This window comes from Leucoraja erinacea, chromosome 35, assembly GCF_028641065.1.
Source record: "Leucoraja erinacea ecotype New England chromosome 35, Leri_hhj_1, whole genome shotgun sequence".
NCBI classification, from domain to species: Eukaryota; Metazoa; Chordata; class Chondrichthyes; order Rajiformes; family Rajidae; genus Leucoraja; species Leucoraja erinaceus.
This window is the reverse complement of record NC_073411.1, coordinates 14073689-14217867: the sequence shown is the minus strand read 5'-3', so window position 1 is coordinate 14217867 and position 144179 is coordinate 14073689. Positions and strand designations below refer to the sequence as shown.

At 42.5% G+C, this 144179-nt stretch overlaps 7 protein-coding genes and 1 non-coding gene across 15 annotated transcripts in view; 7 read left to right on the top strand and 1 right to left on the bottom strand.

Annotated features, from left to right (window-relative positions):
• LOC129713294 (prolactin-releasing peptide receptor-like) overlaps positions 1-3072 on the bottom strand; it is a 4495-nt gene extending 1423 nt beyond the window's left edge. The window contains exon 1 of the mRNA XM_055662246.1: positions 2663-3072. Coding sequence (XP_055518221.1) covers positions 2663-3072 — 410 coding nt within the window. The remainder of the gene's footprint in view (positions 1-2662) is intronic.
• A 14830-nt stretch (positions 3073-17902) lies between these two features.
• On the top strand, positions 17903-23670 carry fam136a (family with sequence similarity 136 member A). The gene is made up of 3 exons (XM_055662419.1): positions 17903-18047; positions 18913-19053; positions 19910-23670. Exons 1-3 carry the CDS (start codon positions 17955-17957, stop codon positions 20096-20098), a joined length of 423 nt encoding a protein of 140 aa, XP_055518394.1. The 5' UTR covers positions 17903-17954; the 3' UTR covers positions 20099-23670.
• Positions 23671-24387: 717 nt separating this feature from the next.
• Positions 24388-50862, top strand: LOC129713364 (STE20-like serine/threonine-protein kinase). Its single transcript, XM_055662364.1, has 20 exons — positions 24388-25978; positions 29764-29928; positions 31799-31847; positions 32429-32578; positions 33053-33125; positions 34296-34490; positions 34964-35045; positions 36101-36211; positions 36837-38726; positions 39109-39309; positions 39421-39447; positions 39698-39828; positions 40614-40737; positions 41763-41939; positions 43503-43632; positions 45662-45786; positions 47032-47217; positions 47482-47607; positions 48620-48733; positions 49505-50862. Exons 1-20 carry the CDS (start codon positions 25826-25828, stop codon positions 49637-49639), a joined length of 4344 nt encoding a protein of 1447 aa, XP_055518339.1. The 5' UTR covers positions 24388-25825; the 3' UTR covers positions 49640-50862.
• A 4243-nt stretch (positions 50863-55105) lies between these two features.
• Positions 55106-62944, top strand: LOC129713375 (low molecular weight neuronal intermediate filament-like). Its single transcript, XM_055662383.1, has 4 exons — positions 55106-55922; positions 57406-57723; positions 58420-58544; positions 59636-62944. The coding sequence occupies exons 1-4, from the start codon at positions 55221-55223 to the stop codon at positions 59859-59861; spliced, it is 1371 nt and encodes a 456-aa protein (XP_055518358.1). The 5' UTR covers positions 55106-55220; the 3' UTR covers positions 59862-62944.
• Positions 62945-68096: 5152 nt separating this feature from the next.
• On the top strand, positions 68097-68167 carry trnag-ccc (transfer RNA glycine (anticodon CCC)). Its single transcript has one exon. It is a non-coding gene; the product is annotated as a tRNA-Gly (tRNA).
• A 26950-nt stretch (positions 68168-95117) lies between these two features.
• On the top strand, positions 95118-121239 carry tia1 (TIA1 cytotoxic granule-associated RNA binding protein). 6 transcript variants are annotated; one of them, XM_055662386.1, is made up of 13 exons: positions 95118-95403; positions 99875-99971; positions 102266-102361; positions 103865-103919; positions 104940-105045; positions 112839-112914; positions 113700-113808; positions 114120-114215; positions 115100-115184; positions 116495-116618; positions 117056-117207; positions 117905-118024; positions 119763-121239. In XM_055662386.1, exons 1-13 carry the CDS (start codon positions 95369-95371, stop codon positions 119836-119838), a joined length of 1227 nt encoding a protein of 408 aa, XP_055518361.1. In that variant the 5' UTR covers positions 95118-95368; the 3' UTR covers positions 119839-121239. The 6 variants fall into 6 exon arrangements, with proteins under 6 accessions (XP_055518361.1, XP_055518364.1, XP_055518363.1 ...); XM_055662389.1 differs by having other exon boundaries at positions 95119-95407; XM_055662388.1 differs by having other exon boundaries at positions 95119-95837.
• Positions 121240-124559: 3320 nt separating this feature from the next.
• c35h2orf42 (chromosome 35 C2orf42 homolog) lies at positions 124560-134765 on the top strand. Its single transcript, XM_055662379.1, has 8 exons — positions 124560-124717; positions 126300-127140; positions 128884-129000; positions 130129-130233; positions 131596-131703; positions 132027-132127; positions 133370-133532; positions 133873-134765. The coding sequence occupies exons 1-8, from the start codon at positions 124673-124675 to the stop codon at positions 134079-134081; spliced, it is 1689 nt and encodes a 562-aa protein (XP_055518354.1). The 5' UTR covers positions 124560-124672; the 3' UTR covers positions 134082-134765.
• Positions 134766-136537: 1772 nt separating this feature from the next.
• ankrd39 (ankyrin repeat domain 39) lies at positions 136538-143210 on the top strand. Of its 3 annotated transcripts, none has more exons than XM_055662413.1 (5): positions 136538-137313; positions 138254-138389; positions 139581-139684; positions 141353-141556; positions 142721-143210. In XM_055662413.1, the coding sequence occupies exons 2-5, from the start codon at positions 138287-138289 to the stop codon at positions 142874-142876; spliced, it is 567 nt and encodes a 188-aa protein (XP_055518388.1). In that variant the 5' UTR covers positions 136538-137313; positions 138254-138286; the 3' UTR covers positions 142877-143210. The 3 variants fall into 3 exon arrangements, with proteins under 3 accessions (XP_055518388.1, XP_055518390.1, XP_055518389.1); XM_055662414.1 differs by lacking the exon at positions 136538-137313 and adding an exon at positions 137326-138011; XM_055662415.1 differs by lacking the exons at positions 136538-137313; positions 138254-138389 and adding an exon at positions 137323-138011.
• The last annotated feature ends 969 nt before the right edge of the window (positions 143211-144179 follow it).

Genomic DNA, 144179 nt, shown 5'->3' with positions numbered 1-144179 from the left:
TCCGTATGGAGTTTGTACATTTGCCCTAAATGCTTTTCACCTTATTCCCTTTATCCTGTAAACGGCTCGATTGTAATCATGTGTTGTCTTTCCGCTGACTGGTTAGCACGCAACAAAAGCTTTTCACTGTACCTCGGTGCACTTGACAATAAACAAAACGAGGAAACTAACAAAATAATAGTTAGATTGGGAAATCGGGACTGTACCCCATCTTATGGAAAGACCGTCCTGAAAAGAGCCACAAAGTGCTGGAGTAACTCAGTGGGTCAGGCAGCATCTGTGGAGAACATGGATAGGTGACGTTTCACAGAGTGCTGGAGTAACTCAGCAAGTGCAGCAGCATCTATGGAGCTAAGGAAATAGGCAACGTTTCGGGCCGAAACCCTTCCGGGTTTCGGCCCGAAACGTTGCCTATTTCCAGAAGGATTTCGGCCCGAAACGTTGCCTATTTCCTTCGCTCCATAGATGCTGCTGCACCATAATTCAGCGGGTCAGGCAGCATCTGTGGAGAACATGGATAGGTGGCATTTCACAGAGTGCTGGAGTAACTCAGCGGGTCAGGCAGCATCTGTGGAGAACATGGATAGGTGACGTTTCACAGAGTGCCGGAGTAACTCAGCGGGTCAGGCAGCATCTGTGGGGAACATGGATAGGTGACGTTTCACAGAGTGCTGGAGTAACTCAGCGGGTCAGGCAGCATCTGTGGAGAACATGGATAGGTGACGTTTCACAGAGTGCTGGAGTAACTCAGCGGGTCAGGCAGCATCTGTGGAGAACATGGATAGGTGGCGATTTTGGTCAGGACCCTTGTTCAGACTGATTGGAGTTAGGAGGAGAAAGCTGGATGAGAGATATGGGGCCGGGGCAAAGTCTGGTAAGTGATAGGTGGACGCAGGTGAGCGGGGTTTAATTGGCAGTTGGGTGAAGTAGGTGACAAGGGTAGAGGTGAAGAGACAAATAGATGTCAGATGTAATGACTTTTCCAACCTTATTAACCACTAAAATGAACACAAAATGCTGGATTAACTCGGCAGATCAGGCAGCCATTCTGGTGAACGTGAATAGGTGATGATTCGGGTCAGGACCGTTCTTCAGGCCGTTCAGAAGTCTGATACCAGACAGGAAGTTGCTGAATAGTTAAAAATAAAGGTTTCTGAAGCTTGTGGAGATTGCACAAAAAATGAAATGGGAACTTCATAGAGGTAACACATCGAATGAAGGATTTGGACAGAGTAAATGAGGAGATGTGGTGTCCATTGGCAGTAAGACTGGTAACTGGACGCCAGACACAAATGTTGGAGTAACTCAGCGAGCAGGCAGCATCCCTGGAGAGAAGGAATGGGGTCTCAACCCGAAATGTCAGCCAATCCTTTTCTCCAGAGCTGCTGCTTGTCCCGCTGAGTTACTCCAGCATTTTGTATCTATCTTCGGTTGAAAACAGCATCTGCAGTTCTTTCCTACACAATAACTTGACATCACCTGGTACAAACAAACGTGCATGATGAGAGGAGCGATTTTCACACACAGAGTTGCAGTGACTTGGAATTTGCTGCCTGAAAGATGAGAAAATGTAGATACACGATGATTCTTAAATAGGGGAAGGGATGAATACCCGAGGGGGAAATATAACCTGATGAGGTTAGTAAGACTAGTCAACATCTCAGTCTAGAGTCATATGACATGGAGAGGCCCCATGGCCCAACTCCAAAGACGTACAGGTTTGGGGGTTAATTGGCTTGGTAAATGTAAAAATTGTCCCTAGTGTGTGCAGGATAGTGTTAATGTGTGGGGATCGCTGGTCAGCACGGACCCGGTGGGCCGAAGGGCCTGTTTCCGCGCTGTATCCCTAAACTAAACAATAAAATAAATAAAACAGATAATATGGGCACAGAAAGAACTCGTTGGTGTTGACCAAGACGTCCTGTCTAAGACGTGTGATTAAAGGGGTTGCAGACCCCTTGATTAAAAGTGTATGGACCACTGGGGCTGCTGAGAATAACTCCTGGCTACTCCAGATGAAATCCCATTTTCTCCACAGCAGCCGAAGCCAACAGAACTATAGCCAATTGGACTCTAAGAGCTTTCAAAATCATTGCACTAAGAGCTCCTTCTTTTGTTTGATGTTGAGAGTACACCAAGGAGCTGAGAATTAGACTTCACATCGCTGCTCAGAGAGATGCATCAGGGAATTCTGTTGAATGCTGCAGAATTTCACAATACATGGAATTCAAAGCTTCATTCATCTTATTCAGTACAGTATGTGCAGGAACATTATCTCTGTAAAACACTTTTTGTTAAGAGTACACAAATGAATTGAGAGGAGCAGTGGACCAATGAGGTTTTAAGCTTGGACCAACATTTAATAAAATCATGGCTGTTCTTTAGTTGAGAGATACAATGTGAAAACAGGCCCTTCGGCCCACAAAGTCCATGCTTACCAACAATCACCCATACATAGAAACATACAAACATGAAAAATAGGTGCAGGAGGAAGCTATTTGGCACTTCGAGCCAGCACCACCATTCATTGTGATCATGGCTGATCATCCACAATCCGTAATCCGCTGAGTTACTCCAGCACTCTGTGTCTATGCACGGATCTGCTACTTTCCTGTAGAGATACACGGGACAAACAAAGGAGGAATCTCCAGCCAGTGATTACCTGTCGACGGCGATGGCTGTCAGGGTGAAGACGGACACGTAGACGGTTACGGGCTGCATCAGGAAGACAAAGTAGCACATGAACTTGCCGAAGATCCAGCCCTGGGGGTGGAAGGCATAGGCCAGCGTGAAGGGCACACAGATGGTGCACATCAGCATGTCGGAGAAGGCCAGGTTGCCGATGAAAAAGTTAGTGGTGTTGTGCATCTTCCTGGTCTTGCAGATGACGTAGAGCAGCAGGTAGTTGCCGAATATGCCGATAAAGACCACCAGCGCGTAGCACGGCACAATGAGAGGCTTGTAGGCCTGGATCAGCTCCAGACCAGTGAACTGGGAGTAGTTGTTGCTGCTGTCTGCGATGGCAACCTGGTAGGCTGTGCTGTTGGTGGGAGAAACATCCCAGCTATCCATGGCTGTGGACAGCATCCTAACCCTCCCTCCCCCCCCCCCACTGCCTACCACCACCCCCTCCTGGCCGCAGCACCCCCCCCCCCCCTTACCCCCCTCCCTCCCTCCCCTTACCCCCCTCCCTCCCTCACCCAGTCTACCTTCACAACCCTCGATTGATCACACCTGCTTTAATGGCTTTACCTGAGGCAACTGATTCTTTGAATTTATATATATCTGACCAGTCTTAGTATTCTGCCCTCTAACAACTGGATTGCAGGGAATTCCTTAATATTAACTTGTTCTATAGTGTCTGTACACTTGCCTAGTGTAAATGGGGTAGCCTTTCCCGTGTAGATTGGGTTCTCTATCCTCCAGTGATGCTTCTTTGCTCCTGCCTACACCAATGGCTCTCTATCTGGGACCCACAAGATCCTGTTGATGTCCTAGTTCAGATGAAATTCCTTTCTTGACTCCTAGAGAAAAAGAAACAGCAGTCAATGTATCAATCTCAGAAGTGTTTTCCAAAGAGCATAGTTACAATAGACAATAGGTGTAGGCCATTTGGCCCTTCGAGCCAGCACCGCCATTCAATGTGATCATGGCTGATCATCCACAATCAGTATCCCGTTCCTGCCTTCTCCCCATATCCTCCGACCCCGCTATTTTTAAGAGCCCTATCTAGCTCTCTCTTGAAAGCATCCAGAGAACCTGCCCTCTGAGGCAGAGAATTCCACAGACAAGGGGAGAGACTTATGTTACCATGATAAGGGAAAACAGTTACTGTCTGATTTTTCCCATTCGCATTAATACCCCCCCTTCTCTCTTTGGCTTCGAGATTCCAGCATCTGCAGTTCCTTGTGTTGGAGTAACTCAGCGGGACAGGCGGCATATCTGGAGAGATGGAATGGGCAGAGATGCTGCCTGACCCGCTGAGTTCCTCCAGCATTTTGTGTCCAACTCCGGCGTAAGCCAGCGTCTGCAGTTCCTTCCATCTCATTTTCAGATCAGCCCCAGTTCCCAACGAAACCCGCGTCAAACTTTCACTTTTAATTTAATTTTACCCAGATGTTTTGACAAGATTTGAGTTCATGAAATAAAACAAACGGAATCAGATGGTCAATGTCAGAACGTGTGTCCATTGTCGGTGTTAGAATGTTGTGCGATGGCATTTTGATGGACTTGTACATAATTTATACATAGGTTTGTATTAATTATTGCATGCACGCTGCCAGTCGCGATCCTCACGCCTCATCCCACCTAGACACACAACTACATTGAATTTAGGATATTATCTTAACGTCTCAGAATACATTGGTCCAATGCATACATGTTCGCACCCATTGGAGCGCCTCAATGTGGGCGAATCCTCATTTAAAACATAGGAACTGCAGATGCTGGTTTACCAAGGAAATACACAAAGTGCAGGAGTAACTCAGCGGGTCAAGCAGCATCTCTGGAGAACATATTTTCTCCGGAGATGCTGCCCGAGCCGCTGAGTTACTCCAGCACTTTGTCTTTTTCCTTGGTAAACCGTCATCTGCATTATGTTTTAAATGCAGTGTCTTTCCTTGTATTTAAAACCTCTGGACTTACCGAATGAACGCTCTTCGCTCGCAGACCAGCCGCGCTGTGCTGGAGCTGTTGCCGTGGCCTCTGCTGATGTTGCCCAGATGTGCAGCCTGCAGCTTCCAGCTTTGCAAGGAATAAATAGTGAGCATCCCATCCCATCTGCCGGTCACCACAGGAACTGCGCGCCCACCTCCAACAGCCCAAACCCCCTCCCACGCCCACCACTGGATTAGATAACATCGCAATCCAAACCCCATACATAGCAATCAGCGAAGGGACTATTTCATATCTCAGTACCTCCTTCTGTTGAAGACTTCTCTCCATTCCTGACCCACTGTTCCTATCCGTTTTCAGGCAGGTTTACTAATGTTTAAAGGAAACATGACTGACTGATGGATGATACATTGATTTGATATAACGAATGAGAAAAATAGACGAGAACCGATGGCATTGTACTTCATATATCGTTTTTTTAAATTGATAAACTATATTTTTGAATAAAAACTCCCCTGTTCTAGGAAGCTTTTGGGAATTATTTATTTAATTAAAATTTTTGAAAGTGGGGCATCCAGGTGTGGTGCTCAAAGTTCATGTCATAGGAGCAGAATGATCACATTCGGCACATCAAGTCTACTCCACCATTTGATCATTAAATTGATCTTGTTAGTCTCAGACACAGTGTCAGAAAGCCAGGTTATTAACTGACCATAGACACAAAAAGCTGGAGTAACTCAGCGGGACAGGCAGCATCTCTGGAGAAGGTGACGTTTCGAGTCGAAACCCTTCTTCAGACTGAGAGTCAAGGGAAACGAGAGAATAGACGGTGACATAGAGAGATATAGAACAAAATGAATGAAATACGCAAAAAAGTAACGATGATAAAGGAAACAGACCATTGTTAGCTGTTTGCTCGGTGAAAACAAGTACAGACAACGAGACTCAACAAAGGTAGACAAAAATGCTGGAGAAACTCAGCGGGTTTCGGGTCGAGACTCTTCTTCAGACCCGAATGTCGCCTATTCCTTCGTACCATAGATGCTGCCTCAGCTTCTGAATTTCTCCAGCATTTTTGTCTACCTTCGATTTTCCAGCATCTGCAGTCCCTTCTTAAACACGAGGCTCAACAAGACGATTTTGAAGCTGGTATGGTGGAGGGATGGAGAGAGAGAGCGAATGCAGGGGTGACGAGGTTAGATAAATCAATATTAATAACACTGGGTTGTAAGCTGCCCAAGCGAAATATGAGATACTGTTCCTGAACTTATTATAAAGGAAGTTTGCACTCTTATGAGTATGATTTTAATTTTAAGTATAATCTTGCATTTACATAAAAAATAATTAACAGCATGACAGTAAAACTAAAACTGTAATTATGAATTGGGTTTTAAATTATCCAAACAGTCTGTGCTCTATGCTTGGGGCTTGGACATATTTGTCTTATTATATGTTGCAATGCTACCAAAGTTTAAGAATGTGTTTAAGCATTAGCTGCCATAATTAGTAAATGTCAAGAGTTCAAGAACCATATTTATTGAGAGGATTAGAGGATTAGCATCTCATCTTCAATCAAAACTAGAATATCGTGAAGGATTGGAGATTGGTGGATCTGTGGAGTTGGCTGGATCAAAATTAATGTGCCATGCTCCATGAGTAAAATACTTCGTTTAGTTTAGAGATACAGGATGGAAACAGGCCCTTCAGCCCACCAAGTCCACACCGACCAGCGATCCCCACACACTAACACACACACTTTTTTCACACAAAGGGTGGTGGGTGTATGGAACAAGCTGCCAGAGGAGGTTGTTGAGGCTGGGACTATTCCATCATTTAAGAAACTGTTAGATAGGTAGAAACATAGAAACGTAGAAAATAGGTGCAGGAGTAGGCCATTCAGCCCTTCGAGCCTGCACCGCCATTCAATATGATCATGGCTGATCATCCAGCTCAGTATCCTGTACCTGCCTTCTCTCCATACCCTCTGATCCCTTTAGCAACAAGGGCCACATCTAACTCCCTCTTAAATATAGCCAATGAACTGGCCTTAACTACCTCCTGTGGCAGAGAATTCCAGAGATTCACCACTCTCTGTGTGAAAAATGTTTTTCTCATCTCGGTCCTAAAAGATTTCCCCCTTATCCTTAAACTGTGACCCCTTGTTCTGGACTTCCCCAACATCAGGAACAATCTTCCTGCATCTAGCCTGTCCAACCCCTTAAGAATTTTGTAAGTTTCTATAAGATCCCCCCTCAATCTTCTAAACTCTAGCGAGTACAAGCCGAGTCTATCCAGTCTTTCTTCATATGAAAGTCCTGACATCCCAGGAATCAGTCTGGTGAACCTTCTCTGTACTCCCTCTATGGCAAGAATGTCTTTCCTCAGATTTGGAGACCAAAACTGTACGCAATACTCCAGGTGTGGTCTCACCAAGACCATGTACAACTGCAGTAGAACCTCCCTGCTCCAATACTCAAAGGTACATGGATAGGACAGGTTTGGAGGGATATGGAACAAACGCGGGCAGGTGGGACTAGTATAGCTGGGACATGTTGGCTGGTGTTGGCAAGTTGGGCTGAAGGGCATGTTTTCACACTGTATCACTCTATGACGATATGACTAACACTATCCTACAATTTACAATTTTACCAACTCAATTAACCTACAAACCTATATGTTTTTTGAGTGTGGGAGGAAACCGGAGCACCCGGAGAAAACCCACGCAGTTCTTGGGAAGAACATACAAACTCTGCACAGATAGCACCTGTGGTCAGGATCGAACCCGGGTCTCTGGCACTGTGAGGCAGCAACTGCACCCCACTAACAACCTGTCATTGTTGCTTCACTTTAAACCCTGGTCTAATCAGATATATTACAGAAAATATCAGGGCAAAAGAAGAAATAGTTACAGGATGGTGAATTACTTCACGCAATCATCCAATTTTGCAAGGAATATTGTGCTTAATCCAATTTTATTAACATCTAATGAGTTTTAAATTGTTTTTTCCGTTGCCATTGGTGAGGTGACATGAGCTGCTTTCCTGTAGGCATCATTCCACAGCCTCCATAAATCCGTAGATCATGACTTTATTAAAAGGCTGCGTTCAGAAACACACAGATTCACACACCATAAATCTTCTTCTCGGCTGTCTCTTGGGGCTGACAATAACTTGTTTCCACTCTTTTACTGAGGGAATAGGTTCAAGGTGAAGGGCAAAGGATTTAATAGGAATCCGAGGAGTAACCTTTTCTCACAAAGGGTGTTGGGTGTATGGAACGAGCTGCCAGAGGTAGTTGAGGCAGGGACTATCCCAATGTTTAAGAAACAATTAGACAGGTACATGGATAGGCCAGGTTTGGAGGGATATGGACCATGCGCAGGCAGGTGGGGCTAGTGTAGCTGGGACATGTTGGCCAGTGTGGGCAAGTTGGGCCGAAGAGCTGTTTCCTCACTGTATCACTCTATGACTCTATGAGTGGAATAAAAACAGAGACTTGTAAAAATGGTTGTCAGGTCATGTGCGTTTTCACACTTCTATACCTTTGCCCGATGGGAGAGGGGAGAAGATGGAGTGACCATGGTGAGACTCATCCTTGATTATGCTGCTGGCCTTGCTGAGGCAGCGTGAGGTGTAAATGGAGTCGATAGAAGGGACAGTGCAACAGCCGGGCTGCGGCCACAATTCGCTGCAATTTTGTGCGGTCTTGGATGGAGCTGTTCACAACGAGAGGTGCTGTTTATCCAGATTCCTTTAACAACCAAAATGAAAGTACCTCCCTTTCCCGGTTAAATGGGACACTTCACCCTCTTTGATTTATTTCACAGAGCTTTCCTCAAGCACAATCTTTAGAAGTGATATATGCAGCATTTATAACACAATAGACGGGTTAGAAATGCAAATATTTTGTGTAATTGCATCAGCTCTGACAAATGTTAAGTGAGTGATGAAGCATCTGGGCATGATATGATCAGTGAGTGTGCATCATTTAACGCCTCCTCCTTGAAATCAAAACCAGCCCTTATAGATGTCAGCAATTCCACTACAAATACAGCTGGGTTCCACTTGCAAACACAAGGTGAATCTGTGGAATTCTTTACCACAGGTGGCTGTGGAGGCCAAGTCAGTGGATATTTTTTAGGGCAGAGATAGATAGATTCTTGATTAGTACAGGTTATAGGGACAAGGCTGGAGATTGGGGATAGGAGGGAGAGATAGATTAGTCATGATGGGCCAAATGGCCTAATTCTACTACTATCAGTTATGATCTTATGATCGATCGAACTCGCCATCTTGAAGTGTTCATAAGATCAAGATTGAATCTTGTTGTAAATGGATGGATTGTAATCATGTATTGTCTTTCCGCTGACTGGTTAGCACGCAACAAAAGCTTTTCACTGTACCTCGGTATGCGTGACAATAAACTGAACCGACTGGAGAAAACTGCTTTAAGGTATTTATAGCTTAGGTTGGAGACACAGCGTGGAGACGGGCCCTGTGGCCTATCGAGTCCACGCTGACCAGTGATCACTCCGTACGTTTCTGGTCGGGACCATTCCTCAGACATCACTTTGGTTAGACAGAACCAGAAACGTGAGGGTTTCCATACGGCAGGAGAGGGGCTCACTGGCAGAGCAGTGACCTGCAGATTGTGGAGATGGAATCACACTGTGAATCTCTTGCCCAATCTACATGGTTAAAGCGTGCAAATGTCCTCTTCTGTGTTATAAATTCCCTATGACTCCATAACTACCAAGAAATAGAAGAAAGATCTTGCTTTTAAGTACCAGGTAGATGAATGTGTTGTGGATCCAGTGGACAAACGTATGACCCAGAACCACACTCATCTAGTGGGAGAGATGTGAGCAATTTTCTGTATTGAATGCGGGAATTATTCCACTGGTAAAAAACCTTTTAGCAGAGACCCTGCTGCAAAGGACCTGACCCAAACTGTGCACTCTCTCCTCCGTCACAAAGAAAGAATCATCGCCCATGTTTCTGACAATCATCGTCCATTAGCATCAAAGATAATCGCTGCCAACCGCAGAAGTAGCACCGAAATAGAAGCTGGAAATATATTTTTTAAAAGTGTTATCCTACTTTCTCTGTGAAATGCTCTGATAAAAAATGCAGACTGCTCTCAAATTTCTCTGAAGTGACAGTAATTCCCCTTGACACATGTACTTATCATAATGCAGGTGAAGAGGACAAATATGGAGATGTGAATAATCTACCATTGCTCAGACTCTTCTCCAAATATTCTCCGAACATTGGCTTTTTTTAATTACTTCATAATGCTGTGAATGCAATTATAATTTCTCTTACATGCAAATTTCCTCACGTACGTGACTGAGATAGGCATCTGCTATTTTGACATCAAAGTGTGTTCCAATTTGGAAGCCACTCAGAGCATTCTGCCCTTGTTGTTCCCGACAGTCCTTTCAGGTTAGGCAGAGGTACACTTGCATCTCCTCCAACCTCATCTACTGTATCCGTTGTTCAAGATGTGGACTCTTATACATCGGCGAGACCAAACGCAGACTGGGCGATCGTTACACGGAACCCCCTTCGCTCAGCCCACGTCAACAAATCTGATCTCCCGGTTGCTGGACACTTTAATTCTCCTTCCCATTCCGCAATAAACCTTTCTGTCCTCAGTTTTCTCCATTGTCAGAGTGAGGCTAAACACAAATTGGAGGAACAGCATCTCATATTTTGCTTGGGCAGCTTACAGCCCAGTGGTATGAATATTGATTTCTCTCACATCAGGTAGCCCTGGCATTCCCCCTCTCCCTCTATCCCTCCACGACCCAAGTCACACCAGCTTCTAATTTTCACCCAACAAACAGCTTCCAATGGCCAGTTTCCTTTAGCATCGTTACTTTTTTGCATATCTTTCATTCATTGTTCTTTATCTCTCCACATCAACGTTTATATCTCCCATTTCCCTTATCCCTAACCAGAAGCAAAGATCATAGAACAGAGCAAGATACTCCACTCTGCGAAAAATCCGTAGTAGCTCATGGGTAATCTTCAGCACCATCTCTCGACCCGAAACGTCACCCATTCCTTCTCTCCAGAGATACTGCCTGTCCTGCTGAGTTACTCCAGCTTTTTGTGTCTATCTTCGGTTTAAACCAGCATCTGCAGTTCCTCCTTACTCATGAGAGAAGCGGCCAGTTCAAGAAACTGGGACAAGAGGAAAAGATCGCAGTGTCCTTGCAACATGACAAAAACCTTTCAATGGGCTTTGCAAACAGAATGTGATAGAAGGTTGGTCATTATGAGCTTCTTTTTGCTTGAGGAAGAGATTTTATCATTTAACCTGCAGCTAAAAATATCAAATCCATTGTTCATCTGGAATGAAGTGTCATGATGATTCAATGCCTTTAGCACAAAAGGAAGAAAAGTTTGAAATAAGAATATCGAAGCAATTATATCAATTTTAAACATATATCCTTTTGTTGCATGCTATCCAGTTAGCAGAAAGACAATACATGATTACAATCGAGCCATTTACAGTGTACAGATACATGATAAAACTATGACGTTTAGTACAATGTAATGCCAGCAAAGTCCGATCAAGGATAGCCCAAGGGTCATCAATGAGGAAGATTCAGTTGCCTGATAACAGGACATTGAAGGGCCTGATCCTGTGCTGTTCTATATTCTATGTGTGATGGAATGCTCCACCCTGATGAAGTGGAGAAGGAGTGAAGGTAATTTTTCATCCTGACCTAAATTCAGTTTTGGGATCTTTTGAGGCTCGATAGTGACGCACATTGGCACCAATCCACGAATTCCATGTGTCTCCAATGAAAAGTTCAAATTCTGTATATCTTACAGCAAAATTACATATTTGAATATCATTTACGTACAAATTTCAAAGAAGTAATGGATCAGCCAAGCAAAAAATGACAAAGGAAATAAGAGAAAACTAAATGGAAAAATGAAAAGCAAAGTATGATGATGTCTCTTGGTTTATCCGCTATTATATTTATCTTTAGACTTGACGTAAATTTAGTTAATTCTCTGCTTTTAAGTCAAACTCTTTTCTTTTCCCCTGTGTGTCAACTCTTTGTAGTCTATTATCTGTGTGGGAAAGAGGTGAGGTGAAAGTTATCAGCATGGGTTGTAGTTTTTAGCAGGGGAATATTAACATCACTCAACGGTCCGCTGAAAGTAGAATGGCTTTTGTTAACATTTTCAAAGCAGCACTTATGTTAGTCACATTAACAAAAGTTGCATTGCGTAAGCATCCTTCTATAGTTCTTCTCTGACCATTGAAAAATAAGTTATACAAAAGTAACACAACAAGTTTAGTTGAATTTTCATTTGAGCCTGAACGAGAAAAAATAGATTTATTCAACGATAAGTATTTGGGATTGGGGCATTGTATCAATTTGTTTGGAAAGAGATTAAACCAAATCACTGGGATTTTAATTGCACAAATAAACAATGAAGAACATACAATTGCTCATGATTCTTACATTTGAATGTTTCTCATTCATACATACAATAAGGTGTAGTATGTATTAATTTAGGTTTTAATGAACTGTATGCAAAATATAATTTCACTGTACCTAGGTACATGTGACAAGAAATTACAATTGAACCAGTGAGAAATGCTTATCTCCTTAAGCCAAGATTGGACGTTATTTTCAGAGAACTGAGTGATCCAAGATATCTGTGGAGGGTGGTTACACTTTGCCTGGTGCCCCATACTATTATCCAGTACAATTGTTCCAATCTTTTATTTGTGGTATGTTTGATTGGATAGCACGCCAAACAATGTGTCTTGGTGCATGTGACAATAACAACCCAAATTTCAGATTTTGAATATTCTTTTAAGAAATTTTTACAAAGGGAATTTTACCTGAGATGAAGAGGGCATCGAGAAGAGCAAACATTTAGTTGTGGTTGAGAGGATAAGATGGAGTTTCTTCCCACAGGCCATCAGGACTGTAGAATCTGATCTCACCAGGGAATAATTACTGTTGGGTCTTTTTTTAAATGTAAATACTGGTTTTGTTCTGTTCTGTTGTTTTGCACAATCCAGCAGGTATTGCCACTTTCATTTCACTGTACGTCTTGTATGTGTATGTGACAAATAAAGTTGACCTGACTTGACTTGGACTGAGAGAGAGAAATCTGAATTTGTCAAAAAATAGAATTTGTCAAAAAACATAATTAAGAAGATAAATTGCAACAAATTTAAAAGCCATTACACAGCTGTCATGTTGTTCCTTGTTCTGATCAAAGCAATTTGTGAACAGCTAGCAGAGCTGGACTTGATTATTCCCTCTAGGAGCACAAGTCTATTGTGCGGGTGAAACAGAATAGAAACATAACACACATAAAAATGAGCAATGGAAAAACTGACAAAAAAATTAATAAAGCAATTTACACGACAAATCAATGTTTGCACTTGTCTGAGATATGATACTATCATTGGTACTAACAGAGCAATGAGATAAATGGGAAGCAGTTACTTAAAATTGGAGAATTCAATGTTCATGTTGATGGGTTGTAAGCTACCCAAGCAGAATATGAGGTGCTGTTCCTCCAGTCTGCATGTGGCCTCATCCTGGCAATGGAGGAGGTCCAGGACAGAAAGGTCAGTGTGGAAATGGGAAGAGGAGAACACAGTAGACATACCTTGAGGAGATTTCACAGTGAAGCAGATGAAATGTGTAGGAAGGAACTTCTATATATCTATATGTTCAAGATAAACATTAAACGCTCATGTTCATAAGTGATAGGAACAGAATTAGGCCATTCGGCCCATCAAGTCTACTCCGCCATTATATTATCTAGCTGTTATAACAAATTGGGTAGATAGACACAGGTCTTTTCCCTAGGTCGGGCTGTCTTGAAGTAGAATCAGAGGTTTAAGGATAAGGGGAAAGGTTTAAAGGGAATCTGAGTGACAAATTTTCCACACAGAGACAGTGGGAATATGGAATGAGTCGCTGAAGGAAGTAGTAGAGGTAGGTGTAATGATAATATTTAATAAAATACTTGGACAGGTACGTGGATGGAAAAGGTTTAGAGGGATATGGGCCAAATTCAAGCAAATGGGATCTTAGATGGGTCACTTTAGTTGGCATAGACAAGTTGGGCCGAAGGGCCTGTCTCAATGCTGTATCTCCACAAATCTATGAACTAGCAATGTTTTTATGACAACCTAGTAGCTGCAATGTAAATATTCCAGACCTGTGTGAATCCCTGATTTTACATTTAATAAACTGAGTATCCCCAGATGTCATGGCAGGATGAAAATTACCCAGGGTTATTAAACCAACGTTGTAAGTAATGTGACATCACACCATTAAACCATACTTTCAGCATTTATTGAACAAGTTAGGAATATTTTGTCTATCGTTTCTTTCCCTGAATATAAATCCACTCAACAGATAGAACAGCACTGTTCGTAGACATTGTTCTAATTTAAGACTATCTTTGTAAAATGCACTTGAACTGAGTGCTATGAATTTAATATTTTAATATATGTAAACTTCTAAATTATAGCCAGTGATTCTGTGTGCGTCGCAGAGAGTTACAGTATATGGATGGGTGCACATGTAACATGCATATGTGTAGGACGGAACTGCAGTTGCTGGTTTACCAAAGATAGACATAAAAAGCTGGAGTAACTCAGCAGGTCGGACAGCATCTCTGGAGAAAATGATTCATCTTGAAGTCTGAAGAAAGGTCTCAACCCGAAACGTCACCTATTCCTATTCTCCAGAGAAGCTGTCTGATATTTTGCTTGAGTAGTTTGCACCTCATATTTCGCTTGGGTAGTTTACACCCCAGCGATATGAACATTGACTTCTCTAACTTCAGATAGCCCTTGTTTTCTCTCTCCATCCCCTTCCCCTTCCCAGTTCTCCCACTAGTCTTACTGCTCTTGAATCAGTCCTACTTCCCTGCTGTTTCTCCATGGATCAGCAATCTTCCACCAAAGGTTTATCCAATTTCCCCTTGATTGCTCCAAACCAATCTGCTTACACCAGCTCTTCAGTCAATTGGGATTGCAATATCTCACACCGTTCACAACAATTATTCTCTCCTTCTGCTTCTTCCATAATCACCCTAAATCTGCATCTGATGGGAAATGATTATCCTACAAGCAGAAAAGTACTCTCCCCATTGCCTTTTTAACAGCTTGATGAAATCTCCCCTTTAATCCTTTACGATGTAAGCAAAATAATCACAATTTATAAAAGGCTGGCAGATGGAATCACAGATTCTCTGTAGAAATCGGGGCAATTGTTGCAGTGTAGCATTTCTAAAGGTGCAGGTAAATCTATACCTCAGGCAGTACAAATGTGCATTGCAATTGCCATATAGCATTGCATAAATAACAGTAATTTGTCACTCCTTTGCCTACAAATAGTGGTCGAAAGGCACTAAAATGTTGCCTACTTTACAACAATTATCCATTTGTTACCATGGAGATTTGCAAAGCAATCATTTGCATGATAGTTATTATCGGGCTAAATTAAGGCTTAATTAAAATATTTATGTCCTAGGAAATTGATGCTTAAGCAAGCTCCCACGGTAGGTCAAACAAAATTCAGCTCACTACGCTCAAAAGAAATTCACCAGGAGTTCAACGTGTTCAGCTATCAAGTGGCGCGTCAACTTTTGAACCAATTATTTTTCACATGAGAACTTTTATGGAAAGGTTTCATGGCTTAGCCGCCTGCAAATTTACAGAACTATCTGTTCTGGAGCTCATTCTGAGCTTGAACACAGAGCACTTGCGACACTTGTGCACGGAGACATGTGCAAGTTTTAAAATTGTGAGTTTGGTCAAATTGTCATCAATCACATGTATTGGCTGCCGATTGCTCAAAAGGGGGGAGCTATCTGCTGTGATTTGTATACAGAATTTAGTAATCGGGCCTGAAACAACTGAAGTGATCTTGTCAGCCGTCAGAAATAAATAAGCAAAAATCCATGAGCAGTTTCAATATATATTGACCAAGAAATGTATCAAATAATGTTATTGAGAATCGTGAGAGAACTGGGTACCGAATAATATTGTTCGTTAGATCTTCCAAGTAGGGCAGCTCCAGGTATCAATAGGCAAACTAGTCTGTGTGCGTTAACATTAATTGAACTGCAAACCTGGTGGTCACAATAGCTGGTATGATTGGATTCTATTATTCTGCCAACATACAATTATCTTGTTGAACATTGCACAGCACAGCACAGCAGCAATGCAGTATTTTGAAAGAAAGATTGGCCAGGTTTTCATGTTTTGACAGTCTTGATAAATATCCTAGGTACACAAAATTGCTGGAGAAACTCAGCGGGTGCAGCAGCATCTATGGAGCGAAGGAAATAGGCGACGTTTTGGGCCGAAACCCTGATAAATATCCTTGTACTTTCTCCCCTGGTCAAATGGACAAACTAACAATAGGTGCTGATTCCATTCAGAATTCAAGGGCACGCAGCTCACAGGTTACTGATGAAAAGATTCTGTGTGCCAGAATATATCAATGAAAAATGGTTGAGTGAAGAAACATATTAACATGGACATCCTTTCACCTTAAAACATTGACGCTGGACGCCCAGTGGCCGGCCCATCTCACTCTGAACTATTCTTCTGTAGTCTCCAGCAAGGTTCCAAAAAGGTCTAACGGGGAGCTTAGAGAATGGCACCTCATCTTCCAACTGCACTTTGGACTCAGAAATAAACCCGACTGCAGAGTGCTCGGTTTTTCAGTTTGTATCAGGACTAGCCGGTTCTGATCGAAGCTTATTCATCTGAAATATAGACTTCTTTTTTCTCTCTCCAGGGGTACGTTGTATCTTCTGCCCGATAAGAGAGAATTACTGGGATGTGTGATCCTTGATTATGTTGGCTGTTTTCCCAAGGCAGCATGAAGTGTACACGGAGTTGACGGAAGGCAGGCTGGTTTGTGTGATAGACTGGGCTGTGTACACAACTCTGCAATTTCTTGTGGTCTTGGGCGGAGCAGTTGCCAAACCAAGCCGTGAAGCATCTGGACAGGATACCTTCTACGCAGCATCTTGGTAAGACTGATTGGACTCACCAAATTTCCTTAGCCTTCTGAGGAAGTAGAATTGTTGGTGTATGTTCTTCATCATGGAGTCAATCATACAAATAGAAGAGGGAGTGTAGAGTTCCTCCCATTTTTATGCTCCTGATATCAATTCCAAATATTCCTTTCATAATCCCACCACTTGGTCCCCGTGTCTGAGTTTCCTGATGATTTGGAGAACACAATCCTGCCTTTAAAAACTATTGTGCATCTTTAATTTGAGAAACCAAGATGAATATATAAGATAAGTGGGATGCCACAGGCGAGGAGCTGTCAGGATGTGGATATAAGTGAGCAGGAAGAAAGATTAACTTTTATAAATCGATGAATTAAATATTGGTGACAAACCTCCTCCAGTTAGGCAGCAAAGAGTACTTCTGCCATCTTGCGTACAGGTTCTGAACTACAACTAAATGTATTTCCCCAAAGTAATATATTTTCTGGAGATTGGAGCAGCACCTGTAATCTAGACTAGAGTGTGACTTGGCGTTTCAGTGGACCAGGTAACAGGAAGTTGCACTTAAGGAATTCACAAATCACCACTGAAAATGTAATAGGTAGAGTAAGACAGGCAATGTTTCGAGTCAGGACCTTTCTATAGATTCTACCTCCATTCGACAGATGAAAGGAGAAGAAATGTCTGTGGGGTGGGGAAGCTGGGTACATGCGTACACATATATATATGTGATATATATATATATATATATATATATATTTTTATTTATAAGTCATATATATATATATATATATATATATATATATAATGGGAGTGGGAGATTGCATATATGTGTGGGTGTGTATATATATATATATATATATATATATATATACGTATATATATATATATATATATATATATATATATATATATATATATATATGGTGTATACATATATATATATAGGGTATATATATATATATAGGGTGTATATATATATATATATACACACCCACACATACACATATACACATATATATACACACATATATATATATATATATATATATATATATATATATATATATAAATATATATATAAATATATACATACAGATATATATATATATATATATATATATATATATATCACACATCACAAAGAGCAGAGGTCCCAGCCTCCTCGGGTGATAATCCTGAGACATTGTCACCTGAGGTGGGGACATTCAGCTGCTGCTGCTGCTCCGGGCTGAAGGGGGCGCCGGCGGTGGAGGACCGTTGGGTCAGGCCGGGTTGAGCCGGGCCGGGAGGCAGCGTGGAGCGATGGCGGGCGCCGAGTCTCAGCAGCGCCGGCTACAGCGGGCGGTCGACACCATGGTGCAGGGCCTGGAGAAGGAGCAGATCCGCAAGATGCAGGTGCGGGGCCGGGGTGGGGTGGGGTGGGGTGACCGTGGGGCCGCGCTCGATGGCGGCGGGCTCAAGGTGAAAGGGACAGAGGGCAAAGGGCAGCGCGGGCACCCTTAGATGTCCTCTGTCATAGGTGGGGTGGGAGGGGATGGGCATGCTGTCTCCCATGGGTGGGGTAGGGATCTCCCATGGGTGTAGGGATCTCCCATGGGTGGGGTAGGGATCTCACTTGGGTGGGGTGATCTCTCCCATGGGTGTAGTAGGTGCCCCTTTACATGGGTGGGGTAGGTGGGGTGATCTCTCCCATGGGTGGGGGCTCCCCTGTTTTAAATCTATATTTTAACAGCTGCATTCCTTACTCTAACTATGCGCTTCTTCACACAACGTTATTCCCTTTAACCTGTATCTGTACACTGTAGATGGCTTGATTGTAACCATGTATAGTTTTGTTTAGTTTAGAGATACAACGTGGAAACAGGCCCTTCGGCCCACCGAGTCCGCACCGACCAGTGATCCCCGCACACTAACACTACCCTACGCACACTAGGGACAATTTTTTACCTTTATACCAAGCCAATTAACCTACAAACTATGTCTTTGGAGTGTGTGAGGAAACCGAAGATCTCTGCGAAAACTCATGTAGGTCACAGGGAGAAGGTACAAACTCCGTACAGACAGCACCTGTAGTCGGGATCAAACCTGGGTCTCTGGCATTGTAAGGCAGTAGCTCTCCCAACACGCTGACGGGATAGCATGCAACAACCTTGGTACAAGTGACAATAATAAACCAAACAGATGAGATGTACCTTGAGGTACATGTGCGGTGTGGGGAATAAGTGAATGATATCACTGTGTGTTTGCTTTGCCTCCACAGGGAAGAATGTTTCGGTGCAGTGCTGACTGCTGCGACAATGGCAACTCGTCCATGGAAGAGGTTCATCATTGTATCGAGCGGTGCCACACCCCTCTCGCCAAGGCACAGGCTGCGGTCACCGGAGAGCTGGAGAGGTTCCAGGTAAGGACAAGACACTGCCGGCCACACGGATTTCTTAGATCACTCGGGAAGTTGTACTGCACTGTAACGTCAGTGGGAGGAGAGGTTTGGCGAATTGAATTTGATGAAATAAACTGCTTTGGATTTGGGGAGAGATGGGCAGTGTAAAAGGGAAGGATTTGTGGGATCACGATCGCATGTGGATTGGGCTGGGAAAAATCATAGACCATAAGATGCAGGAGCAGAATGAGGCCATTCGGCCCATCGCGTCTGCTTCGCCATTCGATCATGGCTGATCAATTTTTCCCTCTTAACCCCATTCTCCTGCCAAAGGGAATAGGCACCTCATTCAATCGGCAGCATATGGCACGGATTCACTGCCTGAGGAATTCTGCTCTCTCTTCCTCTCCACTCTTCTCACCCCCGTCTCCTAATCGATGGGGTTGGCTGAGGTAAATAAGGAAAAGGGGGTTTCCCTACATTAGAGCAAAGGGGACTTGACCGAGGGTGTTGAACATTATGATTGAATGAGGTGGGTTCGATAGAAAGAGTTTGATACTATGATTGGGGGTATCCAGGGCGAGGAGACCAAGATAATGCTTAGGTAAACAACTTTGACACCAGAGTGAGATACCAGACTGGAGAAAATGGATAGGTGATATTTTGCGTCGGGTCCCTTCAGACATCTGAAGAAGGGTACCGACCCAGGACGTCACATCCATTTTCTACAGAGATGCTGCCTGACCCGCGTAGTTACTCCAACGTTTTGTGTCTGTCTATACATAAGAGTGATTCTTTCTCAACACTGAACACCCGTTCTCGAGTTGGCAACGGAGGGGAAAGTATTTCCGACTGACTAGTTGCTCTCTTCTTACAGAACCGTCTGCAGAGGTGCATGATGGACTGCAACGACAGGGCAAAGGATGCCTTTGATTCAGGAGCGAAAGAGCAGGACGTCAAGCAGAAGGCAGAATTCTGTGTCACTAAATGTGTGGATGATCATTCAGTGTTGATCCCAAGCATGACCAAGGGTCTGAAGGATTCGTTAAGATCGATAGCAAAGTAAAGCCATGCCTTGCCCCTGAAGCATAATTTTCGGTTAAGGAGCAGTTGCTGCACCGAAGCAGGACCGTCGCAATGAACCAAATATTCCAGTGCAGCCCACTCAAGTGACTAGAGACTACAGCTCACACACAGCTGTGGACCCTAGGCTTCAGAGCAAAGGCAGGGTGGCCTCAGCTGCTGCTGCAGGCCGGTGGCAAAGATGAACAGTTGTCCAGGAACAGGAAGCACAGCTAGGGTGGGGTTACGACCTCTCGGCAGAGTCCGCACTACATTTCACAACGCACATGCTGTACAGTGAAAATCATTCTGGGGCGGTAGACTAAAATTTAATTGCTATAATTTCATCTAGACACTGACTCTTGCTGAGGTAGCACAGTCACGTACTAGACTATCCACTGAGTTACTCCAGCTTTTTGTGTCTATGTTCTGTTACCAATGCCTGGTCACTTTGTCACCTAATGTTGGGTGGTGAGCAGAATCTGCAGCCTGAGATACTTCCCTCTTTCCCATGTCCCCTTTCCTATTTTCCCATCCGCTGCCTGCTTTTTCCTCTACCTTTTCACCCTCCACTAGCAGAATTGGCTGATTCCTCTCTCTCTCTTTCTTCCTCTCCACTCTTCTCACCCCCTGTCTCCAAATCGATGGGGCTGGCTAAGAGTGACTAGTTGCTCCAAAGTCAATCTGTGTGCTGCTGTGCCCCTGCAGTCTCTGTCGCCACCCATGAGGGTAAGGGTGGGAGCAGACTCGTGAAGCAGATGATATTTTCACTGTCACCCTGTTAATTTGTGCTGTGGCTTTGATGATCATAATGTTATTCAATAACTTTTTTTGCTGTTGTAAATGTGCCTGTGACATTTTTCATCTGTTAACTAAACCAGTCTAGTTTGCAAATGGCAGTACATATTGAAATTGTTTTGTCACCATCTTTGCTTTATAGAGTATAAGTGAAAGCTGCCACAGCATTTTGCGTTCTGTAAAGACCCTGAACCAGGTTGAAGTTAAAGGTTGTAGCAAGGGTGCATTAAGTAGAGAGATCAACAACCTTAAACTCAGCTGCATTGTGGAAATATAAAGACTACTGATCTCTACCATCAAGAGAAGTTACTTCCAGAATCGCCTAGGTCAGAGAGTGACCCCACCAAAGTCATTGCCTCAGTATGATATGTGACTGAACACAAACTTGGCACTGCACCTGCCCCCCTAACAGGGCAAGGATGTTAGCTAAAGGTTAACAATAATGGAGTCAGACAAGAAAATATACTTATAATACAATAGAGAATGCTGGAAAAACTTGGCAAGTCATGCAGGCATCTGTGGAGGGAGAAGCAAAGTTAATTTTCAATGTAGCTTTAGGAATTTGTGTAATAGCCTGGACAAACGTATCAGCTGCATTTACAAAAAATTAACAAAAGAACTTGACAGCAGTTCTGATAACTATGAACAGTGCTTTTCATAAATAACTGACGTTAATAAAGTGGCGTTAAATGCACAATAACCTATGCCTCTCAGGCACACATCAGTTATTTCCTGAGCGGAGTGTACACAGGAAGTGTGGTAAATACAAGGCCTGATTGAAGAATGTCATGTAAATGCTGCCACACCAATAATATGTGTGGTATAAGGTATTGTACACTATAGTAGACAGGAAATGGCACTGCATTTTACAAGATATTAATAAACGCCTCTCTCTGTCGTGTTCTTGGACCAGTCCTTCCCCCAGCCTGAGCTGCACAGTTTGTCTCCAGCAGTCGCACCAGCAGATTCTGCTTGCACCCAATGTTCTTTGATTCGTCCATTCACTGTTTCCTTTTTGGCTCAAACCTATTTCAATGAAGGTTAATGAGGAGCAGACTGGTAAGAGGTAGCAGGAAAGATGCCAAGCATCGAGCAGTATTACAGGAGTGTCTTCCCTTTTTCCTGTGCCTTGAAGCATCATCGCAGCTAGAGCTGCAGATGGGTGTGGGGTGGAGACACTCGAGGTTTAGAATTCCCCCTCCCAAGATTTCTATCCCAGGATTATTATTTATCCATGCAGTAAAACTCGGATAATCTTGTGTGTTTATAACTCTGGTGTTGGATTGGCAGATTCTCAGGAATACCAAATGTTTAAGAAGGAACTGCAGACGCTGGAAAATCGAAGGTAGACAAAAATGCTGGAGAAACTCAGCGGGTGAGGCAGCATCTATGGAGTGAAGGAAGGCCACATTTCGGGTCGAGACCCTTCTTCAGACTGATGGTCTCGGCACGAAACGTCGCCTATTTCCTTCGCTCCATAGATGCTGCCTCACCCACTGAGTTTCTCCAGCATTTTTGTCGACCTCAGAAATATTAATGTTATTTCTATTAATAATCCAACACAAAAAGTTCTAGGTCGTAATGTGTTGAGAGGGAGTGCAGCCAATTCACCTACAGAGTAAAGTGTTAAACCAAGGTGACTTCCAACTGAAGACTTCCAATTGATTGGTATGGATGTCGGGGGTAATGAAGAGAAGGCAGGAGAATGGGGTTGAAAGGGAAAGATAGATCAGCCATGATTGAATGGCGGGGTAGACGATGGGCCGAATGGCCTGATTCTGCTCCTATAACCTATTAAGATGAGTTCCGAACCGAAACGTCACCCATCCTTTTTCTCCAGAGATGCTGCCTGACCTGCTGAGTTACTCTAGCACTTTATGTCTATCTTCCAACTATTTGGTTCATGCATTATCTGAGTTTTACTGTAACTTGCCTCAAATTGAAGTTCTGTTGTTGAATCTCAGTAAGAATGTTTTGAATATTTCCCACATGTAGGCACAGCGTGACTGGATAAAATGTAAGTGCTCTGATAGTGTCATTGATTGATTGAACTGTTGGATCTGCTGCTGTCCAAACCTCAGTCTTTGGTTTGCTGTTCTACCCCACCACCCAAAATAAAAGCACCAATTGGACATTTAGGATGGAGGAGTTCATTTTAGAATCTGCTGTGCTATTCTGAAAGAATTATGATCCTTCTACAATTTATATCTTGAATCATGGAAAAGCTAAATCAGTTGTTAATTTTGCTTTGCTCAAGGGCTGTTGTATGAGTGGGTGTGGTGGTCCTAACTTGGGTGACAGCACTGCCTGTTGCCACCGTTGAACCACATTATGTCTGGTCCTACCACCTCTAAACAAGCCTCTCGGTGGTTACAGGCCAGTTTAATAAACCATGCAAAATACAAAGTGCTGTGGGTCAGGCAGCATCTGTGGATGGAATGGGTAGGTCAGAATTATTTTCAGACTTTTACAGATCAGCATGAAGAAGGGTCCTGACCCAAACATTAATCTGTCCATTCCCTGCACATATGCTGCCTGACCTGCAGAATTCCTCCAGCAGTTTGATTGTTTTTGCTCAAGGTTCCAGCATTGGAGTCTTTTGTGTCTCCATTTAAAAACGACATTGCTTTTGACTGAATTTATGTGATAAGAAAGTAAACTTGAGAGATGTACTGTGAAACCTTCATGCAGCTTTTTGTTCTGTTTAGAGTTGATTTAACTGTGAAGTTTCCTGAACAGGTGTGTGTATAATATCAAATTAAAGAAATTTAACAATCCTCTGATGTTTGTTTCATGTGCCCATACCCCATATCTTTAAGTTGGATTTAAAAATGTAATTTGAAAGTTTACAGGTGAGAAAATCACATATTAGATATGTGCATTTATGAATATTTTGTGCATATATCTAATATGTGCATTTCTCACCTGTAAATTTTCACATTTCTCATCTGTAAACGTTCACATATATGCACATATGCATATTTTGTGCATATACCCTGCACAGAAGGTCCTGTATATTTCAGAAGGTATATTCACTGCATTTATTTGAGAGCATGTGTGGACCTCAAATAGAACCATAAGAGAGAATGGGAATGCCATGAAATCAGGCATAATTGAAAATACTTCCAGCCTTTTTGATACAAAACACCAAGGAGATGGACTGCATAGAAGACATGTGACAAGCCTGTGATGGACTTCACCACTTGTTGATGGACAAGAGCACAGCAGCTTCCATACCCGGCTAAGGTATATCCTATCCAAGTTACTATTTGTGCTTGCAGAAGTTTGAGAGAATCCTCGTGACCATGCTGGATTTTCTCAGATGCCTAAGAAAGTAAATAGGCTGGTGCAGTTAAACTAAAGAGGAGGCAGACACAAAAAAGGAGTAACTCAGTGAGACAGGTAGCATCGCTGGAGAAAAGGAATAGGTGATGTTTCGGGTCAAGACCCTTCTTCAGAATGAGAGTCGGGGGAAAGAGGAACAAGAGTTATAGACGGACTGTACAGGAGAAATTAATGGAAAATATGCAAAATGCCTTAAGAGTAGGGAGTGGATGAAACGTGCAATAACAAGTAGTATGAATGGGTGATCGATGGTCAGCATGGACTTGGTGGGCCAAAGGGCTAGTTTCCACGCTGTATCTTTCAATCAATAATACAAACTCTCCACCCCTAGCCTATATCTCAACCTCAAACACATTTGCCTTAGAACTTCACCCAGTTCAGTGAAAGTTGTTAGAGGCCAACATAAATTCTGTTTGTCTCTCCATAAGGATGATGATATTTCATGCATCTTCAGCTGTTATTTCTGATTTCCAGCATCTGCAGATTGTTTTAACTTTTAAACTTTGAGTTACCTGATGCTCACAACAGCGGTTCAAAGTTAAGACTCTTTTTTAACATGTTTTTAAAATTTGGACTTGAAGGGTACAAGGGACCGCCTAAAACGTGGGGACTCTTGTGTGCATACTCAGTGTGGTCTATCTTACTATCTCTCATACTAAGTATACATGTGCCAATATATATTAGGATTGCCATTGAACTGTACACTTTCAAGAGAGACCTGGATAGAGCTCTTAAAGATAGCGGAGTCAATGGATATGGGGAGAAGGCAGGAACGGGATACTGATTGTGGATGATCATTGAATGGCAGTGCTGGCTCGAAGGGCCGAATGGTCTACTCCTGTACATATTGTCTATTGTATGCAAAAGAGGGATTTCACTGTACACGTGACAATAAAGTACCATTGAACCAAGTGTACCCAACTCGCCCCGTTGCACACACAAGCCCAGCTTTTGTGAACATTAATTACACTTTGGGACCGATTCGTGTGAAAACCCTTGAACGCCAAACTCAACCGGAGCCACCCAAGGGGCCATCAGTAATTGCAACTTAAAGGAGGGGGTGGGGGAAACCTGTTATTATCGTTAAAATATATTCAGTTGAATGTGAATTGCTGCCAGTTTGTTTTAAGTTGAGCTGTTTGGGGTTGAACACGTGCATTAGAGGGGGGATGAAGTTCCATTCTGGAGAACTGTGTATATTTTAACGCCGTGTGTCAGAAATGCGTCGCTCGTTGCATGTCGATGTGAGTTGGTCTCTTCCGGCCGCAGGCTCGAATGTGCAGTTGCGCTGAGCTGAGAGCACTCGTGCAAACCGCGCAGTCAGGACCCGGAGATGATATTTTTCTGTCACCTCCAAGTGGATATCTGCTTGAGATTCACGACTATGTTTTGTTGATGTATTTATCTCCAAACATGTCTGGTTTCAGCTGGGTTTGTTGAAAATTCAGAAGTGGACGCAGCCATGGAGTTGATGTACCTGCCAGAGATGTTTCGCTCAAGTTGCCTCGGTTGTTGCTGAAATCTCTCCAGGTCTCCGTCTCGGTTCGATCTTCCACCGGGGCGGATCTGGGGCGACCTCGAGGTCCAAATGGCTTTCTTCAGTTTCATGAAACGTTTCAAGTTGGGTCCAGAAAAAAAGAAGGTGAAACAGTTTGAAAACTTGAGGAGAGGAGTGGACCCCGAGGACGTGTGGAAGATAGTCGGGGAGCTGGGGGATGGAGCCTTTGGCAAAGTGTTCAAGGTAAGAAGGCAGAACAAGCGCCACACTTGCGCTTGAAGATAATGGAGTCCAAACCACATCCTCAGCATCACGGCGGCATTGTCAATGAGCGGGTGTATGTGTGGGTGAGTGAGTGGCTGCTTTAAAATAGTTCCATTGGCGAAAAATAGTGTTGGGCTGAAAAAAATACTCCTATCTGCTGAATGGCTAGTTAATTTAATGGAAGGTCTAGGAGACTCAGGAAGCCATGTACATTGAAGATGGGCACAAAAACCTGGTGTAACTCAGCGAGTCAGGCAGCATCTCTGAAGAACAGGCATAGGTAACGTTTCGGGTCGAGACCCTTCTTCAGACTTTGTGCTTGACTTCTTCGGCCATGTACCTTGTTCATTAAATGTCTGGGGCAAGCGTACATAGTGGTCACAGCAGGAGTCAGCCATCAGTCAGTCCCCTGAGACTGATGCCCAGAGAGGTTTCTCTACTTCTGGTCCTCTCTTCACTCCCAGCTCCCTTCAACTTCCCATCGATCTTGGTTTGAATCTGCTCAAGGACTGCCTCCAGGTGGTGAACTCCAAAGAGTTACATCTCTCTGGATTGCAAAATAATTCTTCATCTTAGTCCAACATGGGCAATCCTTCACTGTGAGAAAATGGCTTCTATTTCTAAACTCACCAGACAGAGATGTCCTAGAACATCCTTTGTTCTCTGATCTTCGGACAATCTTCTATCAAGGCAAATTTATTATGTATAATATATAGACACAAAATGTTAGAGTAACTCAGCGGGACGGGCAGCATCTCTGGAGAGAAGGAATGGGTGATGTTTCAGTCTGAAGAAGGGTTTTGGCCCGAAACGTTGCCTATTTCCTTCGCTCCATAGATGCTGCTGCACCCGCTGAGTTTCTCCAGCATTTTTGTGAACCCTCTTTCTCTGTTCCTCCTCAGTCCTCCAACTAGCTTTACTGTCCTCCTGATTAATTTTACGGATTGTATGCCTCGTTGTCACCTTCCTCATTGAACCTGGTGTTCTGAAGAAGGGTTTTGATCTGAAAAGTCACCTATTCCTTTCTCCAGAGATGCTGTCTGACTCACTGAGTCGGCCCAAAACATTGCCTGTCTATTCCCTCCACAGATCCCCTAAGTTTCTCCAGCAATTTGTTTGCTCTGGATCCTACTATCTGCAATATCTTGTGTCTCTGTGTAAACGTACAGTTTATCCAGTGGAATTTATTGCAAATGCCAAATGAGCAAGCAGCAGAGAAACGCTTTATCTCTGAATAGTTAACTAAGAATTCAGTCAGATGTTTGTCAGAAAGAATAAAACCACAGCCACTTCCGAGTTTCAGCAGTTCTATCAAAGTCGCCCTGCTCAACTCACGACACTTCTTACTGGCACATTATGTAGGGTTCTCATATTGTGCTCAGACACTAAATCTGAGTAAGCTGCGTGCCAAATAGTCTCTTACTCCCTGTTTGCACCTTCTCCCCATTAGGCATTAATACCGACACTCGCTCGAGTTACCTTAATTTAAGATTGCCCTATTGAGAGTGTGCCAACTTACACTCAATTCTTAAAGCTCACTGACCTAGTTGCAGTTAGTTTTGGGAGTGGGTTAAGAATCAGAATCAAAATATGCTAAAAATAAACATAGCTTTAAAATGTCATTGGAACTAACAGGAAAAGTCTCTTCTTTCACCTCTCGACACCTACTCACATTAACAAACAAAGCAAAAGTAACACTTGGTTGCCTCTGTGTAGGAAAGGGTTAATGCCAGATTCTGACTTTTGTTCAATTGTTAATTGTTGTACTTCATTTATGATTGCTTTTTAGCTAACTATTGTACACAGAAGGTGCTGCAGGTAGCATTGTTGAACTGGATGTGGACAGCCAATACTAAGCTGCATAGTTTGCCTCAGTCACAAAGAGCCCACGTTTATGTCACTCACTTATAGAAAAGATGTTGTTAAGCTGGAAAGGGTGCAGAGTTAATTTACGAGTATTTTACCACAATTTGAGGGCCTGAGCTGTAAGGAATGGTTGAACAGACTAGGATTTTATTCCTAGGAGTGCAGGAGGCTGAGGGGTGATCTTATGAAAGTGCCCGTGTTGAGTGGGGTCAATCAACTGGAAAATGTTGAAATGGTGAAGGGCATCAAGAAGTATTGTGGATGAAGGTAGGAGGAAACTAGGCAAGGAAAGAGAGGCAAAGTGGGATTCAAAGGAGTTATTTGGGATAGGAAGAGTGAACCAATCGAGTACCTAGACAAAGGGTCTCGACCCAAAACTATTCCTGCTCTCCAGAGATGCTGCCCGTCCTCCTGAGTTACTCCAGCGTTTTGTGTCTATCTTCGAGAACCTGGACAATCCTGTTTGTGGATCACTGGAACAAAGTAGAAGTAGGCTGTGCAGATTTGGGGTGAGTAGGGTGGGTGGCTGTGGAGGGATGATCTTCAAAGGAAATTAGATCAGTGACTGAGTGGGAGTCAATGGCCTGGCGTTCTGTGGTGGCATCATGGCCCAGGGGAAGTAATGAGGTTTCATGTTCTGCATCTGTAAAGTAGAGGTCAATTTGCCAAACCACAACAGCATCAGCCTTGTCAACAGGTTCAACGGCAATGTCAGGTATGTGCGGTGGGCGTTAAGTTAGAGTGTGGAAGGGCAGTTGAAACGGTAAGCAATAAGCATGGCAACTAAGTGCTGATGTGGAGACATCGAGGAAGATATGATTTTCTGGCCTAGTGTCAATTGAGGCAGTATTTGAAGCTACATGGAATTGTGATTTGCATGGTGACCCCCTTGTCCACATCTGTGTGATTCATTCCAAGCTCAGAGCGGTAGAGAGTGAACACTCTCAGCCACCACTTCAGAGTGGTGGTTCGAGGGCTGCTCAGTGGTGCAGCGGTAGAGTTGCTGCCTTACAGGACTGGCGGCACCAGAGACCCGGGTTCAATCCCGACTACGGTGCTGTCTGTACAGAGTTTGTCCATTCTCCCCATGACATGCATGGGTTTTCTCTAAGATCTTTGGCTGTATCTCTAAACTAAACACCTTCCTCCCACACACCTGCGGGAAGGGCAACACCAGAAGCAGAGGCTGACTGCAGCCTGTTGTTCACAACACAACAGGTGTAGCTTCTGTGCTGGGACAAGGTCAGTTCCCCGCTCTCCTGGTCTGCCAACATTTTAGAGAAGATTCCTCTATTACTCAATATGCAAACTAAATTACACTGTTAGGTTCTACCAATGAAAAAAAACCCCATAGATTTGATCTCAATTTCATCAACATATATTTTTTAAAACCTTTTTATTTATATGAGCCTAAAAAAATATCGTCGTAATAAATCAAGAATGGAGAAAGCAAATTCTGTTATTTCTGTTAAAAAGGTGGATAGGGAAGGTTTAGAGGGATATCGGCCAAGCTCAGCCTAATGGGACTAGTTTAGATGTCTCATCTTGCTTTTAATTGGGTTGTAAACGAGCAATGGAGGAGGTTGGAGGAAGTGCAGGTGAATCTCTTTCTCGCCTGGATGGGCAGATTAGGTCCCTGGATGGAGGTGAGGGGAGGGGGAAGGGGAGAGGGTGGGGGGGGGGGGGGGGTTGGGATGGGTGATGAGGGATGAGTGAACCTCTAAGGAAATCTGGAGAGAGTGGAGAAGACTGGACTGGTGGTGGAATCACATTGTAGCTGGTGGAAATGTTGAATAATGATGTGTTAGTTTGTGAGGTTATCCAGCATATTCACAATAATGACTTGGTACTGTGTGGCTGAAACTGATGTTTCTTATATTTTATGTTCTGCTTCAAAGGCACTGAATAAGGCGACTGGGAATGTTGCAGCTGCCAAGGTGATAAGCTCCTTGAATGAGGATGAGTTGGAAGATTACATGGTGGAAATTAGCATCCTGGGCTCCTGTGATCACCCCAACATTGTCAAGCTGCTCGATGCTTTCTACTATGACAACAGCCTTTGGGTGAGTTACAAATGGAAGAGAGAGCTACTAAGCTACTGGTGCTTCAGCTTCCTAAAGTAGATAAGCACCAGCTTTTACAGTATCAGAAATACTCCAGCAATAACACTGAGATCTGCCAATTCATAGTTTTGTTTCACTTTCAAGATTTAATTTGGTGCACTTACCAGTGACTACAACAAACCATTATGGGTGAAAGACAGATATATTAGCAGCAAAACAGGGCAGGCTTTTAACTATGTTGCATCCAATACAAGGAAGCAACGCTTAATAAAGAAGCCAATCACACTCTGTTCCATGAAACTTCAGAAGTTCACATTCTGTGACAGCAACTCAGGCTGCTCTTCCCTCAACTAGGATGGTTTTAATATGCAGGTTCTTAGTTTAGTTTAGTTTAAAGATACAGTGTGGAAACAAGCCCTAGTCCATGCTGACCACCAATCACTCATACACTAGTTCTATCTTACACACAAGGCACATTTTACAGAAGCTAGTTTACTTACAAACCTGCAAGTCTTTGGAATGTGGGAGGAATCCGGAACACCCGGAGTAAACCCACGCAGTCACAAGGAGAATGTACGGACAGCACCCGTAGGATTGAACCCGGGTCTCCTGCGCTGGTGATCTTATAGAGGTGTATAAGATCTTATAGAGGTCTCTAAGATCATGAGAGGAATAGATAAGGTAAATGTTCAGAGTATTTTGCCCAGAGTAAGGGAATCAAGAATCAGAGCACATAGGTTTAAAGTGAGCGGGGAAAGATTTAATAGGAACCTGAGGGACAATTTTTGTTTTTCACTATGGATGGTAGGCATATGGAATCAGCCGTCAGAGGAGGTAGTTGAGACGGGTACTATCACAATGTTTAAAAAACATTTGGGCAGGTATGTGGATAGGATAGGTTTAGAAGGATATGGCCCAAATGGAGGTGTGGGACTAGTGTAGATGGGGCATGTTAGTTGGCATGGGCAAGTTGGGATGAAGGGCCTGTACCCATACTGTATGACTCTGGCTCTACTGAGAGTTAGACTCAATAGGCCACATCTGACAATTCATTCTGCTGTTAGTCTCCCCATAGAGCGCAGTCTTGTGAGGACACCACAGTATATTGCTGAGAAATTACCCATTGGATTCTGTGCCAGGTTGAGTTTAGTTAACTATAGAGATGCAGTGTGGAAATAAGCCATTTGACTCATTGAGTCTGCACCAACCAGCGATCCCCACACACTAATCCTATCCTACACACACTAGTGACTATTAACATTTATTCCAAGCCAATTAGCCTACAAATCTGTACATCTTTGGAGTGTAGGAGGAAACCAGAGCACCTGGGGAACATTCACGCAGGTCACGGGGAGAACATACAAACTCCATATAGACAGCACCCGTTGTGAGGATCGAACCCGGATCTCTGGCGCTGTAAGGCAGCACCTCTACCACTGCGCCACTGTACTGCCCAAAAATATCAAAGGTATTTAATATTCAATTATAGGTTCTACAGGTGGAGAGACCCAACTCTGGCTTTGAAGGTTTTCCAATGGTTGTCCAGGGTGCGTTAGTGGACATGACCTCCTCACTGTGCTGTTAGAGACCAAGCTGAGAGATGCTTTTAGACTAGCAAATGCTCTTAGACCCAGCAAAGTAGACCATCCATATGCACACAACCAGGTGTGTGGTGACCATGAACAACAATACCAATTGGGGACAGAACTATCGGGGTCTGGTCCAACACCTCATTTCCATGCATGCGACATTTATTTCAGCCTTTAAAATAGGCAGTGAGCTCCACATGCTTCCCAAGCTCTGCATTGTAATGTAAATCTGAGCAATGTGATACACCCCAATCTCCTAATCCCACTCTTTCACGTTGCAGATTCTAACTGAGTTCTGCGCTGGGGGTGCCGTAGATGCGATAATGTTGGGTGAGTAAAGTTAGAAATGAAATCTAATTATCTTGCCGCCCACCTCCCCCCCCCCCCCCCCCCCCCCCCCAACATCCAGTTAATGCCTTCTAATCCTAAACGTGGCGGATTCCTGGAAAGAGTTCCATGGGCTCTGTATATTGAATAAAGCACCAGCAACATTGATATGCTCTGTTATAGGATTGGCAGTTCCACTGTGTGGTCATGTCACCATTTAGGGATGCTCACAGCATAAACTGGGCATGGTCTCAGATGGACACAAAATTCTGCAATAACTCAGCAGGACAGACAGCACCTCTGGAGAGATGGAATAGGTGGCGTTTTGGGTCGAGACCCTTCTTCAGACAGAGTCAGGGGAGAGGGGAAATAAAGATATGGTAGGGTACCATAAACCTTTAACTTTGGAAGGGATACCAGTTGCATGGCAGTAAACAACATCAGAAGTCGGTTGTAAGGATGTAACACTGCTACTCTGATCTGGCCTAAATTTAGAGAGGAAGATTCCAATGAGTGGCAGGCGTTCATTTATGTTGAAATATTAATGGCCACTATTGGTCTCACCTTGGTTTGGTTCGGTGCAGAGTTGGAGAGAGGACTGACAGAGCCACAGATTCGTGTTATCTGCAGGCAGATGCTTGAAGCACTCGACTATCTCCACAACAACCAGATCATACACCGCGACCTGAAAGCCGGTAATGTGCTTCTGACTCTGGAGGGAGACATTAAACTAGGTAAGAAAAATTGGTTCTATTTCCCCATTAAACTAAGTGCCTGTTTAATAATGTCTGACCTTGATAGACCCAGAATGTGGTTAACTTAAAACACAGTGAAGGAAAGAGTTAGTTGCCTTCAGTTAGTAACCTTTGCTAACCAGTGGCACAATGGTGCAGCATTTAAATTGCTGTGTTACTGCATCAGAAACCTGGGTTCGATTCTGACTTTGGATGCTGTCTGCATGGAGTTTGTAAGTTCTCTCTGTGACCACTTGGGTTTCCTCCAGGTGCTCCGGTTTCCTCCCACATTCCAAAGATGTGAATGTTTGTAGGTTCCCCTGGTGTGTCGGATAGAACTAGTGCACAATTGATTGCTGGTTGGCATGGCCTCGGTGGGCCAAAGGGTCTGTTTCCACGATATATCTCTAAACTTAAATGCTAACTACGCTGAAAATTAGGTTTGAATTATCGTTATTTCCTTCTCCTTCCCAGCTGATTTTGGAGTGTCGGCAAACAATTCCCAGACCAACCAACGGAGAACATCATTTATTGGGACACCTTATTGGTAGGTTCTATTCCTTTCTCCCCATTTCCCCCAAGTCGCTACCTCCCCATTGCTCCTGAAAATTTGGGATAACCATCAAGATTCCTGTGGCCTCTTTTCGAATATAAAACTAGGCACTGCTCACTGTTGTCAGCAGAGTCCCTGGATAGTGACCAAATGCTCAGATTTCAGATCTGCCTTCAACCAAGATAATTAGAGCCACCATGCTGACAGTAGTAGCCACAAAAAATCTGGAGTAACTCAGCGGGTCAGATAACATCTCCGGAGAAAAGGAATAAGTGACGTTTTGGGTTGAGACCCTTCTTCAGACCGAGAGTCAGGGATTAGGGAAAAGAGAGATATAGATGGTGGTGTAGCGAAATATAGAACAAATGAATGAAAGATTCAAAAGAATAATGATGATGAAGTAAACGGTTCATTGTTATCTGTGGGCTAGGTGTAAAGAAGTTATACAAACAATAAAACTTACCAGGACAACAATTAAATGAGTACAAGGACAAGATTTCACGGTACTATTTTGAAGAAGAATGTAGAAGTTCTTGAACAAATTCATCCCTCACGAACTTGAATGAAACAAATTGTCTGCCCCTTGACACTTGTTTATGAAATCTTGGTTTTTCAAATTAGCGTGTTTGCATTAAATGTTTGCATCACTCTGAGGGTGCTACATAATTGTAAACCTGTGCTGGTGCTAATTTTTATCTGGTCAGAAGTATTTACCTGATCTCTGATGAATCCGCCTCACATTAATGACCTTCAAACAAATTATTAATAGTGAAGGAAGTTTGAATCATACGTGCTCCAGGATTTTCCATGTCATGTGTCACTGGATAATTAAACTGCAGTATATCACTGCGTAAGCATTCACCATTCCTCTCTGAGGGAGTTTGGTTTATGTACATAACATTCACTGCTTCCTGCATCATAGTCATAGAGTTACAGAGCATTGAAACAGGCCCTTCGGCCCAACTTGCCCACACCGACCAACACGACCCATCTACACTAGTCCCACATTATGTATGTTTGGTTGTGGCTATCCTTGGTCTGAAATGGAGTTGCAATAACAAAGAATTCTGAGAGTTCTTCACTGAATAGAACTGATTCTTCACTGTTGCCAATGATGAACATAAGCAGTATATTACACTCACAATTTGTCTTTCTGTTGTTTAGGATGGCTCCTGAAGTGATCCTGTGTGAAACCACAAAAGATGCACCATACGATCACAAGGCTGATGTCTGGTCTCTGGGAATTACACTCCTGGAGCTGGCTGAGATGGAACCTCCTCACCATGAACTCAACCCAACGAGGGTTCTCCTCAAGATCACAAAAGCTCCACCTCCGACTCTGGCACTCCCCTCCCAATGGTAACTGGCAAACCCTTGCATCTTTTCTCACTGTAACAATTCCGAGCAGCAGTGGATTTAATACAATAAAACTATATTAATCCGTTATGTGACTATTTTGAAATTGTGATACTTTGGCATCTGGCTCAACAGGTGATGTTTGCCATCCGGCCTTTCAACTCAGCTGGCCCCAGTTCCCTGTCTCCCGCTGGGATCCCTTTAAACTTACCGAGTTCATTTGTGTTATATTAAAAAAATGTATCAGAATATTTATAAAAATAACATCCAATAATCCAGAAAACCTGCCACTGGCACCTTTGGAGCTACAAGCTTGCTGAATTATTAATTTTAATATAAAGTGATAGTGTTAAACTATATAGGGAGAGAAGGAATATATTTTCATCAGTGTAAAAGGGCAATATTGACTCGGCTTCTTACCAATTTCTCACTTTCTCACTTTCTAAAAATTAACTTCTCAACTATTCAATTTTCAGGTCGTTAAACTTTAAAGACTTCTTAAGAAAAGCTTTGAATAAAAATACAGATGTTCGATGGTGCGTGAAGCAGCTTCTGCAGGTGATCACTAGATTTTTGTTGTTCCCATGTTTTATCTTTGAGTTTGTTATTGATAGGGTTGAGTCACACAGTCACCTACTATTCCCCACATGTGTGTATGTCCACCACCCTGTACAGCTTGACTTTCTTCAGGCAAAATGTTCACCACTGATCACAGACCTGCTGGCTTCAGTTGACAGAATTTCAGTAAATTATTCACTCTTTCATTCACTTGCTTTCCCCCCATTTAATGCAGCAACTAACCAGGCATACCATTAGTGAAGCACTCTATTTTTTGCTCCATTTAAGTTGTTTTGTGAAGTAGATAAGGGGGAAGTTAATAATTTATGGTGACATTTGGCAGCTCAAAAATGGGAGCAAAATCCATACCAATATTTACATTCCGTGCAAACCTGCTCCCATTCTGTTAATGTGACCCTCTCTTCCTTTCTTTTTCATGTGGCTTCATCTTAAATAAATCAATGAAACAAGCATTACCTTTATATATGAAAACTCAATAACATCTTCTATTTTCCTTATATAGCCTCCTGCCAGTAAAGTACTTTTACTTGTGTATGACCTGATTGTATTCATGGATAGTATTGTCTGATGTGATTGTTATCATACAAACAGAAGCATTTCACTGCATCTGAGTACACGTGTCAATAATAACCCAATATTAATATTTGTAGTAAAATGTCATGAGGCCAGTACATACAGAGAGCACACTTGGAAATAGATGCAACATGAAACAGAGCAAAGACGGGATGTAAAATAAGAAGTTACAGAGGAAAAGCTGAAATATAAAACCATGGGCATAAATATGGACGTGCTCCTCTGGGATTAAAGAAAGCTATGAGATATTTCTCAGCACAAGTCATTGCACCCAATAATTGCTGTGAATCTGACACTGACAAAAGTCCCACATAGTGAATTACCCTGATCGTGTGGCTATCTGTGAAGGGCAAGCATCTAAAGGTTGTTACTTTCTCCATGATAGTCAAGGATTCTGTGGAGCAGTTGGATGGTTTCAGCTCCTTGGATCTTCTGTCCATTAAAACGTGTCTTTCTTTCAGCATCCATTTGTGGCTTCTGTTTCAAGCAACAAACCAATCAGAGAATTGATTGCCGAAGCCAAGGCAGAAGTAATGGAGGAGATTGAAGAAGGGAAGGATGAAGACCAGGAGGTACTATTCTTGAGTGTTCCTGGCTAAAGACAGCCACTTTCCCAGCTTGCAAATGGAATATTATATCTATTCTTGAGTGTTCCTGGCTAAAGACAGCCACTTTCCCCAGCTTGCAAATGGAATATTATATGTATCCTTATCTTCCTTTCCTGACTTTGTGTCTACAACCACAAGGCCATTCAGGAGACCAGACTCAAGTTCAACATGTTCCAAACTTGGATGCCAACAAGTGTCCAAGAGTGATTGGTGGCAGCTGCTTTCTATTTATCGTCCAACAGTAGGGAAGTGGTACCTTTCAATGTGACCCTTACGCTGTAACTATGGCAAAAGCCATCACAGATCTCTGGCCCCAAAATAGCCCAAAATCCAACCACTTTATCAGCTTCAATATACAGTTCTCATTAAACTACTACCAACACCATAAACTCAATTGTTCTTTTCTCTCTTCACAAAACAAAAACATAGAACGCTAAATTTAATCTTGAAGTCACCCAGTAGTTTTCTATTACATGGCACCCAGCCATGGGTTTGGGTAATGTTCCAGATGTTAATGGCTGTGTTGTGCATTTGCAGGAATGTGGTTCCTACTTCTTCAAGTGGTGTGCTGACTTTATTTTTCTGTCAGATCTCTACAGATGATCACGGTTCCAGTAATACGCTGAATGAGGAGGAGGAACAGTCAATCAAATTCACCAAGGCTTTGTTGGAGGAAGAGCCAAACGGTGTTGGACATGTTGGCCATGGTGTCACTGCAGACTTTAGCAGTGCAGAAGAAGATAAAAGCAAAGCTACTGAATCAACAGAGAACTCGGATGATAGCAAGGGAGTGGACGTAGTTGTGGATTGCAAAGCATTTAAACAACAGCAACTGACTGTGGTAGATGAGGGGATTTATTTAGAAACGCCAAATGCAAGATCTAACCTGGTGGTCAATGTTAATAGAGGTGAGGAAATCACAAAGAATGAGCTCCTGATACATTTGGAAGAGCCAACAGAGATACAACCAGAGGAAAATAATGGCAACATAAGTGAAAAAGAACAAAATAATGATCAACCAGAAACTATTACTGACAAATGTGAACCTATGGAGAACAAAGACCTGGAGACTGATGTGAAAGAGCAGGTACATTCCATGTGTGAAGACTGTAGTCCGACGATGCCCAGTGTCACACCAACAGATGAGATTAGGATAATCAATGAGAAGATAGGGTCAGAATCCACTGATGCATCAACTTTGAGTAAAGAGGGCCTGACAGAAACTGAAGTTGTGCCACCATTTGGAGAGGCTGGGATTGAAGTGCTCAGGACACTGGGCGACACATCAACTGGAAACACAGAATCAATTGCAAAGCTTGTAGAAATGGAAGATTCCACAATATTGGAACAAAATATTGTGCTTCCAGAGGAGAGCCCAGCAGAAGCAGAAACAGGTCAAACATTTGAAGAAACCAATGCTGAGTCAGCAGAGCAAGAAATTGCCGTCCATTCTCTGGTAGCCGTAAAGGTTGATGCATCTGTAGTGAAGGATCACAAGACTTGTGATATGAAATGTGAGACTTCTTCTGACGTGGAAGTAATGGATACTTCCAAGCTGTGCACAGAAAATAAGCAGGATCTTCAGAAAAATAAGACAATTTCTCAATCTTTTTCAACTATTGATTATCCTGTTAATAATGGTGCTGTACAGATACCAGAAAATATAATAAAGGTCGATGAAAACTCAAGGTTATCACTATCCAGGAGCACAGAGTTAGAGTCAAAGGAAATAGCATACAACTTTGTGATTTTAAATGGCGAGTCAACAAACCAGTCAGAAAGGCTGAATGGCGAACCTGCTTGTGAGAGCCCATTTTCTGTAAATTCAATGCAGTGCGGAGAGTCAGAAAACCACTTGATAACATTTCCAGAAATGAATAAAACAAAGCCATTAACAGAGAGAACAGAGGTTCTACACACTAATAAAGAAAGCCGCAAGACTGAAGAACATAAGCAAAAATTAGAACGTGAAGAATCTGTAGCACCACACACTGCTGGAAATACAACTAACACTACTCAAGCAGTCGGCAAGGACAACACACTGCTGAAAGTTACCTGTCTAGTAGAAGAAAAGGAAATAAATGATACTGTTGCCATAGCAATCTGTGTTGTTAATGAACTGATCGACCTGATAGTAGCAGATGAAAGGGGTTGTGAGGTCAGTAACGCTACAGATCACAAGCTAGATGTCACACTACCCCAACCGCAGGGAGATAGTTCTTTCACCAGAGAAGGTTCTGCTCAATTTGCAGATGGACGTGACACCTCTGAAAAGCTGAAACCTCCAGGTGAACTTTTAGAGAAATGCTTTGCAAATGGTGACATTGGGAAGAAGAAGGAAGAACCATGTGAAAACCAGAGAGGACAGGAGGTGCACAGCCAGAAAGAACAGATGGACGGCAATCATGTGTCAGGAACATCTGTTCAAGATGCTGCTGGTGACCAGGACAATGACACATCCACAGTTCCTCAAAATAAGGTAGAGTTTACAAATGAATGCCAGGCTACCAGGCTATTTTCTCATGGAAACAGCTAATATCCACTAGATCAGTTTTTGTTCTTAGCCGTTTGAAAGTAAATAGATAGAAAATGCTTTTCCATGGCACCTTTCTCGATTTCAGATTTTGTATGATTTACTTTGAACATGGTCAATGTTGCTATAGGTAAATGTTGCTCCACAAAATGCTGGAGTCACTCAGCGAGACAATCAGCATCTCTGAAGAGAAGGAATGGGTAACGTTTCGGGTCGAGACCCTTCTTCAGAGCCGGCCCAACCCTTTTCGACCAGAAAAGCAGCAAATTAACTTAAAAGTAACAATAAATAATACAAAAAAATAAATAATTTGCTTTTATTTTTTAAGATTACAGAGCCAGACATTTGCACAAAAACCATAGAGCTGCAAGAAGTGGAGAGTACAACATGTCATTCTTTTGACGTCGGACTACCTTTAGATCAGCAATCACTGGAGGGTGAGGTTGGAGAAAGGAGAGTTCAACGTGCCATTGAAGATGTTGAATCAGATACATTGCATCCTTGCACTGAAGATGTATTTCATAAACAGGTACCTCAATTTATTACATTTTAATTTCTTAAATCACATTTTTAACCGTATATTGTCTTTTTATGCACTATTTGGTGACATCTTGAATACCGTTCATTTGTTTATTTCCAGGGGCAGTTTGAAGAGTATGAAGAAGGGGTATGTAATATTCTGATTTGACTATTTCATTCTTAACATTGCAGTCTATTACTGGGGTTCAGTGCGAAACACTTCACAAGAGAGAGAAAGCAAGTGCAGAACATGGCAGACCACTAAATACATAGAGCTTAAATGGTTAATGCAAAGCTAATTATTATGGACTGGAGGCATCCTAAATAACATGTGCTGTATGTTTTCAGCCTGTCACAACATTTATGGTGAGAGGAACAGAGTGTTGTTTGTGTTCCAGGCCAGACCAGCACAGCGAATGACATTAAAGAAGACCCGAACGTTTGTGGTAGATGGAGTAGAAGTCAGTGTCACAACATCGAAGGTCGTCGGCAAGGATGACAAGAAAGACCAGGACATGCGGTCAGCCAGGTAATAGTTGACTGCAATTCCAATTGCATCCATTTCATCATCGATTGGACTCTTCTCTCCATCCCTATCCTCCCCACATCCTCTTTCCAAAAGCGTCCAGAGTTAGAAGCCTACACCTCTGACTGAGATCATTTATCTCATCGCTCATACCTTCAGATGTCAGAGAGTGACCCAGGACGGGTTTGGTTATTATGTTTCCCCAAAATCCAGTGGTTCACCTTCACTTGCATGACTCAGAGGAGGAGGAAAACCAAACATAATCTTAAAATTAGAGCCAAGCGATTTAAGAATGAGCTCGGAAAGCAATTCTTCACACAAAGGGAGGTGGAAATCTGGAATTTCATTCAACAAGCTGTTGTTTGTCCACTTGTTGTTCTTTCGTTTAGTGATGGGTATCCTGTGATGTGGACATGTTAACGAGTATGAGGGAGAAATTAAAAGGGGGGGGGGATAATGGTAGAGTAAGATAATGAATGAGAGGAGGCTGGAATGGAGCATTAATACTAGCACAGGGTGATTGGGCCGAATGGCCTGTTCTGTGTCACATATCCCACAATTGTAATTCTGTTTGGATTTAGAGGTGATTTTCATCAGTGAAGGAAATGTTAGAATTCACATCATTACTCATTTCCTGCCACCTATCTGATTTGGATGGCGTTAGCCAGTCAACCTACACAAGACCCTGTATCACACACCCACACTATGCTGTTTCCTCACCCTCACTGTCAGACATAGATCTGTGTTAAAATGCGTGAGGCTTAGTTGATCTGAGGGATTTTCTACAGACGTCAGGAACTCCGGGAACTTCGACTGCTGCAGAAGGAGGAACAGCGAGCCCAAACTCAGCTCGACCTGAAGCTGCAGCAACAGAGGGAGCAAATGTTCCGACAAATCGAACTGGAAATGATGGTAAGGATGGTATTATATCAGGAGTGAAAGGATGGGGGTAACAAAACGAGTAAAGCAGTTTAGAAGTATTTCCTTGTATGGAGATGGGTGCCAGCATCACTAGGGTTCAAGAGCCTGTTTCAATGTTATAGTTGCTTGTATATTTGTGCATCACAAGGGTGTTAAATAACTATGTCATTCTGACATACATCTTCCCAGCACCTAAAATGGGTTTGTGAACTAACTGCGTTATCACAATAATGCAATAATTTTGTAATCACCATTACTGAACCTGATTTGGATTTTTTCCAGTTCCAGCTTATTAATGGAAGGTAAAGTCCACATTGTTATGCTGGCATTCAAATTCAGATGCCTAAGTTGTTGGAAAAGAACAGGAAGGAGGAATGAGCATTTTTGGACAAATCTTTGATTATGTTAACTGCTTTTCCGAGACGGCGTCCGTGAAATGTAGATTGAGTTAATGGTGGGAAGTCTGGTGTGAGTGATGGACTGGGCTACATCTACAACTACAATTTTTTGCAGTCTTGAGCAGAGCTGTTTCCAAACAAAGCTGTCACGCAACCCAACAGTATGGTTTCTTGCATACTTGCATACTGAAGCAATTTGTATAAGTCATTGGAGACATACCGAATTTCCTCAGTCTCCTCAGGAAGTAGATGTGTTGGCTGCCATGTCAATGATGTTGGTCCATGACAGATCATAGGTAATATTAATGCCAAGGAACTTGAATCTCTCAACCATTTCCACTTCTGCACCATTGATGCTGACTGGGATATATACTCCACCGTGCTTCACGAAGGGAAGGGACAAGGGAAAATCCCAAGAGTACATCAACTTTTAAGTACATTAACTTTTATTGATTAGACTTGGAGAGGGGAGGACAGTTAATATTGATGGGGCCAGCCCTTAGAATGTCATTATTTGTGGAACAAATAGGGAAATGATGGTACAGTGTATACTTTATTACCATATAAAAATGTTCAGGAAACCTCTGCAAATTACCTGTATCATTAATTTGTGAGTAGAACAAGAAACAGTACTATGACCAGGAGATCGAGAACATGGAGCGAAACTGTAGACAAACCATTGATCGGCTGGAAATGGAATACACAAACCTATTGCAAAACGAGGCAAAACGGCTAAAAGCAGAACAAGCAAAAGAGTTAACAAAGCAGCGCCGGACAATGAAGGATAAGAAGCAAGTAAGATGTGTTTAAAAACAGTTTATTTATGTTTTGATATACTATGAGCAGCCATCAACATCAACTAGGCTAGCTGTACTGTGAGTTTGTCATTGCCCCCTCAAACCTTTCCAGGCATATTGAATTTGTCTCGGAAATGGATTTCATCCATTTTGGGAGCACTAAAATAATTGCTACTATGGGATGTCTGACTTTATGAAATTGTAGCACCAGTGTCTCTCCTTGAAAAGTGGTGGAGAATAACTTACATGTCCACATTCAGCACCCACATAAGCTATGGTTGCTATCTAATTCTCATGCTGCTTTTGGTCAGTATTGTTAAATATTGTATGTATGTGTGGTGTTCCTTTAAAACTGTTATATTTCCTGATGCTTTGTTGTATCCTCACATTGCCGTTATGTTAAGAGTTATTTCTATTAATGAGGGATATTCTGTTTTTAGATTTACCAGTTTATTATGCTACAAACTGGTGCAGCAGAAACCCATGATCATAGTTTCTCAGTGGTGGCTGTAGAGAGACGTAACTGAGAGGGTGGGAAATGGAGAGGGACTTGGGCAATGGAGCTGGGGAGGAAATCAGTGTTGTGGCAATAAATCGTTGTGTAATGGGGCCTCCCTAGTGTGAAACAACCTGATAGCGCCCCATGCTGCCATCAGGCCCCATGTTTGGGACAATTATCGGATATGGGCTCTGTGCTAATGTTTGAGCCTCTTCCCAGGATCAGGTCCAATGCCAAAACTTAGAGGGTGCCATGATTGGGTATTGTGCCATATTCAGGCCCATGCCATGATCATGTCCTAAACCATGATAAGGCCACTGCCAATGCAGTCATTGTGGACGAAGATTGCAGCATCCAGCGCACAGACTTTGTGATCTTTATCAGTGTTTTAGGCTCCAAAGTGGTGATGCTGTCACTCCCATTCCCTTGCATTTCCTCCACATCCTTGAAAACTTTTTATCCAGGATATTTATCCACTTCCCCTCTGAAATTAATGACGTAATGTTTTCCCATCCACCCTTTTCTACTGCGTATAAAACCACTGAACATTGTGCTGTTTGTACTGTATCCGAAGACCCTTCAGCATGATTATGATTTACAATTTTCTCTCTAACCATGAGATGAGAAGAACTTTTTTCACACAGAGAGTGGTGAATCTCTGGAACTCTCTGCCACAGAGGGTAGTTGAGGCCAGTTCATTGGCTATATTTAAGAGGGAGTTAGATGTGGCCCTTGTGGCTAAGGGGATCAGGGGGTATGGAGAGAAGGCAGGTACGGGATACTGAGTTGGATGATCAGCCATGATCATATTGAATGGCGGTGCAGGCTCGAAGGGCCGAATGGCCTACTCCTGCACCTAATTTCTATGTTTCTATGTTATGCTGTGATTCGGTTTATTTTTCACACCTCACCCTTGCTCTGTTCTCACTAACAACCTAAAGTGTGAAATCTTTAAAATCGATAATTGTACCCATTTTGTGTTAATATTTCTCCACTCTATGACAGTAACTAACATCACAATACACCGTAAATCACTTTGGGATATGTTTCCTTCTCACCCAGGATCAGGAATTCATCCAGAAACAACAGCAGAAGCTCAACGAGGCCTTACAAAAGATTGTTCAGCAGCGGAAGTCAAAAATATCCTCCACTGATTTTGAGCGGCTGATGAAAGTGCAACAACTTAAGAGAGGTGAGAGCTCCAGTTTAACTGTATTCAGACCATCTGTAAATCCACTGTATATTGCCTGTCAGAGATTTAACATCATTGCATTAACAAATTAATATATAACTTGGCCTTGAAACCATGAGTTCTTCCTTGACTGATGCCAAGTCAACATTGCATGATAGAACTTCAGAGCTTTTATTGATCTTCCCGTAGATATACAACATTTGTCCTTTCACCTCCTCCCTTCCCACCATCCAGGGCTAACCAGCTTTTTTCCAGGTGAACTGATTCACTTGGATTTCTTTCAGTCCAGTGTTCACAGCATGGTGCCTGTACATGAGAGAGACTTAACTCAAATTGGGTTATTGCTCCGATGAGTAGGTGCGTTTGATTCACTGGAACTGCCTGTTGCAAACTGCCTGAGTTCCTCACCTCACTCCCATGCTGATCTTCATCTGCAATAAGGCCCACTTAAATGTGAGGACATCACCACAACCTCAACATCGTAGCCTTCAGTATTCAATATCAAATTCTGCAATTTAAGATAACTAATTTCTTATTACCGTTTGACTTCATTTCAGCTCAGTTTTTCTTTTTCAATTTATATAACCTGGCCTCCAGCACATCACACAGATAAGGAAGCATAATCTGTTACTTCTCTCCAGAAATGCTGCCTGGCCCACTGAGTTACTCCAGCATTTTGTGCCTATCTTCGGTGTATACCAGCATCTGCAGTTCCTTCTGACACATAATCTCTTCCTAACTGCTATTCATACTGCGTCAATTACTCATGTGGTAATGTACCAGAGATGTTCTCTTTGCTCTACCCACCCCTTGCCCATCTTCTCAGCTAACTTGTTATCTCTGTTAAAGAGGGAACTGCAGATGCTGGAGAATCGAAGGTTACACAGAAAAGCTGGAGAAACTCAGCGGGTGCAGCAGCATCTATGGAGCGAAGGAAATAGGCAACGTTTCGGGCCGAAACCCTTCTTCAGACTGATCAGGGGTGGGGGTGGGTGGGGACAAGAAAGGGAAAAGGAGGAGTAGCCGGAAGGCTGGAGGGTGGGAGGAGACAGCAGGGGAGCTGAGGAAGGGGAGGAGACAGCAAGGACTAACAGAATTGGGAGAAGTCGATGTTCATGCCCCCGGGATGCAGACTCCCCAAACGGAATATGAGGTGCTGTTCCTCCAATTTCCGGTGCTGCTCGCTGTGGCCATGGAGGAGACCCAGGACAGAGAGGTCGGAGATGGAGTGGGAGGGGGAGTTGAAGTGCTGAGCCACCGGGAGGTCAGCTTGGTTATTGCGGACCGAGCGGAGGTGTTTCGCCGAACACCTCCGCTCGGTCCGCAATAACCAAGCTGACCTCCCGGTGGCTCAGCACTTCAACTCCCCCTCCCACTCCATCTCCGACCTCTCTGTCCTGGGTCTCCTCCATGGCCACAGCGAGCAGCACCGGAAATTGGAGGAACAGCACCTCATATTCCGTTTGGGGAGTCTGCATCCCGGGGGCATGAACATCGACTTCTCCCAATTCTGTTAGTCCTTGCTGTCTCCTCCCCTTCCTCAGCTCCCCTGCTGTCTCCTCCCACCCTCCAGCCTTCCGGCTACTCCTCCTTTTCCCTTTCTTGTCCCCACCCACCCCCACCCCTGATCAGTCTGAAGAAGGGTTTCGGCCCGAAACGTTGCCTATTTCCTTCGCTCCATAGATGCTGCTGCACCCGCTGAGTTTCTCCAGCTTTTCTGTGTAAACTTGTTATCTCTCTTTTGCATTGCAACAGAGGATTCCAGACATGAAACACTAATTGTTTCTGCTGACTGATCTGCCAATGTTTCTGGGTTTTTTTTACACGTAACATTGGAAGTGCAAATCCTCCTTCTTTCTCTATCAGCACCACCTCCACAGAGATCTAAAACATCAAGGCTAAAATATTACTGCTCTCTCTCAATTTTGTGACTTTTTCAACAACACTGTAAAATGTTGCCGTGCCAAAGGCACCATTTAACAGGCTGGTTGTCTTTTGTTACACCTTTGGTCTCTGGTCTCAACATTAGACCGTGAAGGAGTGGTCTGGGACGTTGAGCAGCGACATCTCAATGAAAAATATTACCTGTTCAAGCAACAGGTGAAGGAGCAGTTCTCACTACAGAGACTACAGCTGATGAAAAGACATGAAAAGGTGAGTGAAAATCACATTTAAAATCTGCATGCTAAGGTGCAGATCTACATGCTAAGGTCACCTTTCCTAAGTATGTATATCTGTACATGTGTTTGTCTGTGAGTCTTAGTGATAACACTTAAACATTCTGGAGTTACTCAACATGTCAAGTAATGCATGTCGAGAGAGAAAATAAATTAATATTTCAGTTGATCATATCTTGTCAAAACCCTAAGAGGTTCAAGATTTTAAACTTTTGGGTGGAGGGGCTGGAGATGGGGGGAGAGTTGTGCATAAGGGGGAGAAAGGAAAGGAAAAGGGCATGAAAGAGAGCCTACATGACAAATGATATTTCCAACATTCTCTTCATTTTATTTGTTTTCAACATGCAGTGCATTTTGCTTGTGTGTGCGTGTGTGTGTGTTTGTGTGTGTGTGTGTTCATGTGTGTTTGTGTGTGTGTGTGCGTATGTGCCTGCGTGTGTTAATTGATCAGTTTAAACCTGAATGGCTGCCAATGTCAAAACAAAAAGTGTTGGAAGGAAATGGCTCTGAGGTAAAAGAATCACCCATGATCTGACTGAACGATGGAACAGTGCTCCTGGGGGAACCACATGTGCTCACAGCAGGAATATGTAAACGGCAGATGGGCATGAGCAGTTGAATGATCTTCTCATGCCCCATCTCTTCTATTCCTATTATGACCAGACCAGAAAGGAAATTAGGTTTCCTTGGAACTAGAATTTCATACAGCCCATGCAGATAACAAAAATGGTTGAAGACATCAAAATGAAGGGATGGTTGTCGGAGGTTCAGTGGTGACTTGATAAAAGTGTAGAAAATTATGAGAGGCATAGCTGGGGTAGACTGTCAGAATCTTTTTTCCCAGGGTGGAGATGTTCAAAACTAGAGGACATAGTAATAAGGTGAGGGGGCGTGAGGTTTAATGGAGGATGTGTGGGGCATGATTTTTTTATACAGAGAGTATTGGGGGCATGGGACGCGCTGCCCGGGATGGTGGTGGAGGCAGATACGATAGTGATGTTTATGAGGCTTTTAAATAGGCACATGGAAGTGAATGGAATAGAGGAATATGGATCTTGTACAGGCAGATGAGATCTGCTTAATTTGGCATCATGTTCAGCACAAACATTGTGGGCCGAAGGGCCTGTTGCTGTGCTGTACTGTTCTATTATCAAGCTTTTCTTAATTTCCATAATGTTAAATTTCTCTGTGTAATAAGCTGTTTTCTCCATCCTTTTCACAGGACAAGGAGAGAATGTCCCACGATCACCACTGCCTCATGGAAGATTTGAAGAGCCAGCAAGCACAGGAGCGGGCTCGACTGCCAAAACTGCAACGCAACGAAGCCAAGACCAGACTGAATATGTTCAAACAGAGCCTGAAGAACCGAGCAATTAGCTCCGTGGAGCAAAGAGAGCTCATCAAACAGGTTATTCAGTCCACTTTGCACTTTGCCTTATAATGTGAATACAAGGGGTTATGGGGAGAAGGCAGGAGAATATGGTTGAGAGGGAACAATTGATCAGCCATGATTGAATGGCAGAGTAGACTTGATGGGTCGAATGGCCTAATTATGCTCCTATAACTTATGAACATGAAATCTACAGTCGGAGATTACCCATAAGATGATGATTCCTTGCTGATGTTGCTGAACTAAAAGCATTGTTAGTTAATGGTGGTGATTTCTCTCCAGTTCATGGCCCAGGAAGAAGCTCGACAGAAAGCAGACAAGCAGCACCAGCAGCAAATACACGAAGCTCATGTCAAGGATCGGCTGAAGCAGAGTGAGAACAACTATATAGAACTACAGCAGCTCCAGGTAGCTCACCACCTTGCTGAATTATCTATACCTCCAGGCTAGGTCTAGCCAGAGGCTTGCAGCATCTTCACATCTACTTCTCTTCCAGGTCCTACACTTCAGTCAGATAGAGACTGAAGCAGATGTGGTGTGGGATAAGAAGGGGAGGGAGGCAAAGTGTGACTGAGAATAGCAAAAGGATAAAGAATCTGTCAGAATAGGAACCCCCTCCTGTACACAATTTTACACAGGTTTACATAAGATAGAAGGCACATAGGCCATTCACTCCAACCAACGTATATTGGGATTTACGATGCACTTGAGTTGAACCTCACCCCATTTTCCATTCATGTGAATTCATCAGTACAGCTCTCTAGCTCATCTCCCTCTTTCCCTTGTCCAGACTCCCATGAAGTGTGTCTATACTAATCACCTCAACCAGTTCCTCTGGGAGAAAGTTCCACTTGCTCATCGCTCTTTGGCTAGGGCAGTTTCTTCTGAACTCCCTTTTAGATTTCCTGAAGACTTTTATATTTTTGGCTTCAAGTTAGACACCTCCAAAAGTGGAAGGATTCTCTGTACCCACTCTATCAAAGCCTTTCATGATTTTAATTTTCTGAATAGTATTTTGAAGTTCTTTCATTGTCACTGTACCAACATTCTTGAACTCCTTATCTAAAAGCATTAAGCATCTAAATAGCTTCACTGCCAGGACTGCGCTGTTTCAAGACAGATATTATTGCTTGAAGGATAGTTACTAGTCTTGGCAGTGCCAAATCATTGGTGGCTGCATCTTTTGGAGAGCTTTTGTGTTTCAATACTTGAATTGCAAATTAAAAGTTACCAAACTGTTGACACTGTTGGCATTTGGAATTCGGGAGCTCAGTGGCATTAGAATCTAACCCATGGTCAAGAAGGATAGAAGTATAAACTACTGATTCCCAACTTTTCAGAAAAATTAACCACATTTAAATTAAAGTTCTAAGTGAACCAGATAAATGTTGAGATACTACACTATTTTGTCTCTTACCAGAACGAGAAGTTGCATCTTCTGGTGGATTGTGAGAAAGAAAAACTAACGGCACTTGATGAGGAACACATGATGGAGCTGAAGGAATGGAATGACCGTCTTACGTCTCGCAAAGAGGTAAATGTTGAAAGGAGGGATACAGCTTTTGGGTTGGAGATTGCTGCTGGATCCCACTTCAAACCTCCAATCTGCCATTCATAAGCCAAAAAAGCCATTCTTTGGTTTTCATTATCACACCAAACAACTAATGCAATGGATGTCTGATGCAGATTGAGAAATTAAGTTCCTGAAGTTGTAGAATTCAATAGAGAAACAAGGGACTGTAAATAATAGTTTACAAAAAGGGTAGGCAGTCAAAATTCAATATTGAGTACAATTTTTATTTTGTTTATATGTCTTAGTCTCAACCATTGTCGAATTATGCTATTTTATGAAAAGTCTCATTCTTGATCTAATGATGGCCCAAGAGGTCTTTGTTCAAATGGAATGATAATCTAAGACTCCCTCTTTAAATCATCACTTTTAGGAGGAGGAATTTCGTTAGTCAGAGGGTGGTGAATCTGTGGAATTCTTTGCCACAGATGCTGTGGAGGCCGTCAATGGATATGTTTAAGGCAGAGATGGATAGATTCTTGATAAGTATGGGTGTCCAGGGTTATGGGAGGAGACTGGAGAATGGGGTTAAGAGGAAGAGATAGATCAGTCATGATTGAATGGTGGAGTAGACTTGATGGGCTATGGTCTATGTACACGTCGTCCTGTCCATATATGGGTTATTGTTTGGCCAAAATGTCACTGACTATTAGAACAGGCTTGAGGAGCTGAATGACACAATTGATCAGTTCTTGTCCTTCACTGAAGCTGACTGTGGTTGTTCTATCTGTGCAGATCCTGGAGGAAGAGCTTGCACGGAAAAGGACACAGCAAGACGTCCCTCACAGGCGAAGCAGTGAACCAGACACCTCCAAATCCTCATTGCATAGAATGTCCAGGTTCCTGCAACTGCCCGGCTTCCAGTCATAAGCACTATCCCTGTCAGCCTGCAGGCACCAGAGAGTACAACGCTGCTCTTCAGCAAATACATGGCATTCCCAAGTGATAACTCATCGACTTTAATAGAGAAAATACCTAATCATTTCCAGTACTAACTTATGCAGTTTTTTTTGCATTTAAAAGAAACAATTATTTGTTACCACTGTCATGCATTGGAATGGGTGATGGAGTGAGTTTTAAGATGGCTCTGTATCTTTAAGTGATATTCCCAGCCATACTGGAAATGATTAGGTAATTTCTCTATTAACTAAGCACTGCTGGCAGTGGCTTTTAAGCATGTCATTTGTAGGGTCACTCTCCTCAACTGGAGACATTTCCCTGCTTTTATTGGGAGAGGTTGCTGCATTCTGTTTCTTCTGTTTTTCTGGGTAGGTCAAATTTGCCTGCAATACAAGAGACTGTTCGCTGTGAGACTATTCATGTGCAATATCCCATCCTTACTGCAGCTCATTGGCTGGTGCAATGATGCTAATACATACTGTCTATAACCACTGATGCATAAAACATTTTAAGACGGCCAATCACAGTCTCTAAACAGTCACAGGTGGAGAACAGGGAGGCTGAAAAATTCCTCTGGGGTGATGGTGTAATCTTCAGAGGGAGTAGACACAAAATGGTGGAGTAACTCAGCAGAACAGGCAGCATCTCTGGAGAGAAGGAATAGATGATGTTTCAAGTCGAGACCCTTTTCCAGTCTGAAGCAGTCTAAATACCTGGGTTTGATCCTGACCTCAGCTGCTGTCTATGTAGTGTTTGCACATTCTCCATGTGACCGCGTGGGTTGTCTCCAGCTGTTCCGGTTTCCTCCCACACCCCAGAGACGTGCCAGTGTGGCCCCTGTAAATTGCCCCAAGTGTGTAGGGAGAGGATGCGAAAATGAGATAACATAGAACTGATATGAACGGGTGACCAATGGTCAGTGCGGACTCGCTGGGCTGAAGGGCCTGTTTCCAGCTGTATCTCTAAACAAAACTAATATAAAGCATAATTGTCTGCAACTAGATAAAGAAATGCAGTTGTTCTTTGTAAATACAATGTCACTATATTTGAATATTAATAGTTTTATACAAAAGTTCCCAATAAAATGTATGTGTTATATGCACACATTAAGAAAAATATTTGCTCTTACATTGGTCTGTTTTTTATAAAATGGATGTACAGAAGATGCAGATTAACCAATAAATAGAAAGTGGAATATTTTTCTCTCTCCATGATTGCTCATTGGTCTACTGCTTATTTCCAACATTTTCTATTTAGATTTTCAGTATATCTCCCTTTTTAATTCTACCATCCGATGTTAATGGTGGGAGTATATTTGATGCACAGGATTATTTATCATTAACAACAGGACATCCCCCCTGCCTCCATGTTCCCTTCAAGCAACACACCATCCTGACATGGGGAAAAGTAATCTGTTTCTTCATTGGTGCCGAGGAGCCTTTGAAGTTGTTGGGCTGGAGTTTATTCATTTTTTAGATTTGTGCTCTTTTTGAAATGTATTTGCAAACATTCCCATCTAAAATGAAATGTATAGCAATGAACACTAGATGGCAGTATTAGCTGGTAATTGAGTTATCCACGACCCCCCTGTATGGAGAACCATTGCAGTGCAGGGCAAAGCTCATAGATGCAGGGAGCAAATTCTGATGCATCAACAATGTTCAAGGTATGTTGGGTAATTCACATGCCTTTTGCACATATACCCGGGCATAATTGCAGGATTTGAGCCATACCACATGCTAAGATGATGATGTATTACAGTAAAAATCAACAAAAAAAGCAGGCTGGAAATCTGAATTAAAAAAACAGTAAATGCTAGAAATACCCAAACTTCAAAGAAAATGAAACACTTAGGTTTTAGGTCAATTATTGATGGGTTTAGAACCAAGTTATACACAGCAAGCTTCCCACAAATAGCAGTTTAAAAATGCCCAGAAGCTGGCATAATTTTGGTCAGTGCCCAAAATCGAACTCTGTGGTTAAGGGATAAATATTATCCAGGGCACTGGCCAAATATTATTGTCCAGGAGAGAAGCCAATGGTTCTTCAAGTTGTGATAAGGAATATTTTGCGTCCATATGGGAGAGCAGACAAACTGATTTAACATCTCATTCAAAAATATTGTTGAATGTTAATAGCATCACAGTAACTAATAATGGGCAAGAAAAGCAGCTACACTAATAATACCATTTCCCATTTACAAATGCAAAATAATTAATGAAACTGAACTTCCGGGGAAGGGAATATCTCAAAGTCACAGCTTTTCAATATTGTGTTCATTTTTTTATAATATGCCCTCCCTGTCAAAGGTCAGTGCAGAAAGCATTAGCCTTGAAGCTCAATGCTTTCAATTTAAATGCTGGCTCAGTTCTTTGTGCAAATCAATGGTTCAAACTGTTTTCCTCACCGATTTAATGAGACTTCGATCAGGCCAGAATGTTGGTCATCCATAAATCAGTGCTGCAGCTGTCAATTTCTGATGAGTTGTACATCAACCTTGTAACTTCCCCAGTGAATTCTAATCTCGGCAGGAGTTGAAAGCTACTCGTTTTATGAGTGAAATTCAAAGATGATCTTTTATAAAACTTGCTTTTTATAAATCACTAATTATGCCAGTTCAGTGAGAAACCTTGCAAAATAAACTATGCACTTTCCAATTAAATCTCCTATATCTAAGTGAACTTGACAATGTTATTGCCCAGAGATTTACTCATCAGCGAATCAATGGCAAGATAACTCATTGAGCTACTGCCTCCCTTTCATAAAATAATTGCTGATTAGATTGTAATCTACACTTGAAATTCCCATCATCTCTCTGTAACATTTCACCACATTGATATCAATGAACTATCTAACTCTGCCTTTAAAATATTGAAAGGTTCTGTCTTCACTGACTGAGAGGCTCGGCCACCTGCCAGAAAATATTTTGCCTCATCAATCTTAAGTGTAAGAAAGAACTGCAGATGCTGGTTTAAATCAAAGGTAGACACAAAATGCTGGAGTAACTCAGTGGGACAGGCAGCATCTGAATAAATTGATGCTACTGTCTTTAAACTGCAGCAAAGGCAGGAATGGCTACGTGTGCCTAGTATATGTAGGGCATCTATTGTTATTATCTATTAAATACTTCACTATAGCACACCTTCATGTGCTGCCTTCCAGAATGTTTTATAAACTGTTCAGTGCCAGGCATTTGTTGGGCGATTTATGTATGGCTCAAGTGTTCTCATTGGGATAAATATCATGAATGTCAACTGCAATGCACTACCTGATTTATTTTTATAAGGAAGCAACAATCTCCCGTGATATGTGGTTGATTAATTAAGGTTCAGGGATTCAGTTAAATGTGCATGTTGAAGGCATTTGAAGCAGATAAACTAATGTGAATGCTTCCTGATGCAATTTGGATATGTCTGGTGTGGAATAAATTGTCCTCTATCTTTCCTGTTATTAGTTTCATTATCTGACTGTGTGGAAGTGAGCCAGTCAGCCCTATGACCGAGCTATCCAATAATTCTCATTCACATGTTTTTCCCCTATAACCCTGGAGTTTTTGTTCCTTGTCACATGAAGGTAGTTCTGCTGTATAACACGATAGTTGCATTCCTAAGAATCCTCACGTGATGCAAAATCGCATTATAAAAACAATTGTCAATAGGGATAAATGGGTTAGGGGGTAGAGAGTTGCAGACTCACAATAACAACATTCTTTTCCTGTTGAATTTTAGAAATTAAAGGTCTTTTTCATAACCTTAAATTTATTTTTGTTATTGCATACTAAAAATATGAAAGGTCGTATGTTCCATTGTTTTACAAAGTATCACTGTACAAGTGTCAATAGGAGTGATTGTTTGTTAATCTCTTTTGCCGATGATGGTGAAATGACAAACTGTATTCTTAAGAGACAACGATGATGTCTGTTTACTGCAGGGAAGATACAAGGAAACCATTTTTTCCTAGATTTTCTTTTCCAAGCCAACTCTTTTTCCTCTTGTTAATTTCCAAAGTAGCTTTGAACTGGTTCTCCAGCTCCCAATCAACATCACATTGTAACCTGTTTAGTCCATGTAAGGTAAATTCTGTTCCCTAATTTGTCAAACGCATTTGAGTTATGGAAACTCATTATTTACCTGTATTTATCCAAATCCCAAATTAAAATTTATCATTGGGAATTGATCACAGCTTGCCATGTGGAAATATTCCTCATTTTCCCCAAGTACTTTTGTAAGTCATTTTAAACCCATGTCCTCTGCTGGCTCTTCCACTAAGGGCACTCGTATGTATTGAAAATAAATTTGGGCATCTCTATCAAATTTTCACTGAACCTTCTCTGCTCTTTGGGAATCAACGCCATCTTGTCCAGTCTGTCACATAGCTGAAGTTATTCCTCCCCGCTGACAGTGTGAGGGTCTGTATGAAACCCAGTCAGTGAGAGATTACTACAATGCCGGGGGCTGCTCTTCGCGACACGATTCAGACACGCCTGCTGTGGATCAGTATGGTCACAGATACTGCACCGACAATGAAAATTCGATTTGCGGAGGGGGGGCCGTCCCATAGACTGAAGGGATGTTCCAATGCGGCATGTCTGGAAATCACCTGCAACCCCTGGTGTCGTTGCAAGAATCAGCCAGATGCTGCAATGCGAATGGTATTGCAAATGAACAACCCTTCTGACCCCCAACTCTGCCATTTTGATTTTATCGCCTCTGTGAGAGGAGGGGGTTAATGCAGAATCTCAAATACAATTATTATTCAGTTTTAGACTTAAAACAATGGAAATAATATATTCAGAGATTGAATTACTATCAATAAAACCTCAGCGTTCTTCCTTCCGAGAATGCAGGGGAAATTAAATACAGTAATAATTTTAAAACTCGCAATAGGTTGACGGCGCATTCAGTGCGAAAATGTTTTAACTCCATCTTGAGGCATTTATGACATCCTGCCGGACAGTGCATCTATTCGTTTCTGGCCAGACAGTAATATCTAGACGTCGAGAAAATTGAAAGTAAAAGGGGAATAGTCAAATTTTCACATCTCACTGATTTGCAGCATGAAAATGGGCAAACTAACACACTGTAACGATGCATTATTCCTTTCACTTCTCCAGCTGTGATTTATAACCGAAAGATTACACCATGATCGTTCTGAAAAGTTTTTTTTAAATCAATAGATGTTTCTCTGATAATGTCGTCCCTTCGCTTGTTAAAAAATCAGCCCGTAGCGTGTTAAATATCGACACGATTGCATACATTTTCTGCTGAAGTCAGGAAATGAGACGATCACTGCGTGCCAAGATCCAAGGAGGAACGACACGCTCGAGGGGTCGCAACAAGGGAGGGTCGGTGGGGAGGGGTTGGGCGCTGCCGATTCGCTCTGGCCGTTCACATGTTGGGTACTAAAGGGAGGCTTTGCAGAGGTGCCTTTGTTCATTCGACGCAGGGCGAGTCGAATCGAGTCCACTCCTCTCCTCTCCTCTCCTCTCCTCTCATCTTCTCTCCTCTTCTCACCTCACCTCTCCTCTCCTCTCCTCCACCCGGCCCCAAAGATGAGCTACTCTTCCGAGTGCTACTATGGCTCTTACCGTAAGGGTTACGGCGACAACCTCCGGTTGTCCGGCCGATTGACATCAAACAGCCCTTCCAGAAACTCAGTGACCAAAGTCTCCATGTCCAGAAGCCTCTCTCCTTTCTCTTACAAAAGGTCGAGTGCCTATCCTTCTTCCCTCGACTCTTTCGACCTGTCCCAGTGCACGGCGGTCAACAATGAATTCAAGATTATCAGGACCAACGAGAAGGAACAGCTCCAAGGGCTGAACGACCGCTTCGTCACTTACATCGACAAGGTACATCACCTGGAGCAGCAGAACAAGGTGCTGGAGGCCGAGGTGACCCTGCTGAGGCAGAAGCAGGCCGAGCCGTCCCGTCTCAACCAGGTGTACGAGCAGGAGATCCGCGACCTGCGCACCCGGGTGGAGGAGCTGAGCCATGAGCGGAGCCAGCTGCGCCTCGACTGCGAACATCTGGCCGGCTGCCTGGACAAACTCAAGGATAAGTACGACCAAGAGCTTCAGCTGCGAAAAGAGGCCGAGGCCACGCTGAAGGTGTACAGGAAAGACCTGGATGATGCCACTTTGGCCAGGTTGGAGCAAGAGAAGAAGATCGAGTCTCTCCTTGATGAGATCGCGTTCATGAAGAAGGTCCACCAGGAAGACCTGGCCGAGTTACAAGCCGCATTGCAGGCGTCCCAGGTACATATGTAGAGATGTAGAAAGCGCCCCGCCTCGGCGGCCAGCGTGAGTCCCTTCCAGAAGCGCCCCAGCATCTGAAACCTTAACCATTTCTCTCCACAGATGCCGCCTGCCCGATTGAGTGTTTCCAGAGCTTTCTGTTTTTATTTCAGATTCCTAACATCTGCAAGTTCTTGATATTCACATTCAAGACAGCCATGAGTTGTTTTGTTTTTTTACATTATGATATTGGGTTAGTGCAAGAAAGTAGCTCAGGTTGTCATTTGTATCGTTTATTGAACAACATTTTATACCGGGGCCGAATGGCCTGCGCCTGCTTTTTATGTCCACGCGACCCTGATGTAAAATGTCGGTTTTAAAATGTTCACTGAACTGTATCTGTGTTCCATTCTCCGGCAGATGTAGGAGAATGCGGCGAAGCTCTGCCCTCCCATTTATTGACGAGGAAGACTGTTGTCTGGAATTGAAGCAGACCAGGGCTCGGCTGCGGTGCGGGCAGCGCTGCGGAACAACTGGTCTCAGTCCAGCTGCTGTTTAGTTAAAACACATCTGCATTTCCTATTCAATATTCATCTACCTCGAAAAAAGATGCTGTCAAAATTGTCTTTAACAAGGAACAACGTTAATGTTTTTTACTTAATTGCGTCAATATTTATTTTGGTTTTCTTGGTTGTGTCGTGTTTTTTACTGTCATCAAGATGACGGACAAAATGTAAATTATGGTCAATGGGTTCATTCTATTTTATAGAGTTGATTCATATTGTCGAAAATGCGATTTTTTTTTTCCCCTCCGTCATTCCAAATACAGTCTGAATCATTGTTTATAAGAAATGAACAAGACTCTTCTACACATTCAGAGTTACAATGCTAGCTAATATGAATTGGACTCGCTGTCTGAAAAGGTTTGGGATTAGATTATTCTCATTGTGATCACCTTCAATTGAATGACGAGGAACCATCAATGCTCCTGCATCCATTTTGTAATGCCGTCCTCCTGGGTAACCTCCAGCCCATTCACAGGGTCAGTGGGTAATAGATGGACCAAAGAGGAATATGGGGCAGATGGTGCTGAGGGAGAGGTAGGAATAGAGTTGGGGGACAAAAGCAGGTGGGTGAAGCAGTCAAGACTCAGACCGGTCAAAAATGCTTTATATAGATTCCTGGAGGTTCAGCCAATGAGCCATTCTCATGAGTGAGATTTGGTTATTAGACAATAGTGAGTCTAAATTATAGAATATCTAACAACATAACAAATACTGCAATGTGAATCAAAATGTTTAGAGTCAGTGATGGGTGCATTAGGAGGATGAGTCTGGTTGTTTATCTCCTGATGTTAATTTGAATCTGGATATGCCAACGCATGTACTTTCCATACTGCAGTCAAAATGCTGCATTCAGGCAAAACTCGCCATTGGAAAATGGTGCAGTGGTTTATGTTTCCAAGTCATGCAATCTCAATTTACGATCTAACCTCCAACTCCAGGTAACAGTGGAGGTCGATGTGAGCAAGCCGGATCTGACAGCTGCTCTGAAAGAAATCAGGTCCCAGTATGAGGTGATCGCCATAAAGAACCAGCAGACGTCGGAAGAATGGTACAAATCAAAATTCGCCAACTTCACGGAGAATGCAGCCCGCGGTAACGAAGCTGCCCGAGCAGCCAAAGAGGAGATTACCGAGTACCGGCGCCAACTGCAATCACGGAACATTGAAATCGAAGCTGTCAAATGCACCAACGAGTCTCTAGAGAAGCAAATGCTGGATATGGAGGACAGACACAATGCGGAGATCAACAACCTGCAGGTAGTCACCAAGTATTCAGCGGCAAGGTTCACCATCAAGACAACAGCCTCCCATCCCTCAGACCCTTTACTTTACAGTCCTACCTCTATGAATACATCTAACCCAATAGCTCACCCCTCTACTCTCTTTTCTTGATGTCATGGCACTGTTGTGCCTCCCATCACTTCCAGGGCACTCAATGCACCAAACATTTCTCTTTAATTAAACCCTTGATTTCTTCTCCTCTAAAACATTCCTTAAAATCCACCTTGCATGTCCTAATGTCCTCTTTGGCTGTGCATAATTTAAACCTCATCATCTTCTAATGGCATATTTTGCAATTATAGATGATGTCTTATTGCACACTTAAAGTACACATCACATACATTTGATACTGCATCATGGACCCTGATGATGCAGCCATCTTGCCTTGGAATTAAAGCTTTGTCTTCAATATATAAATTGGTTCTATTCACAAGTCTTTTTTTCTTTCACTAATGGGAAAACTCCATCATAAATGCAGCTTCTATCTTAACCCTTTGCTAATAGGTCGCAAATGAAACTCTGCCAAGTCTTCTTATTTTGAATAGAAATGGCACCTTGATAGAAGCGTTCTCAGCCAAATGCTGTTAACCTGTTGCCAAATCACATACGTAGGTGTGAAAAACCAAAATAATTAAACTAAAGGCCTGACTGTGTTTCTTTTAATTTCAACAGGAAGCCATCAATGAACTTCAAAATGCACTGCATTCCACTAAGAATGAAATGACTCAGCACCTGAGGGAGTACCAAGATTTGCTCAATGTCAAGATGGCACTGGACATTGAAATAGCTGCATATAGGTAAAAGCCAACTTTGTAAGAATGTCTCAGTGAATTAATTAATCAAACCAGCTGTTTCTCACGCAGTAATTATACAAATGCAAGTTTTACAAAAAGAATGTTGATAAACAGAATGGTTAAGAAATTAATGGAAAAATTAATGGTATTCCAATATCCACTGATGTTTCATGTTTAATTTGATCAAATCTTAAAATAATATACAAAATCTGTGCTAGATGCAGTGGATGTTGTCCCAGAACCAATTACTTTTACAATATGATCAGTGAAACAATTTGCTTGTTGCAATCATATTTACTGGGATATTAAAATAAATATTAATAGCTATTGGTAGACAAGCAATGAGCTTTGTGGGAAAAAAAACTACTAGAAGAACTCAACGAATTCAGCAGCATCTGTGGGAGAGAGGAACTGTTGATGTTTTAGATGCATTACTATGGAGCGTGGAGAGGGAAGATTGTCAGTGTAATGAGACGAGAGGGAAGAGTGAGACAGGGTCAGTGGGTAATAGATGGACCAAGGAGGGATATGGGGCAGATGGTGCTGAGGGAGGGATAGGGATAGAGTTGGGGACAAAAGCAGGTGGGTGAATCAGTCAAGACTCAGACCGGTCAAAAATGCTTTATTTAGATTCCTGGATTAATTCAAATTGCTTTTATTTTGTTGATCTGTGAAATTTCCATTTGAAAAATAGACCTATTCAAGCAGTATAGAAACATAGAAAAATAGTTGCAGGAGTAGGCCATTCGGGCCTTCGAGCCAGCACCGCCATTCAATATGACCATGGCTGATCATCTAAAATCAGGACCCCGTTCCTGCTTTTCCCCATATCCCTTGATTCCTTTAGCGCTAAGAGCTATATCTAACTCTCTCTTGAAAGTATGGCATATTCAAATACCCGCCCCCCCAGTTGGCTCCCCTGTTCATCTCTGTTTGAATTACGATGTGAATCTGAAAGCATCATCTGTTACTATCAAACATTTACTAGGCTTGTATCAGATATCATTAAAATATATTTTACTCCTAAACCAAGGGAAATCCATATAAAAATCTGTACGTTTTAATCAAATTTAATATTTTGATTTATTTTTCAGGAAATTACTGGAAGGCGAGGAAACTCGGCTAAACACAGTAAGTTGCAGTACTCCTGCATTCATGATTCCTACCTTTTCCTCCACCATCTTGTCTGAGGCAAAGACCTTTACCACTGTTGGCATCAGGAAAACCACAGGAGGGGATGGCGCAGAGAAAACATCAGCCACGAGGAAGGGCAGGTCTTCAAATGAAGAGAAGGCAGGAAAAATGCAGAGCAAGAATTAATGCTTTTCATCATTCAATCTGCTCTCCCCTTCCAGTCACTTCAGAAATCTCCTGCACCCCACCCCAACCTAAGAACAAATACATAAAAATAAAGTTTCAAGCTTACAGGAAGGATATTTTGCAGTCTGCTTAAAAGGAATCAGCCAAGATTATTACATTTCAGTAATCCTATTATATTCTAGCTATAAAGTATGAAGATATGGTTCACTCTAATCAATTACAATTATTTTATATATGTTCGGGTTAACCAGATGTGTCTTGTTTCAGATAATTATATATTTATAATTTATCATTAATAGTTTGAAGGTATGTCAATGTTTGGAACTATGTCAGTACCCTTTATTTATTACAAACAGAATTTGCAATAATTTATGTGGACATTTTCAAAATAAGTATTGTTTGGGAAGAGTACCAATGACTGTTCTGCATTTGAAAATATTAGACCTTCCTTTTCCTGATCTCTCTCTCTGCCTCATGTTGTTCACCTGATTACCAGTTATTCCAATAGTGCAACAGCTTGCCTTAAATATAGAGGTCCTATAGTACTTCACAGAATTGTTGTCAATTGTCATCTCTGTGGCCTAGATTCAAAGGCATGGGTTAGAATTTAAATCTGACTCCCTTTGAAGGGTACTTTAAAGTTGAATATTATGCACATTCATCCTCATTGCAAGATTGATTAATGTTCATTGGGGAGGCCACTAGCCTTACCCTTGCCCGTGTCCTTGACCCCAACCCCTCCCATCACAGTGTATAGCTGTGTCTTAAGACTTTTTCGCCATACTTCATCAAACCTCCTACCTGGTGCACAACCCAACATAGATTCTAATAAATGCAAGCAAGAAACAGACCGATCTGAAGAAGGGTCCCGACTCGAAACATTGTCTGTCCATTCCCTCCACAGATGCTGCCTGACTTGCCGAGTTCCTCCAGCACTTTGAGTTTTGCTCAGGAAACAGACCCTTCCACTTCTCCCTTGCAACCTCTACCTTCAGACAAGCCACGGTTGGCTAGGCTGCAAAGTCAAGTCGAGGTCATAGTCATATGCACAAGTACAGTGAGGTACAGGTACAATGAAAATCTTGCTTGCAGCACCATCGCAGGCACATAAACCACATACAAAAATAAGAATTACACATAACTTCTGCAAGACAGTGAAAAGAAAAAGTGATGGAAATGTACTGATTGCTGGAATACTAAGAACTCCATGTATGCCTCCTTGCTATATCTGATCAGAGTATTTGTTGTTGGCCCTAAGTGTTTAATATGCACTGATGTTCTCCAATTAGGTTTAGTTCACTATTGTCACATACACTGAAGTACAGTAAAAAGCTTTGTGTTGCATGGTATCCAATCAAATCAGATAATACTATACATAAATACAACCAAGCCAAACTCAAATACAATAGGTAGAGCAATGAGGAAGATACAGAGTGCAGAGTATAGTTCTCAGCATTGTAGTGCACCAGGTGCAGACCCACAGTCGAATGTCTGTAGTAGGGTAGAGGATGAATCGGACAGTGCCCTAGCAGATGGGAGAACCATTCAGAAGCTGTTCCTGAGTCCGGTGGTGCACACTTTCAAGGATCTGTATCTTCTGCCTGACAGGAGCAGGGGGAAGAAAAAATGATCAGCTTGGGACAAGTCTTTGTTAGTGTTGGTTTTAACTTAGACTGACATCAAAGGTCACGGCATTGTTATCCAACAACAAAGACACTGTTGAGCCACACAAAGATTAAGGAGAAATTACCAACGGCTTAGTCACAATAGTAGATTTAAGGAACATCGTAAAGGAGGTAAAAGATGTAGACAGGCTTCGTTGAGGAATTCCAGAGTGGGATGCCAGCCAAATCTAATGTTACAGAGGTGCAATCAGTTTAGTTTGATTTCAGACAAATACAGTAGAATGTTGGGATGAGGTAAGGAGATTGTAATGGGGACTATGACTTAAGTAATTTCAATCTTTTGTTGGAGAATTCCCCAATATTAATATCTTTCACCTTAAACACAAAATATTAATCAAAATAATCCAGAAGAGGAATTGCAAAAATATGATGAGGCACTACGAAGAGGTGAAAAAAAGTTGCCAATCACCTTGTGTGGAGAGTTTAAATAAATCAATGATATGTTGTTGTCACACTTACCAAGGTACAGTGACATGCAATGTTTCGCATACAACCCAGTAAAATCATATAGCAGACCTCACCTCGGCGGTACACAAGTGTCGCCACGTTTCTGGCGCCAAGTTCACTGAACAGTCCTATCTTCTGCCTGCCACCACATGTGGCAGAAGGCAGCCCCCCGCCATTGAAGCAAAAGTAAATACACATGTGTGATATGGTCCTATGGAATGTTATTGTTACATTATTCCACATGTAATCTGGACAGCCAATTTCCCATGGATATAAACTTTAATCTCTCAAAATTCCAGATATCAAATGCAGAGCCTGAACAGGATCTATGTACTTTGTTCTCTTGACTCCCAACACATCTAGACTCTCCTCCTTTTGTTTAGTTTTGCTGCTAAAATTTGTTTGTAAAATACCCGACTCTATTAGGATTGTGGCTTTTTAATTTCTCTTCCTGGTCTAACAAAAAACATTTTCCTTGAGGATAAATATTCAGGACTGTTATCAATGTATTGCTGCTATATATAAGATTAACATTTATGCGAAGATGAGAAAAATTCCAAATAAGCCAAATAATTAGAAAGAAATGTTGTATAATGTATTTCTAAAAGTGTAAAACTTCAAGGAGTCATTGAGCTAAAAAGTGAAGAGAGGAACATGTTATTAACTTGTAATAATCTTTTGAGACTGCAATGCATGATGCATCTTATGGCGTGCAAAGAACAGCTATGGAATTAATCGCAGAGGAATTGCCTTAAGCTGTGAAAGAAGACAGGTATAAAATCCATCTCCATGGAATTGCAGCATGCTCATAGTGGTCTTATTAAATGTGAAAATCAACTGGTCACTGGAAAAGTTCCACTGCACAAAAATCATTCAAATCTGTATGGTTTCACCCTACTACAATAAAAAAAACTTTTGTCTTCTAATGCCAAATAAAGCAATCAACAAATATTTGTTCTCACTGTCTTGTACTTCATTGTAGTCTCTTGTCTTATACTTAATTTATGATATGGCTCAAATGATATGAAACAATTTGCCCCCAGACACCTTGCAAACACCTTCAAGGTACATGGAGGAGTAACAAAATACATCGGCTCTGGAAGCCTTTATGGATGATTCACGATGTATAGAATCACACTAAAATAAACCATTTGACTGAAATGGTCCCTAATGGAGTTTTATGCTCCCAGACCCCCATCCCACTTTCCCCCCTCCCTTTTTTTCTTCCCACATGTCCTTTGCTGCAGATGCGAAATTCTCACCATTTTGTTAAACAGGGTTCTCCCAAATTCTGCACTAGATTTACAAACCTAAAACTCATTTAAAGCAATTGATTGCTATGCATCAGAAATAAATTAGTTTATGCCAAATAAAATCAGAAATTATGTTCTATCGAAAGAGGCCACGTACATCTGCTGAGTCTCTGGAAACATAACAGCACCTCATGTTTTGATTTACATCTTTCATTAACTCTGACCTTGATATTTACTAGTGCAAGACTTCCAAGGGGGCTTGGGGATATAAGGAAAATCTGGAACTTTGTGAAATATTGACCAACAAATATGGTTTATTGTTTTACCAAGAACAATGCAGAACAGGCTTTGGTCTTGGGCATTCTAATTCTCCTGCTTTAGATCATACAGGAGCATGTAGACACAAATTGTTGGCGTAACTCAGTGGGTGAGGCAGCATCTATGGAGTCTGTAGAAGGGTCTCGACCAGAAACATCACCCATTCCTTCTCTCCAGAGATGCTCTCTCACCCGCTGAGTTACTCCAGCATTTTGTGTCAGCCTTCGATTTAAACCACCATCTGCAGTTCTTTCGTACACATGCAGGAGCATGTTTTGGAGATGGGGGAGGCGGTTGTGCGGTTAAGTTTAGATATGTTCAAATATGTGTGGGGGGGGGGGGGGGTGATTGGAGTAGTATGGCAGGCAGGGTGACATTGGAAGGAAGTCACAGGAAAATTGAATTGAGCATTGAAAATAGGAGAGATCCATAAAACTCCATGAGCTTTCTCTGCCATTCAATATCATAAATAATCTGTTTTAGTTTTAATGTTTTATTCTTAATGGTTTACTGTATGTCGTGTTGTTGCTTGCGAGCGGAGCACCAAGGCAAATTCCTTGTATATGTACATATTTGGCCAATAAATTTATTCAAACATTAATTCATAACAGGGTTGAGCTCATTCTCCTGGTATGATTTCTTGACCAATTGCCTGATATTGGTTTTTAACACCTATTAAAACTAATATGCATGAGCAATGCCTGCTCCGGTTCAGTTAGCTGCCTTTAAGATGTTTGGAAGTACAACCTTGATGTGTAAATGACCTAGTTCAAATTATGTTGCATTCATGGCAGGCCATAAGACTAATCATAAGCTGATTGGAGAAACTATGAAAGCTTCAAGAACAGAAAAAAGGCCTCTTCACGTCTTGGTAAACATTCTCTAGTGCACTAATGCTAGAATATAAAATGCTCAGAATGTTCTTTCTTTTGGAATAAAATCATATAATATGATCTGACATCAGTCTGAAGAAGGATCTTGACTTGAAACGTCACCCATTCCTTCTTTCCAGAAATGCTGCCTGTCCCGCTAAGTTACTCCAGCTTTTTGCGTCTACCTTCGATTTAAACCAGCATCTGCAGTTCTTTCCTACACATATAATATGGTCGTTCAGCATGGTGTCTAAGCCAACTGTTAAGAAGAGCTTGTTTCATTCCCCTGTTCATTCCCCTTAGTCCTTTAAATTATTTTCATTTTTCTGTTATTTATCTGATTCCCTGTTGAAAGTTCCATTAAACCTTCTTCCACCATTAAAGAGCAGTGAAATCTAGATTACAACTAATTGCTTAAAATTAAAAGATATGTCCTCACCTCGTCTCAGATTCTTTAAAAAAATATTATTCTCCCCAGTTACCTATTCTCTATTTTTAAACCTATTGATTCTGCTGATAAATTAATTTAATTTAGAATATCAATGAATGATATAAATTGCTCCCTTTAATCCAATTTTACTTTTTCTGATACAAATCCTATAATTATCAGAAATAATGGTACAATTCCTTTTTCTCAAATAAAAATAAGTATAGATATACTAGTTTGTTAGTTACCAGAGGGTGAAATATGTTATTACACTAACCAGAGATGCATTATTGATTTATAAGCATGGGTAAAAATGATGGTAAAAACAGGTTGAATGCGCACTCTTTACAATGTGAGATATGTGAGAAACCTTGTTGTAAGGGTAAATATATGTGTGAGTGTGTGAAAATGTTTGTGTGATCTGGATACGTTTTGGGGCGAGACGTTTATGAGTTTCTATATATTTTTATCAGTGTGTGAACATGAATGCATGCATTTCTATTGTATGTGTGGACAAGCACATTATAGGGTATAGGTTTGAATGTGAGATTGTAAATGTATAGCACAAAATTAAATGTATGGATTAGTGTGGATTAGCGTTTCTATCAAGGCTTCTCTGTTATAGCCTTGCTGCTCTGAACTTGTGCTAAATATAGATGTCTGCATTGCAGATGCACAATTTTCAGAGCTTGTTATGAGAGAAGACTGACTGGTAGTGCACATGCAATTTTTCTGGACTGTTTGGCAGACCTGGCAAATGCAAATTACTTTAGCTTCACTTGATTTGTTTATTTAATAGAACCGACTCCTTAATACATTTCTGCTGGAAATACAGTTTGCAAGCAACATTATTCATGATGCAGAGCAAGAAAGGAGGTCACAGTAATGACCCCTAGTCTATATCAATTCCTCAGTATCAAAATCCTGAGGTCACCACTGATCAGAAACTCAATCAGACTAGCCAAGTAAATACCGTGGCTACATGAACAGGTGAGAGGAGAGCTACTCTGACAGCACCTCACAAACCTATCGTCTTTACTGCCAAAAAGAACAAGGATGGCAAGTGCATAGGTACACAACCATCTTCAAGTTCCCTTCCAAATCACATATTATCTTGATCTGGAAGTATATTGCAGGTTCTTCTAAACCCTGAAACCTATTACTCAACAGCACTATGTGAGTACCTTTGCCGCGAGGATAGTCACAGGACTAAAAAATGGTTCACCACTTACATATTCCATGAATTAATAAAAATTCTCTCACAGCATCTAAGAGAATGTGCTATAATTTTATGAACCATTTTATGTGATGGTTTGAACCTTACTGGGACTGGTATTAGTTGCTTCAAGCTATGGGAATTCTGTGTTGAAATAATGGGCCATGCTGCTCGAGATCCCTCTACCTACCTTGGAACCCAGCAGCATGGTCTGAGTGCTGATAGTACATGGATAGAGAGGGCTTCCAGGTCTGTTCAGGATGAGAGTAGTTTTAGAAAGTCAGCCATTAAAGAATTTCTGAGGTACTGTGCATGAGAAACCCAGTTTCCATTTCAAATTGCAAACCACAACACTTGCTTGTTTTGTCAGAAGATTCACTCGTTGGCGCAGCGGCAGAGTTGCTGCCTCACAGCACTTTGCAGCGCCAAAGATCCGGATTCAATACTGACTAAGGGCGCTGTCTGTGCAGAGTTCGTCCGTTCTCCCTGTGACCTGCATGGGTTCTCTCCGAGATCTTCGGTTTCCTCCCACACTCCAAAACCTTGCAGGTTTGGAGGTTCATTGGCTTGGTGTGTGTAGGATAGTGTTAGTGTGCAGGGATTTCTGGTCGGCGCGGACTCGTTGGGCTGAAGGGCCTGTTTCCGCGTTGTATCTCTAAACTAAACTAAAAGAGGTGATTGGCACAATCAGAGAAACGTAGAAAATAGGTGCAGGAGTAGGCCATTCGGCCCTTCGAGCCTGCACCGCCATTCAATATGATCATGGCTGATCATCCAACTCAGTATCCTGTACCTGCCTTCTCTCCATACCCCCTGATCCCTTTAGCCACAAGGGCCACATCTAACTCCCTCTTAAATATAGACAATGAACTGTGTGGCCTCAACTACCTTCTGTGGCAGAGAATTCCACAGATTCACCACTCTCTGTGTGAAAAATTATTTTCTCATCTCGTGACATAAAAAGTTTATTTTTATTGCAGTAAGTTTTGGGGATATGGAAAAGACAGAACTACCAGATTCAGATTCAGATTCGACTTTAATTGTCATTGTCATTGTACAACACAGTATAGAGACAACGAAATGCAGTTCGCATCTCCCTGGAAGAGCGACATAGAATATGATTTCAATAAATAAATCTACCAGAGGTAATAATGGGTGCTGGATAAGTATCTGAAAAAAAAATCAGGACTATGAGGTTCCCGATGTTAGGACTGGTTTGCTATCAGGACTCGCCCCAAGCGCAAAGGGGGAAATCCTTTAAAACCGAGATGAGAAGAACTTTTTTCACACAGAGAGTGGTGAATCTTTTGCCTCTGCATCAGAGGGTAGTTGAGGCCAGTTCATGGGTGGACTCAGAGGGAGTGATGTTAATGTGTGTTAAAGGGTTTTATTGTATTGAGAGAATAGGTATGGATACTGAGTTGGAATGATCAGCCATGATCATATGAATGGCGGTGCAGGCTCGAAGGCTAATGGCTACTCCTGCACCTAATATCTATTTCTATGTTTCTATCAGGACTGGTTTGCTTTTCTCTTGTGACAGTACAGACTCGATGGGCCGAATATCCTCCTTTCGTATTGCAATTTTTCTGCCGGTCTGTGAAATAGCATTTTATTCTTTTACCCGAGATTACTTTGACCATTCTGGTGTTTGTTTTAAGGCAGCGCCATTAGAGCCAAAGAACTTAGCGCAGAGATATTTGATTAGAGGTTGTTTTGTTTATCTTTCTATAATTTTATGTGAAGCTGGGACCGTGTCGGCCGTTTCAAAAGCTCGATCTTACCACAGTCGCTGTTAAATGTCGGTTTACTTTTCTATTTACCTCAGACTTGCTGGTTTATTGAGCGGAGAGAAGAAAGATATATGTTTTGAGGAGATGTGTGTATATATTTGGAGCTTCATTTCGCACACGTGACGATCCAAACAAAGCGGCAGTTGACGCCTCCCTCCTCGAGCGGACAACCGTCACTCGCGCCTTTTCCACACTAAAAGCGCGCGCGCCAGAGTTACGCTCATGCGCTGCTGGTGTAGTGGTATCATGCAAGATTCCCATTCTTGCGACCCGGGTTCGATTCCCGGGCAGCGCACACGTTTTAAATCGCTGTATGTGTACCCAAGATTGTATTTTACTGGCCACCCATCCAACACAAAACTGATTAGAGTTTGAATTAATTGCAAATGCTAGAAATGTGAAAAAAATAAATATAAAATTACCGGGGAAAATCTAGTCAGGCAACGTCAGCAGAAAGAGATTTTTTTTTAAATCTTGGTCATCTGTGGGAATGGACAGACATGGACAGTTTTGGGTCAGGACCCTTCTTCAGATTCCAGCATTTGCAGTTTCTTGTGTATCTATTTCTTAGATGGTGACCAAAAAAACCCCCCATATGTCACTCCAGCGCTGTGTTATATAAATACATACACACACACATATATGTACACACACACATATACATACACACACATATATGCACACATAAATATACACACACATGTGTATACATATATATATACACACATAACACATATATATACACACATACATATACACATATATACACATATATCTATACACACATATATATATATATATACACACACAAAACACATATATATATATACAAACACATATTTATACACACACATATACACACACACATATACACACACACATGTGCACACACACACACATTGTTACAATGCTGGAGTAACTCAGCAGGTTAGGCAGCACAAGAACAGGCCATTCAGCCCACAATATTTGTGTCGAACTTGATGCCAAGACCAACTCTTAGCTATCTGAGCACAACCCATATCCCTCAATTCCCTGCATATCCATGTGGCTGTCTAAAAGCCTCTTAAACACCACTATCGTATCTGCCTCCACCACCACCACTCTCTGTGTAAAAAAGTTGCCCCGCACATTCTTTTAAACTTTGCCCCCTCTCACCTGAAAGCTATGTCCTCCAGTATTGTAACCTGTACACCTAACCTGGTTGATAAACACAGCACCTGTATGAAAGGAAGGATATTTTGCTGCTTGTATGCGGTGTTGTGCGCAGTTTTGGTCTCCTAGTTTGAGGTAGGACATTCTTGCTATTGAGGGAGTGCAGCGTAGGTTGAACAGGTTAATTTTCGGGATGGCGGGACTGACATATGATGAAAGAATGGATCAACTGGGCTTGTATTCACTGGAATATCCAAGTCACTTTGCACCCTCAATGCTATGAAGATGCAGGGTGACTTGGGACAGGTTGGGTGAGTGGACTGATGCAGTTTAATGTGGATAAATGTGAGGTTATCCACTTTGGTGGCAAGAATAGGAAGGCAGATTATTATCGAAATGTTGTCAAGTTAGGAAAAGGGGAAGTACAACAAGATCTGGCTGTCCTAGTTCATCAGTCACTGAAAGTAAGTGTGCAGGTACAGCAGGCAGAGAAGAAAGTGAATGGCATGTTGGCCTTTATGACAAATTTAACAAACAGACTGGTCATTCCTTCTTCTCCCTGCTGCTGTGAGGCGAAAAGGTACACGCATCTACACCACCAGACGGAGCAATAACTCCTTCTCACTCTGCACTTTTATTGTAGATTGACCGGTTGTGTTACTCCAGTACTTTGTATCTTGTTTTGTAAACCGGCATCTGCGGTTCTTTGGGTATAAACCAATATTGCTGGTGTTATACGCAGTAGTACCAACATCTCCTTTTTTCCCTGAACTCATGTTGCCCCCTGGGAGTGTGGACCTTCCCTTGTGCGAGGGGTCACCCTCGGGAGTTGGCCCCTCACCCCCTCAATGTCCCTAAATCCCTCAGCATCGTCTGTCCCGCAGTTCCTCGGTGCCCCTCATCACCTCAGCGTGCCTCATTCCCTCAGTGTCCTCATTCCCTCAGCATCCACCAGACACTCAATAAGCAGCAGTCCCTCATCCCCTCAATGTCCCTCATCCCCTCAATGTCCCTCATCCCCTCAATGTCCCCTCATCCCCTCAATGTCCCTCATCTCCTCAATGTCCCTCATCCCCTCCATGTCCCCTCAATGTCCCCTCATCCCCTCAATGTGCCTCATCCCCTCAATGTCCCTCATCCCCTCAATGTCCCTCATCCCCTCAATGTCCCTCATCCCCTCAATGTCCCTCATCTCCTCAATGTCCCTCATCTCCTCAATGTCCCCTCATCCCCTCAATGTCCCCTCATCCCCTCAATGTGCCTCATCCCCTCAATGTCCCCTCATCCCCTCAATGTGCCTCATCCCCTCAATGTCCCTCATCCCCTCAATGTCCCCTCATCCACTCAATGCCCCTCATCCCCTCAATGTCCCCTCATCCCCTCAATGTCCCTCATCCCCTCAATGACCCCTCATCCCCTCAATGTCCCTCAACCCCTCAATGCCCCCTCAATGTTCCTCATCCTCTCAATGCCCCTCATCCCCTCAATGCCCCTCATCCTCTCAATGCCCCTCATCCTCTCAATGCCCCTCATCCCCTCAATGCCCCTCATCCTCTCAATGCCCCTCATCCCTCAATGCCCTCAATGTCCCCTCAATGTCCCTCAATGCCCCTCAATGCCCCTCAATGCCCCTCAATGCCCCTCATCCCCTCAATGTCCCTCATCCCCTCAATGTCCCTCATCCCCTCAATGTCCCCTCATCCCCTCAATGTCCCTCATCCCCTCAATGTCCCTCCCCTCATGCCCCCTCAATGCCCCTCATCCCCTCAATGCCCCTCATCCCCTCAATGCCCCTCATCCCCTCAATGCCCCTCATCCCCTCAATGTCCCTCATCCCCTCAATGTCCCCTCATCCCCTCAATGCCCCTCATCCCCTCAATGTCCCCTCATCCCCCCTCAATGTCCCCTCATCCCCTCAATGACCCCTCATCCCCTCAATGTCCCTCATCCCCTCAATGCCCCCTCAATGTTCCCCTCATCCCTCAATGCCCCTCATCCTCTCAATGCCCCTCTCAATGCCCCTCTCAATGCCCCTCATCCCCTCAATGCCCCTCATCCTCTCAATCGCCCCCTCATGCCCCTCATCCCCTCAATGCCCCTCATCCCCTCAATGTCCCCCCTCCCCCTCAATGTCCCTCATCCCCTCAATGCCCCCTCAATGTTCCTCATCCCTCAATGCCCCTCATCCCCTCAATCAATGCCCCTCATCCCCTCAATGCCCCTCATCCCCTCAATGCCCCTCATCCCCCTCAATGCCCCTCATCCCCTCAATGTCCCCTCAATGTCCCTCTCATCCTCTCAATGCCCCTCATCCCCTCAATGCCCCTCAACGTCCCTCATCCGCTCAATGTCCCTCATCATTCAAGTGTCCCTCAGTCCCTCAACATCGGTCAGTGTCCGGTGCTCCCTCAATGACCCCCCAGTCTGGAAGTCCCTAGTGACCAACTGACTCTCAGTGTCCTTCATTCCCTAATAATCATAATAATAATAATAATATATTTTATTGTCATTGTACATAAGTGCAACGAGAATTGGTATGCAGCTTCCATCCGATGTCAGTGACCAATGGCCATTAAAATCTTCCTCAAATGTCCCTCATTTCCCTCAGTGTCCGGCTTGGCGCCAGTGTGGGGGGGGGGGGAGGGTCACGCGGGGCTCGTGGCCGGAGCGAACGGACAATCGCTTCGCACGAGCTGTCCTTCGCGCGCTGAAATTTGGCGCTGAAGTTTAGCGTTGACGGACAGCGGTCTCCACCAATCGGATGGACTGTCCGCCCCATGGGCCAACGCCGTGGCCGGAGCGAGGTCCAATGGTCATCGAGGGGGGCGGGACATGGCGGTGTCTATAAAAGGCGGCGCTGTCCAGGCAGCGTCCACAGTGTCCGTGGACGATGGCCGGAGAAGAACCTCGACGCGTGACCCCACGACGAGCGGACAGCGGCGCGATCCTTCAAGACACACAGCCCATCGCCATGGTCATCCCACTGGTCAGCGAGGCTTCACCGGACGGACCGGGTCTGCGTTCCGGACAAGACCAAGGGTCAAGACCAAAGACATCGCCCCTCTCCCCCAATTTAATAAAATATCCCCTCAGGGGTCAATCCTTCCTTCCCACCCTCCCTGTCCAGAGGGTCGAGGGGTGAGTATGAAGGGGGGTGAGGGAGGGGAGTCTCTTTCTTGTGTCATTTTGCTCCATTGATGGTGTTCGCGGTTACACTCACCGGCGCTAAGTCCCCGCAAGTCCAGCTCCGCACAAACATCTACAGGTCAAGTTGGCTCCGAGTAGATCCAGCGCCCCTGGACGAGCAGCCTTGAAGACTATGCCGTGGGAGGGAGACCGCGACCGAGATGTGCTTCCACACCGAGATCTTGTCTGAGATCGGTGAGCTTCAATCTCCTCGGTAAGAAGAGAAAGAGCTGTAGGAACTCAGCGGGTCAGGCAGCATCTGTGGAGGGAATGGACAGCCGACGTTTTGGATCGTGATCCTTCAAGACGGGGGGGGGGGGGGGGGGGGGGGAGGTTCTACTGCAGTTGTACAGGGTCTTGGTGAGACCACACCTGGAGTATTGCGTACAGTTTTGGTCTCCTAATCTGAGGAAAGACATTCTTGCCATAGAGGGAGTACAGAGAAGGTTCACCAGACTGATTCCTGGGATGTCAGGACTTTCATATGAAGAAAGACTGGATAGACTCGGTTTGTACTCGCTAGAATTTAGAAGATTGAGGGGGAATCTTATAGAAACTTACAAAATTCTTAAGGGGTTGGACAGGCTAGATGCAGGAAGATTGTTCTCGTTGTTGGGGAAGTCCAGAACAAGGGGTCACAATTTAAGGATAAGGGGGAAATCTTTTCAGACCAAGATGAGTAAAACATTTTTCACACAGAGTGGTGAATCTGTGGAATTCACTGCCACAGAAGGTAGTTGAGGCCAGTTCATTGGCTATATTTAAGAGGGAGTTAGATGTGGCCCTTGTGGCTAAAGGGATCAGGGGATATGGAGAGAAGGCAGGTACAGGATACTGAGTTGGATGATCATATTGAATGGCGGTGTAGGCTCGAATGGCCTACTCCTGCACCTATTTTCTATGTTTCTAAGACACCATTCTTGTCTACATTGAACAGGTCAGTTAACGACGACAGCAGGTAGCAGAGGTTGATGGTCACCATTGATGGAATGACACATCGTTGAAGCTCCCAAAACCCAATCTTGCTCCAAGTTCTCTGTGACCTTCCACACCTGGCGCTGGAGAAGCTGTTGAGGAACAACTTGGTGGGACTTCTTGTCGACCTGGATCTCCTCCAGATGGTGTGAAGGGGAAACCATGAAACATCTGCCCACTGATGTGGTCGCCAGCTGTTTGCCAGGAACTTTCACCCCAAAAACTTGGAGGAAACTACCACTGGAATAGATGATCAGGTCAGCTGAATGAGTTTGACAAATTTCTTAAACACCGTGGATTCTCCTGTGCAACCCCAAGAGGGATTGGATAGCACACAACAAACGCCTTTCACTGTACCTCAGTACACATGACAATATAAATCAAACTAAACTAAAGCAAACTTAACTAATCTAAACTTAAGTAAACTAAACTAAAACAGATAAAATGAATGTCAGGAACTTGAGTGCCGTTCGTGTATAACCATCAGATTTGAAGCCACATCAATGGGGACCACACTGGAATCCATGGCGTTTAAGAAATTTGTCAAACTCGTCTAGTTCTGACTCATCATCTGTCCCAGTGGCATTTTCCTGCAAGTCTTTGGAGGGAAACTTCCTCATAAACAGCTGGCGACCACATGAGTCGGCAGATGTTTCATGCTTTCCCCTTTCACACCATCTGGAGAGAGAACTGGGGCCACAAGAAATCCAACCAACTTGTACCTCAACAGCATCTCCAGCGCCAGATGTGAACGATCACGCAGAACGTGGAGCAAGATTGGCCTTTGGGATCTTCAACCATGTGTTATTCCAGTCCATGGTGAACATCAACCTCTGCTATCTGCTGTCATTAACTGACCTGGTGAATGGGGACTAGAATGGAGTCCTGAAGGGCCGTGATCCTAGGGTTCCAGAACAAGTGGTCACAGTTTAAGTCTTTTAGGACCGAGATGTGAAAAACATTTTTCACACTGAGAGTGGTGAATCTGTGGAATTCTCTGCCACAGAAGGTAGTTGAGGCTACAGTTCATTGGCTATATTTAAGAGGGAGTTAGATGTGACTAAAGTGATCAGGGGGTATGGAGAGAAGGCAGGTACAGGATACTGAGTTGGATGATCAGCCATGATCATTTTGAACCGCGGTGCAGGCTCGAAGGGCCAAATGGCCTCTACTCCTGCACCTATTCTCTATGTTTCTAAAACATCATCTGTCCATTCCCTCCACATATGTTGCCTGGCCCGCTGAGTTCCTACGGAGCCACAGGAAGTTGTTCCTCAACAGCTGCTCCAACGTGGAAGTTTGCTTCAAACTTGGAGAAAGATTGGCCTTTTAGCAAAAGCTATCGATTCTGTCCGCAGATGTGGCTCTAGCAGGTATTGGAGACGAGTGGATGTCCACCACATCTTCTAAACCTCACTCAGTCCTTCCACAAGAACATGCATCTTGATGGCGCTACTTCGGACAGTTTCCCCATGAGTAGTGGAGTGAATTGGGAGTATAAAGAAAGAGTTAAAGGGAAAGCAAGTACAGGAATAGTTACAAAAGACTCCCGAATTAATGGGAAGGAAAGTTCGAGATGGGATAAGAGAGTAAGGTTAGGGCCAATGGTCACCTTTGTGAGAATGGAGGTGAATACAGAAGTTAAAGTGTTCTATATTAATGCGCAAAATATAAGAAATAAAGTGGACGAGCTTGAGGCTCAGTTAGACATTGGCAAGTATGATGTTGTGGGAACTACAGAGACATGGCTGCAAGAGGATTAGGGCTGGGAACAGAATATTCAAGGGTATACGTCCGATCAAAAAGACAGGCAGGTGGGTAGAGGGGCTGGGGTAGCTCTGTTGGTGAGAAATGAAATTCAGTCCCTTGCTTGGGGTGACATAGAATCAGGAAATGTAGAGTCAGTATGGATAGAACTGAGGAACTGTAAGGGTAAAAATCCCTAATAGGACATCTACAGGCCCCCAAATAGTAGCCTGGATATAGGGTGCAAGTTGAATCAAGAGTTAAAATTGACATGTCGTAAAGGTAATGCTACGGTTGTTATGGGAGATTTCAACATGCAGGTAGATTGGGAAAATCAGGTTGGTACTGGACCCCTGGACTTTGAGGAAGGACATTCTTGCTATTGAGGGTGTTCAGCCAAGGTTCACAAGGTTAATTCCCGAGAAGGCGGGACTGTCATCTGCTGAGAGAATGGAGCAGCTGGGCTTGTATACTGCAGAATTTAGAAAAATGAGATGGGATCTTATTGAAACGTGTAAGATTATTAAGAGTTTGTACACTCTAGAGGCAGGAAACATGTTCCCGATGTTGGGGGAGTCCAGAAACAGGGGCCACAGTTTAAGAATAAGGGGTAAGCCATTTAGAACAGAGATGGGGAAACACTTTTTCCACACAGAGAGTTGTGAGTCTGGAATTCTTTCCATCAGAGGGTGGTGGAGGCCGGTTCTCTGGATGCTTTCAAGAGAGAGCTAGATAGAACTCTTAGTGGAGTCAAGTGGATATGGGGAGAAGGCAGGAATGGGGTACTGATTGTGGATGATCAGCCATAATCACATTGAATGGCGGTGCTAGCTCGATGGGCCGAATGGCCTACTCCTGCACCTGTTGTCTATTGAAGCAAGGTTGTGTCCCAGCTCCCATGCTGTTTGGCATCTTCCTATCTGTCCTCTGTCTTGTCGACTGACACAGGAGCGAATCTTCACACTAGAAGCGACAGGAGCCTCTTCATTCTAGCAACGCTGAAAGCCAAGACCAAGGTAAGAAATGTCCAATGGTTCTTTATTAGTCATACTGAGCTAAAGTGAAAATGTTTTCTGTATACAGTTTAATACATGTATCACCATACATAATCACTATGACAAATCTTAAATAAGCATCTCAGATACGGTACAAGTGTATAACAGTAGTAGATTGAGATAGTGGACACAGAGGCCAGGTTTGGTGACATTTCCCAAGTGCAGGGTTGTTGAGTTGCCGGGATGCGGGGAGGGGGGGGGGGAGGGCAGCGAGCGTTGTGGAGCCGGAGAGGGTGGGTGGGGAGGGTGGAAGAGGGGGTGCGGGGGAGGGAGGGTGGGGGAGTGGTATGCGTGGGGAGGGAGGGGGGTTGTGTGTGGGAGGGAGGCGGAGTATTGGTGGAGGGGTGTGTGGGAGATGGAGAGGGGGGGTGGGGGAGGGAGGGGGGGGTGTGTGGTGTGGGAGGGAGAGGGGGGGGTGTGGGGGAGGGGTATGTGGGAGAGGGGGGGTGTGTGTTGGTGTGGGGGAGGGGGAACGGGGGGGTGTGTGGGATGGAGAGGAGGGGGTGGGGTGTGGGGAAGGGGTATGTGTGGGAGAGGGGGGGTGTGTTGGTGTGGGGGGAGGGAGAGGAGGGGGTGTGTTGATGGGGTGTGGGGGAGCGGTATGTGTGGGGAGGGGCGCGGGGGGGGTGTGTTGTGTGGGAGGGAGGAGAGGAGGGGGGGGTGTGTTGATGGGGTGTGGGGAAGGGGTATGTGTGGGAGAGGGGGGGGTGTGGTGGAGGGTGGCAGAGGGGTCTAGGGACGGGGGGGGGGGGAAATAAAGAAATAAAGTGGACGAGCTTGAGGCTCAGTTAGACATTGGCAAGTATGATGTTGTGGGAACTACAGAGACATGGCTGCAAGAGGACCGGGGCTGGGAACTGAATATTCAAGGATATACATCCGACCAAAAAGACAGGCAGGTGGGTAGAGGGGGTGGGGTAGCTCTGTTGGTGAGGAATGATATTCAGTCCCTTGCTTGGGGTGACATAGAATCAGGAAATGTAGAGTCAGTATGGATAGAACTGAGGAACGGTAAAAAATCCCTAATAGGACATCTACAGGCCCCCAAATAGTAGCCTGGATATAGGGTGCAAGTTGAAACAAGAGTTAAAATTGACATGTCGTAAAGATAATACTACAGTTGTTATGGGAGATTTCAACATGCAGGTAGATTGGGAAAATCAGGTTGGTACTGGACCCCAAGAAAGGGAGTTTGTGGAGTTCCTCCGTGGGATTCTTAGAGCAGCTTGTACTGGAGCCTACCAGGGAGAAGGCACTTCTGGATTTAGTGTTGCGCAATGAACCGGATTTGTTAAAGGGAACTCGAGGTAAAGGAACCATTAGGAGATAGTGACCATAATATGATGAGTTTTAATCTACAATTTGAGAGGGAGAAGGGTAGATCGGAAGTGTCAGTGTTAGAGTTGAACAAAGGGGACTATGGAGCCATGAGGGAGGAGCTGGATAAAGTTGACTGGAAAGATACCCTAGCAGGGATGACAGTTGAACAACAATGGCAGGTATTTCTGGGAATAATACAGAAGGTGCAGGTGCAGTTCATTCCAAATAGGAAGAAAGATTCCAAAGGGAGTAAGGGGCGACCGTGGCTGGGACAGTAGGGAAGTCAGGGACAGTATAAAAATAAAATAGAAGTACAACATAGCAAAGATGAGCAGGAAGCCAGAGGATTGGGTAATGTTTAAAGAGCAACAGAAGATAACTAAAAAGGCAATACGGGGAGAAAAGATGAGGTACAAAGGTAAGCTAGCCAAGAATATAAAGGAGGATAATAAAAGCTACTTTAGGTATGTGAAGATGGAAAAAATTAGTTAAGACTAAAGTCAAAAAATAGTTAAGACCAAACAAGGAAATGGCAGATGAGTTGAACAGGTACTTTGGATCCGTCTTCACTAAGGAAGACACAAACAATCTTCCTGATGTACCAGTGGCCAGAGGATCTAGGGTGACTGAGGAACTGAAGGAAATCCACATTAGGCAGGAAATGGTGTTGGATAGACTGATGGGACTAAAGTTTGATAAATCCCCAGGGCCTGATGGTCTGCATCCCAGGTTACTTAAGGAAGTGGCTCTAGAAATTGTGGATGCATTGGTGATAATTTTCCAATGTTCTATAGATTCATGATCAGTTCCTGTGGATTGGAGGGTAGCTAATGTTATCACACTTTTTAAGAAAGACAGGAGAAAGAAAACAGTATTATAGACCAGTTAGCCTGACATCGGTGGTGGGGAAGATGCTGGAGTCAGTTCCATTCTTCGCCCCCCCCGCCCCTCACATCCCTTACAAAATTCTTAAGGGGTTGGACAGGCTAGATGCAGGAAGATTGTTCCCGATGTTGGGGACGTCCAGGACAAGGGGTCACAGCTTAAGGATAAGGGGGAAATCCTTTAAAACCGAGATGAGAAAAACTTTTTTCACACAGAGAGTGGTGAATCTCTGGAACTCTCTGCCACAGAAGGTAGTTGAGGCCACACAGTTCATTGGCTATATTTAAGAGGGAGTTAGATGTGGCCCTTGTGGCTAAAGGGATCAGAGGGTATGGAGAGAAGGCAGGTACAGGATACGGAGTTGGATGATCAGCCATGATCATATGGAATGGCGGTGCAGGCTCGAAGGGCCGAATGGCCTACTCCTGCACCTAATTTCTATGTTTCTATCCCCTTCTCCCATTCTCCAAACCCCCACACACTTTCCCCGATGCCCCCCATTTGTGGACCAGCGAATATCCGCACACTATTTCACACACGCTAGGGGACAATTTATACAAACCCTAACACCATAACCCTAGCCCTAACCCTAACACTAACCCTAACACTAACCCTAACCCTAACGCTAACTCTAGGTTGATAGGCTTGGTACATGTATAAATTGTCCCAAACGTGTGCGGGATTATTGTGCGTGGGATCGCTGGTCAGTGCGGACTCGATGGGCCAAAGGGCACTGTATCTCTGAACTAAACGTGACACAGGGGCCCCCAGGGGTTGGACTCGAACCCCTAATGTTCTGCCTGCTCCTCATGTGAACTAAACTGTTACCCACAAGTTGTCCCAGAGGCAGATCTCTCTTCCAATGGTCTCTCCAAACCCCCAGAGGCAGCGGGCTTTTCAACTGGGTACATGCAATGTGGCCAATGTACCAGTGCCAACCACCTGCTCCGGCCACTGGGTCTAAATACCCACCCACCCATTTTGAAGCAAGGACAGTTCAGTCTACACTCACTGATTCCATCCCAGTGAAAAGTTGGATGGTGATTGAATCTGGAAGCAGACCATCACATCTGTAATAGACAGGAAACAAAGAGTAGGGATTAACGGGTCCCTTTCAGAATGGCAGGCAGTGACTAGTGTGGTACCGCAAAGCTCGGTGCTGGGACCGCAACTATTTACAATATACATTAATGATTTAGGTGAAGGGATTACAAGTAACATTAGCAAATTTGCAGATGACACAAAGCTGGGTGGCAGTGTGAACTGTGAGGAGGATACAGGGTGACTTGGACAGGTTGGGTGAGTGGGCAGGTGCAAGGCAGATGCAGTTTAATGTGGATAAATGTGAGGTTATCCACTTTGGTAGCAAAAACAGGAAGGCAGATTATTATCTAAATGGTGTCAAGTTGGGAAAAGAGGAAGTACAACGGGATCTGGGGGGTCCTTGTGCATCAGTCAATGAAAGTAAGCATGCAGGTACAGCAGGCAGCGAAGAAAGCGAATGGCATGTTGGCCTTCATAACAAAAGGAGTGTCTAGGAGCAAAGAGGTCCTTCTGCAGTTGTACAGGGCCCTAGTGAGACCACACCTGGAGTATTGTGTGCAGTTTTGTTCTCCAAATTTGAGGAAGGACATTCTTGCTATTGAGGGAGTGCAGTGTAGGTTTACAAGGTTAATTCCCGGGATGGCGGGACTGTCATGCTGAGAGAATGGAGCTGCTGTATATACGCTAGAATTTAGAAAGATGAGAGGGGATCTTATTGAAACATATAAGATTATTAAGAGTTTGGACACTCTAGAGATGGGAAACATGTTCCCAATGTTGGGAGAGTCCAGAACCAGGGGCCACAGTTTAAAAATAAGCCATATAGGGGTGTAGGTGGGGGGGGGGGGGGGGGGTGTGTGTGTGGGGAGGGGTGGGTGGGGGGGGGTATGTGGGAGGGGGGGGGGATGTGGGAGGGAGGGGGGGGGTGTGGGGAGGGGGTGTGTGTGTGTGTGTGTAGGGGGGGGTGTGGGGGAGGGGGAGGGTGTGGGGGGGGGGGGGGGATGTGTGGTGTGGGGGGGGGTGTGGGTGGGGGGGTGTGGGGAAGGGAGGGAGGTGTGGGAGGGGGTGTGGGCGGGGAGGTCGAGGGGGAGGGGGCAGTGAGCTTTGTGGAGCCGGAGAGGGAGGGGGGGGAAGGGGTAGAAACATAGAAAATAGGTGCAGGAGTAGGCCATTCGGCCCTGCGAGCCTGCACTGCCATTCAATATGATCATGGCTGATCTTGTGCAGATTAATAAGCCTGTAATTGCAACAACACAAAAATGCATTAAATTACATTTCAGTAAATTTATACTCACGATACTACTGTAAACATGTCTGTAATGCAACCAAAACCTCAGTCCACAGTTCTTCACAGTTCATTCATAGATGTGGTTTGTGTTGGGTAGTGTTCAAGAGCCTGGTGGTTGCTGGGAAGAAGCTGTTCCTGAACCTGGAGGTCACGTTTTTTGGGCTTCTGAACAAAATAATGGGAGCGTAGTGCAACGACACACAGGTAACTAATAAAATAAAAATCCAGGAAATTAATAATTAAATTCTAGTGTAAAAAACATCTGTCGGGCAGCGAAAGACACAGTCCATAATATCTCATTGTTGTGGTTCATGTTGTGCAGTGTTCGAGAGGCTTGTAATTGCTGGGAAGAAGTTGATCTTAAACATGGTGGTCAGTTTCCCTGCTTCTGTTGGCTTTTCACACTGGTAGGTTTGTGTGGGTCTTTGATATTAGCTGCCTTTTGCAGGTAGCATCTCTTGTAGATCCCTTTGATGGTGAAGAGATCATCACCTGTGATGGATTGAGCAGTTTCTGCGTAACACATGCGTAACACCAACATCATCACACTGTACAAGATCACAGTGACTGCACCAACTACAGGGACATCTCACTTCTGAGTGTTACAGGAAAGGCCTTTGCCAGAGTGATCCTGCAAAGACTGCTGACCTTAGGCACTCTCTGACCTGAGGCACAATGCGGTTTCCATGGAGGTAGATCCACAATGGACATGATCTTCTCCCCGTGTCAAATACAAGGAAAATGTCAAGAGCAGCAAACCCCATTGTTCATCGCCTTTGTGGATGTTACGAAAGCTTAGAGGTGGTCATAAGTTTTGTGTGTGATTGCATTGATGTGCTGGACCCAGGACAGACCTTCAGAGACATGCACAACCAGGAACTTGCAACATAACGTTCTCCACCACTGCCCCATGAATGGAGACAAGTTTGTGGATCATCAGCTTTCCCCTCCTGAGGTCATTGACCATCTGCCATGTTTCATGTGATTGACCAGAGGACAATATCTGAAGAGAAGGCCATGGACCAGGGCTGGCACGCAGAAGCTTCATCACACCTGACCGTGATGTGTTGCTAAGGAACATCTGGCGTTACTGGGAATATGCAACTGATCCTCTGGAAACTGCCCTCGGTGGAAGACCATGAGGGTGTTTTTAGAGCTCGGCTGTCAGCGAAGTTGGAGCAGAAAATTGCTGGAAGAACTCAGCGGGTCAGGCAGCATCTGTGGAGGGAATGAACAGACTATGTTTGGATCGGGATCCTTCAAGATTCCATTCTTGTCTCCATTTACCAGGTCTACTTGAATGGCAGAACATTGAAGATGCCAAAGGCCACGTTCTACGCGACCTTCCACACCTGGCGCTGGAGAAACTGTTGAGGAACAACTTGGAGCGATTTCTTGTTGCCCCAGATCTCCTCCAGACAGTGAAGTGGAAAGCATGAAACATCTGCTGACTGATGTGATCGCCAACTGTTTGCGAGGAACTTTCCCTCCGAAGACTTGCAGGAAAATGCCACTGGGGCAGATGATCGACAAGTTTGACAAATTTCTTAAATGCCATGGATTCTCCCGTGCAACCCCAAGAGGGATTGGATAGCACGGAACAAAAGCCTTCGGAGAGAATGGATGTCAGGAACCCGAGTGCCGTTCGTGAAAAACCATCGGATATGAAGCCACATCGGAGGGGACCGCACTGGAATTTCTCACTACGTCCAACAAAGGCCCTTTTAAGAGCCATTTCTAGAAAGAGCTACAACCTATTCCCCGCACGCACTCTCGTCTACATTTGGGATTTCATCATCAACATTTCACAGTACAACTGGCAGCGAACTGTTGCACGCCATTTAAGAAATTTGTCAAACTCATCTGGCTCGGGCTCATCATCTGCCTCAGTAGCATTTTCCTGCAAGTCTTTGGAGGAAACGTTCCTCGCAAACAGCTGCCGACCACATCAGTCGGCACATGTTTGATGTTTTTCCCTTCACACCATCAAGCCCACAGTGATCATCAACTTTTGCCATGTTCCTGAGATTGACCAGAGGACAAGATGTGAAGAGACGGCCACGGTCCAGGGGTGGCACGCAGGAGCATCACACCTGACCCTGCTGTGTTGCTGAGGGAACATCCTGGTGAGCACCACCGGGCAGTCGGCATGGAGCCGGTCAAGACCAGACTCGGCCGGCAGTGACCACGAACAAGGATCAGCCCGGCGTCTGAAGTGACTGCCAAGAACAAGGGTCAAGGACGGGCCCGCGGTGGGTGTCGGAGGTCAGTCGAGGTCGCGCGGCCGAGAGAACAAAGAGTGACCATGCGTTGGAATGAGGGGGGGGGGCCCAAGAAGGAAGAGGGACCATTGGGACCACACTGGTCACTCATCACCCCAACAGAAGAAGGACTTCAGGACTGATGGACAGACCGGCAATCAGCGTTAAGATGACTGTTGTCATGGGTCAGGGCACTCTGCCCCCCTCTGAAATCACCATAAACGCCACTCCGCTGGAAAATGTCTTAAATTCACCAACCTAGGATCTACGGTGACCGACAGCAACTCATGGATGAGGAAACCACTTCACGTACAGTAAACCACCTTCCTACAGCACCCAGGTTCGGGAGACTAAGCAAGTTGACATGGAAGAACAGGAAACTCACAATGAAGACCAAGGCAACTGTCTACAACGCGTGAGTGTTGAACACGTTACTGTACAGCAGTGAAGCTTGGGCGACTTACCTCCATCAAGAAACGTCAAGGAGTGACCTGCGTCGGAACCAGGACAGACCTTCAGAGACATGGACATCCAGGAACTTGCAACATAACGTTCTCCACCACTGTCCCATTAATGGAGACAAGTTTGTGGATCATCGGCTTTCCCCTCCTGAGGTCATCGACCATCTGCCATGTTTCCTGTGATTGACCAGAGGACAATATCTGAAGAGACGGCCATGGACCAGGGCTGTCACGCAGAAGCTTCATCACACCTGACCCTGCTGTGTTGCTGAGGAATATCTGGTGTCACTGGGAATTTGGAGCTGATCTTCTGTAAACTGCCCTCAGTGGAAGACCGTGATGGAGATGTGTTTTTAGAGCTTGGCTGTCAGCGAAGGTGGAGCAGAAAACTGCTGGAGAAACTCAGCGGGTCAGGCAGCATCTGCGGAGGAAATGGACAGATGACATTTGGATCAAGACGCCATTCTCGTCTCCAATTACCAGGTCGGTTTCTGATGACCGTAAATGGCCAAGGTTGATGATCATCATGGACTTGCATGTCAGATGCTTGAAGATCCTGGAGACCCAATCTTGCTCGATGTTCTCTGCGAACTTCCACACCTGGCACTGGAGAAGCTGTTGGGGAACAACTTGGTGGGATTTCATAGGGCGCTGGATCTCTTCCAGATTGTTTGAAGGTGGATGCCGCAGGTCGGTCGAGGACACGACTCCGAGAGGACATTTCATCTGTGGAGGGATTGGACAGACAACGGTTTGGATCAGGAATCTTCAAGACTCCATTCTTGTCTCCATTTACCAGGTCGGTTTCTGATAACAGGAAATGACCAAGATTGATGATCACCGTGGACTTGAATGACAGAAGATTGAAGCCACTCAAGACCGGACTTGGCCTGCTTTGGCCACGAAGAAGGACGAACCCGGCAACCGAAGTGACCGCCGAGACAAGGGTCAAGTACGGGCCCTCGGTAGATGCCGGAGGTCAGACTGCTCATGGAATGGCCCGCCGCGGAGAAGGAAGAGGAACCATCGGGATCATATTGGTCACTCATCACCCCAACAGAAGAAGGACTTCAGGGGCTGATGGACAGACTGTCTCATGCTTGCAATGGTTACCGACTGGCAATCAGTATTAATACAACTGTTGTCATGGATCAAGGAACTCCACTCCCCTCTGTAATGATCCTAAACACCACTCAGCTGGAAACTGTCATCTAATTCACCTACCGAGGATCAATGGTGACTGATAGCCACTCTCTGGATGAGGAAATCAATTAATCTACAGTAAACCTCCTTCCTCTACAGTAACCACATTCTGGAGGATATCCAAGCAGATATGGAAGAACAGATTGATTAGTAGGACGATGTTACAATCCCTAAGGTTTCACTACAATTGACATTCTTGGGGATGACCACCAGGTCATTTTGCTACCAATCAGACACATCTTCAGTTGTGTACCTCAATGACACTGGGCGTTTCGGCCTTTTATCACAAGACACCCTCAGTCGAGGCAGGCCCACCGCAGGGTGATCAGACCTGGGTGTGTGTCTTATGCTTAGCCTCTAGATGGTCAGTCACGTGGCAGCCCTGACAGCATCTTTTCTCTTCAGCCACACAGCCAGTGACTGCTCCATTCGGCTTTTTTCCTTCCATCTTCCTCTGTTCCGCTACCTGTGGCTGGTTGGGCTCTGGACTCGTGTCATTTGGTGGGACAGTACTTGGTTGAGCTTTTCCTGGGGTGCTGATACCCTGTGGTCAACCTGCCACTGGGCTTCACTCGACTGGTTTGACCTACCGCTTAGAAAGTAATGGTCATTGCGAGGCCTCTCACCAAACTCTCTCAGGCCCTGGTGGATCTCGAGACCCTTCTAGGATGTTAACTTTTCCCAGCCACAGATGCAGCTTCGTAGCTTATGTCCTGCCGGGGCTGCTGCTCTGCCAATTGCTGTGCTAGTTGTAATATTCATAGTCGATTCCTTCCAGGAGTAATAATGTCCTATTGGCAGCATTCCCTCAGATTATCAATCTCTCTCCTGCACTCTGACTTGTCATTACCCATTATTTGCCCAACATTGGTGGTACCATCTGTGAAATTTAAAGATGGCATTGGAATGGTCTGGCTATGCAGTCCTGGTGATAGAGCAGGGGACTGAGCACACAGCCTTGAGCTGGTCCTGTGTTGGATATAGAAGGAGGTGTTGCATTAGGGCTGCAAGCTGTTGTTCATTGTTATTTCTGCTGCTGTCTTTAGAAACATAGAAAATAGGTGCAGGAGTAGAGGCCATTCGGCCCTTCGAGCCTGCATTGCCATTCAATGTGATAATGGCTGATCATCCAACTCAGTATCCTGTACCTGCCTTCTCTCCATACCCCCTGATCCCTTTAGCCACAAGGGCCACATCTAACGCCCTCTTAAATATAGCCAATGAACTGGCCTCAACTATTCTTTCTGTGGCAGAGGATTCCACAGATTCACCACTCTCTGTGTGAAAAAGAATGTTCTCATCTCGGTCCTAAAAGACTTCCCCCTTATCCTTAAACTGTGACCCCTTGTTCTGGATTTTTCCCAACATCGGGAACAATGTTGTCGTTCACCTGACTGAGGTCAGTTGACAGGACTCACCATGGGGAGATCGACAACAGCGCTCATATGAGCAATCTTGACGCCATCCTCACCAACACCATGCATATCATCACCGGCTGCCTACGTCCTACTCCGATGAATCTTCTTCTGGTGTTCGCAGGTATTGCACCCCCTAGCATCACAGAGAGTATTTCACCCACAGGCTGGTATGCAAGGCCCCATCGGACGCCAAACATCCTCTGCACCACCTCGCCCAGGACTCACAGCAACTGGGACCTCAACGCCTGTCATCTCATCGCCTCTTCTCCCGTCACACAGCGACCCTGTGTGGCTCGTTTCAACACACTAGGAGCACGGAGAACCAGCTGGGAACAGACTTCACGACCTCCTCAGCTCACTGTTGCTCCAAACACCACAGCCCCACTCGGCTCCAACCTGCCCCGTAAGGAGTGGGTCGCCCTGAACCAGCTCCGTACAGGGGTCGGCCGGTTCAACGCCAACATGCATCACTGGGGGCTGTGTGATCAGCAGCCTGCGTGTGTGGAGCAGACCAGCAAACAGCGCAGCACGACATTTTCAACAGCGCTGTCCTCCGTTCCCCCCTGGTGGAGGGCTGGACCTCACAGCCCTTGACAACAGCATCTTGAACTGGCTACAGCGCCTGATGGCCGTTACATAACCTCTGCTTCCTCAGACGCAAGAAGAAGTATAGAGGAGGGGGTGTTGCCAATTTGTGCTGAGCTGGAGACCTTGCTCGAGACTGACTTTGAGCCCCGTGGACTTACCATCTGAGCCCTTGCCTGGGATCGACACTCCAACCACTGCCTACGTATTTTAACATCAAGTGAGACCACACCAGGAGTATTGTGTGTAGTTTTGGTCCCCTAATTTGAGGAAGGACATTCTTGCTATTGAGAGAGTGCAGAGTAGATTTACAAGGTTAATTCCCGGGATGGCGGGACTGTCATATGCTGAGAGAATGGAGCGGCTGGGCTTCTACACTCTGGAGTTTAGAAGGATGAGAGGATATCTCATTGAAACATAAAAGATTGTTAAGGGTTTGGACACGCTAGAGGCAGGAAACATGTTCCTGATGTTGGGGGAGTCCCGAACCAGGGAGCCACAGTTTAAGAATAAGGGGGTAAGCCATTTAGAACGGAGACGAGGAAATACTTTTTTTCCCCACACAGAATGGTGAGTCTGTGGAATTATCTGCCTCAGAGGGCGGTGGAGGCCGGTTCTCTGGATGCTTTCAAGAGAGAGAGCTTGATAGGGCTCTTAAAAATAGTGGAGTCAGGGGATCAGTGCCTGCCAGACCCTGAGCTCCATTTGGTGGGTGGTAGAGATGACATGGTTGGCTGGCTGTTGTTCTCTGCATTCACAGGCTGGGCTCATCAGTGTGATCATCAGCATCTGATTGACCTGAGATTGACCAAAGGACAAGATCTGAGGAGATGGCCATGGACCAAGGGAAACGTAGAAGCTTCATCGCTCCCGACTCTTCTGTGCTCCTGAGGATGTGGTGCTACTAGGAATAGACTGAGCTGCTTCTCCGCGGAACTGCCTTCCCGTGCCTGGTCTGGGACATCGCTCGGGACTTCAGGTAAGACATTTACTTGGGTATCCTTGCCCTGCAATTCCCCACGAGATAGACCTTACAAACAGTTGGAGAACACTCACTGGCAGCATATTCATGGCTCCCGATGTCTCCCCGTCTGAAGCAGCTCCTGTGTCACCAACAATGTAGACAGCTGTCGGTCTTGAAACTGCCACTTGTCATAAGTTCATTGGTCATAGGACCAAAATTAGGCCATTCAGCCCATCGAGTCTACTCCACCATTCAACCATGGCTGATCTATTTCACCCTCTCGACCCCATTCTCCTGCCTTCTCCCTGTAACATTTGACCCCTTTACTAATCAAGAACCTGTCAATCTCCGCTTTAAAAATTCCCAATGACTTGGCCTCTGCTGCCGTTTGTGGCAAATAATTCCACAGATTCACCGCCCTCTCTAAAGAAATTCATAAGTTACAGGAGTAGAATAAGGCCATTCAACCCATCAAGTCTACTCTGCCATTCAATCAGTGCTGATCTCTCTTTCCCTCTCAACCCCATTCTCCTGCTGTCGCCCCATAACCCGATACACGTACTAATAAAAAATCTGTCAATCTCTGCCTCAAAAATATCCATTGACTTGGCCTCCATCTCCATCTGTGGCAATGAATTCCACAGCTTCACCACTCTCTGACTAAAGAAATTCCTTATCATCTTTCTAAAGGTACGTCCTTTTATTCTGAGGCTATGGCGTCGTCGAAGACTCCGACTGATGGAAACATCTTCTCCACATCCACTCTTACTATTTGGTAAGTTTAAATGAGTTACCCTCTCATCCTTCTAAACCCCAGCACGTACAGGCCCAGTGATGCCAAATGCCATCATATCTTAACCCCAATCATTCCTGAGATCATTCTCGTAAATGTTCTCTGGACCAACACATCTTTCTTGAGATTTGGTGCCCAAAACTGCTCACAATATTCCACATGTGGTCTGACCCAGTGCTCTGGGAACTCCTCAGCATTATATCCCTGCATTTGTATTCTAGCCCTCTCACAATAACTGCCAGCTTTGCATTTGCCTTCCTTACCACCAATTCAACTTGTAAATTAACTTTTTAGGAATCCTGCAGCAGCAGCACTCCCTTTGCACCTCCAAATCCTGAATTCTCACCACATTTAGAAAATAGCCTTCGCCTTCGACTCCACATATTGCTATGCTGTATTCCATTTGCCACTTCTCAGCCCACTCTCTCAACATTTAGTTACCTTCTGTTGTTTTTTCAAAAGTTTCCCAATTCTCCAGCTACCCCACTAACCTTTGCAATGTTATATGCCTTCTCTTTAATTTTATTCCCCCTTGTCTCCTTTCTAAAGATACATCCTTTAATTCTGAAGCTGTGCCCTCTTGTCCTAGACACTCTCCCACTAGTGGAAACATCCTCTCACATCCACACTTTCACTATTCAATGAGGTCGCCCGCTCATCCTTCTAAACTCCAGCGAGTACAGGTCCAGAGCGGTCAAACATTCATCATATGTTAATCCAATCATTCTCATAAACCTCCTCTACAACCTCTCCAATACCAGCACATATCCCTCTTCAGATATGGGTCCCAAAACTGTTCACAATATTCCACATGTGGGGTTGACCAAAGCCTCAGCATTACATCTCTTCTTATATATTTTAGAGTTACTCCAGCTTTTTGAGTTTATATTCCAGTTGTCTTGAAATGAATGCTAACATTACATTTGCCTTGTTATTTGTATGTGCAGGATCGCTCAGTATTTGGAGAAACAGTGGGCCTTTGGGATCTTCAGCGTTGCCCTGCCCTTCAAGTCCACGGCTGGTGATCTACCTCCAACATTTTGCTGCACAGAGCCAGAGGGAAATATCGAGCAGAAGCCCATTGAAGCCTCGTCACTACGGACTGCAACCGGTTCCAAACAGAGGGGTCAGATGTCACCAGAAACCCACTGTAACCACTCTGGACACTGCTCTTCCAGGGTGCAGGACGTTACTCAGTACGTACCCTTCCAAAGGGTGTCTGTAGACAGCAAGACTTAACCTGTTGGGGTCATGAGGACCAGTGGGTGTATTGTCATATTGAATGGCGGTGCAGGCTCGAAGGGCCGAATGGCCTACTCCTGCACCTAATTTCTATGTTTCTATCCCCTTCTCCCATTCTCCAAACCCCCACCCCCACACACTTTCCCCGATGCCCCCCATTTGTGGACCCAGCCTGTGACCAGCGAATATCCGCACACTATTTCACACACGCTAGGGGACAATTTATACAAACCCTAACACTAACCATAACCCTAACACTAGCCCTAACCCTAACACTAACCCTAACCCTAACACTAGCCCTAACACTAACTCTAGGTTGATAGGCTTGGTACATGTATAAATTGTCCCAAACGTGTGCGGGATTATTGTGCGTGGGATCGCTGGTCAGTGCGGACTCGATGGGCCGAAGGGCACTGTATCTCTGAACTAAATGTGATACAGGGGCCCCAGGGGTTGGACTCGAACCCCTAATGTTCTGCCTGCTCCTCCACCAGAAACCCACTGTAACCACTCTGGACACTGCTCTTCCAGGGTGCAGGACGTTACTCAGTACGTACCCTTCCAAAGGGTGTCTGTAGACAGCAAGACTTAACCTGTTGGGGTCATGAGGACCAGTGGGTGTATTGTCCAACCAAGGAGTTGTTCTGAAGTCCTGACCTCCCTTTCTTTTACAGCAGGCAACTCAAATCCCACCCACCCTTTCAAAGGTCATTGAAAAAGCCACTAATAAAGAGCCGTGATCTTGTATATTGGTCTCTTTTTATTTTGTGTCTCTCAATACATCTCACAAAAGCTAAGAAATCTGGTCACGGTGTAACTGGGGCGTAGGCACTGAATCCTGACGAGGTGAGACAAGAATTTGGTTTTCTTTTTGGGGGGGTGGGGTTGAGAAGGAGGAGGGAGGTGTGGTGCCTGTTATCGCCCCCTTTCATCACTCCCCTCCACACTACCATGTCCACTAAGTGCACCTCACACTCTGCCTCTGTCCAAAAAAAGTTATTTTAAGTAATATCGTTAATCAACAATTTCAGCCTTTCCAGCCCAGTGTGTGGCAGGATTGAATCTGGGGATAGACACTTGGTCCAGGATGTTTCGGAGTGGCTGCATGACAGCCTCAAGGGGGAGGGGGAGCAGCCAGAAGTTGTTGTGCATGTTGGTGCAAATGACATTGGTAGGAAAAGGAAGGAGATTCTGCAATATGGCTACAGGGAGTTAGGTAAATATCTTAAACAGAGGACCGCCAGGGTAGTGATCTGAGGATTCCTTCAAGTGCTAAGTTCTAGTGTGGGTAGAAACAGGATGCTGTAACTGATATCCCTTGTAAAAACAGCTCTATGTTCCAGCGTAAATGCTGAAGTCATCATTAGTTTCCACCGTGATAAATTTCAAAATCACTCTAAAGGAAATGAAAAAGAGGAATTAATGTAGGTTGAATGTTAGAAAAAAATGAATATTTTTGAAACTTCTCGGTTGTAAAATAATTGATTAAAGGATCTTTGCTTCAAGGCAATGTTCTAGTGTTCAGATTTCAAACTATTTCATTGATACCTGGAGCAGCTGCCTCCATTAACCGTGTATGATACAGATGTGCCTCCATCAATGCTCAATGTGGGACTCTGGGGAGCATCATTAATCAGAAATATACATGATTAAATATACATTATCATGGGTCTGCAGGCACATTTATCTAAATAAAAGTCGTTCTGTGGAACAAAAATATTTTCCACAAATTTATTTGACAATTTAAGAAAGCCTGCTGAATTTATCGTGGCAAAACACAAATGAGCTGGAGGACCTCAGCAGGTCAGGCAGCATTGATGGTGGGAATGTGGGAGCCAGTAGCCACAACAGGCCAGAAGGCACCATATTTCAGCTACATGGAGTTAACATAGAAACCACGAGGTGTATTTGAAAAGAGATAATTGGAGTTAGGTAATTACAATTTCTATTCACTGATTTCCTTGTCACTTGTACAGGGATAGTGTTGGATGGTTTTATGCAAATTAAAATTATAGCTTATATCATAGACTCTAGTCACTTAAACATTGGCAAATTGAAAACAACTGAATTAAAAAACTGTTATCAACCTTTCTCTATTCAACAGGTCCTTGTTGATATTTGAACTCGTCTAAGTGCTTGGCATTTCAATGAGGTAAATAATGCCCTATTCCTCCCTTTTTAATTCGAGGCCACACATCCACTCAGGAAATGTAATTTTGTTTTCCGGCTGTGGATATTCAACAAAATTATGAGACTTCGATCAAAAAGCTCAGGTCAATTTGTCCTTCAGAAGAGATGTTGATTAACACATGATTTTTGTTCCTCCATTTGCAGGCTGTGAGCAATTCTCACAAAATGCTTCCATCTTCAAGTACCAAGTCTTCTAGCCCATTTAAACTTTAAAAGTCATGGTCTGTAAAAGGCATTGTCCACAACTGGAAGAGTAAAGTAATAAATGTTAGATCAGATGCAAATCTTGTGTTACAGTATCTTGTCTCTGAATCCATGTGGCATCATCGAGGATCCATTGGTATATGGCAGACAAACTGCTACTGTAAATATTTCTCTCATGTCAAAGTCATACATCAGAGAAACAGGTCTTTGAACCCAACAAACCCATTCCATCACACCCAGTAACATCAATCCCATTTTATTCTGCCCACATTCCCATAAACTCTTGTCTCAAGAAGGGTCCTGACCCGAAACGTCACCTATTCCTTTTCTCCAGAGATGCTGCCTGACCTGCTGAGTTACTTCAGCTTTTTGTTTCTTATCTTCCCATAAACTCGCCTAGATTCAACCATTTACTTACACAGTGGTGTTAGTGACCAATAAACGGAAAACTTGAACATTTTCATAGAATGTAGGAGGAAGCGGGATCACCTGAAGGAAATTATAGCATCACAGGGTGAACATGCAAACTCCAAACAGACAGATCCAGGGGTGAGAATTGAACCTGGGCCCCTGGTGCTCATAGACAGCAGCTCTGATGGCGATGCCACTGTGCTGTACACTGAGTAATAAGGATTAAAAGCTCATATTGAATCTAATAAAAACACAGACACCGTTGTCTAGATTTGTACCCCAGAGATTTTATTGTATAGTCACCGACAGTAAATGAGGAAGTAAGTAAACACCTGACTTATCTAATAAAAGGTACACAAAAATGCTGGAGAAACTCAGCGGGTGCAGCAGCATCTATGAAGCGAAGGAAATAGGCACCGTTTCGGGCCGAAACCCTTCTTCTGACTGATTTCGATTTTCCAGCATCTGCAGTTCCTTCGTGAACACTTGATCTAATAAAAGATTTTAGATGGCAAGTATTTTCATTTTTAGTTATGACTGCAGGGTTTTTCCATCAATTTTCTCTGCTTCCTTCCTGGTACTGTCACAGAACATAATACAGTACGTCACAGTAATAATTAATAAAAAAATAAAGTGATCTCTGGGTTACAATACAATGGAGAAACATAACGCAATATATTCTGCTTCAACTGCATGCCACAATAATTGACATATTTCTATCCCATACCATCCTGGCCACACACTCATCTCCCTGCTACCTTCAGGTAGAAGGTACAGGAGCCTGAAATCTGCAACAACCAGGTTCAGGAATAGCTACTTCCCCACAGCCATCAGGCTATTAAACCTGGCTTGGACAAAACTCTGATTATTAATAACCACTTTCTGTTATTTGTACTTTACCAGTATATTTATTCATTTATATCACGGTATATGGACACATTTATCTTTTTTGTAGTAAATGCCTACTATGTTCTGTGTGCTGAAGCAAAGCAAGAATTTAATTGTCCTATACAGGGACACATGACAATAAACTCACTTGAACTTGAACTTGCTTCCTTCCTGGTACTGCCACAGAATATAATACAGTACGCCACAGTAATAATTAATAAAAAAATAAATAAAGCGATCTCTGGGTGACAATACAATGGGGAAACATAACGCAATAAGTTCTGCTTCAACTGAATGCCACAATAATTGACATATTTCTATCCCACACCATCCTGGCCACACACTCATCTCCCTGCTACCTTCAGGTAGAAGGTACAGGAGCCCGAAGTCTGCAACAACCAGGTTCAGAAAAATTTACCAGTATATTTATTCATTTACATCTGTTTCATTTATTTATGGTATATGGACACATTTATCTGTTTTGTAGTAAATGCCTATGTTCTGTGTGCTGAATCAAAGCAAGAATTTCATTGTCCTATACAGGGACACATGACAATAAACTCACTTGAACTTAAACTCACTTGAACTTGCTTCCTTCCTGGTACTGCCACAGAATATAATACAGTACGTCACAGTAATAATTAATAAAAAAATAAATAAAGTGATCTCTGGGTGACAATACAATGGGGAAACATAACGCAATATGTTCTGCTTCAACTGCATGCCACAATAATTGACATATTTCTATCCCACACCATCCTGGCCACACACTCATCTCCCTGCTATCTTCAGGTAGAAGGTACAGGAGCCCGAAGTCTGCAACAACCAGGTTCAGGAATAGCTACTTCCCCACAGCCATCAGGCTATTAAACTTGGCTCGGACAAAACTCTGATTATTAATAACCATTTTCTGTTATTTGTACTTTACCAGTATATTTATTCATTTATATCTGTTTCATTTATTTATGGTATATGGACACATTTATCTGTTTTGTAGTAAATGCCTACTATGTTCTGTGTGCTGAAGCAAAGCAAGAATTTCATTGTCCTATACAGGGACACAGGACAATAAACTCACTTGAACTTGAACTTGCTTCCTTCCTGGTACTGCCACAGAATATAATACCATTTATTGTACGTCACAGTAATAATTAATAAAAAAAAAAATAAATAAAGTGATCTCTGGGTGACAATACAATGGGGAAACATAACGCAATATGTTCTGCTTCAACTGCATGCCACAATAATTGACATATTTCTATCCCACACCATCCTGGCCACACACTCATCTCCCTGCTACCTTCAGGTAGAAGGTACAGGAGCCCGAAGTCTGCAACAACCAGGTTCAGGAATAGCTACTTCCCCACAGCCATCAGGCTATTAAACCTGGCTCGGACAAAACTCTGATTATTAATAACCATTTTCTGTTATTTGTACTTTACCTGTATATTTATTAATTTAGTTTTTAAGAGACTTCAAGGTAGGCGTCTGAAGAAGGGTTTTTCGGCCCAAAACGTTGCCTATTTCGCTCCATAGATGCTGCTGCACCCGCTGAGTTTCTCCAGCTTTTTTGTGTAACCTATTCATTTATATCTGTTAAATTTATTTATGGTATATGGACACATGTATCTGTTTTGTAGTAAATGCCTACTATGTTCTGTGTGCTGAAGCAAAGCAAGAATTTCATTGTCCTATACAGGGACACATGACAATAAACTCACTTGAACTGCCACAGAATATAATACAGTACGTCACAGTAATAATTAATAAAAAATAAATAAAGTGATCTCTGGGTGACAATACAATGGGGAAACATAACGCAATATGTTCTGCTTCAACTGCATGCCACAATAATTGACATATTTCTATGTCTAGGCATCTTGCGTTGAAACTTTCTGCACAAAGTTTTGCCCAACTTGTGGGTGTTGAGTGACGGGCCGCGCGCCGCGCTGGTTGGCGAGCCCGCGCAGGCGCAGTGTGGCACGCCAGGCCAGGCCGCCATCTTCTCTGCCTGTGTCTTGTGTGGAGTTATTATTACTTCTTCTTCCTCTGGCTTTGTTTCTCCGGCTGCTGCTCCTGCTCCTGCTCCGCCCGCCGCTCCTGCTCCTGCTCCGCCGCCTCTCCTCTTAATTAAAACCCTCTCCCCCCCCCAGGCAGGACCGTGTTAGTTTAACCAGTAGAAGAGAACCTTGAATCCTCAGCGCTCACACGACGCTCCCACCACCATGATGATGGAGGACGACGGGCAGCCGAGAACCCTGTGAGTGAGTACGCGGCTGATGGAAGGAGGGAGAGGCCGAGGCCTTCCACACTTCTCCACCACACAAACAATCAACCGACCCCACAGCTTTCCAGGCACCTTGGGGATCAGGGGAAGGCTTTAAAAGCGGGGTTGAGCTCCCTGCTGCCTCGGGGCCTTGTCATTTTCATCCCAAGGCCTCGGACCTCAAGTCAACCGGTTTTATTTGGTGCTCAGGAGAGAGCAGAGCGCTGAAACCGTGCTCCCCCCTCATAGCCTGTGTCTAATAAATATAATACATCTCAGAGAAAAGTATTCCTCCCCTCCCCAAGTGGAAAGGAGTATTTGCTTTCAGCAAAGTTAGCTCATCCTCGAGTATTGCCCAATGTCACCCCCAACATCGGATTTCCATCTATTTAGTGACTCAACTACTTCCTAAAACGTCTATATTAAGGGTAAAGTGATGGATTTACTTGCTCTCTCTTACCTCCTGAGTGTATATGAACAGACGATGTTTCTTTTTTTTTCGTTCGAAAATCCTATTGAGGTTTAATGTCAAACAAAGAAGTTGTCTATTGTCCCCCACTGTTTTTGAAGTTCAGGTGGTTAAATAAGTTATTTTTTAAGGTAATGAAAACACCCTAGCATGAAAACAAAAGGCAGCATCTTGAGCTCTATTTCAAGTGTTTCATTTAGTTTGTGCTGCGATTGACTTATTATGTAATGTAAAGTTGCAGCATCAACATTTCCTGTTTTGTCATCAGCTTTTGAAATAAAGCCTCTGACCGATTACACAATTAAGAGTTAAATATAGTAGATTATAGTGGAATTACATTGTGATTAAATACAGACAAAACTACTTACAGCTAATTTTAAATGATATTTTAAAGTGAATATTCAATTTTAATTTTCAAATCATCAGGCATATTAAATTCTAACCGTTAATATCTCAGGAAAAGTGTATAGAAGATACACATGTGTATAGTTATGAATAATAATGCTTCCAAGATGGTGCCCAACCCAGGCAGCTATTTGCGTGCTAGCCACAGAAGCAGATCTACAAACTCATATTACAATCGTTCCACACACTTAAATCTTAAATTCCTACAGCAACATTTCTTGCTTTAACTATGATCTCTACACTGAAAATGGATCGATTGTAATCATGTATTGTCTTTCTGTTGACTGGTTAGCACGCAACAAAGGGTATTCACTGTACCTCGGTACACGTGACAATAAACTAAACTGAACATCATCTATTCAGTTTTGTTTAAGATTATGACTGCTCAGTGAAATGTGTTCACTTATGAATCCACCTATTTGTATGATTCTATTCTCCCAATTGATTGACCACAATTGTTTGAAATCATGTTTGTGAATAAGTACAAATTGCTATACTGCACTGCGTTAATACACCGGAAAAAGTCCAAGACGTTTCATGACCTAAACGTCGCCTATTCCTTCACTCCATACATGCTGCCTCACCCGCTGAATTTCTCCAGCATTTTGTCTTTGATCTATTCAGATAAAAAAATTGACAGTTAATTTCAGAGTATACAGCTTTGAGTGGAAAGCGGAGTTGTGATTAAATCTATGGATGGTCATTGTTGCAGGAACATGCATGCATGTGTGGAAGCAATCGCTAACAACATCTAAGAGATGTGTGGATGAGCACTTGAATTTCCTAGGCATTGAAGGCTACGAGCCAAGTGCTGTAAACAGGATTAATATGGATGGGTGGGTGCTCTCTGATGGGTGGAATGGCGCCTTTCCATGATGTTATGACATATATGTTTGCAGATTTGTAAGGCTAAAGAATTACAGAGAGGGTGAGACCATAGAGAAATGAAGGAAGGATAAAAATGTTAGAATATTTAATCGGGGGGCAATGTAAATTAGAAAGCTAATTTCTAATAGTTCTTGATGTCAGAAGGGAGACAATGTCAAAAGTGTCCTGAAAGTGATACAAAAAGCTGGAGTAACGCAGTGGGACAGACAGCATCTCCGGAGAAAAGGAATAGGTGATGTTCGGGTCGAGGCACTTCTTCATAGTGTCAGTGTCTGGCCAGGTGTGTAATAATTTGGTCTAATGGTTGCAAAACCACAAATAAAAATAATTTGATAGAGTGAATAATTCTAAGTATTTACTGGTTTTTCAAAAGTTCGGACATCAGTATCTCTATTGTTACCTATTTATATGGATTCAGGGACAGAATCTCAAATTATTGTAAAGGAAAATATTATCTTTGGCGCTACCTGTTTGTGATTGGATATTTAGATTCAGCATTAGAGCACATTCATTTGTTTATTATGATCTTACTGTTGATAATTTGTTTATAATTAAGTATTCAGCTTTTTCAGTGCTGTGGAGGAAGCTATTTGAGGAAGTGTTTCTCTTATGGATTGCAGGTTGAACATCGGTTTTCCTTCACAGTTCCAGAGTCTTTCTGAATTATCTGTTTTTCCATGCCAACAGAGGTCATGTGATAATGAAAGGACAATACATCCCTGGCCCACTAATGACACACTTCTCTAAAGCACCAAGGATTGCTAGAAACTTAAAATATATATATAAAATGTAAACTGAATGTGAATGGAATGACCTGCCAACCGATCCCCTGCTCCCATCATCTCTCTGGCTGCTTAGAGCCCCAGCTTCTGACCCCACTCTTAATTCGCAAGGTGCATCAGTGAGCCCTTCTCACCTGCTGCTGTGTCTTGCTGTCCCTTCCCCCTCTGACATATTCCACCTTGAAAGTGACAGCAGGTGAGAAGGGAGGGCGCCTTATGGTAACCACGCCAGGTTTTAAAGTGAAATGATACAAAGTGTTGGAGTAACTCAGCGGACTGAATCACGTCACCTGATGTCACCATCCATGTTTTCCTTTTGTCTAGTTATATGACAATTGTGTGTCAGTCGGATTGGTGCTTTTGCAATTTGATAATTGTCTGTTGGGTGTTCAATGTGGAGATTTGGATGCTTAATTGGGAAAGTTTTCTTTCATTGAGTTCCTAGTCACAGCAAAACAATTTATTTGAGGAAAACAAATTTAATTGGTAGAATGAATTTGAGACTTGGAGAACAAATTAGCTTCGGATTTGATAAAAAGGAGAACTGTGTTTACTAACAATTCATTGCTATGAAATGATTATTGGTTCACATCAGCCTTTGCAAATTATGCAAGGACCTTTCATGCTACTTAAAAATAGTTACTTGTTTCCCAAAATCGTATAGAGTAAATATAACAGGTGATTATACATTTTTTGCTTTTGCCTGACAAATTGCCAGTCTAAACAGTTAATTGATGTCATGTAATTGTAGCATTTGGTGCCCAAATGTGGTGCTGTTGTTTTGGGGCACTCAATTTTGTTCCAAATTGCTGTTTGCTTAAATGGAAGGTATAGGAATGTGTGCCAGGTGAGAATAGAACAAACTATTAAAGCTCCTATGAAAAGCCCTGGAGGATTGCCACTAGTCAGAGAGCCATATCCTGGTATGATTCAGGAGAACAGGATGGAAAGCATGTTATGATTTGCACCGAGGATTTTTGCTCACAACTGTTTCTTATTTCAAAAATATCTTTATCTATACATTGCTCTACTGCATGGATAAGATAGGTTTAGAGGGATAGGGGCCAAATGCAGGCAGTTGGAACCAGTGTAGATGGGGCATGTTGGTGAGCATGGGCAAGTTGGGTCGAAGGGCCTGTTTGCACAATATATGTCTGTAGGTCACAAGGTTTCAGGCAGATCAAAGTGCATCTTGCATCAAGTGTACAGTGTCTCAATAAGAAACACCTAAGTCATCAGCAGAGGAGAAATGTTTGTAAAAATTAAATGCTGAAGTGGAATGGTTCAGTTGAAAACCCTGTATTCATATTTTCATTAATTTGGTGTATAATTATTTGAAAACCTGTTTGTTCCTGATGGATTTACTGCTAATTAATCTTGTTTTCCCAACTTCATGTATTCTTTCAGCATTTGACATGTGTTGTTTTTCTATTCCTTCTCACTCCAATGTATAGGATTCCAATAATCGTTTACACAAAACCTTTTAACCCCATGTAATAAAATGCATCTCATAATCCTGGCTAAAATGGTAACAATTGGAACATATTTTAATTCCATTTTTAACATTCCTTGAATCATTGCTACTGATTAATTAATTATGATTAAACAAAGATCTCTCCAAATAATTGGCATTTCTATTCTGTTTTTAAACCATTTTTTTTTAAATCTCCTAAATCAATAAACTTTTGTTTTAATAAAGTTAGTCAGTCAATATCAGCTGTTACATTTTTGGATGCACGTTTTAAGTAGAAGTATTGTAACTCTGCACCATTATTACTTGGATATGTATTGGTGTGGGCTGCTCAATGTTTGAGAACAATAGGGCTTTAAAAATGTAGTAGGAAATATTTGCCAGTTTCTTTAGTAATTATCAGAACACTTACTCTTCTATGTAGTTATTTTTTACTTTTGTTATTTATAGATATGTGGGGAATCTCTCCAGGGATGTGACGGAAGCCCTAATTCTTCAACTTTTCAGTCAAATCGGACCATGCAAAAGCTGCAAGATGATTGTTGAGGTGTGTTGGTATTCCATTTTAAAGAATCTTTGATTAGCATTTGTTTGTTGATAGATGCAACATTGACACAAAAGAAGCAATCCAAATATTGTTGAGACTGTACATGAAAAGTGATAATATCAAATTATTTTTTGTGTGGTTCCTTCAGCCCTAACGTGGAACCTCTGCCCCAGAGAGTTCCTGGCACCTTCAAAGGCACCTTTTGCCAGGGGCTTCAGGACACAAAACAAGAACACCTTGCCTGCCTGCTGTGAGAACAGCTGTGTCAATGGCAGGACGACGGTCGAGTGGTATATTGTGTGAAGTTCTGATCACCGTGCTATAGAAAAGATATGATTAAACTGGAGAGGATGTCGATTAAAAAAAATTACAGAATGTTGCATGAAATGGAACACATGAGTTACAAAGCCAAATTGTATAGACTGGGACAAGGCTGTTTTCCCTGGAGGATAGGAGGCTTGAGGGGTGATTTTACCAAGAGGGGCATAGATAAAATTGTGGTTTACTCAGTGACGAGGAGTCTAAAACCAAAGGACAGAGATTTATGATGCGAGGGGAAAGATTTAAAGAGGGGCCCTAGGAGCAAATTCTCCACACTGAGAATGGTGGGTATATGGAATGAACTGCCAGAGGAAGAAGTAGAGCTAGGAACAATCACAATGTTTAAAATACTTTTATTTCAAGTTCAAGTTACATAGTTAGAAAAGGATTAGAGGGATACGGGCCAAATGCAGGCAAACGGGATTAATTTTGATATGCATCCTGGTTGGCATTGGACAAGTTGGGCTGAAGGGCCTGTTTCCATGCTGTATAATTCTATGAATCCATCACTAAAGTTCCCAGATTTTCAGCTCTACTTATTGTAGGACAGATTATAACAATCTCATATGGGAGTAGGCTTAAAAACTTTTTATCATTTTACAAACTATTGCACAATTTGTTTCAGATAGATTTAGACTTTTTAAGGAGAGAATTGTCACTTCTATGACTCAAGCTTTGCTGAAGGGATTACTCACTGGTCTCATTCTTTTTGATTTTGCTTGTGAAAGGTGACATTACCATTTGTTACACTATCTCGCGTACAAGAATTGGGAAAGTTTGTGTCAAAGTTTATTTTCATTCACCTCTAATTGGTAACCTCTGATTCCTGGGATGTCAGGACTGTCTTATGAAGAAAGACTGGATAGACTTGGTTTATACTCTTTAGAGTTTAGGAGATTGAGAGGGGATCTTATAGAAACTTACAAAATTCTTAAGGGGTTGGACAGGCTAGATGCAGGAAGATTGTTTCCGATGTTGGGGAAGTCCAGGACAAGGGGTCACAGCTTAAGGATAAGGGGGAAATCCTTTAAAACCGAGATGAGGAGAACTTTTTTCACACAGAGAGTGGTGAATCTCTGGAACTCTCTGCCACAGAGGGTAGTTGAGGCCAGTTCATTGGCTATATTTAAGAGGGAGTTAGATGTGGCCCTTGTGGCCAAGGGGATCAGAGGGTATGGAGAAAAGGCAGGTACGGGATACTGAGTTGGATGATCAGCCATGATCATATTAAATGGCGGTGCAGGCTCGAAGGGCCGAATGGCCTACTCCTGCACCTAATTTCTATGTTTCTATGTAAATAGGTTGAATCACTGTTTTTACCTCTGTTACATTTATTTATATTTTACTTCTGTGATCATGAAGGATGCTTGTGCAGTTGGTTTCTGGTCCATCTCTGCCTTCCTGCGCACTGATCTAAACGGGGTCATCCACTGGTTGCCAAAAAATAAATCTTGGCTTCAATGTATCTGTTTAACAAAGTTGAGTACAGTTCCTATCCAAGAGCTCCTGCTATGTGTATCTGGTGAAATACACGTCCTTGGAGTTAGATGACATAACACTGGCTGCTCAAACCTGCAGAACAAATATGGCTGACACAAGGATTTGCAAATGCTGAAATCTGGAGTAAATCATCCAAAGCTGGAGTAACTTAGCAGGTCAGGCAGAATCTCTGGAGGACATGGATAGTCAAACTTTTCGATCCGGTCCATTCTTCACACTCAGAAAAATGGCTATTTGAGTGTACTCAAATGTCCCGTAAGACATCATTGAATTTAGAAAAAAAAATTGAATATAGTTAACTGCTAGAGTAAGTTGGATTCAAGTTAGCTGATGCTAATTTTATTGTGTCACTTTTAAATTAGAGCACTTTTGATATCTGTGGTATTGGTTTTAACAAGTCTGTTCTGGTTTTTCCACCCATTTCTATCAAAAATCGTATTGATAGTATCGATCTGTTTTTCCTATTTAAACAGACTGGCAATGACCCTTATTGCTTTGTGGAATTCTATGAGCATCGGCATGCAGCAGCAGCATTAGCAGCTATGAACGGACGTAAAATTATGGGTAAGGTAAGCTATCATCTAGTCTAACGGGTGAGTGGTAATTGAAAGGGAATATGAACATGTGACCTTTTTTAATGCTGTGTTATCATTGGGGAAAATTCAGTCTGAAACTTTTTATTACTATTTCAATCAGGTATGGAAAGGGTTCAGAAGAGGTTTGGATTAGAGGGTGTTAACAACAAGGAGAAGATGGACAATCTTGGATTAGTTTCGCTAGTGAGTCAGAAGCTGAGGGGAGACCTGATAGAAGTATATAAAATTATGAGGCACAGATAGGGTAGATGGTCAGAACCTTTTTCCAAGGGGGAAATGTTAAAAACTCGACGGCATAGCTTTAAGGTGAGAGCGAAAAGTTTAAAGGAGATGCGTGGTGCAAGTTTTATTTTTAAGAGGTTGGTGGAAGCCTGGAATGCTCTGCCAGGGTGATGATGGAGGCAGATACAATAGTGTCAAATACTACATGGTACAAGGTAATGCCATGTTCATTTTGCACTTGCAGAATAAAAAGCAGATAGGAATGATAAAAATAATAATAAAGATGAGGAATACAAAACAGCAAAATGGTGCATTCCAGTAGCGCTTACTAAATATTAAAGTACAACAGTGGAATAAACAAATGTAATGTTAGGAATAAGAGTATATGGCAGTACCTCCAGGGAGGGGGTGTGAAAGCAATGATTGGATCAGGAATCTGATAACTGGGGGATAGAAGATGTTCTTACGTTTGGATATCTGGGGTTTCAAGCTCCTGTATTATCTCCCAGAAAGTAGGAGAGACTAAAGGGAATGACTAGGGCAGCAGGCATCCTTATACACTCATAGGGAACACAGAGGCCAAATGCAAAAGACCTATGGATTGCATCACCTCTCCAATTACCCTCATTCCACCCTTTAAGCATCTCCTGCCCCACATGGCATCAGCCATCTCAGAACTACAATGGAAACGAGTCATGCTCATCCTGAGGGTCTGCCTAAGAATGCGACCAGTCTGCCGAGGAATCGGTACTGCCCATGTATTCCGTGTGCTGGACTCTCAACACTCACAATGTTTCCATCATCTGTCATGCAATTGTGCTTTTTCAATAATTTTCAAGTAAAATTATCTGGGACGGTTGCCACCACAAGTTTCTGTTGACATATTATCAAACTCTTCACAAAAAGTGCTAATTATGTAAAGGAAGGACCACCACTTTATATATGCATTTGCTTGTTTCAGTTATTTTATAATTTATTATTCTAACAATACAATTGCTTCAGCTTTTCGGAATATTCCAGGTTAGCTGCTGTTATATCTCCAAAAAAGGCTTTGGAGAAAATCCATTGTAGTTGGATGGTTGAATTTAAGTGAAAACCATTGGAGTTGGAAGTTAAATGTTAGAATTATTCAGCAAATATCCAACTGTAGTAGATATGTAGAATGAGAGCAGACTTCTATTTTGCTAGCGGATCTATACTTTAATAATTGAAACGGGCTAACCTATTTTCTCATCTCTATGAAATTACTTGCAGGAAGTTAAAGTGAACTGGGCAACAACTCCAAGTAGTCAGAAGAAAGACACAAGTAGTAAGTATTGGATTGATATCTTTCTCCATTTCAAATAGTCTCTCTCTCAAAATACTGCAAAGCAGAGGGAGGTTTGCAGCTTTCCATTTATTTTTAACACACCCTGTTCTTTCAGTTTTTGGTGAAGTATTCATTTGTATAATTAATCAGCTTTCTGTCATTCCCACAATTGCTTAGGCATTTGAAAAGTAAATACCAGAGTTGTAATTAAATCATTTTAAGCAGTTAACATAATTGACATGAAAAGCTGTAAATTCAGTTTGTATTGAACAAGGTAGTGTTAGAGAAGTACTGGAACTTCAATGGTTCCTTCCTGAATTAGTGTTTTGTGGTTTCAAGATAAACCATCAACATTTACTATATTTTCCAAAGTCTCTCTGTCACGTTAAGAAGCTTTATATTGCATGATTTTTTTTTAAACATTTATCATACAAATCTAAAATGGATTGGATTTTATTTCTTACTAGACCAAGTGCAGACCCGTTGGGTCTGTTCCCCCAACGTGCGGTTGTGGGGGGGGAGGCGGCATGCAGCGCCACACACATTAACTATCTCCCCCCCCCCCCCCCACAAGCACGCTAATTACCCCCCTTAATATAATATTAATATTATTAATTTGCTCCTTTTACCCCATAACCACCGTATCTTCTGACGCATAGCCCCCAACTTGCAGTCACATCTAGAGGGGGTGGGGGGCGGGGGATGAGAGTGAGGGCAGAGAGAGAAGGGGCAGAGATGTTCATTTTCAAATCTTCCTTTGAATGCATTGAGGTTGGCCAGTTTAATCTCCAAAATAAAGGAACCACATTCTGCTGTTACCGATAGCTGTTACCACAATAAACAAAGCCCATTTTTTTTGTAGCTCAAACTTTCAGTACCTAGTGGTTTGAATATTTTCAAAGCAAACAGATAGAATGTGTAAAATACACTGGTCTGTCAGCCTATATTTCTCATACAGTTGAAATACTGTTAAACCTGCTGTGGAACAGGTTTATCTATTTTCCCTGAATTGAAAATCAGCTTTCATCAACTCAACAGATCATTTCCACGTATTTGTTGGTGACTTGAGTCCAGAAATTACCACAGAAGATATTAAAGCAGCGTTTGCACCATTTGGAAGAATATCGTAAGTATATCCTGGTGGGAAATTTTACACTGTTTGGTTTTAAACAGCTAAATCACATACAGTGCATTCAATTTTGATTCAATTTTTTCAGTCCGGGTTATAATACCATGGCATCTACTATTTAGCTCAAGAGCCTCTTAAAGACAACCTGGATGTAATTACGTCATTGTTTCCAGTGGATTGATGATTTTAAAGTACAGAATCTGGGCTTAATCAGAAAAAATATTTATCTAAGCTTTCTTTTGAGTCAGCTTCATGAAACACTTTGCATCATATTTGCATCAAATACTTGCGATTTCAATGTGTTTAACGCAGCAGCAAAATGTAGTTGTGTGCAGGTAATTGGTTTCTTCATTTTATAATACATCTTTATGCACTATTTCAAATTTAATCATGTGCACACTATGTCGATTAGCTGTTCTGCAGTGAAAAGATTTATTAAAAAAACTGGGACTTAAAGCAAAGGCTTAAGTTTAACAAAAAATTATAGAGATCTACCTTATCCCTTTGTTACATGTTATTACTATCAGAGTTGCTAATGTGAAAATTCAGTGTATATAGGCTATCATCAGATGGCTTTGCAATAATGTGGAATACAAGCATCCACTTGCAAGTGTAACCAAGCTTTCTGTTGGAACGCGGGGATATTGCAGGCTTTGCCACCTACATGAAGAAGGTTTCCATACTGTAAATAGTTCTGTAAAGCAGTATCTGTAAACTTCCTGCTATTTAAATGCATCAGAGTTAATTTTCTCTCGCTTTCAGTTTGGTGGAGTGATTTATAATATTTATTTTGTGACTGTTTATGTGAATTAGTTCGGAGAATTTGGGTAAACCAAGCTGGTTTAAATAAATGAAGTAAGTTAAGATGTCTGACTTGAAGAAACAGTGGCTTAAATGATTGCTCTTTGCATCAGGTATCGCCAGCTGTTCATTACTGAATCTGAGTTGCATAGTTTGTTCCAAAGTAAACAGAGGGACACAGAAACTTTAACACTTTCAAAGGTTTGTGGTCCCTTTTTACCATAATGGTAATTTTACATATACTGAAAGATTTAAAATCTTTACTTTTTGATGTTTTGTGCAGAGTTTTGTACTGATGGTTACCTGTTGAATAGTGGCTTGATTCTTTCTTAAATTAAAGTTGCTAAAAAAATATTCTGACATTTGGAGTAATCGGTTTCAATTTCTTTAAATTTTATTTTCCTTTTTATTGGGGAGTTTCAAGTTGCTTGATAAGATTTCAACATTTTAAACTTTGACTAACTTCAAAGGCCAGTACTGCAAGGATACCGTATCCCAGCACCCTGTGATGAGTTGTTGATTTTGGTTAAGTTATCCTGTTCCTCAGGGAAGTAAAATCATTTCGGGCCATTATTTATTTTGCAAAAGCATGCAGGGATCACTTTAGGTAACAAGCAAAATACCAGAAGAAGCAATTGTCAGCTGTTTTACTGGGTTACATTTGTCACAGGAAAGGAGAACAATATTTTAAGATGTGCAGAGAAGGGGAAATTTAATTTCCAGGACCATTTATTCTTAAACTGTAATATTTGTAATTTTGTCTATTTCAGGACAAAAGGGAACGTTCAAATTGGATATTTATGTTTGGTAAAAATTAAAAAATTTCTGTGCTTTTAGATTCTTTGATCAGTGCGTACTGTACATAACTTTGGAATTTGGCAATCAATGCAATTCACTGGATTTTACACTGTCACCCCATGACTTGGTTCAAAGTTGGACATTTGGTTATGTTAAAATAATCAAATGGCCAGGGCTTCTGGTACGTGGATTTACTTCTTGAAGAGATCGTAAATTTCTATTTATGAAAGTACTAGATAGTTAAATGTGTAGAATATTTTGGAATGTTAAATTGAAAATCCAAGATCTGTGTTTGATGTAATTCCCCATTTCTGGAGTTGCATTATGAATCGAGCAGGTGATGAAAGTACCATTCTGGTATTGTCAATCACATTTTAAATGATGATCCAATGTTCTGATCCATTTAACACAACTTTCATAGTTCCCTGTCCTTTCAGTTGTTTAGAAAATAATCTGTGGCATTTTTTTTTTAAAGGAACTTGGAGAGTCTCTTGGTTTTCTGGATAATATTTATTATTGAAACATCACTTAAATAGATGATCTGGTCATTTATTTATGTGTTGTTTTGAGCGACATTACAATAAGCAAATTGACTGATGTGGTTTTATTAACATTACAATAAAGATCAAAAAGTATACCCATTCCTTCTCCCCAGAGATGCTGCCTGTCCCACTAAGTTACTTCAGCATTTTGTGTCTTACCTTCAAAAAGTATTCTATTAGCTATAAAATATGTTGGAAAATCTTGGAATTTCTGAAAGATGTCAGTTCTACCTACAATCAGACCCTCTTCTGTATGTTTCTTTTCTATTGAGGAGCCAACTAAATTTACCAATCAAGGTGGCTTTTTTAAATTATAATTGATTAAGCATTAAAATGCAAAGAGCATTCTGCAAAATCATAGGTACCTGCTGGGAACAGTGTGGCTTGGTAACACAGCTGCCTTTGATAGTTAAGTCAACAAAGCGATTTCTCTTGCTCTCATCATAAGTTAGAAAATACATTTCAGATGATTACTGGTTTAAGAAACCTCTGTACCATAAAAAGACTGTTTTTATCTTGGGAAAACACCACCCACCATAGTAAATTTTGTTTATATGGAAAGTCTTAAGTTTTGAACAGAAATATTGACATTTAATTCTTTCACGGGTTTGTTCTATTTATTTGTTTCCCTTTAAGTAACATTTTTCTTGTTTAATGTAATTCTGTACCTGTTACTTTGCTATATTCTTCTAAGCCTTTTGTTTTCAAGTTTTCTGTTCAGGTAAGTACAAATAGTTCACTTCCATTTATACTCAGAACATGCGTCACAGCTCAATTTCTGTGTTTCTTGGCAATTTTTCCTAAGCTATTTAACTGCCTTGGTAATAGCTTGTGACGGGTTAGAATATCATTTTTTTTAATGAGAAACATTGATACCCCAATGTTCAATTTCATGTGCTTGTCTTTATATGAATGAACGCTTTAGCAATGAAAATATAATAAATTGACCTAGACTTGGTGCCGTGAGAAAATTGTCACATTCGAGGCAGTATAATTCAAATGACAAAGGTTTTGCTTAGGTGGTACTTGCTTTCCATCCATGGGGATTGATATTTTCTGATCTAATGCCACCATATACAAGTCTCAGTAATGATGGAAGTAAAATTGGCATTATCTGCTTCACTTCTCCTCAGAAACCTGTGGTCTAAATGTGACGACTAATCCGCAGGCAGATAAATGTTAGTAGTGCAGGCTGATCCTGGTACTGGGACAAAAATAAGGTCAGTTAATGCAGGGTATTTCATATCTTTCTGTGCCCTGCTCATTCAGGTACCTGAGCTAATGCCTCACCTTGGATCCCATGTGTTTAGTTTAGAGATACAGCATTGAAACAAGCACTCATCCCACTGAGTCTGCGCCGACCAGCGATCTCCTATACACGACTTCTATCCTACACACACTAGGGATTATTTACATTGGCCAATTAAACTACAAACCTGCACATCTTTTGGATGTGGGAGAAAACCAGAGTACCTGGAGAAAACCCATGCAGTCACAGGGAGAACAAACTGTATACAAACTGAACAAACTACAAACTCCGTACAGACTGCACCCGTAGTCAGGATCGAACCCAGGTTTCTGGCGCTGCAAGACATCAACTCTACCACCATGCCACTGTGCTTATAATGCTGTTCCAGTCACCAGGATAGTCTAAAATGTATCCATATTTACGCCTTCACTGCCTCCAATGCCAACTGCGTGACATTGATATGCTCCAAGATATCGCTGTTCTCTCCCTGAACCCAGCAGCTTCCTTGTCCATCTGCACAGTAAATCCGCACGAATATTCATTTAAGATTTCACCCAATTCCTGCACAGATTCCCGCGCTGATTCTTAAGGAAACCTGGTCTCCGCCTAGTTACCCTTCTAGCAAAGGGAAATTGCCTGGGTTCCAGCTGAATGCCAAGGATGTGAAGTGGTTGTTTCCTTCTTATTGCTTGCTTTGTTGTCTCGCAGACTGCGCCAACCTGAAGCTAATGGAGGTGGCCAGTAATGGCTTGCTGACAGGTATAGGTTACAAGGTCAGTTTTTGTCACATATACCAATTAAAGTACAGTGAAATTTCAGTTACCACATTTGGTGCCACTTAGTGAGGTTACTGAAGCCTGTGGGTGGCCTCCTCAGGACATCCGTCATCACTGTTGTACATCTGAAGAACAAAACAGAATTGTTTACAGAGAACGCAAAGAAAGGTATTCCAAATATGGCACAAACTCGATGGTCGATAGGATAAACACAAAAAATATCTACTTTTCGGTGGGAGGAAAAGATGGCAGAGTGAATGTTATAGTCATCACGTTTTTCTTCAGGAAGAGAATAGCACAGGTGAGGATCCTTGAAGAGCCTTTTGCATCTGCACAATGAAGAGATTGTGTCGGAATGGATATCCAGTGCCCCTCTGGTACATGCCAAGTGTGTGAGCAAAAGCTTGGGCATGGATTCACGTCCTTTGCTATATTAATTCTCCAAACACACCTTACAACTCTTTCCTTGAATATTGGGAATGGTATTTGATAAACGAGCTGTTAATCTTCACCTTTTGCAAGTCACAGCTTTCTAGCAGAACCTTCATACCGTTGTCAGCATAAGCCAGAGTGTTATGGTTTGGAAAGGCAGGCTCTTATTTATGTACATTCCTTAACTTAAAAGTGTAATGTTTACATTTTTTGTACTGTTTTGTGTCTGGGTTTATTACAAATTCATCATACAGGAGTTTCAAGCTTAACAAGAAAATCCTGTTTGATTTTTTTTTAATACATAACTGGGGTCAAATATCGTGATATGCTACCCTACCATGTAATTGGAAGCTTATTTATCTCTATGAAAGCATTCACCCACCATTGAAACCACTTCTATTTAATTATTTGGTTTAGACTTTGTGATTGTAAAATATTGCAGTTGTAGCTGGGTCATTGGCATTTTGTTGAGTTGCAGTGATCCAGACATTTAAGAGAAGTTTGGTACTTATATCTCCATGGGGTATGTCACCTTTTGATTGTGTATCATTGGAACTGCACAATGTGGAGACCATCGTCACTGCAGAACTTTGTAATCTTCTGTGTATTCCAGTAATATAATATCTTAAATGTTCTAAGTAGTGAAGCAAAGCATGTTGTGCAAGGCACAAAATATATTGGCATTTTTTCCAGATTTGTTTTGAGGGGGGATCATTTAGCTTTCTCACATAACTTACCTTAACTTCAAATATTAAACTAACTCTTCTTTCCTTTGGAAGACTGCAGAAGCATTTCTGCGTTGAAGTAAAAAAATAATCTGTGTATGTTTGTATTGAATGTTTTGAAGGTGTTCTCGCGAAGGGTGTGTAATTTGATGGTTGAAATAACCTCCCAATACTCAAAGGGCTCTAGGAATTTTAATGCATTCCTCTCGTTGTCCTTCACTTCACTGTGTTTGCAGAATGCTGCCCGTCTGTTCCATGTAGAAGGTACAGGTTATTGATTATTTTTAATACTATATTAACATCTAGTGCAGCATTACAGTCTTGGCTTCAATCTGAGTTTTATAATGTCAAACATTCATCCATTTGAGCTTGAAGGTGTTATTTGTTGGCCTACATGGATGTGGTCAGGTAGTAGCAAAAAGTACTGTTGCTAAAGTTGTCGTTGGTTATTTTTAGCTTCTTGGAGGCATTCTGGCATCAGCTCGTGATGTTGATAGATAAAAGCTATCAAGCAGGTTACATTGTTAAGATGGGTTATTGACAAAAACTACATTCCTGCATCACCGATAATAACAAAACAAAGGGGCTATGGTATAAAATAATGGTGATTTGTAAAGCCAGCAAATTAACACATACTTCAGTAACTGTTGCAAATTAGTTTTGTGGGTGTAAACTGGATTTGGAACCTCCATATAGGGATTCTGTCATCAATAAACAGTGGTAAGTTTCTAAACTGATCTGAGAAAGATGGTTGGTGGTGATATGCTGAAGTGAGAAGGTTTGAATGGGTAAAAACCCTGTGCCACTGGAAAATGCCTTGAATGAGATTGGTTGAGCAACGTTGTGCAGCTGGGAGGGGACCAACCATGCATCTCTTTAGCATGGGGGCTGTGTGGCATTGGAACCTGGAATTAATTTTAATATGAAATTTCATATTGTTTTCCCAAGTTAAATCATATTTTAAAAAAACTGATTAATTGTTCATTACATCACAGCTTCATTTTACTTAAATAAAATATGGGTGCTAATAATATTATTGGGGTTTCTTTGGATGTAGGATAAAATCCAGTCTATGTGGGTCAACAAAATCAAGCCAGATATTAGATTTAAAGTGATGGAGCAGTACTCGTACAAGATCAAACAACACCTCCTCACAGACAGTTTGTGTCCTCTACTCTTGATCCACACAGAGTTGATATTTTCACGTGCGGTTGCATGGTAATCTCATGTTAAACATGGACTCCAAATGCATTTTATACAGAAGCATGTCATAGATGTTCCCAAAGCATTCACAACTGAAGGTAAAAAAAGCAATTTATTCATACTAGCTATTCATAATAGATTTTTTTGAAAAGCATATTTATAAAATTATGAGTTAACAAATCACCTGAGAAACATTTAACCTGGACATTCACATAATTACCAATAATTGGGGCAAAAGAAGATACACCATAGATGGGTTCTGAATCAATTTCAAATAATAGGGCTGTGGTTATTTTACAGAATATCTCTGAAGAATGGACAGGATTTCCATGGCTAACACAAGGGACTGTCACAGTGGATAATCGTTCACTCAGTTGTAGTTTTCTTATTTCCTTTTGTCTTTGTAAACAGATAATTAACTTTGTTTTTTTTCAATTTTACTTAAAATAGTTCACGATCGACTCTTTAGTGATCTGATCCTGTCTGTATATAATGCACTTTTCATATATTCTAGTCTGCGTAGTTCTGTTAACAATTTTGGAAATACAGTATCTTATTAGTTTTCTCTGAATATTGCAACCGTTTCTGAAAATCTCAATTTCTCAAAATTTACAGCTGCCCACAGTCCAAAAAGGGGGTAACGAATTCACCCTACCGAGAAACTAAAAGAATTGTTAACAGGCGATGTATGCCTTTTAATTCCTATTTTTTATTTTTCTAGTTTTTTTTCTATTTCATATACTGTATTTTTAAGAATAGGTAGAATACTTGTTGGCAACAAGTACTATGTATTGTGCATGGTTAAGGAAAGCCATTCAATGAATTGTTCAATCTAAACTTTTTTTCTTTGATTTGGCCTGGTGACTTATTCAACTAGGAATGGCTACTTTGACCATGCCTAGCAGGCAGTTAGCTTTTTTTTATTTTTTACAATGAATGAACTTACAAACTATTTGAATAGCTTTTAAAACGAAAAAACGCCTGTAAGTATGTTAGCCAGCGCAGTCACAGTTTGCATGTTTACCACGTTATAGTTGTTGTAACTGAATTAGCAGATCAAGATGTAGTACATTTTATAATGGAGAAAAGTGCTTTGTAGAATATGGTGTCTTGCATTAAGTGGTTCCTTTTGCAAAGGTGAGATGTGATGTCTTGACAATAAGCATTGTGTGTGTGTGTGTGTGGTTCCTGTCTTTTATTCTCTACAGTAAACTTATTCCAGCAAGAAATGTATTTATTATGCCTTATTTATTTATATTTTCAGTGATGCTAGAGTGGTTAAAGATTTGGCGACAGGAAAATCCAAAGGGTATGGTTTTGTATCCTTCTATAATAAGTGGGTAAGAGAACATTTATATTTGGTACAATTTGCTGTTATGAAACTAGTTCATTTGTCAGCTGATTAATGTTTTCAAAAATTCCATGACTAAGAAGAAAACTTGGATCGCTCATAACTTGTAAAGACTCATGCAAACTATGATTGTTACTACTTGCGGGCTCTGATAATGCTTATCGGATGTTAGTATTCAATCTTCTCAAACTGCATTTTAAAATAACTTTGCATGTTTGGCCTCCTTTGGCAGACCTTTTATTTTTTGACAACACTGATGGTTCTGCCATATCTATTGCAGTTTTCACCTCTCAAAGTCGCCTTAACTGTTTTATATTTTTGTTATATCCCTTCCAATGTGCGCTAATTGTGTAATCAAAGTAATGAAAGAATAATTTCCTAAACAAAGAAAGGACTGATGATTTTTCATTAGTACACACGTCGGAGGTTTTGGGGAGAAGGCAAGAGAATGGGGTTCGAAGGGAGAAACAGATCAGCCATGATTGAATGGCGGAGTAGACTTGATGGGCCGAGAGGCCTAATTCTACTATCACTAATGTCCTAGTGATCTCCATTGGAAGAGACGTGTATTGGGCAAATGGGTTGGATGAGCATTGCTACACGCTGCAAGGACACGCTGAAAGAACTGGAGTGGCAGATCCTTGTCAGATTTACTGGAAGTGTTTGCTGATGCCCAATGCTAAAAAACCCATCACCTTTCTCCAACTTTGTTGCTAAATGCTGTAATTTGATTGTTTCATCCATTTCTGACGGCTTGTTTTCATTTTATGTCAGGATGCTGAGAATGCCATTCAACAGATGGGTGGGCAGTGGCTTGGAGGAAGGCAGATCCGAACAAATTGGGCAACTCGCAAGCCTCCAGCACCAAAGACTACATCAGAACGTATGTGAAACGAGCAGTATAGTGCGATATAGAATTTCATGTGTTTTAACAGCATAAATATACTTTGTAATTAGATGTGTTCATAAATATCAAATAGTATGATGGGCCTGATGAGCAGCTTCACACAGTTAGTATTGTGGAGTTTTGTTAAAAAACAGTTCTTGAATTGTATAATGTCATGACAAACCATGTGAAATTAAAATTGTCATTCTGAAGGCTTGTTTTGTGATTATTGGAGAAATAGATTAAAAAATATCTCGGTGGCTGTGATTATGGCATTTATTTTAACATGCAAGTTTTCCATTTTACAGCAAATACCAAACAGCTGTCCTATGAAGAAGTTGTCAATCAATCCAGTCCTAGCAACTGCACAGTTTATTGTGGTGGCATAGCCGTTGGACTGACAGGTAATACCTAATATCTGTAATACGTGCATGCAAACAAAAGACAGGAATCTACAAGGCAGGGACGGAGTATCGAGCGATAGGGGAAGGACACAAGTAGTGCAAGCTTGAAGGCATTGTGTCTGGAAAAAAAAGCAAATTAGTCACAGTGAGCTACATGAATTGACTGCACAATCAGATATAAATGGATGTGGAATAGTTATGATTACAGGGACATGCTGCAGAGTATGGGGGTGTGGGGATAGAGAATGTAGAGGATCCAGACAAGGGAAGAGTGGGAGATAAGCAGAAGGTGGAGATGGAAGAGGGGAAAGGAACTAGATGATGGGGCATTGGAAAGAAAGGTGCGGGGGCAGGTTTACTTTGAAAGTTAAGAATTCAATATTCATACCATTGGATTGTAAGCTGCCGAAACAGAATACGAGATGCTGTTCTTCCAGTTTGCATGTGTCCTCACCCTGGCAGTGGAAGAGGCCCAGGACAGAGAGGTCGGTATGGGAATTAGCAGTGGGGCCCTTTAAAAACATTCAGTAGTTACTCTCTCAACTAATTCCTCTTTTATGACAACTGTAGACAATAATTTGAATGTAAAAATTGAATTTGCAATCTGCTCATATAATAAATATCCAATCTTCCTTGAATAAATGTCCATATTCAACATTGATTTCCAAATGGACCACTGTGACTATTCTGTTTTTAACAAATTGCATAAATAGCAATGTATGTATATAAACAACTTTCTATAAACCTACAAAAGCAGCATAATTTAAGGTAGCCTGTATTCTGGTTGGCGTGGTGAGCATTACAAATGCATTGAATATCCAGTAAATCCTTAATCTGTTGAAGATATTTCTCAAACCTTGCTTCAAAATATGTTTCTATTTTAGAGCAACTCATGCGCCAGACATTTTCGCCCTTTGGACAAATCATGGAAATCAGAGTGTTTCCTGAGAAAGGATATTCATTTGTACGGTATGTTCAGGCCTTGAATATTCACAATTAAAAACAAAATGCTCAAAATATTCATCAGATCACATAACATATTTGGAGACAAACAGTTAGCACTGTCGATGACCCTTTATCAGAACTCGAAGAGTGAGAAAATTGGATTGTGGAAACAAAAGAACTACAGGTGATGGTTTACAAAAAAAGACACTCAGTGCTGGAGTAACTCAGAAGGTCAGGCAGCATTCGTGGACAACATGGATAGGTGACATTTTGGGTTGAGACCCTTAAGAAATTTGGATTGTTTAATTTACAATCTAAAGCCTAGTCCATAAAATGTAATAAACCAACATATAAATTAAATATCAATATGCCAACTAATGCTTCAGCAAGGATGGTTAATGTGCATAATTATCCAATTTAATATTTGGCTCGTAACTGGAATTATTTTCAAATGAGAATTTTTCATTGCCATGGTGTTCTGCTTAAATATGAAATGGAATACATTATTGTCATGTGACAAGGCACAGTGAAATTCCTCGCCTGTATATGCAAGGTATGCATATGGCGCAGACAAAGTTACAAAGCACTTCGTATGGAGGCTGGCACCTCCTTTGTTCTACACCCCCACACCAGGTCCTCCATTGTCCAATATACTATTGACATAAGTGCAGTAACGATCCAAAACCCCTGTAGCAAATGTAGTTTAAACAATACAGACCCCACATTTGCAAGACACATACTTATCTCATTAGTGATTAATTAAAACATTTAATACATTAAAATGATACAAATTATAATTGATAAATGTGACTGTCCACTGGAAATCCATTGTAAAGTTTTAAATCAAGATTTTCATACTGCTTGAGGACTTTCAAATTTATTGTGGTTTTAGGAAGTGATTGTCTCCATTTTATGACCAGCATTGGCAGACTTGTTAATTTAACAATTCATACATGTGGACTGTGTGGATTTACATTTTAATATTAAGTAGGAAAGTAGACACAAAATGCCGGAGTAATTCAGTGGGACAGGCAGCATCTCTGGAGAGAAGGAATTATGCTGCTTGTTCCGCTGAGTTACTCCAGCATTTTGTGTCTACCTTCGATTTAAACCAGCATCTGCAGTTCTTTCCTACTTAAAATTATGTGGACTGCCTTTCAGCATTGATTTGTTACACAGAGAAAATAAGTGACAGATTTATAATCTGTTCCAAAGACTGATTCCCATCAGCATTCAGCTGGCTCCATTTGTCCTCTGAGTAAAACATGAATTGTAATAGCTGTAATGCTTGGAAGATTGAAAGTCGGTATATAAAGTGTTTCTATTTTTCTTAGTTTTTCATCGCATGAAAGTGCTGCACATGCGATCGTCTCAGTCAATGGAACTACCATAGAAGGGCACATTGTCAAATGTTACTGGGGCAAAGAAACACCCGATGGCATGGGACAGTTCCAACAAGTGAGTTCAGATCATTCTTTTTCTCTCTGATTATTCTTTAAAGTTGACATAGTGTCTAACATTGAATATTTTTTCTGAAAACAATCTCTAATCATATTAGTTTGGATATTTCTAATTTGAATGACAGCAGTAAAACCAGGTTAAAACTGCATTATAATCTTGTCCAGTAATGCTGATTTTGATTAGTGGAAGATTGCTGGATAAAACATGGTTAAGACGTGTATGGATCAATGAGAAGGGTGATTGTGGCAGAGGCAAACAGTTAATTGTTCAAATTCTTCAGCCTTGAATTGCTTGAAACGGACTTGGTTTTCATAATCTTGTCCCAGTAATGCTGATTTTGTGATTAGTGGAAGATTGCTGGATAAAACATCGTTATTTTTGCTGTGTTTCTTAACCCCTTCCTCTCATTTATTTTTATTTGTCCTTTGTATTAGCAAAATCAAATGAGCTATCCTCAACCTTGGAGCCAGTTTGGCCAGTGGTATGGAAACACTCAACAGTTTGGGCAGTATATGCCTAATGGCTGGCAAATGCCACCTTATGGAGTTTATGGACAAACCTGGAATCAACAAGGATTCAGAATGGAGTAAGAGAACATTTAAAAAAAATTCTTCTGTGTTGAAATATATTATTATGTGTCGGATAAACACAAAATGCTGGAGTAACTCAGCGGGACAGGCAGCATCTCTGGAGAGAAGGAATGGGTGATGTTTCGGGCGAGACCCTTCTTCAGGCTGTTATGTGCCAGATCAAGTTGTATTGAAGGGTTTGCGGGAATCTGTTTACCTGTTGAGAAAAAGGAATGTTAACTTGGTGATGGAACGTCAGTTTACTGCATGACAGAATGGTATCTTTCTGAGCCCCTGTCTTTTAATGGAGTCTACTTTTCCGCTTGCCACAGGTGGCCTTTAGAACACTGGCAAAAAGGTAATTAAGAAGAAATGGAAAGTTTGTTTAAGTTTAAAACTTGTGCATTGTGTGGGGGGAAATCTAAAGAATAAACTGATCAGAATATTATTGTCTCAAAACTATGAACAGAATGAGCCATTTGCCATTCTGTTTGAGGTTTATTTTGTGGATAACATCTGCATCGGGGACTCAGCTGTTCACTAATTAAAATGACTTGGACAAGAAAAGTTTGTAATGTATCCAAGTTTATCCAAGCTATGTAATTATCTTAGCACTGAGTTTTGGAAGAGGTGGTGGTCCTGTTTTGGTTGTGTAACACTGGTTATTTAGTCATACCTCACTCCAGTGCTTTGTCTCCACCTTTTGTCTTGCAGTCAGACACCGCCCACTGCTACGTGGATGGGTGCTAACTACGGAGTGCAGCCTCCACAAGGTCAAAGTCCCAGTGTGATAACCAACCAAGCAGGATTTGGCATGGCAGGCTACCAAACCCAGTGAGCAGAAAGGACTCTCTCTTCCTACCTTTAGCCAGTGGTTTCCTGCCACAGCGGACACGTCAAGCCTTTGTTTACTTAAATAATTTTTTTTCAAAGCCAGATCAATGAAAGATGTCAACTGCATTGTATTTATTTTAAAAGGAAAGTAATTCATTTTTAGAAATCATGGAAATCTGTCTCAATCGAGCTTCTGTCTAAAGATGCTGGATGCCTGCCAATTTTTGTGTCCAGTGTTTTAAAAAAAAAAAAATTACAATCTATTTCCTATAGCCATCGGAATGAATACATAAAAGCAGGGATTTCTACATAATGCTGCCACTTTTATAAAATGAGGCAGATAAATTGCATAATATTAGATGCTGTGTTTCTATACAGACACTGGGCAGTTTAGTTTTGCATTCCACAAATTTGATTTCAAACTGTAAAATTAAATAATCCTGTTTTCCACATTTTTATTGTACAAGGCCATACTTTGTAAATGTAGGAGGTGTTCAAAGATATTATGATCCATCAGAACATGATAAACTAGAGTCCCTTGAGCTCTCAGCATGTACACAGCATAGTTTAAAGCAATGAAATACTATAGTGAGATGTTTATTTATGTGTTCTTTTGTTATTTTGAAGTAGTGTTTTAATCATTTAATTAAAGAAACCAAGTATAAAACATAGTGGTGAGATAGCGAAAGCACTTCTGGGTATTGACCTGGATATGGGCTGCTCTAATATCTCTGAAGCATCCATCTTCTGGGAACATTATTCCCTGATCTCAACAGTGCAAATAACCACAGTGTTACACTTGACACTGCACGGCATTTTCCTCAGGCGTTGGTTAAAACTGAAATTTCCAGATGTGAAGGCGAGCATATCGGCTCACTCCCAAAATCTGAATATGAGTTTCCATTTTTAAATAATACACGTTCATTTTTAAAAAAATATTGCAGCCATTGGTAAAATAAAACTAGCACCATTTCTGCCAAGTTGTGTTTGATTGAAGGTGGCGGGTGCACAGGGACCCAGGACGAGGAAAATCCTGGTGCACTCAGAAATGTGGTTGTTACCAGTTCCCCCCCCCCATGTAGATTAAAATATTCACAACCTCCACCGTTAACACATGGCAATTCTACTTTTGTTTTCTCTTGGTGTGTTTTTACTGATTTCAAGAGGCTGACGGTAGGAATCATTTCACTGTCGTGCGTGACGACTGGCATGTTGCAAACACTTCAGGCAGTTGTCGCTGCAGTGTCTTGAGGCTACATTTTATTACTGGAGTTCGTTCTGCATCTTCCCCTAAAAACCATTGCACATGAATGGTAATTGGGAGAGATGGGGAAGGGGGTGAGGGTGGGGGGCAATGTTGTTGTGGGAGGTCAAATTTAAATATTGTCAGTGATATGCCAGTATGGCAATTGCACCACTGGCTTCTTCACCTGGTAGTTGTGGGTTCTGTTCCATGGGCAGGGATGCCCACACCATGCAACAAGCCCATCTGCCACAGTTGATATGTTTTGTCGGTTCTTGGCTAAGTCACTATTTGAAGCACCTCAGAAAAAAATAAGTAATTTTTAAAAAGATAAAATCTCTTGACGTGTCTCTTCGGAGGGTGTTCAGAATGTAGTATATTCTAGTGTAAATGATCAACTATGGTCGCAATATTGATTACATATGCATAAGAGGTACTGTAAATGTATTTTATTGCATATCAGTTGTACATTGGTTTTTAAATGCTCTTTCCTAGGTTTCCGGGGGAAAATGTGTGTTTTCCACCAATTGTCTCCCAGGCAGCACAATGTCCTGGAAGGCCTTCCAGTTGAAATTTTCTGCAGTCACCAAACTGAGAGACTGCCAACCTCACAAGCTTTCTTCAATATCGTCTTAATGTGATTGTCACGTTTGCCTGGGCTTCTGGATCAAATAAGGCTGTGCCAATTCTACTGATGTGAACATTCTAATTGATGAAACTAGAGACAACTGACTTGTCAATAAATCAATTGGTACATGGCTGGTTGGTGCAGTGTACATACAGGATCTGGTAATTCTGATCCTCGTCGGTAGAATACAAATGGTTGCCGCATTAAATCGAATGTGAAAATGTTTCCTCTTTAAAATATGTTCACATAACAACTTGCCTGTGTATTGGTTGGACAGAAATAGTAACTGGGCTGTCAGTGACATGCCCCAAGATGATATGTTTGCAAATTTTTGCCAGAATAATTGTATGTACCTTTAAATGTGTTAATGATTTTTTAAATCTGTTGGAATTGCAAGTTTTTTTTCTAATATAGCATTTAGTTATCAAAATGCAAAGCTTGTTGGCACAGCCCCAGGAGTTCAAGTAAATTGTTGTTGGAGTGGTGTGATACACTGCAGATTAACCATACAGAACTGCTGGATCATTTTATTTTTAAAATCCTAATTTAGAAAGCGCTGGAAACTGTATTCGTTTTTGTTAACATACAAGGGCTGGCACTTGAAAAATACAAAGTCAAATTCTGTTAATCCTATGCTTTCATTTGGTTAAATTTTTGATGTGGAACTTTTAACTACTTCTGTCTTTACCTGTATTAAAGTTAATTGAATGTTGAAGCAGTTGAAACAAATCGAACAAAGATCTTTCCAACGTGTTAGAAATTTTTCAATTTCATGTGCTCATTCAGGTCCTTCCTCAGCCCACATGCCCACCCCCCCCCCCCCCCCCCCCCCCCCCCCCCCTTTTCTCTCCACTTGCAATGGTCCCATCTGCCAAGGAATGCAGGAAGTGGTACTGATCATGGGATGGGACTTTTTTTTTTGTCTGCACCTTTTGCAGATTTAATGCTGTATTCTGGGAGGGGGGTGGGGCGGTGAGAATTGTCGAATATTTGTGTCCAGCAGCTTCCCTGGTTATCATTGGAATGGGTGACAGACTAACGTGTAGCTACAGACACGGTGGAATGAGCAGCAGATGGGTAAGCGGGTTATCAGATCGAAGTTGAGAATAAATGCAGGCTAAACAGGCCACAAAGGGATTCTGTTTAAACTACATCAGCATTAAAATAAAAACTTCACCTCAGGGGATATCTATTCCAGGCAAAAATCACATGAACTAGGTTTGTGAAGGACCAATTGACTTGCATTTGGGTTTGTTAACTGCACGGCCTTGTTGGTATTAAAAATGTAGCAGTTATTAATGGTCAATAAATAAAACGGCCATTGGGCCATCGTATTGAACTGTATATATCATTCTGTTTATTGGCTACAATAGATTTCTATTTGATCGTGTCTATCTTTAATAATCCAAACGTACCTGATTGTAGCTAAAATGGTCATGGGTTAGATATAAGAAGTGAATGCAAATTAACACTGTCTTGACAACAGCAAAGTGCATTACACACTAGTCAACAGCAACAGTTGTTGTAATTATTACTCAGATGAGAATGCTTTCAGCCTGCATTAATGTAGTACCTTTCACAGAGACAGTTCCTTCAATCCAGGGATATTCCAGTTACCTTTGCTCTCAATCCACAGTATTATGCCAAACAATATTGAATCAGATTCAATATAGCAAGGATTGATAAATATATGGATGAGTACAATTGATAACAATATATTTTAATACAAATGCATTCTCAAATGCACCACCTTTTGCCTTTGTGGACATGTTGATGTGGATCAGTTTTGACTATATGATGTCAACAAAGAATTCTAATGGTAGAGTTATGGTATGAATTACATAGCATAAATTGGAATGAATTATAGCAATGTTTCTCGAAGCTCTGAAACAATGTTATTTTCATGTCACAGAGTTTTACTGGGTAATTGGAAAAATTATCTTGAGCCTTACAAATGTTAAAATCTTTGAAGTGGAAGGACATACATAGCTAGAGTCACAGCCTTTAAATAGGGCTGGAGTGCTAGAAATATATTTTTAAACTAAGTGCAGCAAAACTTAAGTTATGCTCACTGAGGCAGCTGTCCTTTCCAACCCATTTTTCCAGCTAAAAAGCACACAAAAACTCCTTTGTGGGATGCACAGCTGTGTTGAATGGTTGCAAGCTCTATTCCTCAGCCACCTTAACTTTGGAAGCAGTCATATTGCCCCCAGTCACCGCTGGCTTTGGACTTGAGTGTAAAATAAAATGTTTCAGTGGCTGCACTGCAGAAGGTGCCTATATCTGCTACCTCTTATTACTCTGAAATTTTATTCAAAAGATAAAAGCTGAAAGAAATCAGCAAGTCAGGCAATATCTGTGGAGGAAAACAAAACAAGCCCTGCTTTGGGTTGGGGCCCTTCATCATACTGTCCATCTTCCTCCACGGATGCTGCCTCACTTGAAAGCATCCAGAGAACCACCCTCTGAGGCAAAGAATTCCAGACTCACAACTCTGAAAAGGTGTTTCCTCATCTCCATTCTAAATGGCTTACCCCTTATTCTTAAACGGTGGCCCCTGGTTCTGGGCTCCCTCAACATTGGGAATATGTTTCCTGCCACTAGCGTGTCCAAACCCTTAATGTTTCAATAAGAAACCCTTTCATCCTAATTTCCAGAGTATACAAGCCCAGCCGCTCCATTCTATCAACATATGACAGTCCCGCCATCCCGGGAATTTACCTTGTGAACCTACGCTGCACTCCCTCAATAGCAAGAATGTCCTTCAAATTTGAAGACCAAAACTGCACACAATACTCCAGGTGTGGTCTCACAAGGGCCCTGTACATCTGAGAAGGACCTCTACACCAAAGATAGACACTGTCCATAAGATAGTCTATCTTATGGATAGTAAAACTAGTGGTGTGTAGGGAGGACTGCAGATTCTGGTTTACACCGAAGATAAACAATCTTATGGACTGTGTCTTTTCACGGACAGTGAAACGAGTAGTGTGGCGGGAGGAACTGCAGATGCTGGTTTTCACCGAAGATAGACCTACTATTACGGACAATGTTTATCTTATGAACAGTGAAACTAGTTGGAGAACCAGGGTGTGGGATCTTCACTGGATCCAACAGAGATGGGGACTACATGTCCCAGAAGCCACTGGGGGGGGGGGGGGGGGGACGGACTGAGGTCAACATCAGGGGTCAACATCTCCGATTACCTCTCTTGGACCCACAATACATCAACTCTGATCAAGAAGGCTCATCAGCGTCTCTTCTTCCTGAGGAGACTGAAAATGGTCCATCTGTCTCCTCAGATTCTGGTGAACTTCTACTGCTGCACCATCGAGAGCATCCTTACCAACTGCATCACAGTATGGTATGGCAACTGCTCTGTCTCCGACCGGAAAGCACTGCAGAGAGTGGTGAAAATTGCCCAACGCATCACCGGTTCCTCGCTCCCCTCCATTGAGTCTGTCCAAAGCAAGCGTTGTCTGCCAAGGGCGCTCAGCATCGCCAAGGACTGCTCTCACCCCAACCATGGACTGTTTACCCTCCTACCATCCGGGAGGCGCTACAGGTCCCTCTGTTGCTGGACCAGGAGGTCCAGGAACAGCTTCTTCCCTGCGGATGTCACACTACTCAACAATGTACCGGGAGTTCAGGTAGGTTCTTGCGGACTGAGCGGAGGTGTTTGGCGAAACGATGCAACACCTGTCCCTTCACCTCCCCCCTCGACTCCATTCAAGGACCCAAGCAGTCGTTCCAGGTGCGACAAAGGTTCACCTGTATCTCCACTGCACTCAGACCAACAGAGATGAGGACTACATGTCCCAGAAGGCACTGGGGGGCAGGCTGAGACCAACTGAGATGAGGATCTATATCGGTGAGACCAAGCGGAGGTTGGGCGATCGTTTCGCCGAACACCTCCGCTCGGTCCGCAATAACCAAGCTGACCTCCCGGTGGCTCAGCACTTCAACTCCCCCTCCCACTCCGTCCCCGACCTCTCTGTCCTGGGTCTCCTCCATGGCCACAGCGAGCAGCACCGGAAATTGGAGGAACAGCACCTCATATTCCGTTTGGGGAGTCTGCACCCCGGGGGCATGAACATCGAATTCTCCCAATTCTGTTAGTCCTTGCTGTCTCCTCCCCTTCCTCAGCCCCCCTGCTGTCTCCTCCCATCCCCCAGCCTTCGGGCTACTCCTCCTTTTCCCTTTCTTGTCCCCACCTACCCCCGCCCCCGATCAGTCTGAAGAAGGGTTTCGGCCCGAAACGTTGCCTATTTCCTTCGCTCCATAGATGCTGCTGCACCCGCTGAGTTTCTCCAGCTTTTTTGTGTAACCTTCGATTCTCCAGCATCTGCAGTTCCCTCTTAAACAGGACTACATGTCCCAGAAGGCACTGGGGGCGGGCTGACACCAACTGAGTTGAGGACTACATATCCCAGAAGGCGTTGCGGGCCGGGCTGAGACCAACAGATGAGGACTACATGTCCCAGAAGGCACTGGGGGCCGGGCTGAGACCAACAGAGATGAGGACTACATGTCCCAGAAGGCACTGGGGGGCGGGCTGAGACCAAGAGTTGGGACTACATGTCCCAGAAGGCACTGGGGGCGGGCTGACACCAACTGAGTTGAGGACTACATATCCCAGAAGGCGCTGCGGGCCGGGCTGAGCCCATGTGACCACGGGCAGCCAATCGCCGCTGTCGTTACAGCGCAGCGCCGAGCGGGTTTGTAAGGCGAAATGGCGGCGCGTCTGAGGGGAGCCCGGCCCTGAGCGGGCGTTTACATGGAAGAGAAGGGGGAGGGAAGGCTAAAGCACCTCCACAGCAAGGTACGTGTACTTTATTCTACATGTCATTGTGTTGGCAGACCACGGCCCGAGTGACGCGGCGCCGCCATCACGGCTGCTGTCGCCGGCTCTGCTGGGGGTGCGCACCCACACCCCACCCCACCGGGGATGATTGACAACCGGGATCGCCAATCAGATCGCGGCCTTCCCGGTCCCGCCCGGGCTCCGGGCCAATCACAACCCGACGGAGGCGGGTCACTCACTCAACAGCAGCTCGACTCAAAAGTGCTGGAGTTACTCAGTGGGTCAGGCAGCATCTGTGGAGAGAAGGAATGTGTTGGTTTATCTCCAGACTCTTCTTCAGACTGTGAATCACAGGAGAAGGAGACTAGAGACACATATATGGTACAAAGAGCATGTAAGGTGTGAAAACGACAAATCGAAATAGACAGACACAAACTGCTGGAGTTACTCAGTGGGTCAGGCAGCATCTGTGAAAAGCTGATGGTTCGGCTCCAGACTCTTTTTCAGACTGTGAATCACAGGAGAGGGAGACTAGTGACACAGAAATGGTACTAAGAGCATGTTAGATGTGTAAACGACAAATCAAAGCAGCCATACACAAACTGCTGGAGTTACTCAGTGGGTCTGTGGAGAGAAGGAATGGGTGATGGTTCAGGTAGAGACCCTTCTTCAGACTGAAGCAGAAGAGAGGGAGACTAGAGAAATAAAAATATTACAGAGCATGTTAGGTGTTGCTCATCATTATTGAGTAAATGTTTTTTATGAAGTGCTGGAGTTGCTACACTGACCTTATAGGTTGTTTCAAGACCATGAAAGGTGATAGGTAAAGATCCTTTAGTTTTAAACACTATTTCAAGCATTTCTGTTGTGATTAATACAACTTACTGGTGAAGACCAGTATTTCACATTGCTAATGCAGTTTTATGGCAGGGCTTAGCAATATTAATTACAAATATTTACACAAGAAAATGTGATACATTAGCTGATTTTATTTTAATGCACATTTCATGGTGTTTAACTTTAAAAAGATTGGAAATGTGAAAGGCAATAAAATATTAGATTTTCGGTGATATTACAGGATGCAGTTTGTAGGTGAAGGATGAGAGGAGGTGAAAGAAAAAGGAACATATTTATATTGCACCCTTCAAGACCACCAGGATGTTTCATTCAATAATTCAGTCAGTAATCGGGAGAAAGTATGTTAAAAATTATACAGCACAAGGAGAAGAAATCAGGACAAGTGATCGAAAAGTCTTAAGCAACAATTTAAGAAATAAAACAAAAGGCAAGGTGGTTTAGGGAAGGAATTCTGGCGCTTAGCCCCTATGAAGCAATTCGTATCGTACATAGTAGCTATATGAAACTACACGAGCTGTAAAGTATTGTGTGAACTCTTGCATCACCATCCTCCTACTTAATAGCAACATGTACGTTTTTTAAACCATTATCAGCTTGTCCTGGTATCTGGTAGCTACCCCATCATTGTAGTTCTTATTGTTGATGGAGGCCAGTTTTTCCGATTTATATGTGTGCTTCAGTGTAATTATTTTAAGGCCTTACTTTGTTTTCTTTGCCAAGTTTAATCTCTGTTCTCTTGTAGGGTTTTAATCTGATAAGAAAAATGGAACAACATGCAGACAAGATGAAAACTCCGGCTTTTTTAGCTGATTTGGGCAAACCTACTTTACGGGGAATTAAGAAGTGCCCAAAGTGCGGCACATTCAATGGTACTCGTGGTTTGAGCTGCAAGAACAAAAGTTGTGGTGCTGTCTTCAGAGATGGAGCTCGAAAGCAACAACCCAGCGTCGATGCTGTCCGCATTGTCACCGGATCTTCTTCGCAGGTGTACTCAGTGAGACTTCGAGATCGAGGACCTGACTACAGAGGCTTTGTGGAACTGGGCACAACTGAGGCAATTCAGACAGTGGAGGGAACCATTATTACCCATATAACAGGCCGATGCTTGGTCCCCACGTGTTTCAAAGTATCTTCTCAAGGAGGTGCTGAGAACCAATGTCAGCATATTAAGCTTTCCGTCGAATGTCATATGGAAGCCACACCACATACGCTTAAGAGCTCTGTGTTGAACTCTCTTCAAGTGACCACTGAAATAAAGCAGGCTATCTGGAACTTGGCGACTGAATCGAGTGGGCCCCTGGTGCAGCGGATCACTAAAACTATCATGGTGGTGAAGTGCAAAGCTAGCCAGAAGCACAGTTTAGGATTTCTGCACGTTTCCTTCCATGAGAAAACTAGGACTAAAGGTGTTATGGAGCACAAGTTCTACTGTTCTTGCCAGGCCTTCAAAGCCAGCAAATCCAGCAGCAACAAAAAGGAGACATCAAAACATTGCATCCACTTCTATGCATGCATTTGTGCTTTTGCTAGCGATGAGAAGTTAGGGCAAGAGTTCTCATATTTCATCAATTTTGATTCTACTGGTAGGTGCAAAGATATGAATATAAATTAAACTGCATTAAATACTGAATTTCCAAATAATGTTGGAATGACTTGAAGTTCAACACAGACTTCCATCTTCTAACCTCATCAACTTTGGAAATACTAATGTGCAAATTGAGAATACTAATTTGAGATTAAGAAGGAGGTGTTGGGGCTCTTGGAGAGCATTAGGGTGGATAAATTCTCAGGACTTGATGGGATTTGAGAGGGCTATTGAGGGAGGCAAGTGAGAAGATTGGGTAAGCAATCTTGAAGAACATCTTTGCATCTTCTTTAACCACGGGCGAGGTCCTGGAGGACTGGAGAATAGCTAATGTTGTTCCTCTATTTAAGAAGTAGAATGAACCCAGGGATTTATAGGCCAGTGAGCCTCACGTTAGTGGTTGGGAAGCTATTGGAAAGGGTACTTTGGGATGGGATTCACTCCCAATTGGATGAGAATGTGTTAATTACGGACAGCCAGCACGGCTTTGCACATGGCAGGTCATGTTTTACCAATTTGATCGAGGATTTTGAAGAGGTGGTGAAGGTGATCGATGAGGGTAGGACGGTGGATGTTACCTACATGGATTTTAGTAAGGAATTTGATAAAATCCCCCATTGTTGGTTGATCCAGAAGATTAAGATGCATGGGATAAATAATGACTAGATCATATGGATTCAGAACCGGCTTAATGATAGAAGACTGAGGGTTTTGGTGGAGGGACAACATTCAGGCTGGATGTATGCGACCAGTGGTGTTCCGCAGAGATCTGTGCTAAATAATTTGGATGTAAATATAGACGGGTTGGTTAGTAAGTTTCTTATGATACCAAGATTGTGGCTTTGTGAGGAAGGCTGTCAAAGTATACAATGGGACATAGATTAGCTACAGAAATGGGTTCAGAAATGGCAGACAGTTTCTATCAAGCAAGTGTGAGGTGTTGCACTTTGGGAGGGCAAATGTAAGGGGGAAAATACACAATTAATGAATGGCATTACCCTTAACGGTATTGATGTGTAGATGGATCTTGGTATCCAAGTCTATAACTTCCTGAAAGTGGTAACAATGATAGGCAGAGTGGTAAAGAAAGCATGTGGTATTCGCTCAGCCCATGTGAACCAACCTGATCTCCCAGCTGCTGAACTCTTTAATTCTCCTTCCCATTCCTGTACAGACCTTTATGTGCTTGGTCTCCTCCATTGTCAGAGTGAGGCTAAACACAAATTGGAGGAGCAGCATCTCATATTTTGCTTGAGCAGTTTACAGAATCTTTTTTAGAGGATGGAAAATTCATATACTGAAGAGGATAGCTTTAACGTGAGAGGGGAAAAGTTTAAAGGAGATGTGCGGGGCAAGTTTACACAGAAGGTGGTGAGTGCCTGGAATGCTCTGCTGGAGGTGGTGGTTGAAGCAGGCATTTAAAAGACTTTTGGATCAGCAAATGCTAAATGCAGGGAATGGAGCGATATAGATTATGTGCAGGTAAATAAGTGATGGTTTTGGCATCACGTTCGGCACAGACATTGTGGGCCAAAGGGCCCGTTCTTGTGCTGTACTGTTCCAAGTTCCATGTTCATAAACATGCATTCCTTTCTGCACCTTGTACCTACATAGCTTTTTGAACTATCAATGTTATCTTTCGCCTTCTTTGTGGATTAATATTTTACTCCTTAATTCACTATTGAATTTATGAATATTACTTATGAGATGCTGACCTAATATTGATTACAACTTTAATTAGGGCTTCAGCCGAATTCTGAGAGGCGACTGCTGGCAATTTACCCCCAGGACTTCACAGCTCAGGCTGCAGCCAATGCCATTTCAAAAACAAAAAAGAGGAAAAAGGATGATTTAACAGGTAAGCACTTACACCACTACATTTCCCCCTGGGTAACATCACAATTAACAAGGTCAAATCACTAATGGGAGCACATAAACCATTTCAGACTTCACTGACGTCAGTAACGGTTTAGATTCCTCCTCCCGGCCATGGTTCTGTCCTGCTGTGGAATTGAAACCCTATATTGTTGCATAATGCATAAGTCTGCCATTTTATTCTATTTCAAAAAAACAACTGATTTCATCACTCCACCAGTAGTAGCTAGGTATTCAGCTGTCCTTATGTGACTTGGTATCAAGATTTATTACATTAATGCTCTTGCAAAGTGCATTAGCACATTTCATTATGTTAAGCCATCAGTTAAGTGCAGATTATTGCATCTTATTGCCCATCAGGAAATGAAACTCTGTTCAGACTTTGCTGTTCAGCCACTGGACTCAAATCTACGGAACAGCATAGTCCAGTAATAGACTGACATTGCACACCTACAAATTGTTCCTTTTAATCAACCAGTTTTCTCTATCATTGTCGTTTAGCTTCTGTCCCAAAATCAGAACACAGTTATAGATACAGCACTGAAACAGCCCTTCAGTCCACCAAATCCATGCAGGTCATCAGCAAACCATCTGTCTATCTATATGTATTACATAAATGGGTTTTTAAATGTATTACTTTATGTGATGCCACCTGGTCACGTGTGTGACAGTCTGGTTCACTTTCCCAAGAATGGCCCTACTACATATGTAGGTGTAAAGTTAATGATGTTCGATTGTGGGCAACAATGCATTTGTGGAATTCTAACATGAGAAGGCACCCTCTCAGTAGCAACCACTTGCTGTGGTTTTCCTGTTTGCATTGAAAATGGTTTAAAGAAAAAAAAATAGTCAGCAGTTTGGTGTGGTGGAACACTAAGATATTATGCTGTGGATTAGTTACTAAGCAAGTTCCTGTCCAAATTCCTTTGCCGGTTATTTCTCACTTTCCAACATTAGGGTAGAATATGGTTTGCTTTCCAACAGTGTGAAAGAGTTCCACAGTGATAATGGCTGATGCCTAAAGAAAAGGTACCAACCACCCAACATATAAATGTTCTTGTCTTTGGTGCAGCAGCTCATGTAGACTGTAGACCTTTCTTCCTTCTTTCAGCTGTGAGCCAACCCATAGATGAATCACAAGTGAACTTGTCATTTCAAGATTGGCTTGCTGGTGTCACTGAACGGATCAATCAAACTATGCATTACCAATTCGATGGTGAGCAATATGCTTTTATAAACTCTATAACTAAATCAAAGGTTCTTGCATTGTAGAATTGTCTTCTAATTGTTGCTGATAATACAGTACTACCAACAACTTTTTATTTTATCATAGTCGTACTTTGTAATAATAAAATTTAATGCTGCATTACTTGGTGGTGACGTTTATTAGGAGAAATTACCAATGCCATTTTCACGTCCATTTTATTTGAATGATGACCACATGGTGCATTAAGGCACCAGTTACTTTCATCACTATAATCTGTGGCTGAGGAAAAAAAACTTTGTGCTTGTTCCCATAATAAATATTGGAATCACATGAATGAATGAATGAATGAATGAATGAATCTCTTTATTGTCATTGCACATGGTACAACGAAATTTAAAAGTCAATCCCACGGTGCGATTCACAAGAGCAATTTTAAATATATAAGAAAAGGTAAAAATATATACATATTTAAAAAAAAATACAGATAAATAACAATAGCAGCTGAGGTAGAACCATTCAGTTGAATGTGAGTGTTATTTCTTATTTTGCATTGTTAAGTTCACGTATGGCTACGGGGTAGAAGCTATCTCTGAGTCTGTTTGTGCGAGTTTTGAAAGACCTGTACCTTCTGCCAGAGGGCAGCAGGTGGAACAGGTTGTGTCCAGGGTGGGAAGGGTCCTTTAGGATGTTGGCTGCCCTGCTGAAGTTAGAATCGCATTCAAATCCACTAAAATAGTGGACATAAAGTTCATTATATATCAGAACATTTGGGGAATATTGTCTTCAACAAGTATCCTCTCAAAATGCTCCTGCATTTTAGTAGTAACCTTGACAGTGTTAACCAGCACCCGATGTGATTCACCAATATTCTTTTTCATAACATGATCTTTCCAAGCTGCACAAAATTATGTGCATGTTGGTTTCATATATCATTCACTCAGAGATCATTCAGAGATTCTAAGGACAGGAGACAAAAGTGCTGGAGAAACTCAGCGGGTGAGGCAGCATCTATGGAGCGAAGGAAAGGGATGTGTTTTAAACGTTTTCTACATCAACACACAATTTAAAAAAAACTCTGACTCTTTTTCTCTTTTGTGTGTTTACAGCAATAATTTTCACTCACTTCGGGAGCTGTCTCTCAAGCCATTTGTTCATTGACCATACTGTCAGTCACTTACGCTAAGGTGCCTTCCTTTGGGTTGATGTCAAAAGATTTATTTGGATTGATTAAATTTCTGTTAAACCTTGCAAACACATTACGCCATTAAGGAGAACTATACATGCAAGTTGTTGTTTCAGGTGCTGCATGATTGAAAGCTGTAGTTCACGTTATCAAGGGTGTAATTTCAATGCAGGTTGTTGTTAATGCAGGCAAACCTGAGCCGTTGGTGTTCCACGTCCCTCAGGCTTTCTTCGATGCTCTGCAGCAGAGAATTTCCATGGGAAGTAAAAAGAAACGCCTTCCTAACTCCACCACAGGTAATGCAAAATGCTCTATCATGCATTAGAGACAATTGTGGAATACTAGCTTGAAAATAGACCAGACCCCAGGACTATATCTTGGTTATAGTATGCGGGGAAAACATAGAACTTGTAATAGAACAAAATAGATTTGAGAAGGGTAAAGGGAGAAATAGACCAACCACTGAGACCTTTACTTATTTGAAGTTACATATTGAACAGTTGGTTTTAAATCACTAACTTCTGCCATGGGGTGAGGTTGGTTTGGTGGGGGCTCAGGAAATAGCAGGAGAAATTAACTATCTTTCCTTTCCCTTTGTCTGTTTGTAACCTGAATTCAGGTTTTGTTCGTAAGGATGCATTACCTCTGGGAACGTTCTCCAAGTACACCTGGCAGATCACAAATGTTCTTCATATCAAACAGATATTTGATATCCCCGAGGTAGGTATTACATCTCTCAGAAGTGGTTCTAAAAATGGGATCGTGGGGGAGGGGGGAATTGAAAAAGAGAGATGGTTGAAATCTGCATTGTGCTAACAATATGTGCGGCAAAGAACTGCAGATGCTGGTTCAAAGTCTGAAGGACTCGACCCGAAACGCACCCATTCCTTGTCTCCAGAGATGCTGCCTGTCCCGCTGAGTTACTCCAGCATTTTGGTGTCTTCTTGTGCTAACAATAACCGCCCTGAACAAAAACAAACCTTGATCTCAGGAGTGAATGCCGTTCCTTGAATTTTCACTTTCTGAGGAGATAAGAATGTATATCTTACATAGCTTAATTATTTACTGATTGAGCTGTCATGGTCTATGTACTGGTCATGGAATCATACTGCATAGAAGAGGCCATTCGGCCCATTTTGGTCTGTGCGGATTCTGTGAAAGCAAAGATCTTTCCCTCTTTGCAGGTTTTGCAGGTTTTCTGTTCAAGTATCTATCCAACTCACTGTTGAAAGTAACTACTGAATCTGTTTCTATTACGTGTGGGGAAAAAATTGGAAGTACATTCCATATGATGACAAATTTTGGAAAAAAAGACGTATTTATATAATGCAATGCAGCCAACAAAGTATTTTTGAAGTGTGGGCGTTGTTGTAATGTAGAAAATGTTTTGGCCAATATGTACACAGCAAGATCCATGAAACACAATGTGGCAACAATCAAAGAGTCATTTGTGATTTTGGAAGGGTAAATATTGCCACGACACAGAGATATAACTCTCTCGTGATTTTGTATCCAATCTTTATTTCTGGCAGCCCTCGGTATTGGTTTGGTGTGTCAGAATAGGTTTTTGTACTCGAGTCACTCAAATAAAAGTTGAATCATAAACTTCTAACTGACCAGTCCCAAGTGCCATTTTCTGCACTGCACAGTAGTAATGAGATTAAAGGTAGACAAAAAGGCGAGAAACTCAGTGGGTGAGGCAGCATCTATGGAGCGAAGGAATAGGCGACATTTCGGGTCGAGACCCTTCTTCAGAATATCTGAAACAGGTGATCATGCAAATGAAATGCAAAACAAAAACACTGCCTTAGGTAAATTACATTTTTTTTAAATCACCCACTCGAAAGTTTGGGAGACAAACATTTTAGTTTGCTAACATTGTATTAATCTAATTAAAGTTGTGCACAGCAGAAAATGGCTCTCGAGACTGCTAACAATTCTTCCAATCTTTCTGTCTTACAGATGCCATTGGAGATAACCCGCAGTTTTGTTGAAAACCGTGATGGCACTTATGAGTTGTTCAAGTGCCCAAAGGTTCAGGTTGAAAGTATTGCTGAGGCTTACAGTCGGATGGAAAAGCAGCCAACTATTCGACCACTGGAACTTAAGACCTTCCTGAGAGTAGGTGAGTATATCTGCTGGTGACTGATGTTCGGGTGCTTCTACATTTAATATCTGAAGGTGAATATTAATGCTGCCGTTGTTCCTTAATTCATGACTGCTGTTAATTTTTTTTTTTTGTGAATTAGTTCTATTCGGAGAGTCTATTGGCATATCTGGACTACTCTTTCTTGTCATTCCTCCAGGAGAAATCAAATAAATAGAACTTAATAAAAGCTTGTTAAAAACCTTTTTGGCCAGTGTATGCCTGAGGATAAAATAAGATGTGGAACAGATTTTTGATTAAAGCTATGTTAATTTGTCCTTTTTGTGAATTTCACTGTGAAACTTTTATTCTCATCCAGGGAATATGTCTCCCGACCAGAAAGCACCTACTCCTTTTATAATTGAATGGATCCCAGATATTTTGCCTAAATCAAAGATTGGAGAAATGAGGATTAAGTTTGAGTATGGTCACCACCGGAATGGACACATTGAATATAGAGAACAGCAATCCTCTCTGGAACAGACTATGGAACTCAGTCCCTCCCTAGCCACCATCAATGTACATTGATATCCCGACTTCATGCAGTCTCCACCTCTACCTCCTGTGCAGGTAGAGAGCAAAACGAAGGTTCGGTGGCAGCGTTCAAAGGGAACGCAAAGGAGACCCTGGAAGGTCTGTTTTAAAGGTGAATGAGAGTGGCTGAAACGCCACAGATTTGGAACCCTTGGACAGAAGACTTGTGGACCTAAGTTTCAAACTTCTTGACGTGTTAAACCCTGTGCAATTTCAGCTCAACGCAGTGTTCAATTTTGACTATGAAAACGCATCACAGTATTTAAAAGATTAATCATATAAACATTTGAATTAGCATTTTCCCAATTGCCTGGGAGGCTGTCAACAACTTGCACAGATTGAGGAGAACTTCCAAGGATCATTGTAAACTGGAAACATGCCTTATTTATTTGGCTTCCATTTTCTCAGCTCAAGATTGACTGGTGGTGGCTTACATGCTTGTGATAAAGATCCAAAGAAAAATATACCTCGCATCACATTTGCTGCATAGTTTGCAAGGACACAGATCGAATTGCAGGAGCCCTTATCTGAGCAGAGACCATCATTCTGGACACACTGGCAGCCATTTGGCACTCTCAAGTTGGAGTTTGCCATGAATCATTGTTGGCAGGGAAGGACAGATTCTGAAATGTAAAATAAAAGCTGAAAATACTAATAAAATCTCAGTAGGTTAGGCAGCATCGGTGGGAAGAGAAACTTTTTTTTTTTAACTCCATTGATGCTACCTGTTCAGTGAGAATCTGACTTGCTGCGTATTTTCAGAATTGTTCACATTTTAATTTTCCAACATTTGCAGCTTTTTATTTTGCTTCGTTTTCTAAAATGTTACTGTCCGAACAGTAAAATTAGGAAATTTAAATTTTACAGTAAAATTATAAAAGTTAAATCCTTTGTATTATTTCTTGTGAGTGGTTCTAGTCATAGCATACAGTATCTGAACAGCAGGCAGTGGGGACAGAGCCATTCTGAATTTAGCAAAACTCAAAGTGCTGGAAGAATATTTTCTCAGGCAGCATTGTTGGAAGGAATGGACAGGCGACAGATGACATTTCTGGTTGGGAGACCTAAAACACTGTCCATTTCCTCCGAGATGCTGCCTGACCCACTGAGTTCTTCCAGCACTTTGTGTTTGGTCAAGATTCCAGTCTCTGCAGTCTCTTGTGTCTCTATGATTAATTGTTTCTATAGTTGGGTCCTTGGACAGCCCAGAACGCTTTACAACTAATTATTTCTAAAGTGCAATACCTATTGAACAGGAAAATAAATGAGCAAAGTCCCACTTAACTGTAAATGAAACAAGTGGCAGTTTTTTGTGTGGTAATAATCAAGGATGGGTTGTTGACCAGGACAATCTACTGTTTTTTGAATTGTGATGCAGAATCTAATATATCAACCTGATAGTAGTATCTGCGGTCTTTGTTTAATGTCTCAATTACAACTATGTAACAATAACCCCCTTTCCCCAATGCTGGTCAACCACAGTCACTCGATCACATACCAGAGTCGAGCTTCAACCTGGAACCTTCTAACTAAAGGGTGTGAGTATAAAGGAAAAGGGAATGTCCATGTTTTGCTTTGTTTCGTCTCTGCTGGTTTTACAGCAGCACCTTTTAAATACAGAATTTTCTCTTGTGCTTGAATTTTAATATAGCATCTTTCACAAACTCGGGACATCTGAAAGTGCTCTAAAACCAATTAAGTATTTTAGAAATCTAGACACTTTAGAATTGGAGGGCAGTCATTTTGTGAACAGCAATGAGATAATGATCAAATAATCTGAGTACTGTCATGTTGGTTAGGAGATTCAAATTTAGCCAAGCCAACGGGAACATCCATTTGATTCAAACTAGTGCCATGGAATTATCTACAATTACTTTAGAGGGAAATTTTAATAACTAATTAAACAGATTATATTTAACAGGGAAGCACTCCCTCAGCACTACATTGAAATGTCAGCCTAGATTACGTGCTCATGTAAACTTTGAACTCCCAAACGTCCCAACCTCTCCATCACCCGCACCCTCCCACCTCGCTCTAATGAGCATGTTACCACAACCCAAGTCTGAACTCCTTGCGCATCCAAGACGATAAGAAATCGCAGGGAGTTGTGGACACAGCCCAGACCATCACACAAACCAATCTCCCTTCCATTGACTCCATCTACTCCTCAAGCTGCCTTGGCAAGGCCACCAGCACCCTCTGACCCTCTGAGAGTTAGATTTAGCTCCTAGGGCTAAAGGAATCAAGGGATATGGGAAGATAGCAGGAACAGGTACTGATGAAGGGCCGAATGGCCTTTTCCTGCACCTATTATTCTATGTTTCTATAATCGGACTTTGAGGGACTTTATCCTGCACTAAGTGTTATTCCCTTTATCATGCATCTGTACGCTTTGCATGGCCTAATTGTAACCATATAGTCTTTCTGCTGACTGGTCAACATGCAACAAAAAGCTTTTCACTGTACCTTGGTACACGTGACAATAAACTGAACTAGTGTCATCTCCTGCCACCTCTTTTTATGGTATTATGCGGTGGTGGCAAATACAATGGGTTGTTGAAAGCCACCCAGATTATTCTAGCATTACTCCTCTTCACATGATCTCTGTCACGGCCAGAAATACATTTGTGGCTTTCCACCAAGTTCACCTCATCAGTAATTATATTGGTCTAGCAACCACTACAATTGCAATGCTGTCAGAACTGCTGTCAGAACTGCATTGTTGAAGATAAGAGCATGAAATAATACCTGAGATCTAACCATTTAAAAACAGAAATCCTTTAAGTATTTCGAGAAGAAGCCGGATTGAACGTTTGTCAGCAAACTGACTTGGTGGGAGATTGAGATTCAACCGGACTGATAAAAGATCGACTCTGCCTATTAGAAGTTAATTGAATGGGTGATGTTTTGGGTCGAGACCATTGAAATTGTGATTTATGTTTGAACCCTAACCAAATACCAATGTTTTACGCCATCTGGTGTTCACATACAAGATTGACATGGAAAGTATTGATTGGTGAACTTTTATTTTTTTAATTGAGATACATTTAATCAAAAACAATTCGTCGCGACCGCAAGGAAACGTGATCACGAATTTCGCCTCTGGAGCAATCCAGACATTTCAATTTGGATACACTTCGGTTCCTTCCCCCTCCGCTCGGATTGGCTGCCGACCTGGTTGTATCTTTACTGTTAGTTACATCGTGAACCTTTGTGTTTTCAAGAGGTGAGTGAAATGGAGGTGTTTGTCCTGAGAAATAGTCCGAGTTCAAACCAAAGATCCTGGAGCAGCTCTAAGATCTTTGGTTCAAACGGCTGTTATTGCTGACATTGGTGGTATAGGGAGTGCTGACTCACCAGGGTTTGTCTGCATGAGTGCACACTGTTTTTGCGGCCATCTTTAGTTTATTGCACGTCTTTCCAGTCCTTAAATTTTAATATTGCTTCTAGGGTTTGAGTAACGACCAAAGATTATAGATTATAATCGTTGGTAACGACCCAGTCAGCGGTTAGGTATATAGTTTCACAGGTTTGCACTACCAGTTAGCTTTGGTTTCAAAGTGGTGACGTGTAGAAGATCTAGAATCTAAGAGTGGAAATGTTGGCGAGGAACTATCAGACGAGTCCCCTGGCAAGTCCATCGACCCAGTCTTTTTAAAGATTGTGTCGAAATAATTTAAAAACAACAGAAAATGCAAGCGAAAGGACACTATAGACCGGTCAGTATCAATGGTGAAAACGTTTAAAGTCTGGATATGGTCAACTATTGAAGACCCAGTCAGTCGTGGCCAGAGGTAGAACCTTTTTACTCCGCTTTGTTTTTGGGGTCACCGGTCGAGAAGATGAATTTACCGGAGGGAATGCGAGCGACCAGGTTGCGGGGAAAAGATCGGCGCGGGGTTTTGAACGAGCCAATTGAAAGGGGTAAGCACTCTCCTTCCGTAACCTTTCCTCGATTGTGGCGAATAACGAGCTTAAAGGTGATCTCAAATAAATAAAAATGGGATTTCATAAAATATCTTCACCAACAGAGATTTAGAACTGTCTACCAGAGGGTGTAAGTATAGATGGTTTTAATGAGGAGCCGAAGAGCGATGGAACAGCTACAGAAAGATTGGAAGGGACCTGGGTGGAGCTTAAATAGTAATAGTAAATTTCTCTTGCAGCTCGTCTTTGCTGGTCTACTTCCAACCAGAAGCATGGCCTCGGCTAGCCATAGTCTGGATTGTACCTGCTGTTCTATTGACTCCTCAGTCCCAAGAAGTGTACAGCAGACATTAGAGGAAATGGATTTTGACAGAGGTACAAAACCATTCAAGCTTTGACTCCCCCAGTGGTCCAGTATATCTTCTTCTTGCGCATGGCGTGCACAGCCTAAAGTTGTAGGACAACTTGTTCTATTTGATCTTATTTGATTGTGCACGCCGGGTTGGTTGCGTTCGTCAAAACAGGGCGGTCAACATGAAGGTTACAATCTCCCACCTCGCCCAGTATATCAGTAATGTTGACAGCGTCAAACATTGCATTGATTTCTCCTCAACATTCCCTCTGTGGGTGGGCAGCGTATCTACACGGTTACATATGCATGTTGAATTAAAGGTAGAACTTTCACTTTCATTTTGTGAATCACAGAATATTCCTGGCTGTTTCATAGGCATGCTGTACCTCTGAGGATATTAGAGAGATAAATATTGGCCACGGCAGCACCAAATCCCCTCTTTCTCATCTAATGTTTTTTTTTGTGTAGGAAAGAACTGCAGATGCTGGTTTAAATCGAAGGTAGACATACAATGCTGGAGTTACTCAGCGGGTCAGGCAGCATCTCTGGAGAGAAGTAATGGGAGACGGGTTGGGGATGGTTTTGGGTCGAGACATCAGTCTGAATAAGGGTCTCGACCCAAAAGGTCACACATTCCTTCTCTCCAGAGATGCTGCCTGTCCTGCTGAGTTACTCCAGCATTTTGTGTCTACCTAATAGTTCTTTGGAATCTTCTGTGTCCACTTGAGTAAGCGATTATCCGCCTGAGAAAACATAGTTTTACTGAAAAAGAGAATTGCCAAGATCAAGGCCTCTAATCCAAAGCCCACAGCTTTCACTAGCCCATGGTTCACTAGGCAGCAGTGATCGTCCTTCAAACAACAGACACCTCAAAGCGCTGGAGAGATACCAATAATGCTGTAAATCCATTGTCAAGATGAGTAAAACGACTGTTTCACACTCTCCCAGGCCAAAGTTCTCTCTATCAAGGCTCTAGTCAGCAATATAAATATAAAGCAACTTTACAGGCATCATGGGTGAGGGGAGATTGTATGGTCCTCAGCAGTCTAGGAGCAGGCTGTTTAGGTCGTGGAGTTTGTTGCATGTGGTTGTAGCTAATTTGCAATTGGGCAGGAAGTGTACATTGTTCAATGGGAGAGTTACATGGAGTAAGTTCTATTCGATATACAACTGGGAAATTACCTGCCTGAATATTTCCTCTTCCCTTGATGTAGGCATCTGGTCAGCAGCCTGTAATGGTGAACTCGGCAGGGTGCAGAATTTTCTGGAAAAAGGGACCGATCCAAATTCACCTGATCGATCGGGCTACACAGCGTTGGTGAGCTAATACTTTACAAGGTGATCTTCATTGTAAACTAATTTAACTCACAGTCGAGTGATTTGATGGTGGAGGGGATGTGAAGTATTATCTTTGGACAGACAGTTAAAAAAGTAATTGAGGAAAGTCAGAGCAATTCTGATCTTGGGGATGTGATGTAAAAAAACAACACATTTGCATCCAATTTATATCATGATTTTTAAATATATAATCCATTTAGAATAGAAATTCCATGAGTCACCTGGTGGAGCTCCCCCAGAATGTTTTGCAAATTGCTCTTTCATTATTATTTTGGCAGGGTAAACATTTGTTCCTCAAGTTTTCTTTGAAGGTATTTTTCATCCAGGTTAACCTTTCCATGCTATTTTTAAATTGATCACTCAAAGACATGAAAAACCAGCTGAATGTCTGTCAATAGACAATTGGTGCAGGAGTAGGCCATTCAGCCCTTCGAGCCAGCATCACCATTCACTGTGATCATGTCCCAGGGCTTTTACTTGAATCTCTGCAAAAGGACGAGAAAGGATAAGAAGATTGTTCAGAAAAGCATTTGCAGCCCTTGTTTTATTAATGAAATCATTGAGTATGACAGCAAAAAGGTTATCCTCAACTTTTATTTAAAAAAAAAAGCTTTGAGATGAAATATTGTTACTAATTCCACACATCGCGCTATTGGAAGCATGTTATTGGCATTAGAGGACCATGTGAAGATTTTGCACTATGGTTTCAGAGATGAGGAAGTGAAGTTATCCAGGAAGAGAAGCTAGAGTTCCCCTTCGAGCACTGCGGACCAGTTAACAGGAGGCTTCAATAGAATTAAGAATGTACGTTTTTTCTTTTGTAAGAAGGAACTGAAGATGCTGGTTAACACTGAAGATAGACACAAAATGCTGGAGTAACTCAGCAGGACGGACAGCATCGCTGGAGAGGAATGAGTGATGTTTCAGGTCTGCAATTTCGGGTCTGAAGGAGGCTCTCGACCCATTCCTTCTTTCCAGAGATGTTGTATGTCCCGCTGAGGTACTCCAGCATTTTGTGTCTATCTAGTTTTTCCTTTTGTTTTGTTCAGGATGTGGGCAATGCTTTGGGTAGTGTGTTCCAGTATTTACGCTGTGCAATGGAGAAGGAACAGCAATTTATTTTTCAAGTCCAGATATTTCCATTGGTTAGTATGGATGTGTTGGGCTGAATGGCCTGTTCCATACTATATAACTCACGATATTCCCATCAGCCTGCTGTCCTTGCCCCCTTGGTGCCTGAGAAGTGCTCTCACGATAGGTTAGATGAGAAAATGACATACATTTTGCACATGGCACAGAGTGCAGTTGTAGGGAAGAAAGATTTTTCTCTGAACTAATGCAAGTTGGAAGGTTTTAAAGAAGAATGTAAGTGTCTGGATTGCAGGCATGGGGGAAGCTAAACAAGTCACTTTCAAAAGGGAATGATAATTCCTGTATTGGATACATTTACCATAGTCTGTGGAACAGTTGGAACAACCAACTATTGGTCTCTTTCATGGAGACATCATGGGAAGGATAGGTCATGTGGGTTTATCATTTATTTAAAAAACTAGTAGATTCAGTAGAAAGGGGAAGATAATTATGGGCAGGAAGATTTATATTTCCACTGAATACTCCGTCCAAATTATCTCTGTACTTTTATTCAAAGCACTATGCCAGTCGCCGTGGTGATTATAAGATCTGCGAGTATCTGCTGAAGAATGGAGCAAACAGTAATGCTCAGACTAAAGGAGGGGCAACTCCACTTCACAGAGCTGCCTACTGTGGCCACCTCCCTGTGCTCAAGCTGCTGCTGTCCTATGGAGCCACCCCTGCTATCACAGATGATGACGGCGCAACTCCTCTACACAAGGTACATACGGTGATGCTACTGTCAGCCCATATTCTGCTGTCATTCGTTAGTCTTTTTTTAAAGCAGTGTCATGTTTAGAGTTACAGCAGACGTTGTGGTCGAGGTTAATTAATTTTGGTCCTCTTCCCCACCCCCCTAGAGTGCTGCCTCTAGGCTTGACTCACTCATTGCTGCCATTTATTGGCTCCTAGTTATGCAGTACCTCAAGTTGCCAACCATGTTTTCACATCGCTTTGCGGCCTAGTCTCTCTCTATATCTGCAAATTCCTCTATCCTGATGGGGTAATAATGATGCTGGCTGCTTTGATATATTTAAATGTCCAAGGCCCAAGCTCTGGAATTCCCTCCCTAGACCTTTTGTCTTTTTCCTCCCAAGATGTTTTTCCAAATCTACCTCTTTAACCAACTTACATGTAATATGCCCTGAAGGTTCCTTGCATAGATCAATGTCAGATTTTGTTGAATATGTTTCCGTTTGTGACTTAGGATGTTTTTGTCTGTTAAATGTGCAATATAATTCTGAATGTCATGGATACGGCCACTTGGTGGAGCTGCAAGCTGTTTCTTGCCGCAATAGCATATTTTAATAATAGGCAAACATGCAAGCTTTTTGTTTATCCTTATTGCAACATAAGGGATTCAGTAAGCAGATCTTTATACTGGTTAAAACAAAGTATGCACATCCAATAATATGATGCAGCTCTATCGGACTTTGGTTAGGCCGCATTTGGAATATTGCATGCAGTTCGATTTGTCCCATTACACAGGAAAGATATGGAGGCTTTCGAGAGGGTGCAGAGGAGATTTACTAGAATGCTGCTTGGGTTATAGGGCTAATTTGAGCTTTGTGCTAATTTAGAAGAGCATGTGGAAGACATGAAAATCAAAGATTTGTAGGTGCTGGAAAATCTGAAATAAGAATAAATGGGGAAAGAGAAACAGTTAAAGCTTCAGATTCAAAATCTTTCATCAGATGCAAGAAACATCTTGGATATTAATGGAGGTCTGTGTACTTCAGGGAATATTCTTCTTGATCTGTTTTAGCAAATCTCCCACTCTGCTTCCCCAGATCATCAATTTACATTAGCCAAGTCCATGCATAGAAGGTGGCTTTTTGAGTGAAATTAAACTTATCTTTACAAGCAATATGTCTTTTATCCACAGGCTGCAGAAAGGGGTCATCAGGAGGTGTGCGATGTTTTGCTCAAGGAGAATCCTGCTCTAAGGACAATAAAGGACAGAAGGTCCAGAGCACCTCATGATCTGGTGACAGACCATCCAACTTTGAAGGAACATCTGCAGCCCAGGAAGTTAACGTGAAAACCATTTTCTGGATTTAATATCCCCTGCCAATACAGCACTTCCAACATCGACTATAGATTTTGTAAAAGTAACAATGTCCTTCATTTATAAGTCACATTGGAGTTTTTTGTCTGGTGGATTGCCAGGCTGACGTGACTTGATGTGCTGATCAACTTGTGGATGATTTACAAAAATATCTGCATCCAGCTCCCATATTGCTGAGGGTCAACTGATGACTATAATTTTCTGGGTTACTAAATGCAGTAATGTAACAACCAAGTTGCTACTACGTTATTTTATCCTGCTCATACAGACTGATATTTTAAGGTATTAAATTTTCAAATTAGTGGGCTATTCTTATCCACTGTTTTATTTTTCCACGTTTCATCTTACTTTTTCATCTTTGCTACCAGTCTCTGCAGTTGATCCTAACCAAAATGAACCATTTGAGATGCAATTTCTTCAAACCTGACTGTAAGATTGATAGACTGCTAGACTCAAAGTACAATTTAAAACTTTGTGACATAAATCTGTGTCATAAATAGCAACAAATGTGTAAAGTAAGATCTGAGCAGATTTTCAGAATTTGGTTTGACAGGGATGGGGTTAGCAAAAGTCCACATTTTGTAAGCCTGATAAGTTCGACAGAAAAGAAGGAATTGATAAGTGAGTTGAGACCCTTTAAAATCATTTGGCAGTCAGTGTCACTCATGCCTTTGTTTCAGATGATTATAGTTCAATTTCTGGTCCAGAGATTTTAGCACGAAATAATACTCTGATGGACCAGGACCATGCTGAGGAATGATTCCAAAGACAGGAATGCAGACTTCAGTATGAAATGTTTAGCCAAGACCTTGTCTGCTGGTTCCTCAAAGATTTCCTTAAAAAAAGATTTATCAGTCCTCAGATGAGGAAGGTGTACACGATAGATGTCTCGCCTCGAGTGTTTATGTCTTAAAGCTTCCCTCACCGTGTTGTCGTCGAAGGTTATCGTGTCCAAAGATTGGTCGTGTCCATCCGCGTCACATGGTCGTAGTAGGTCGTAGTAGGCCCGGGACACGGGCATCCCACGTGACACGGGCGTCGTCGCCGCTTCTTGCCTTCACCCTCACTGCCCCCCCATCACGTGGGGCACATGCAGCCCCTTTGCCGGGTGGCTCCCCTCGTCACGTGGTCAGTTGCCCGGGCTCCACCCGTCACGTGGCCCGGACTCCGCGCGTCACGCGGCCCGGACTCCCCTCGTCACGTGGTTCGTTACCCGGAATCCCCCCGTCACGTTGCCCGGACTCCCCCCCCCCCCCCCGTCCCGTTGCCCCGACTC

Excerpts from the sequence above, each read along its gene's own strand:
- fam136a (XM_055662419.1), top strand. The coding sequence starts at position 17,955 with ATGGCGGGCGCCGAGTCTCAGCAGCGCCGGCTACAGCGGGCGGTCGAC. Across the intron at positions 18,048-18,912 it reads AGCAGATCCGCAAGATGCAG|GGAAGAATGTTTCGGTGCAG; the intron begins GTGCGGGGCCGG and ends TTGCCTCCACAG. Across the intron at positions 19,054-19,909 it reads GAGAGCTGGAGAGGTTCCAG|AACCGTCTGCAGAGGTGCAT; the intron begins GTAAGGACAAGA and ends CTCTTCTTACAG.
- LOC129713364 (XM_055662364.1), top strand. The coding sequence starts at position 25,826 with ATGGCTTTCTTCAGTTTCATGAAACGTTTCAAGTTGGGTCCAGAAAAA. Across the intron at positions 39,310-39,420 it reads AAGATGTATTTCATAAACAG|GGGCAGTTTGAAGAGTATGA; the intron begins GTACCTCAATTT and ends GTTTATTTCCAG. Across the intron at positions 41,940-43,502 it reads CAATGAAGGATAAGAAGCAA|GATCAGGAATTCATCCAGAA; the intron begins GTAAGATGTGTT and ends CTTCTCACCCAG.
- LOC129713375 (XM_055662383.1), top strand. The coding sequence starts at position 55,221 with ATGAGCTACTCTTCCGAGTGCTACTATGGCTCTTACCGTAAGGGTTAC. Across the intron at positions 55,923-57,405 it reads CCGCATTGCAGGCGTCCCAG|GTAACAGTGGAGGTCGATGT; the intron begins GTACATATGTAG and ends CTCCAACTCCAG. Across the intron at positions 58,545-59,635 it reads ATTGAAATAGCTGCATATAG|GAAATTACTGGAAGGCGAGG; the intron begins GTAAAAGCCAAC and ends TTTATTTTTCAG.
- tia1 (XM_055662386.1), top strand. The coding sequence starts at position 95,369 with ATGATGATGGAGGACGACGGGCAGCCGAGAACCCT. Across the intron at positions 114,216-115,099 it reads CATAGCCGTTGGACTGACAG|AGCAACTCATGCGCCAGACA; the intron begins GTAATACCTAAT and ends TTTCTATTTTAG. Across the intron at positions 116,619-117,055 it reads GCATGGGACAGTTCCAACAA|CAAAATCAAATGAGCTATCC; the intron begins GTGAGTTCAGAT and ends CCTTTGTATTAG.
- c35h2orf42 (XM_055662379.1), top strand. The coding sequence starts at position 124,673 with ATGGAAGAGAAGGGGGAGGGAAGGCTAAAGCACCTCCACAGCAAG. Across the intron at positions 127,141-128,883 it reads CATCAATTTTGATTCTACTG|GGCTTCAGCCGAATTCTGAG; the intron begins GTAGGTGCAAAG and ends AACTTTAATTAG. Across the intron at positions 133,533-133,872 it reads TAAGACCTTCCTGAGAGTAG|GGAATATGTCTCCCGACCAG; the intron begins GTGAGTATATCT and ends ATTCTCATCCAG.
- ankrd39 (XM_055662413.1), top strand. The coding sequence starts at position 138,287 with ATGGCCTCGGCTAGCCATAGTCTGGATTGTACCTGCTGTTCTATTGAC. Across the intron at positions 138,390-139,580 it reads GGAAATGGATTTTGACAGAG|GCATCTGGTCAGCAGCCTGT; the intron begins GTACAAAACCAT and ends CCCTTGATGTAG. Across the intron at positions 141,557-142,720 it reads GCGCAACTCCTCTACACAAG|GCTGCAGAAAGGGGTCATCA; the intron begins GTACATACGGTG and ends TTTTATCCACAG.